Below are 121,896 nucleotides of genomic sequence, written 5' to 3' on the forward strand. Positions count from 1 at the left end.
TTGACAAAGGGAGCTTAAGGGATATTTTGCTGAGAATTGCAAATACCTGGAGCCTGCAATTCCATAAGCAATAGGGACCTAATGAAGTACTTCAAGCTGGAGAATTATATACCAGAAGATTTATTTCAGGAAGATTAATATGGATTAATCTTCTTAAAATTAATCATTGTCATCTGCTCTTTAGTGAGGAGACTCAGTTGTCTCTGATGAGTAGTTACTTTATATGTTGTACCAAGTAGTCAATGTCATGGTTTTTCATTAGCCAATCAGTAGTCTTCCCATTTTAATTTTTCCCCCAAAGAGGTTCTGTTTTTAATAAAACTGCTTTTCTCCAGTAATTTGACTTATCATACATTTTAACCAATAGGAAGAGCTAAGGGATCTCAGCTACTTTAGATGCAACAAGATATAAGGACAAAATGTGAATTTCAAGGTTTTGTCCCAGTGGGGACAAAAATTAGCATCCATGGGCCAGAGAGGTGGAGAGGGAACCGATGAAGAAGACATGTACCATGATGCCCCTAAACTCCGCAAAGAAAAAATTACTGCTAGAGCTAGAAAGAAATCAACTGCTTGATAAGTATGTCATTAGTCTATTATTTAGATAACAGAGGGAAAAATAAAAATAGACCAAAACAAAACAGCTTAACTCAGTGATGATGACACTTCAGCCTCCGTGTGAGCTAAAAATGCAGACTCTGGAATCAGAATCCTGGCTCTGCTATTCATGACTCGTGTTACTCATCCTAACTATTGGACAACTCTCTGCCTAATTTTCTCATTTGCAAATAGGGTCACTAATTGTACCTGTCTCAAGGGATCTGTAAATAGTGAGTGAATTAATGCATGTAACACCCTTAGCAGAGTGTCTGTACAGAGAAAGCACCCAATAAATGTTGAAGAGACAGAGGAGGAGGACAATGACAACCTTGTGATTCATGTCATGTACTCACAAAAATTTTTGTCATGAAGATATATTTGCACAACACTGAATAGCTTGGTACATGTAGTTCTTATTATCATTTTTAGTTATTCAATATTACTGTCTTAGTCAACTGCATTTTCTTGATAACAGATTATTTTAAAACAATAGCCAAATAAACTGACTTTTTAACACTGAAAGTCTCTCAGTAGTTCTTCTCTAGCAGTATCTTCCTTTCTCCTTTCCCTTCTCTCCTTCTACTTCACTTCACCACACTTGTTCAGAATTAATGGAATAGATCAGGAAGAAATCATCAAAATTTCAGGGGCCTGGAAACAACTGGGTTGTGGTGCCCAGTAACCGTTCAGGACCACATGTATGCTGACTGCAGCACTACGTGCCAGCACATCCCTCTTACCTCATTCACTCTATGAGATCTGCATCACTGTAAAGGGCATGGAGTTGGAAAGAAAGAGAAAAGAGGATTACAGAACTCTTCTTCTGTGGTTTTCTCTTGCTTCCAACTAAAGTTGTGGTGGTTATATAAAAAGGCCTAGCAGGACCAGAGAAGCATCCGTAGGAAAGGTATAAATAGCCATGTAATTAAGAAACAAGAGGAAGCCCCTGATGCTCCCAAGTTGTCCAGTTGAGTGTTCCAAGTCTGGAGATTCACTTTTGGTGGTGTAGCCCAGTTGGCAAGGCCAAGGCAATGTGACCACCCAGGCCACACATTCCTTCCTCTAGAGCACTTTCCGGGTAGCTGGTACCCCCAAATTAGTCTCCCAAGTGGCCCAAACCTGCTTCCAGTGTCTACTTAGGTCTCTTCCCTAGGTCAGGGGCAACTATTTATGCAATGTGGAGAGAGTCTGCATGTGTGGAATGGTTGTCCACCCAAAGGAATGTAAAGAAGCAGTGTGGAAAGAATGGTGCATACTATGGCCAGTCGCCAGGGGCTCAGTGCTCATCCCTATGCTGCCACATTCCACCAAAAAACTCTGAGGATTGCAAAAACTCTACTTTCAAACTTGGCCTTCCTAGTCAAAGTGAAGATAGGAAGAAGGTAGGAGGATAGGATACATTTTATTTAATACTTTGTTAGTTTCATTAATAACTTTTTAATATTTACACATGTGAGTCCCCATTTGTACTCTTGTGCCACATTATAATAGCATGAATGTTTGCCTGGAACAGTCTCTATATTCTCCTTTTAAGAACCAAGTGGGTTTCTGATAGTAGCTTAAAAGGATTTAGTATCATTGACCAGTACAAGTTGATCCCAATGAACAGTCCCAGGACCAGGAGGGGTAGGCACTTTAAAATGTCTGTCAGTGTCACTCAATCCAATACCTATGAAACTCATCACTTGGCATAATGACTTGCAAATATTTATTGAATGAGAAATTAAATGAATGAATGAACTCAGAAACAGTCCCAAAGGCTCAGACAACTTGAGAAACTTGGATATAGCCTTCCATTTGGCTGCAGTTACTGCTAATATATGCAGGTGCCGTGTGCGTGAGAAGAAATGAAACTGAGGAACAAGAGCAATAGCACTGGAATTTGCATAAAATGCATAAAGAAAGAACTATTTTCTGCTATTTAACAACTCACTGAGGTACCCAAATTGTAAACCAGAGATACTACACTGGGAAATAAGGGCCACTTATTTTCAGTTCCTTGATTACAAATAAATGTACACAGTTTTATTTGAATGTGCAATTCTATGTGAATGGGAACATTCAAACAAACTCATTTGTTCCATTTATTTAGATCTCTGATGGCCCATTCTAACTAAAATGTATGCACTTTCCCCAGGAAAAGGGGAATAAGTAACTCACCCAAAGAGGATAAGTAACTCACCCAAAGACATACATTTCTTTCTTTCAGGAAGAAAATAGATTTCTTCCTGATCTATTCCATTAATTTTTCCTTTCTAAACTACTAACAGGAAGAAACATAATTTAAAGTATTTTGTTAAAATAACATTAAGGATGATGGGTTCTTACCCCAGTTTTCTTTCTAGTGTTCTTACATTGAACTGTGAGGCACAGAAGTGTTTTTATCTCCATAAAAATGAATATACATTTTGCATGACCTCAGAAACAATCTACTAAGTAAAATGCCCTCATGCATAGCAATAATTTTTTCTATTATAAAGAAAAAACTGGATTCCACTAGAACTAAAGTGAAAAGAGATGCTTTCTTACCTCTCTGCTGCTTCAATTATTATGGATTGCAGGATTGAATGGGGGAAGATGGAAAGTAGGCCCTTAACATTATATAAAGGTTTAGCAGGTCATGAGGGGTGAGGGTAGGGAGTAACTTGTAGGAAATTAGAAACTGCTTTTTGCGAGGCATATAGGTTTTCTAAACCTTATAACTGTGCCCTAGAGCTAGTGATAAGGGGAGTGATATGACTAAACTGAGTTTCTGGAAGGCTAATTTGAGAGCAGTGTATAAAAGTTAAAGGGGAAGAGAGATTGGGAAGGAGAGGATCCATCCTGTAATAATCTTAGAGTGATAAAGGTCTAGAATTGGGGCATGGCAATGAACAAAGAGAGATGGGGATGTGGTCAGCAGGTAATGATTATGGAGGAAGGAACAACAGGATTGGCAATTAAATGGGTATTATTGCCTGCCCTCCCTCCTGAACCACAGACCCTCTAATGGACTTAATACATGGGCATCTTCCAGAAATCTCAAAATGATAAGATCAACCACTAATTTATCATTTTTTCCTATCAACTTAGTTCTTCCAGTTTACAAATATGGTAAAACCTTCCCCATCTTAATATATATTCCTTACTAATGCTCCTCTAGTAACTGCTGGGTCTCCTTCCTCATCATCAGACTTTTCCCCCTTTTCTCCTTCATGTTTCACAAGCACCCCTTCCTTCCTCCTCATTCTTACATTAGAGAAGGCATCGGGTCAAGGATAAAATGAGCCTATGATGGGAAGCGTGAAGGGATTATGAAAATCTCCCTGCTGCTTTTTGGGCTTCTTCTCTTTTTTCTCCCCGGCTCTTTCTCAGGTGAGGAATAAAGTGATTAACTGAGAGGGACTGTTATCTCTGGGATTTGACTATGGAGGGTGTTGGTCCAGGAGACCAGTTTGGGCCAGCACAGGCCCCACTGAGCTCATAAGAGGGAAAGAGAAAATAAGAATTTGTGCCAAGTCCTTCTCAAAAACGAACTGTATATCTGGCTAGAGCACCACACACCTTATGCCTGAATAAATGAATCTTGACAACGGCCAGGTACTCTAACACCTGACAGGGAGGGAAGGAAAGAACCCTAGCTACTAGGAAACCCCATGTATTCATTCCTCTACCAGTGCCTTGTAACTTCCATTCCCATTACATTATTGAAACAACTCTGGGAAAATGCCCTTCTCATCCCCAGTTCCTGTGGACTATCTCTACCTCATGCTGCCTGGTTCTCTGCAATGGCTTTCTAAGCACTGTTGCTTTGTCTTCTGGGTAGTGTCTCCCCTCCAATCTCTCCGACTGTAGCTGTGCAGCCTGCATCTCAAGCTCTTCTTCCTCCAGCTCTATCTTACCCAATTGCTCCATTGTCCTTTTTTGCCATGTATTTTTGCCTTAGGAAACCTCAATTTATCATATGGCTTTAACATCCACATTCACCAAGATAATTCCTAAGTCTCTACTTTGAATTCCAAAATCTCACTTAAGCTCTAGCCTCATAATTTCGACTGCTGGCTACTCCAAATAAGTGCACCCAAAATGAAATTCACCAGCTTTCCTCCCAAACCTTCTCTTTCTTCTAAATTTCCCTAAATACAATGTTGTCAGCACTCATACTCAGTCTTATTCATTCATTCACTGAAAAAAATGTTAACTAAGCACCTGGTATATGACATGTACTGTGTACTGTGAGTTGCCACATATACATTCCTGCCACAGTCACCTTTAATTTGTCTTTTCTTTGAGTCCATTGCAAAATTCTAACAACTCTTTCTTGACAACATCTTTCAAATCCATCCAGTCCTATCCATTCCAGCTTCTACTTTTCAAACTCAAACCTTCATGATTTCTTAGATGGATCATTGCCAAGACCTTCTTATGGACATCCTTTCCTCTAGTATCCCCCACCTTCCTAACTCCTTTTAAAATCCATCACTAGATTAATTTCCTTGAAGCATAGTTCTCATCATGTCACTGATCAGAAACCAACAAAGAGGTGGAAAGTCAGCCCCATTTCAACTGACAAATCACTTTTCTTTTCTGAGCCTGTTCCTTCCTTTATAAAACGGGGCATTAATGATACCATTTTCATCAGAGATGTTGTCAGGTTTCATGAAAATGTAACACTGTTCTAAGCTCTGTATACATCATTAAATTTTGGCAACAACATTATGATGTATGTATTATTATACTCTTTTCATAGAGAGGATAAGTAACTCACCCAAAGACATACAGCTAGCTGGACCGGAACCCAACAGTCTGATTCTACAATACAGGTTCTTCCCTGACACATAGTGGGTATAAAACAAATGTTATTTCTTATCCTTTTCCCAAATTTATGAGTTAAGTTTTTCCTCTTTTGCATAAACTAGATAAAGTTGGATTTCTGACACTTGAGAGACTGAAAAAGTCTTAATTAATACCTCTGCCAACTAGCTGAGTTCACTTTTGGTGAATATTCAGGAGGCTTGGGAGAATTTGACAAATTAAATTCTTTATACAAACATACAACATCAATCTTTTCAAATATGTTCAAAACATTTTGTTTAAAGGGAAAGCACTGAAAGCTTAACAAACGAATGTTTCTCAAGTATATTTTCTAAACAAATTCTCATGTTTACTCAAGAACGTATAAATTATTTTCAGTGATTAGCTTTGTAATTTAAAATGAAGTTTAGATTTTCAGTTCCTCTGTATACTGACATTGCTAGTATTTCATTTGAAGTGTCATTAAGTAAGGTGTGCCAGTTTGAAGCTGTGGCTATCCTAGAAAAGCCATGTCTTTTAATCCGCATTCAAAGTTGCTGGGTAGTTTATTTGTTTCCAAGGAGATGTGACCCACCAATTGTAGGTGGTAATTTTTGATTAGATGTTTCCATGGAGATGTTTCCACCCATTCAAGGTGGGATTGCTTATTGGAGCCCTTTAAAAGGGAACCCTTTTGGAAGAAGCTAGAGAGCCAGGAGAGACACGAGAGACACCAGAACCAATAAGGGTCCATGCAGCCAGAGACCTTTGGAGATGAAAAAGGAAAACGCCCCCAGGAAAGCTTCAGGAAACAAGAGGCCTGGAGAGAAAGCTCGCAGATGTCACCATGTTCGCACCATGTACCTTTCCAGTTGAGAGAGAAATCCTGAACGTCATTGGTCTTCTTGAACCAAGGTATCTTTCCCTGGATGCCTTAGATTGGACATTTCTATACCTTGCTTTAATTGGACATTTTCAGAGTCTTAGAACATGTAAACTTGCAACTTAATAAATTCCCCTTTTTAAAAGCCAGTTGTTTCTGGTATATTGCATTCTGGAAGCTAGCAAACCAGAATATAAAGCTAACAAAACTGAGCTTTCCAGGTAATTAATTTGCACATGTTTTTCCACATCAGGTCATTTTTTATTCATTTAATCTTTAGTCAAATATTTAAGCAAAGGTCTACATTAGATATTGTATCAAATAGCATTGCAACTAGCCAGTTGATAATTATGCCATAGCTTCTTTGTTTTATCAAATAAATACTCTATTCAATAAGAGCTTTGCTTTTTATTCTTACCACCGTAAAGCCAGAACTGTATTTTTATGTCCCAACTCTTACCCTCCCAGCCATAAAATGTACTTAATACACCAACCATATAAGCACTCTCAGCATATGACTTCTCTGTAACAAAACTCAGTCTGGAGAGCTATTACTTAGACTGCTCAAGTTTATCATATCTTTGTATCCTCAGGCTTCCCTTGCATGTAACAGAATCTCTTTTAGAAGCATACAATTTGTTAAGTAGTTTCAGCTATGTCTGGCATTGTATGTAGAGAATCCAGCACAGGAAAAAATGTCTTTTGAAATGTTTGTTAAAGAGTTTCTGCATATAGAAATGGTAAATGTCAGGTTAGCTTTACAAAAGCGTTATTTTAAAAAAATCAACGAACTAAATGGGGATAATAGAATTTGGATAAAATAACTGTACACATTGCCATATCTAATTTTTCAGTACCTTAACAGTTTGTATTGAGTTCACAATACTCTGCAGACAAAATAAATAAAAGTAAAAATAAAAAGACCGGAAATTTGAACAACTAATAAGTTACCAAAATTTTTCTACATTCTTTGCTGCTGCAAGTAAAGACAGCATAAAGCCGGGCTGGATTCATTGTCTGGTTTAGCACTAACTTTGGGAAGGCAGATGGCTTTTTATTTTCATAAATTTTACTTTTATTTTTCTCATCTCTCAAGCACCTTCATTAACTTTATAGGTTCTGTAAATATTTGCAAAAGTTTTTCATTCCTGGTTTAGGGAAAATGAAAAACAGTTAACCTGAAAATGAGAGAGTTGATCTATCAATGGTTAAACTTGTTCTCCTTTTTTTTTAGATATTTAGATATGAGATAGTTTTTAGTTTCCCTATCTGCGGATTACAAATACAGCAGAAGAATGAAGCAACTGTATCAACGGTTCCATTCGATCTCCCTTTGGGCTTATGAAATTCAAGCAAAGCCTGAGGAAAGACTTTTAAATAATAATAGCCATTTATTAATTATCAAAGTAATTGTTTCAAATCCCTCCAATGATTTCCTATTGTCTACAGAATAAAATTCAAATCCCTCAGTCTAACAAATAATTGATGACGAGCACCCTATCTACCACTCACGTTTCACTATAGGCCTCCTAGCAGCCAACTCCTGAGCTTTAGATGCTACTTATTCTTCCACCTAATCCATCCACAGGTAACACAGCAAATGTTCCGAGTGTTTCACACCTCCATATTTTTGCTGCTGCTTTACTCTCTGCCTGGAATTCCATCTCTCTCCTATTAGCTCCACAATTAACAAATACTTTCAACAGTAAGGTCAAGTATCAACTCCTTTATGAAGCCTCCCCAAGACCCTCTTTCCATCCTTAGTAAGTTGATCTGCCCCTTTGTTTTCCAACCATACTTTGCATATGTTCTTAAACACCAATAACACTTTACTATACTTATTTATTTACATGTCTATTGCCTACTAAAAAATTATAAACTCCTTGAGGACAGGGACTATTTTATTCATCTTTGTACCCTTAGTAATTAAAACAGCTTAATTTGGTACACATTTTAGATAATGACTGGTGAGTGAATAAATGAAGATATTATTAAATAAACTTTACTTCACTAAAATTACAAATGAAGGAAAATTGAACAGGGAAATTTGCTCAAACTTTTAAAACATCCTTTAAAAATTCTACTTGCACAGACAATAAGGCATAACTTTTAAAAATAAAGCATTCTTTCTGGGAACAATTCTCAAACACATTAAGGTCATTATCCCTATACATATAATGCCCTTAAAATCTGAGATAACAGACACAAGATTTGCTTAGATTTGTTTATTCTCTTGGGAAAATCAGCTATTTTCAGAAACAACTGATTGGGCAGTTTGAAACTATTATGTGTTCCCAGAAAAGCCATGTTTTAAACCTGATCTAATCTTGTGGGGGGCAATGGCTTCTTTTAATCCTGATTCAAAATTGCAGGGTGGAAACTTTTGATTAGATTATATCTATGGAGATGTGGCATGACCAATTGTGGGTATAATCTTTTGACTAAATGGAGATGTGACTCTGCCCATTCAGGGTGGGTCTTGATTAGTTTATTAGAGTACTTTAAAGGGGAAACATTTTAGAGAAACCTCAACTGCAGACATTTGTTGAACAGTTACTTCGGAGCCTAAGAGATGCTTGGAGATTCTTGGAAAGTTGACAGAGAGAGCAGATGCCTGAACAGGAACGTTTGGAGCCCAGCAGACGTCACCCTATGCCTTCCCATGAGATGCTAAGCAAGCCAGAATCCAGAGTTCGGTCCCAGAGAAGCTAAGTGAAGACCTACAGATGCTTAGCGTGGAAACCATGAGCAGGGAAGCAACGGAATGGGGTACAAAGACAAGCAGAAGCTAGTCAGGTGCCTTCCCATGTGACAGACATCAGCCTTTCTTTGGAGCTAAGGTATCTTTCTCTGGATGCTTTGGTTTGGACATTTCTATGGCCTTAGAACTGTACATTTACAATGTAATAAATGCCCTTTTTAAAAAGCTGTTCCATTTCTGATATATTGCATTCTGGCAGCTTTAGCAACTAAGACACAAGGGAAATAAGGTTCTTACTTTTGAAGAATTTTCTATTTAATGATATGCTTATTAAAATGCAGATTCCTAGGCCCAGGCCCAGCCACACTGAATCCAAAGCTCTGAGAGTGAGGACCTTGAAGGTGCATCTTTTGCAGGCTTCCCACATATTTCCTAAAGTTTTACAACTGCTTCTCTACAGCTGGTAGATATTGATAGACAACAGTTCATGCCAGGAGTTCAGGCACCACTGGTAGGCTGGGATTGCTCTTCTTCTTTTAACAAAAATTTTTAGAACTAGAGTTTTTCTCCTCTGATGTGAACCTATATCCCAGTTAAACATGACTTCCTGACTCCAAAATCTTATTACTGCAGAGCACAATTTTTGAGGTTTGCTTTGAAAATCACTTCAAAGTTATAGATAATCCAAACATTCACTGGCTTATTTGATTAAGTCACTAAGCTCTACTGAGCACATAATACCTGCACTCTTAACTCTGCACCAGCACCAACCAATATGCTGCAGGGCACACATCTTTGGGCTTGAATCTGTTCACTCTTAACAATGTAATTCCATAATATATAACTATACACACACATGCATATATATTGTTATAGTGTTATTAATACCAGTCTATGAATCAATATGACTTTATGATGGTAAGTTATATCTATTGGTAACATCCATAGAATTTTTCTTATCAATTAAGATGATTTAAAGCTATTTTGAGCAAATTTATAATATATGTGGAGATATTTGCTGGTGGCTATAAACATCCCAATTAGTAAATAGTATTTTATTCTTTTAGCCCTAAAGTGCTCCAGATCAGATATTATGCTACAATTACATTGTTGGTTCCACAGAACTCTTTAGGTAATCTACATAGTCTTCTGACGTGTTAAAATAGAAGTAAATCTTTTTGAAGAAAGCCCGAATCTTATTTATATCTATAATTAGGCAAATATTCAAGCAACAGCTTTATCTGAGATTAGTGCTACAACTATATTTCAGATGAAGTCTGATAGGGATTATTCCTCTATTTCTTCTCTTATTAGAGAAATGGGGCTGTCCTCCTTACAGTGGTTGTTTTTGTTTTCCTTGTCACTAAGTTCTTTAGAGAATGGATAGTTACTTCTACTAATAAACTCATAGGGCTGTACAATATAAGAGCCAGAAGAGAGTTTAGAGATCAACCTCTTTGTTCAAGGTCAGTGGCAAAAACGGGACTAGAACCAGGTGGACTCTACTCTTTCTACTAATGGCTTTCTCCTATTCCACAAATTCACTTCAACTGAATTAACATACATTTATTAGATGTCTACCTTGCATAAAGGAGTACCTGTTTAAACATATAAGGTTTTTAAAAACATAATGTGCCCAAGTATCTGCCACAAATCCCTCCTTCAATATAGACACCACTTCTTAATAAAATTTCTGTTAAAATGTGCAACCAGTAGGAATAACATATTAATCTGAAAAAGAGAAACTGTTCTTTGTCCATTCATGCATCTACACATTCATCCTTTCAACCATCAAGCATATGATGAGAGGCCCTTCATGCTAGATAGAGCTATTTGAGGACACATAGGTCAACAAGAAATCATTGCTCCTCTTGAGGAATTTATGGGCCAGTGGAGAGATAGAGAGATCAGCCAGTAAACAATATACTAACTATGATAGAGGAAAAGGAATGCTGAACAGTTGTGTAAAATTTAGACCAAAGGATGTTAACAAGGATAACATTTGTGCTGGGTTCTGAAGTACATCCTGGTTGTCTCTCTTTAAGGTTTGAGAGGAAGTGATGGGTCCTTATCAGGACTTACAGAGTTATCATCCACCAGATGATCTCACTCTAGGGCGCACATCCTCTTCTCTTTTGTACAACAAAGGATGTCAGACCTAGGGGTTGGAGAGGTGAGGAAGAGTGGACTTCACTTTTGCCCTAGTTTGCTAATTAACTTGGTGGCAAATGGACATTTAAAACTGGAGTCAGCAGGCTGTGTAAGAAGTAAGGTAAGTGGGGCTCAGCAGTTACAAGTAAGCATCTTATCAGAGCTGTAAAGTTTCTTTGAGAGTGGAAGAACCCACTCCACAGCATCATACTAAGAGGTCAAAGTGCTGAGAATCAATGTTCTCATTTTCTCACCTATGTGTAGTCACAGGGCAAAAATCTGCCCCAGAATGGTGAGGTTGGATCAGCTTCCAAAGAACCTGACATCTCAAGGGCTAGTGGCTGTGGTGTTCTCTCAGCTGTGAAGTGAAGCTTTTTTGGTAATAATAGCCAGAACTGGGGAAGGGACTGTAGTAAGAAATACCTCTGTGGAGGAAGCTTTCTTCAGAGACTTTTTGAAGGAGGCATAGTGTTCAGTTGCTATAATGGCCCAAAACACAAGTGTTCGAGCCTTTCCCGAGCCAGTTTTTTTGTTTTTTAAAAAATTTCATCTGCTCAATTGCTTCCAGGAAATCCAATTGTCTGGGTCAGAGACAGTTCCAGGGTTTAACACATTATGTAAATGAAACCACTCTCCACGTTACCCTGCTACTCAAAGCCACTTCTGGTCACAGCTCTCACCATGGCAAAAACAATCATCCTTTCTCCATCACCGAGTCTTGGTAAGGAATATCCTAGTCCACCAGACTATCAAACTCTAATTAGGTACCTTCTTCCCAGAAGATCTATATACTCCTCTTTGAAAATTTATTCACCCCTTTTCAACAGCACTCTGACTCCTACGGTAGGAGGGGCTGACTTCTATAAGTCAAACAAAAGACTACATACATTTTTTTCGGAGAGAGGAGCCCTCAATGAATTTCTATCTCTAGATAGCATAGCACTATGGCTGAAAACACAAACTTTAAAGACAGATTCCCTGAGTTGAAAAAATTTGGCTCTGCACAGGCATTACAACAGCCCCTACTTCATCAGGTTGCTATGCCATTAATATAGGTTAAAGTACTTATATTCAACTATGAACAACATAAAGGATAACAATCACTATTATCAAATGAAAAGCGAACGAAGCTGCTTTGGTAAGAGGGACATCTCTCTCGTAGAATGTACTACTACAGAAGGAAAATTCAGACTTGTTAAACAAATCAACATACATCCAAGGCATCTCAGGGTGAGGAGTTAATACAAAGGTAAGAAAGTATTCAATCATTTAACAAACATTTATTGAAGCATTCCTCAAAGCAACATGATGATATAGGCATGAACAAAACAGACCACGATCTCTGCCTTCAAGAAGCTGGCATTTAATGGGGGATATAAACAATATGAATTAATATGTCAGATTATGATGAGTGCTCCAGGAAAAATTAATTGGGGATAGGGGTATGAATTAGAAAAGAACAGGGAAGGCTTTATTGACGAGATATTGTGCAAGAACCAGGAGGTAAGAAAGCTAACTTTTGCACATCACGGGGAAGATATTTCAAGTAGAAAAAAAAGGAAGTGCAAAGATTCTGAGATGTGAATTTGTTTGGTGTGTCTGAAAAATAATAAGGTCAGTCAGAATAGGTGGGCAGAGTGGTGGAAACAGAAGATAAGGCCAGAGAGGTAGCAGGGATGGGAGCAAATAACGTAAGATCTCACGGGTCTTGGTAACGACTTTGACTTTTAGTATTAGAGATGGAAAGCCACTGAGGAATTTGAGTGAAGGAGTGACAAAATGAGACAAGTTGTTAAAAGATCATTTCTGGCTTCTGTATCAAAAAATATGAGTTAAAGGGGCAGAATCAAGAAGACTAGTGAGAAGCTTACTGGAATATACTAGGTAAAGGATGGCAGCGGTTTGGACTAGAGTGGCAATTGTAGAGGTGATGTAAAGTAGTGAGATTTGTATATATTTTTTAGGTAAGGCCAAAGGTATTTGATGACAGATTGGTGTGAGGGTGGAGTTGGAGAGAAAGAATGCAGTCAGGGAATTCCAAGGTTTTTAACTCAAGCATCTGAAAAGAAAGAATTGACATTTTACTATGGAGAGAGGTTTTAAGACAATTAAGAATTTGGTTTGGATATAATGTTTTGGGACACTTGTTAGACATCCAAGTGAAGACGTCAGGTAGAAAAATATGAGCCTGGAGTTCAGGGGAAAGATCTGGGCTAGAAATATAAATTATGTATAATGTATTTAGAGAGTGAATACAGAAAGAGAAGAAAGCCAGTTAAATCTGAAACACACCGACATCCAGATTTCGGGGACTTTAAAAAGAATCAGCAAAGGAGAATAGAAAAGGAGACAAGAAAGAGGTAGAAAATCTGATTTATACAGTATTCTGAAAGACAAGGGAAAAAAATGTATCAAGGGTGATTTTGCCATGAGCCAAACGCTAATAGGCCATGAAGAGAACTGATAATTGCTCAAAGGACAAGCAATGTGGAGGTCTTTGGTGACCTTGAAACAGAAATTTCAGTGGTGGAATGGAGCAAAATCCTGACGTGAATGGGTCCTAAAGTTAATAGAATGAGAAGAAACAGAGATAATGAAAGTATCTTCAGTTTTTGCTAAATGTGGGAACAGAAAACTGGGACAATGTCCAAGGACAAGAGATGGGATCAAGAGGTCTTTTAAGATGGGAAAAGCAATAACATATTTATATATTTGGGGGAATAATGCCATAGAGACAGGAAAATTGATGTGCCAAAGACATGAAAATTGCCAAAATAATGTCCTAAGTAGGGGACAGAGAAGTAAAACTAATGTACAAATGGAGAGCTGTTCCTAAGACAGGACTGTTCCTCTCCAGGAGCAGGCAGATCTAGTGTGTCTTGGGTAGATGTGGTAGTGGAAAGTTGGGGGAGTTCTGTTCAGAAAGATGATGCTTTCCTCCTGGAATAGGAAGCAAGGTCATCAGCTGAGAGCAAAGATGGAGAATCATGTGTTGGAAAAGGAAGATATGGAATATTCATCCCTCGTGAATGGACGAGGGAAATGTACCATGCTTGCAGGGCAGCACTACAGATCATTTAAGATTAGTGGTGGTGAATTTAAATAAAACCAATCAGCTGGGAGGAGGGGCAGGTACAGAAAGGCAGAATGTATCAAAAGGTTCAGGGGGTTGGGGAACATGGAGGAGCAGTTTGTGATTATTATATTTGACTCTCAAGATTTTATACTTGACCTTATAGGAAAAAATAATGCTAATGACATTGTTTCTCAAGCAGGAGAAACCATAATCTGTCTTTCCACAAAGACAATTCTGGCAAGTATGAACAGGATGGACTGATAGTTTGTTACTGAATATATGGACTTTGTGGTATCTAAAACTCCTTATAGCCAGAAAAATGATTCACTATATAACTAAACTGGTAAATAAAAGTTTTCCTAAAGGAATGTGGTTGAAAAATCTTAACCCTTCATGGGCCTCCACTAAACTTTTCATCCAAGTGACTTCCTTAACTTTTGTTGATACCCCATAAATTTGAACTCTGTGTTCTGAAATGAATTTATTTGCTCTTGCCTTGCATAGAGGCTAGCAAACTGAAAATATTTTCTTATGACTTGACTTGTTAAAGAGAAAAGAAAATCCATTTGAAATAAATCAACTATTTCTCATGATGGAAAATCTGCATGATTACTTTGGACATAACATATTGAATTTGGTTCTGGCTGACTTTCTAAATTAGCTAAGCTTTTAAATGATTAAATACCACACATTTTCACATACACACACACGTGCACACAAACATTAAAAATAATATGAAATTCAAGCGGCTGGTATATAAAATAAGTGAAATGACTTAGTAGATTCATTTTCCTGTAAAATGTGAAGTAAATGCTTTGGGAAAATTTACCTTGACTTGTACTTTATCAACTATTTAGAGAAACATTATTTTTAAATAATTCTAAATACAAATGTGACAAGTCCAAAGAGAGGTAAATATTTTTCCTATTAATAAATTAATTACAGCATTGAAAGGATGTCAATTTTGCAAAAAGCAATTGCAATAAATAACATATTTGACATGTGAACCACGTTTTCTGTTTGAAATGCAAGATGCAGCAAGGCTTCGTCCTTAACAAAAAATCACATGCCATTCTGTTTTTTTGCTTTTTGGTGGGTTTTTTAAATTTATTTGCATGGGCAGGCACTGGGAAACAAACCTGGGTCTCTAGCATGGCAGGTGAGAACTCTGCCTGCTGAGCCACCGTGGGCTCAGCCATTCTGTTTTGAACTCCAGAAATACCTTTCTACTTGATGGTTGTCATCAAACCACTTATTTATCTTCATCTTCTCTTTATGTTCAAGTTATCTTGATCTTTTTTTTTCTAGTCTAGCTTTGTTCCAAAATAGTTGTAAGTCGTTTGCTTCAAGACTTTTAGTTTAATTCTGAATAGCCAAATAAAAGACCTCAAAGTAATTGATAATTGAAGAAGTTTCCAACAATGATACAAACCAAACTTCACCAGACAATATGCTTATCTTTTCTGAATTACTAAAAGAATGCTTTCCTTCAACTTAATGATCAGTTGTCGTCATGGTCAGCTTCATGTGTCAACTTGACCAAGTGGTGGTACCTGTTTGTCTGGTTGGGCAAGTGCTGGCCTGTCTGTTGCAATGAGAACATTTCATAGAATTAGATCATGATCACGTCAGCTGCATCCACAGCTGATTCCATTTGTAATAAGCCAAGGAGGGTGTCTTCTGCAATGAGTGATGCTCAATCTAATCACTGGAAGCCTTTTAAGGAGGACTCAGAAGAGACAGGCTCTCTTCCTGCTTCAGCTGGCAAGCCTCTCCTGTGGAGTTCATCCAGACCCTCCATCGGAATCGTCAGCTTCACAGCCTGCCCTGCAGATTTTGGACTCTGCATTCCTGCAGTCCCGTGAGACATTTTTATAAATTTTATATTTGCGAGTGTTTCCTGTTGATTCTGTTTCTCTAGAGAACCCTAACTAATACAGTTGTACTTATTGATATATGAGTTTCAATTACCATTAATTTTAAGTGTTTCATTATCTACAGCCCTATTATAGGACACATTTTAAATCCCTAAATTAATATATTTCAAATGTATTAATTATCTAAGTGTTTAGCTCATTCACAGTGCACATTTCTTGAAGGAAAGTAAATGTATTTAGATAAATTGTCTATCTTTTTATTTTTAGGAGCTACATATATGCAGAAATAAAATACCAATAAACAGCCTTCTCATCTGCACCCCCACCTCCTGACACCAATTTAAAAAACATATTAATGGCCACTTGAACAACAACCATGAGCTCAGCACAGCAGTCTGGAAATGCCAAATGAAAACCAAAGTTCAACAGTTACACATGATCACAGTGTGGCCTATAGTACTTCTATATGTATACACATCAAAATGAAAAGTTGACAGCTATTTTACTATCAACTTGATTTCTCAACTAGTATCCAGTCGATTGAGTTTTTCAAAGTAAACATTAAAAACATTTGAAGCAAAGTTCAATATAAAATATAAAATCTATGGAGAAAATTTTAATTTCTATTTTTTAAATATTTATTTATCAGCTGAACACAAAGAAAGAATGGTATTCATGGAACACAAATAACTGGCTTTCAAAGCTCACTATGCTTTTTCACCAGTAAAGCTCTGGCATTTCATCAAGAACATATTTGTTAAATTCTTATAATAAAAGCAATGACCCCCCTTCTCCTCTGCATTTTAGAATAAGCCATTGTCTTGACATCATAAATTCACTGTATGATTCTGACACCGTAATACAGAAATAAACTTATACTTTCTGCCCTTATCTTTATTTTCTCCTTTCTTCTGCTGCTTTGGATTTATTTTGCTCTTCCTTATCCAGGATCTTGAGGTAGGACCTTAGATTATGGATTTGAGACTTCCTCTTTTCCAATGAACACTTTGCTATATGTTCCCCTCAGCACATCTGATCTGCATTTTTCATTTCATTTAACATATATTTTTAAAATTTTCCTTCAGATTTTCTCTTTGACCTATAGACTGTATGCTGTTTATTTTCTAAGTATTTTGAGACTTTCTATCATCTTTGTTCTTGATTTTTAATTCCAACCCACTGTTACTGAAAACATTCTTATGTGATTTCAACTCTTTCAAAGCTCAAAATTGTTTGTTGCTTTGTTTTATGGCCAAGGATATAGTATATCTTGTATATATATCCTGTGGGCACTAGAAAATAATGTGTATTCTGATGTTTAGTGGAATTTTCTAGAAATGCCAAATAAATCCTGTTGGTTAAAGATAAAGTCGTTGAGTTCTACATCTTAGCCAATATCTTTGCAGAAGACTGATTGTCCTACCAATTACTAGGATAAGAGTGCTGAAATTACCTACTACAACTGTGGATTTGGCTATTTCTCTTTTCATTTTATTGCAGTTTTTACTTCACATATGCAGTTGCTTGGTGAATACACATTTAGGATTGTCTTGTCTTCCTGGTTGATTTGATCCCATTAGCATTATACAATTATATCTTTTAGCTTTAGTAATATTATTTGTCCTGATGTCTATTTAATATTAATATAGCTACTCCTGCTTTCTTTTGAAAAATGTCTGCATGATTTATCTTTTCCCATGCATTTACCTGCCCACATATGGTTATATTTGAAGTGAGTCCTGTGGACAACTTATTGTTGGGACATTTTTTAAAATAGACTTGCCAATATCTGTCTTTCAGTTGGTGTACTTAGACCATTTACAATTAAAGTAATTATAGTTAGCTTAGGGCTTAATAATAAGTCTGCTAGTTTATTTTTGTTTCTTCATTAATTTGTTTCTCTTGTTTCCTTTCTTTTTCTCTCATACTTTAAAAATTGAGGTATAGGGCAGGCCACAGTGGCTCAGCAGGCAAGAATGCTCACCTGCCATGCCAGAGGACCCGGGTTCAATTCCCGGTGCCTGCCCATGTAAAAAATAAATAAATAAATAAAATTGAGGTATAATTCACATACCATAAAATTCACTCTTTTAAAGCAATTTTTAGAATATTTAGTATATAGTTTGTATATTCAAAGTTGTACAAATCACCATTTTCTAAACATTTTTGCCACCCCAAAGAGAAATTCCTACCATGTAACATTAGCAGTCATTAATCGTACCCCCCAACAGACCCTGGCAACCATAATCTTCTTTCTGAGATAGATTTAATTAGAGATAGACTTGACTATTGTGGACATTTCATATAAATGGAACCACATAAATGTGGTCTTTTGTGTCTTCTTTCATTTGGCATAATTTTTTCAAGGTGCATACATATTATAGCATGCATTAGTACTTTATTTTCTTTTATGGTTGAACAATATTCCATTGCATGGTATGATGTTAATTTCATATATCAGCTTGGCTAGGATATGATGTCCAGTTCTATCTCTACTTCAGCCAACCAGCCTCTCCTGGGGAACTGTCACCACTGAGTTACTAACTTGCAGCCTGACCCACAGAATTCAGACTTGACAATCCCCACAGTTGAGTGAATGCATATACATGATCATTTGTTTTCCTGGAGAACTCTGTACATATGGACATATTGCATTTTATTTCTCCATTTATCAAAAGAATATTTGGTTAGTTGCCAACTTTGGCTGTATTGAATAATGCTGCTATGAAAAATTAGTGTATAAGTCTTTCTGTGGATATATGCTTTCAATTCTCTTGGGTATATACGTAGAAGCAGAATTGCTGGGTCATATGCTTACTCCATAGTTTACTTCTCTGAGAAACTGCCAAATTGTTTTCCAAGTGGCTGCATTGACTAGCAATGTATAAGAGCCGCAATTTCTCAACAACCTTGCCCAGCATTTATTATAGTCCATCCTGTTTATTATAGCCATCCCAGAGGGTGTAAAGTAGCTCTGTGTTTTAGCTCTCTTACCAAAAATCAATTGTGCCTGGAGACTTCTGGGGAAGATGGTGGAGTAGGATGCTCCAGGACTGAGTCCTTACAACACAGCAGTTATCAAACAGGCAAGAACTCTCTCAAACAACTGTTCTGGGGCTCCAGAGGAAAGAACATTGTACAGCATCCAGGGAAGGGCAGGAAGAAGAGGATAAACTAAGGTAAGGAACAGTGACTTGCTCTCTCCACATGGTGACCTGTGGAGGCCATCCCCTACTCTCAGAGGGCCACCTTAGGTTCCAGTTCCTGGCTAGCTCACTAGAGACAGAAAGGGACTAAAAACCATCTTTCCCAAGAATAGGAATGGGCACAGAGGATCACTGATCATGGCTTCTGATTAGTGAATTTGGTTGCTGGGTGCCAGCTCAGAGCTAGTGTTTCAACCTGCCCCAGACAAAGGAGACAACAGCCAGGAAGGATCATGGTGCCTATAGGGGTTTAAAGATGTAGCACTTCCTCAGGGCTCCAAGGAATGGTTAGCTAAAGATGTATATTTGCTGGGCAGGCCAGGAAAGCACAGATTTTGGGGAGCTGTCAAAGAGGCCTTTCGTGACCTTCCTGATACCCTCCCTAGGACTTTTTGGGGCTGGTCTGTGTCCCCTTCGTTTTAGCTGGAAAATACGGACTTTAGAAAGTCCTCTCCTGGGGGACCCTACTCCCAGAATTTGCCTGCCAGTCAAAAAGCAGCAAAATACAACAAAAGGACAGTAAAAATCATAGGCAAAACAAAACAATCAGAACAGATCAAGATTGCCAGAGAAGGAAGACAGAAAAGGAAGCTTTCTCTTAGAGGTGAAAGAATTGTACAAAATGTGCAATCTTAAAAACTGTATGGCATATCCAGGCAAGAACCAGATGAAGAAGAGCAGAAAAAAATCTGATCAAACACAGGTTATTCTAAAGGTATAGAACAGTTAATAACTAAGGGTCAAAGAAGAGCCTTAACACAAAGCTAATCAACAATAAAACTCCAGAGAAACTGGCTTTTAGAGTAAACTCTGAAAGATAATAAGATGTCCATACATCAACAAAAAACTGCAATCCATACTAAGAAACAGGAAGATATGGCCCAGTCAAGGGCACAGAAATTATAGGAATGAAAGGCACAACAATGGAATTTTAAATACACTACAGGCAAATAGTAGCAGATTGGAACAGGTGAAGAAAGAACAGTGAACCAGAAGACAGGACAACCAAAATCTTATAGACGGAAGACCAGATAGAGAGACGAATGGAAAAAACTAGCAGTGCCTCAAGGATTTGAATGACAGCACAAAGAGCATGAACATATGCACTGTGCTGGTGTGAAAGTACTATGTACCCCAGAAAAGCCATGTTTTAATACTGATTCGATCTTGCGTGGGCAGCCTTTTCTTTTAATCCTGATTCAATATTGTAGGTTGGAAATTTTTTATGAGATTATCTCCACAGAAATGTGGTGTGCCCAATTGTGGATGTGACCTTCTGATTAAACAGGGATGTAACTCCACCCATTCCAGGTGAGTCTTGATTAGTTCACTATAGTCTTTAAAAGAGGAAATATTTTGGAGAAATCTCAGAAACTAGAGAGCCAACAGAAACTTCAGAGCAGAGCTGACACAGATGCTCACACTTGGAAAACAGAGACATGAATGTTTGGAGATGGTTGGAGCCCAGCAAGCATTGCCATGAGCAAGCCAGAGAGAACCAAGAGAAGCCAAGAGATGAAAGCCAGCCCTGGAGAAGCAAAGTGAAGAACTCCCACAGGAACAGAGGCTGAAAGCAATGGAGATCAAGGGCACAGGACCGGCAAATGCCAGCCATGTGACTACCCAGCTGACAGAGGTGTTCCTGATACACTGGCTTTTCTTGAATTAAGGTATCTTTCCCTGGATGCCTTAGTTTGGACATATTTATAAACTTAGAACTGTAAGCTTGTAACTTACTAAATTTCCTTTATAAAAACCATTCCAATTCTGGTATATTACATTCTAGCAGCTTACAAACTAATACATGCATCATGGGTGACACAGAAGAGAAGGGAAAAGGGGTAGAAAGTACATTTCAGGAATTAGTGACTGAATATTCCCAAATCTTATGAAAGACTAAGATATACATGTCCAAGAAGGACAATATACTCCAAACAGAATAAATCCTAATAAATCTACTACAACACACATAGTTATCAGAATATGAAACGTCAAAGATTAAGAGAGAATACCAAAAGAAAAAAGGAAAAGTGACTCGTCACACACAGGGGCTCCACAATAAGACTAAGTACTGATTTCTAATCACAAACCATGGAAGCAGTAAGGTAGTGTTATGCTATATTTAAGGTACTGAAGGAGAGAAACTGCCAGCCAAAAAGACTTTTAAAACATACAAATAAACACAATGTGAGAGAGGTCATCAACAAGAGATCCGACCTATAAGAAATACTATAGGGAATCCTGCAGACAGAAAGGAAGATAGAAGAGAGTAGCTTGGAGTAGTGGGAAGACATGAAGCTTATCAGTAAGAGTAAACTAAAAAGCTAAAAAGAGAGACCAAAAAAAAAAATATGACATATAAAAACCAAAGGATAAAATGGCTGAAGAAAGTACTGCCTTTACAATAACAACACTGAATATTAATGGAGTAAACTCCCCAATCAAAAGGCAATGACTGGTGGAATGGATTATATATATATATATATATATATATATATATATGATCCAACTATATGCTGTTTACAAGGGACGCCCCCTGGACTACAATAAACAAATAGGCTAAAAGCGACAGGTTAGAAAAGGATATTCCATGCAAACAGTAGCCAAAAAAGGGCTGGAGTAGCTATACTGATATCAGACAAAATAGACTTTAAATGCAAAACTGTTACAAGAAACAAAGAGGGACAATATATATTTTTTAAAAGGGCAATCTGCCCAGAGAAAAGAACAATCATAAATATTTTTTTCATGCACTTAACCATGGTGCCACAACATACATGAGGCAAACATTGACAAAAGAAGTGAGAAAGACACCTCCAAATAATAGTTGGAGACGTCGATACAACAGGCTCATCAGTATATAGAACATCTACACAGAGGATTAAGAAGGAAACAGAGATCTTGAATAATATGATAAATGAACTAGACCTAATGGACATAAACAGAACTTTGCACCCCAAAACAGCAGGATATATTCTTCTCAAATGCTCATGGATTGGTCAGGATAGACTACATATTAGGTCAAGAAAACAAGTCTTAATAAATTTAAAAAGACGGAAATTGCTGCCCAAATTACTCTGGGATATATCGTGGCACCACACTAACCTGTATAAACTACCAGGATCTCATGCCCTATTCAAGATTTTATGTAATTAGGATGTTCAAATAAACTAAGTTCAATTAGGTAATGTGCTATCCGAAATATAAATTTTGCACCAAATAAACATCCCTTCCTTTGGTCTCACACAGAAGTTTAAGTTCTAAAATATGGACTATATCATTCCTTACCCTGTATCCTGAATTACCTTAGTCCAAATCAACTTCATTCCTATTTCTAGTGGAAATCTGACCACTTTTCCAATTTTTTTAACAGTTGCTTACTGGGGTAAAGCTTCATAGCTTCAGTACTCTAATTCTGAATCTCAAGTCACATACATACCTGAAGTTTACCAGGTTATACTCAAATAACTCAGTATCTCAGAATTTAGAAATAAATTACAACCCCTGAATATATGTGACTGCTGTAAGAGCTTATAATCTAAGACCCTTTACAATAGGCCCCAACCTGATAACCCATGCTCTCAACTTCAATTCTCCGAGTTTCTATATTATAGTTAGTCCATATGAGTAAGCCATGATAATACTTGTCTTTTTTTGTTCCTGCCATTTCATTCAACATACTATCCCTAAGGTTGATTCATCTAGTTGCATGACTCACAACTTCATCCCTTCCTGCAGCCACTCAGTAGTCAATTGTATGTTTACACCACAGTTCTCCCTTCCTTTCCTCAGTCATTGTACCCTTAGGACACCTCCATCCATTGCAAATCTCAAACACTGCTGCCATATGCACCAGTGTGCTAATGTCCATTCATGTCCCCTCTCAGTTCCTTCAAGTATATACCTAGCAACAGGGTTACTGAATCATATGACCTCACCCCTAGCCTCCTATGGAACTACCATGCGGCCCTCCGGAGGAACTAAACCTCTCAGCTTCCCTACAAACAGTGAATAGGTACATATCTTTTTTCACATTTTCTCTAGCACATGTTTCTCTCTGTTCATTTTTCCCCCCCACAAATAAGGTTTTTTATTTGTCACTTTTAAAAGTCCGAATTTTAAACAGATTCTTGGACTTGTGGCTCATATTCATCAGCTAGCTCCACTTTAGCACCTGTCTCATCTCCAGGTGCTTTTCCAGAACTACTACCTTTACCATGAAGCTCCATGAGTTTTCCCAATTCAAACCTGGGCTTCTTTTCAGCATTTTTACTTTTCCAACAAACACATCACGGACTGGCAAGCCTTTTCTATGTCTTTACCAATGCTGTCTGAAATTAGCTAGTTGACCACTTCTTTCAAGTCATTTGTCTGCACCTCTCAGGTCATGATTTCCATCATCTTCTTCCGGATTTGACGGACCTGTTGGTGCTGAGCAAAAGAGGTCTTCTGAATCTGATCGTTGCTTTTTTTTTGTAAAACCAAGACAGAACAGACGAAGCGAATTACCACCGGTAGTTTTGACATCAATATGAATTTCAATAATGTTCTGTCATTTTTTTGACCATGGAACACATTTTGTCATGGGTAACATCCATGCCATGGAAGTTAGTTAGGCAGTTTTGCCCTGCACATCCTCAGTAATCAGCTTGAATTGTCTAAATGCAACTTCATCATTCGGCAGATCAGCAAGGCTTACTTCAAAAACACGACTCTTAAGGCCATCAGATGCAATTTTGGTTCCTTGAGTCCTTGTAACTAGTGTTTTCCCAATATTTCTTATATTAAAACATTGCTGGTGCTTTCACATCACACCAATATTTCTTAGAAAATGGATCAACCTTTCTTGCCACCTTTTGTAAGGCACTTGTTCTTGTCAACCCTCTCTGTTCATTTTTAAATAGTTTTATTCACACATTATACAATCCAAGCTAAGTAAAAAGACATGCCTTTGCTACCATAATTTATATGAAGACATTTCCTTTTCTTCTGCAAAGAATCCGTACCCCTCTCCCATATACTCAGCTTGTTTACATTTAGTTTGGGCATGTTTTTGTTACATTCAATAGAAGCATATTACAATGTTATTGTTGACTAGAGAACCTAGCATGCATTGCCTTGTCCTTTTTCCCCCAGTATACCATACCATTTTCAACACCTTGCAATGTTGACATTTATTTGTTCTCCCACATGCAAAGATGTTTTTATATTTGTATTATTAATCACCATCATTGTCCATTCTAGACATTCCTAAGTTATACCATCTGAGTCATTATCCTTTATCTTTCCTTGTGGTTTCATATGTGCCCCCAGCCATTCTCCTTCAATCAGTTTCATTCAGTGTGCTTATATTCTTGTGTTACCATCAGGATAGTATTGTGCTATCCATTTCTGAATTTTTACATCAGTTCTGTTGCAAAATCTGTATTCCTTCAGCACCGAATGCCCAATCTCTACCCTATTTCTATCTCCTGATAATCTGTGTTCTTACCTTTAACTCTCAAAGTGCAAAGTTCCTTTGGGGGACTGGGGAGAAAAGAGGAAATATTCCCTATCTGGGGAATTCCTGATAGTCTCACAAGCAGTGGGGACAATCAATTCAATAGGCTGAACCCTCAATCCTGGGGCTCGCCTCTATAATATTTATTCCTGTAAAGGAGAAGCTAAGGCTACTTTCAGTTATGCCTAAGGGTCCCCACCAAAGAACCTCTTCTGTTGCTCAGATGTGGCCTCTCTCTCTAAGCCAAGTTTGCAAGTGAACTCACTGCCCTCCCTTCTCGTGGGATATGACTCCAAGGGATGTGAATCTGCCTGATAACATGGGACAGAACTCCCAGGATGATCCAGAATCTGGCATCATGGGATTGAGAAAGCCTTCTTGACCAAAAGGGGAAAAGAGAGAAATGAGACAACATAAGGTTTCAGGGACTGAAACATTTCAGAGCTGATAGGTTATCCTAGAGGTTATTCTTACATATTATGAAGATATCCCTTTTTAGTTTATAGTGCATTGGAGCGGGTGAAGGAACATACCTAGAACTGTTATGCTGTGTTCCAATAGCCTTGATTCTTAAACATGATTGTATAACTATATGGCTTTTACAATGCTCCGTATGATTGTGAAAACCTTGTGTGTGATGCTCCTTTTATCCAGGGTATGGACAGATGAGCAAAAAAAAAAAAAGGATCAAAGATAAATAAACAATGGGGGTATAAAGGGTAAATAATTGAGTAGACTGATACACTGTGGTCAATGAGAGGGAGGGGTAAGAGGTATGGGATGTATGAGTTTTTTCTTTTTTTGTATTTCTTTCTCTGGAGTGATGTAAATGTTCTAAAAATGATCATAATGATTAGTATACAAGTATGTGATGATATTGTGAGTCAATGACTGTTACACCACGTATAGACTACATGTGTGTGAAGATTAGATTTCTCAATAAAAACATTAAAAAAAAAGACTGAAATCATAAAAAGCATTTTCTATGACTATAAGAAACTGGGTATCAACAACAAGCAGGGAGAACTGGAATATCCACAAATATATGAAAGTTAACAACACTGTTAAACAATCAGTGCAACAAGGAAGAAATTGTAAGGGAAATCAGTAAATGTCTTCAGATGAATGAAAACGAGAAAACTTATCAAAATTTATGGCATGCTGTGGAGGCAATGATGAATAGGAAATTTATAGCCCGAAATTCTTACATTGAAAAAAAAAAAAGCTAAAATTAAAGACTTCGTGCACATTTGGAGGAACTCATGCACATTTGGAGAAACAGCAAACTAATTCCAAAGTAAGCAAAAAAGAAAGTTTAGAGCAGAAATAAATGAACGGAGAATAAAATACAATGAAAAGAATTTTAAAAACTTAGTTCTTTGAGAATATCAATAAAATTGAAAAATGCTTAGTCTGACAAACAAAAAAAAAAAATGCAAATAATAAAATCAGAAATAAGAGGTGTGACATTATTACTGACCCCACAGAAAATTGATGAGTTCAGAGATTGTTCCTCACATCTATCAACTGATTAACTCATCAATTGTAACAAATGTTTCACACCAATGCTAGATGTTCAGAGAGGGGTGGTGTATGGGAATACTGTATTTTATGCATGATTGTTTTGTGAACCCACAACTTCTCTAAAAAAGAAAAAAAAGTTAATTGCCCACAAATATATGGGTTTATTTTTAGACTCTGAATTCCATTTCATTCATCTGTACCTATCCTTATGCCAGTACCAGTCTTGATCACTTCAGATTTCTAGTGAGTTTTGAAATCATGATGTGTGACTCCTCCAAATTTATGGTTCTATTTCAAGATTGTTTTTACTATCCTGGGTCCCTCACACTTTCATATGAATTTTAAAATAAGCTTGAAAATTTCTGCAAAAATAAGAAAAAAAAAAAAGACAGCTGGTATTACCCCTTTCAGCAACTGTTAAAAAAGCTGAAGAAGTGATCAGACTTTGTCTAGAAATATGAATGAACCTGATCTGGATAGGACTAAGGTAAACCAGCATACTGGGTAAAGAATGATACGGCCCGTATTTTCAAACTTCAACAACTGGGTGAGACCAAAGGGAGAGATGTTTACTTACTGCAAAATCTGTACTTAATTGTACATTATCCAATTAAACTTGATTGGTCAGTTTACTTGAACACCATAATTACAGGGATTCTTGAATAAGGGGTGAGATCTTGCTGGTTTATACAGATTAGTATGATGCCGATATATTTCAGAGTAATTGTGGCAGAGAATATAAAAATATTTGCAAAGTACCTTAGGCAAATGGGGACAAAGGAGGAAATATTCAACTTCCTCATCTGGGGAATTTCTGATATTCTCACAAGCAGTGGAGACAACCAAGTCAATAGGCTGAACCCTCAATCTTGGGGTTTGGCCCTATGAAACTTATTCCTGCAAAGGAGAAGCTAAGCCTACTTACAATCATGCTAAGAGTCACCCCCAGAGGACCTCTTTTGTTGCTCAGATGTGGCCTCTAAGCCAATTTGGCACGTGAATGCACTGCATTTCCCATTACGTGGGACCAGACTCCTGGGTATGAGCCAGGACCCAGCATCAGTGATTGAGGAAGCCTTCTTGGCCAAGAGGGAACAGAGAAATGAGTCAAAATAAAGTCTCAGTGGCTGAGAAATTTCAAACAGAATCAAGAGGTTATCCTGGAAGTTATTCTTACATATTATAAAGATATCCCTTTTTAGTTTATAGTGTATTAGAGTGGCTAGAAGTACTTGAAACTGTTCCTGTGTTCCAATAGCCTTGATTCTTGAAGAAAACTGTTTTAACTATATAGCTTTTACAATATGACTGTGTGATTGTGAAAACCTTGCATATTATACTCCTTTTATCCAGGGTATGGACAGATGAGCAAAAAAACAAATTAAAAAGGATAAAAAATAAGTAATAACGGGTTGAAATCGAATAAATTGAAATACTGTGGGTCAATGAGAGGGAGGGGTAAGGATATGGGATGTATGATCTTTTTTCTTTTAATTTCTTTTCCTGGAGTGATACAAATGTTCTAAAAATGATTGTGGTGAAGAATACACAATTATATGATACTGTGAGCCACTGATTGTATAATATGGTTGGACTGTGCATGCATAGTATTTAATAAAAATATTAAAAAGAAAAAAAGCCAGCTGGAAATTAGTAAGAACTGCATTGGAAGCACATATCAACTTGGGAGTATTGCCAACTTAACAATGATAAATCTTCCAATCCATGAACACAATGTCTTTCCAATTATTTAGGACTATTTTAATTTCTTTTAAAAACGTTCTATAGTTATTGTACAATGCTTCCATTTCTCCTGTAAATTTACTCTTAAGTATTCTTTTTGAAGCTATTATAAATGGAATTATTTCAATTTTATTTTTCATTGCTAATGTATAAAGAGTACAATTATTGTATATTTATTGTACGTCCTATACATTGCTAAATATTTTTATTAAATTATAGTAGTCTTTTATTAGACTCTTTAGCATTTGTTATACACAAGGTCATATTATATGAAAACAGACAGTTCTACATTTTTCTCCAATCTGGATGCCTTTTCTTTTTCTTGCTTAATTACCTGCTGGCTTGAATTTCCAAGACCATGTTGAATAGAAGTGGCAAAAGTAGGTATCTGTGCTTTGCTCCTTGCAGTCTTCCACCATTAAACATATTAGTTGTGTTTTTGGTTTTTTTGCAGATGTCCTTCATGAGGTTGAGGACATTTACTTCTATTCCTAATACGCTGAGTGTTCTTATCACAAAAGGGTCTGGCCCCTTTGTGAAATGTTTTTTCTGCAGATGATCATGTGGTTTTATTCTTTTATCCCAGAGATATGGTGCATTGACTGATTTTCATATATAGACCAACCTTGTATTCCTGGGATAAATTGTACTTGATCACAAGGTTAATCTTTTTAATATACAGCTGGATTTGTTTTGGTATTATCTTGTGGAGGATTTTTGCCTTTATATTTTTAAGGGATACTGGTTTGCTGTTTTCTGATGACATCTGTCAGGTTTTGATATCAGAATAATAACAGCTTCATAAAATGAGTTAGGAAGTGTTTCTTGTCTTGTATTTTTTGGAAGTTTGTAAAGGACTGGTACTAATTATTCTTAAAGACCACGCAGGAGACCTGGGTTAAATTCTCAGACCATGCAACCAAAAATAAATAAATAAATAACAAAAAATTTTTTTTAATAATTCTTCTTAAGAATTTGGCAGAATTGATCAGTGAAGCATGGGCATTTCTTTGTGGGAGGTTCTTTGATTAGTAACTCAATCTTTCTACTTGTTTTAAGTCCATGCAAATTTTTTTTTTATTTATTCTTGAGTCAATTTTGGTAGCTGTGTCTTTCTAGGAGTTTGTATAAATCATCTATGTTATCTAGTTTGTTGGCATACAATGGTAGTAGCACCTTATAATCCCTTTTATTTCTATAAGGTTGAAAGTAATTTGCCTATTTTATTGCTGATCTTAGTGAGTTTCACTTTTTTTTTCATGGTCAACTAGTTACAGATTTGTCAATTTTGTGGATCTCTCCAAGAATCAACTTTTGGTTTGCTAGGTGAGAAATAGGTTAAGGAGCATTACATAGTCTTAATATTATAAACATATTCTTAATGTCACCATATACTTAATTATGTAAACACTAAATTAAAATATAATCTGTTGAGAGGAGCTGTCGAACAAGAAAGAAATTATGATGGTTGAGAAATAGAGAAAAGTTAAGCTTTCTTAGGAAGAATCAAAGAAATAATGTTTAAAATGGAAAAATCAAATATAAAAGCTTAATAAAGGTAAAAAACAAAAGCAATAAAGGTACATTATTCAGATATGGTTAATGAACACAAAAGTATCAATTAAAAGAGTTGAACATACTTGCCCTGGGATAGGAAATGGGAGGTGGTAAGGTCAAAGCAGTAGGATTTTTCATTTAGAAAATAAAACAACAAAACCTTAACTTTTTAGTTAAGGTTTCTACTTAACTTTTTAAACTATGTGCCTGTGTAACTTTGAATTTAAAAAAAAAAAAAGGAAAAATAATACACAAATCTAACACAATGCCTAGTTCAGAAAATTCCATAATAAATGTTAATAGTTTTATTATTCTAACGATGAGACAGATGATTTTTCATATTACCATTACACTCATTTTAGGGATAAGGATACTTCCTCTACTATAAATGCTACTTGACTTTTTTATAACACATTATTTACTATGACGAATATTTGGGCATGCTTAACAAAATAATAAAAATTATAAAACATTCCAACTAATTCTTCTTTTACTAAGCCAAATATCTAAATTTATACAATTTAAACACAACCTTTAATTTTAGTAATAGAAACAATGAAATTATTTTACTTCTCAGTATTTAACAATAACAAGACTTTAACTCCCCAAGACATGCACTACAACCATATAATAGATTCTGTCATCAATATGATGGTCTTGGCATCTTATATATTATGTTCCCATTTTAAATTAAGATCTATTAGCTAAAATGAAAACAGGCAAAGACAATGAACAGGCAGTTCATAAAAAAGAAATACAAATGGCCACTGACAATGACATATCAACCTCGTTAGTAATGAAAGAAAAACAAATTAAAAAAAAATAAGATATCATTTTTCACTTACATTGGCAAAAATGAAATATTAAAAACAATACAATCTGAAAGTTGAAAAGGGGGTAGAAGGTGGCGATGGGTACTACTATCTGGAAATGTAAATTATACAGCCTTTTTGGAGAGCAATATGACAATATCAAAGTTCTAAAAATGTTCAGTCCTCTGAAACAGTCATTCCATTTCTATAAGGTTTCTTAAGGACATAATTAAGCATGTACCTCAAAATGTGGCTATAAGGATATTCACTATAACACTTCTTAGATTAATAAATTGTAATTAAAATGTCTAGCACAGAGGAAAGAGCGAGTAAACTATGGCATACCTTCTTTATGGCAAGCAGTGGGCTTCCTCTTAAGGCCACTCTCCCACTTCCGCCTCATCTCCTTCTTGACCAGCACAGAGTTCACTCTCCACACAGAGACTAAAAATGCTAGATATTGGCTTTCTGTGATCTGAGTCAAGGGAAATTGAAGGAGAATCTTTTATGGGCTTTTGTGAAAAATCTTCCTCACTGATAAAAACTGAGCTGTGAAAGGAAAAATGGCCTTTCCTGACTTTTGGATGTAATTTTATGGGGATGTAAAGTTAAAAGTTACAACAGCAGCTCTTGTGACCATTAGGGGAACAATCCTAGGGCAAAAATCAATAAACCGAGGATGGCAGAACCAAAAAAAAGTGTCCTCAGTAACATCTCTGAACTGTGTGTTATATGAGATAATAAACATCCCTGCTTGAAGTCAATTATATTTGGGAATTGTAACTTCTAGCAAGTATCTAACAGATACAGTCATACAGGAGAGCACTTTGGAGTCACTAAAAGTTATGCAACAGAGGTATATTTATGAACAGTAGATGTGCTGTTAAGTGAAAAAGAATTACACAACAGTAGACTCCCATTTGTTTTTAACAAATGTTTGCCAAGGAAAAGGTCTAGAAGATATACACCAAGGTTTTAGGAGTAGTTATCTCTGAAAGATAAGACTTAAATGTCTTCTTTTAGCATTTTCTATTTTTTTTCTACAGTGGGCATGTATAACTTTAAAATTCTATTGCCCTTTCTTTTCTATTTCTTCTGTCAATTCAACGCAATCTTGGTGAAAAAGAAAAGGTAAGTGTGTTCTACTGAACTACTGTGAACCGAAAATCTGTTTTAATAGGACAAATTTTTGTTTACTGTTTTACGAAATAAAATTTGATACTATCAGGCATTTACTTTTCAGTGAAAATGGGAAATCATAAACAGCTTTCATTTTCTTTACTTAAAGAACCATATCATGACTTTGTACCATTTCTTATTGGAATTTCTTCTGTGAAGCAAAAACAGTCCCAAAATGAAGGATCTTCAGGTGTCATAGGAACAGCAGATGCTATTAAATCATTAAAGGTCAGAATAGTAAACTGCCTTTGGGTTGGTTTAGAATCATCTTGAGATGAAACCTAAAAGGGTAAAAATAGATTATTCCATTGTTATATTGCATACTAATCTTAAGACTGATTTTAAAATTATGAAAATAAGAAATAAGGCTAAACTATACTTCAGTAGTATTAAATTACAACATAGGATTTATAAAATATTGCTCTAATTCCTTATTTTATTGTTGCATATATATCAAGAAAAATATCAAAGAGAAAATCTGGTTCCCAAACTTTCATACCTAACAATAAACTGAGGTATTTGTTTAAAATATTGATTTACTGAAATCAACATCCAGAAATTTGATTCATTAGATTTATGTTAAATTTAGGGACCCAAAATTTAATTTGAACAAAGAAATGGATGATTCTGATAGAAGTGAGCCATAAAACAAACTTTTGAAAAATACTATTAGAGGTGGCTCTAATAAAGCTCTCATAACACAGAGATCCAACATTTCTTTAGGAAATAGTTTATTCAATACTAAATGTAAACTGTATCTTATACTCTGAGATAAAGCCCTTAATCACAACTTAACCCAGTGCAGACCTTCATTTCTACTCTACACATCCTATTATGGATAATACTTAGGTTTTGTATAGTGTTTTACAATGACAAGGGTCAGAATCTATTTTATAATGTTTATGTCTCACAGCTACCCTTTGATATGGTTATTACTGAAATTTTTTTGATGGGGGAATTAAGGCCCAAGAAGATCAACCATCTGTCCAAGCTTACCACAACTAAACGGCAGACCCAGGCTTAGAAGCCAGGTTTTCTGAATCATACCCTAATCTTCTCCCCACAATGCCACAACTACCTAAATCACCTCTATCTAGTGAAATAAAAAAAGTAACCTTCAAATATGTCAAAAACTATAAAGTTCTACAGAAAACTAAGGTATCTGCAGGGTCTGTATAGCCACAAGGTCTCTCACATTTGGCACTATAACTTTGGGTATGATTTTAAGATATTATTTTAAAAGCAGAAGGTAATTCCATTGCCCATTATCCTTCAACTTGGTACCCTCAATTTCAACACAGTCCTGGTTCACTAAGAAATAAATCATATGTTAAGACAACTAGAGAGTGATTATCTTGAATTTCTATTGAAAAGACGAATGCTATGAACATTTCTTCTTTGTAATATTTAAGCGTAACTGAATGTGAAGAAACAAGTGATGAGTTACAGTTTCTGAGGAATCTCAAATGATCTTATGGATCTGCTAATGGAAAACACTTTTAAATCAATAACTTTAAAAAATAAAAAGATTTGACATGATATAAATCAAATGATTATTTCCATCAATAAAGAACAATATCGACATTGATGCATGCTTATTTTAAAAAAAGTCAAAGAAATCCTAAAATCTTACATCCTGATGTCTAGATCCATCGGGTTTCCTAAGAGCGACTGCAACAAAATGGTGCTCATCTATTTTGCTTTCCTGCAAAATAAAATTAATTACAAATTACTAAATATGTAAAACTAGACAAACTTTTGTCTCCAATTCTTAAATTTCAAGCTCTCTCTTATATATGTATAAGAGAGAGCTTGAATATATATATATATATATATATATATACACACATACACACACACACACACACACACACACACACACACACACACACATATATACACACACACATTATTCCCCTATCTCTCCCTAAACCATTTAAGGATGAGTTACCAATGAAACACTTTAATCTACTATCTGTATTCCTAACTTTGTGAATTCATCCAGTAATGTTCTTTACAGCATTTCCCACTTCTGAAACAGGAGACAGCATAGGGTCAAGTGTTACATTCAGTTGCAATGTCTCATTAGCTTCCTTTAATTGGGAATTTTTTTAATAGCCTATCTTTTATATCATCAATAATTTTAAATACAAGCCCCACCTCTTTTCTTTTTAATAGAACACTTCATCTATGATTTGTCTGAAGTTTTTTAATGATTAAACTTAAGATTATGCATTCTCAACCAGAATACTACATAAGTGATATGTCTTGTCTAGAGGCAGATGTCTAAAAGCACACGATGTTCACCTGCCCCTCAGTGGTTATGTTAATTTTGCATATGCTTATTTTTAAGGGTATACTTAAAAAAATCAGATTGTAGCATTGGTTTGTAAGCATTTAGTTAACCATGTACTATAAACTTATGGAAAAACATGGTAGAAATTTATACTTTAGACTTAAAGATGCAATTTTTTATTTTTTCTTATGAATGACAAAGGGGAAGGGCTTTATAAAAGGGAAATTTAATACTGAATACAAGGCAGTGACTAGAGTATATTATGAACTATTAAAAATTCATACTTTATCTTCATCACACCTTCACACCTCTAAAACATCCAAATTAGTGAAAAATGAAATACAATAAGGATAAGTTTAAGATAATATGCTTAAAGAGGAAAAAAATATGACCACCTAAGTTTTGGAAAGAAGTAACCTGAACTCCTATATTAAAACAATTCTTCAAAATTCTGGCACAGAGCTCTTATTAATTTTATAGAATATTTTAATAAATTAAAGTCATACTTAAAGTATAACTATATGTATGATTAACAGCTGGACATTAATGAATGTTATTAAGGAATGCATAGTCTATGCATTCATTATCTGAGCATATCTATGACTGTGAGGTACTCACAGAGACTGTCATGTCCTATCATGACAGAAAACAAAGACAAATATTTTCCCTTGAACTAAACACAAGCTCAAAATATTAACTATAAATAAAATTATTTTTTGATATAAAAATAGTAATATGTGAATAAGAAGGGATCCTCCTCAATTCCTTACATTGAATGTACTGTATGAACACTCTAACATACACAGATAGATGTTCTGTCTACAATTACATTTGGCAAATAACCTGAACCTACAATTCTTTAGTGTTTTAAGGCAATTATCAGGGAGACTTCTGGGCAATAACCAGTTTCACTTAGCTTGTTGGCAAAATACCAAAATGGTCTGCTTACTTTATCAACTTATCTTGTTAAATCAAAATTCAATGAGACTGATTTCAAAATAAAGTTTCATCATATCTACTCAGATCTTATCAGCACCATTATAATTATGAAATTTGACATAACAAAACTAGAGAAACTATTTTAGAATGACTCAATTATCAAACTGTGTCATGGACTTTACTGTTATAAAGTTGTATCTGACAATGTTAAATATTAATTCTAATATCCCATCAGAATGAAAGCTCTATGAGGCCAGGGACTTTGTCCTGAGTCCTTTCTGTCTAGGACAATATTCATAAATATTGGCTGAAAAAAAGGAAAGAAACAAGCAAGCTAACTAGACAATTAGCTAGCTCATTTAATGCTACTGAACTTATTATGTTTTAAAGGTATTAGGCTCAAAATTTTTAAGACTCCTAAACTTTTAAATATTTATCCATAAAAACACTGTGACTTTGAAGATTTCCCAATTAATCTCTATTAAACTCAAAAGGAACAATATTTTATCTTTTCAGGGGACAGTTTAGCATTAAATTTAAGATTAATCTGTTTCAATAAAATTCCATGTCGTATTCTAAATACCTATTCCATCTTATAAACAAAATATACAATAGTTATAGAAAACACAAAGAGTAACATTAGGCATCAAAGTAAAGTTTAAGCTATAACTTAAAATAAACATTCCTATTTTACTATTTTTCCCAATGGCAAAGTATTAGAAAATGTATCTGTCATAAATTTTAACATTTCTAGTTTTAAGTTCTTTCTTTTCAACAGCAAAACAACGAATTTCTGTTTCATCTAATCTTATCATTTTGAAACTCTGTGGTGGAAAGTTTCTCAACAAAAACTGGGTATGCAAATTGAGAGCCTCTGAAAATATGAGATTCTTTATGGCATAAGATTTTGTGTTTATTTTCTAGAGTGGTATTTTTCCATGTGTGAGATACAATATCCAGGTAAATGAAAAATTCTTTGGAGTTGTTGCATTAAATAATAGATTCCTGATTATGTTCAAGCTAGTCTTTTAGGACTATAAGAAAAAAATGCTAAATAAAATCCTATCTGCTCAAAGAAGCACTGAGGAACTTACCCAGTAGATAATAACAAAGAATATGAGGCAAAATTTGGTATGCCATAAGAAAAAAAAAGTATGGTCTTAGAGGAAATAAAGAGAAGGTACTCAAATTGTTAAGGAAAAAGCAGAAAGGACATCAGGAAAGTTATATAATAAAAGAATATAAATAGGAAAGAGTTGGGGATATTCAAGAAAGAGCAGGTTGCAATTTGGCTGCAATGTGGAGTATACATAAAGAAAATGATGATTAAAGACTAAAACAGGCTGGGACAAAATAATGGAACAGGAAACCAATTAGAAAGCCACTGCATTGGTCTAAGTTAGACGTAAAGAAAGACTTTATGAGGGAAATGGCAGGAGCTGGAAAGTTTTTGTTGGAGACTATCATCAGTTAACTAAACTGAATGGTATGACAAGGGAAGGAAGAGGAGTAGGAACCAAAAATGGTTTTGGGTTTGTGACAACTACACAATGATACCATTAAAAGCAAATGTGAAATTTTTAAATAAAGATGTATAGCAGTGAGAGAAAGGAGGCTGAAGTGTAGAAGAAACTGAGTGAAAGATGTGGTAGTCAGACAGACAAAGCTGGAGTACTTGAGACCTTAATCCTGAGTGTTTATCCATGAGAGACAAAGGGAAAAGATAGACACTTGAAAAATGTCTACTTTCAGAGGATCGCAATGAAGTGCATTTAACCTATCTGTTCCACGGTTTAGTCCTTTGTCCTCTTTTCTACACACTATTCCAGATGGTCTCAGTGCTGGGGTTTGAAAGGATTTATGTACCCTAGAAAAGCCATGTTTTGATCCTGATCAGTCTTGTGGAAGCACCGGTTTCTTCTAATTCCTATTCAGCACTATGGATTGGAAATTTGATTAGGTTATCTTCACAGAGATGTGACTCAATCAATTGTGGGTATTACACTTGATTAGATGGAGGCATGTCTCCATCCATTCTACATAGATCTTGATTAGTTTACTGGGATCCTATAAAAGAGGAGACATCTTTGGAGAGAATGCCTTTTGAGAACGGCAAGAAAGCCACAGCAGAGCCGAGCAAAGCCACGAGGCCAAGAGAACCACAGAGTCCACCAGCCAGAGATATTCGGAGATAAAGAAGGAAACACCTCCTGGGGAGCTTCATGAAACAAGAAGTCAGAAAAGAAAGCTAGCAGACCTCATCATGTGCCCTTCCAGCTGAGAGAGAAACCCTGAACATCATCGGCCTTCTTGAACCAAGGTACCTTTCCCTGGGTGCCTTGATTTGGACATTTTTATAGACTTGCTTTAATTGGGACATTTTCTCAATCATAGAACTATAAAATAGCAACTTATTAAACTACCCTTTAAAAAAGCCATTCCGTTTCTGGTAATACTGCATTCCAGCAGCTAGCAAACTGGAACATTCTCAAAGATTATTTACCTTCCACTAACAGCTCTCTTTTAAAAACAGGCTTGTTCTTAAGACTCTCTCTTCTCATATGCTATCAAAGATACCAAGCAGATTTCCTTTTTTTAATCTTCAGTTTCTTTATAATTTTCACATTCATATTCTGCTTTTGAATCTTCAAAGAAATAATTCCTCCTTATTCTCTTAGGATGCAAAATTTTATCTTATGTCCTATGATGACACTGTCCTTATTTGTGCTTTAATGAGGACTTTATTCTTAGCCTTCTACACCACATAATGGGCACCAGATGATACTCCCCACGTTAAAACGTGGAGTTGGACAGTTATATGCAGCCTCAAACTATTTCTGGTATCTTGCAAGCAATTCTTTTAATGCAGCCTATTGGAATGAGACTTTTTTTTTAGGTAGTCAGATCTTACAATAAAAGAGGAAATATATCACAGTCTGAGGCAGTTCGCAGTTATTAAATGATTACATGTATCATTAATAAAAACCATAGTCCCTGGCATTCACTGCCTATTAGGGATTTTTCCTGTATCCAGTCCAAGCAATAACCACTTTCTATAATGGTCTATGTATTTAAATTTAGTCTCCAAATAGATATGAAAAAAAAAAACTAGTCATGGGGCTAATGGGAATATGACACTGGCAGTTTCAGGAAGTATTATTTATGCAATAATAAGAGGAGGGAAGCAGACTGCTAACAGACTGTCTATAAATCATTCATTCAGAGTTAGGCATTAAAAGTTGGGAAAAGCTGAACCTCCTTCCCCTGTTCTAGTTTATAAAGGAGCTAGACTCTTAACTGTGAGAATAGAAGGCAATTTCATTTTCTCATACCATTTACCTTTAAACAAATACTAACAACTCACTTTTTCCTTTCCCTGGGTGAAATCTAGAACAGATCTCATATATGACCTTTCTGGTCACTCTCAAGTATTAAATTTTCTCTGTATCAAAACTTTTGTTCTATTGGATCCAAATTAAGTGTTAACACTCATCTGACACAGAGCTTCTTCCATAAACCTATTCTAGTTTAAATCTAATTCAGGGTTGGAAGCGTCCATTAGGCAAGGAAACCGCATTATTTCTGTCTCTAATTCCATCTACTCTTTTCATTATGCTGCTTATAGTCATATAGCATGGGTGAAATGAAAATGTGTGAGTGAGGATGGGAAGATGGTGGAGAGAGGTAAAGGGCTATGAAGATCATTCTTGACTGTCATGGTTGCATAATGAAATCATAACCCTTTCTCAGTTATATGTCTAAAGGTTAGATCTTTAACTTGTGGGACAGCTTGGAGATGCGCTGACAAGGACCTCCTATCTGCAAATTCCTTGACTCCAGGGATGCCTTCTTTGGGTCTATGCTTCCCACTTTCCCCTCAGTCCCTGGTTTCTGGCCATCCACACTGCCAGACTTGTTAAATTCACTCATCCCACCTAGGCCTGTTTACAGTTCGAAAAAAGAAAAATCGGTACCTCAATGCATGCATCTAAAGTACTTTTTTTTTTTAAGTAATTATTCATATTTTCCTAACTGGTACATTTTGTGGATAGAACGCTACATTCTGTACAGAACTTCATTCTTCTATGGATGCTTTCAAATATGCCCTGGTGGATCTCCCTTCCCAGCTCCTGCACAAGGTCTTAGACAAATCACATAGTTCTTCAATCACTCTCAACTGTAAAAATCCCATTTTAGACTTAGAATGCATGCACATTCTTCCTCTTGTCCTCGCCTTGCTTTTCCATTTCTATTCCACTCTGGTTTCATTAGATTGGAAGACAGAGAGGAAGGAGATTGGAGGAAAGGGGCAAAGTAATGATGAGTGCTGTTGTCATTCAGTTCTTGGAACCTTCTGTTATATCACAGAGTCTATCTGTGGAATTTTCAGAGAACTGCTTCCAGTTTTTTTAGCCCTGCACTACTCCCCGGAGGTAGAAATGTATTTAATAGATGACTTCCTGTAATTCCTGCCCTCAGCAACTAACAGTAGAATGCCCTCTGTCGCTCTTTCATTTGTGGTGCTTCTTGGGTGGAATTGTTTCAAGGTGCTTCAAGTCCAATGGCTTCTACAACATCTATTTGGTAAATGAACTCAGACATCTTTGTGCCCCCAAAAGGTATAGTGTAGCTGGCCCAGCTGCTGACTCTCCTTACTTCATTCTGCATACTAGGACTACTTCAGCCAGAATCTTACTGCTTTCATACTTCTCCAGTTGAAAAGTACCAGAGACTATTTTCACAATAGGTCCAAAGTTCTGGGAACACAAGTCGAGTTTTCCTACAAACTCTCCTTACTTATGCTCTCTACTCTACTTCAGTGACGACACAGAGATGGGCCTAATAGTGTTTCACCTAAGCAACCCCACTCCACCCCACCCACCCCCACATACTTATCTTAAATATAGGCTGATTTGAATGGGTTACTGAATCAGTTTTGCTATCCTAGTAAGTACTGTACATATGTGTCTAACACTTTTTTATGGCAAAAAGAGAAATTCCATTTAACGTATTCTTTGTTTTTGAAAAGAAAACTTATACCTTACTAGATATTAGTTCAATGGATGGTTATTGACTTATTAATAGATCTCAAATATTTTTAATTAAATCTGGCAAAACAAAAAGTTATCTACCTAATGCTAATTCAGTTAACTTTTAAACATAAAGTAATACATTTCAGGAAAAATGTAAACAAATTACTTTGTAATATGTAGTATATTTTACAAAAATGAAATCTTCATCTAAGAAGCTGTGAATAACAAAAATAAGATTTATTGCAAGAAAAATATTAGATAGAGTTTACCTAGAAATAAATCCTTAATACAATTTAAATAAAATCTACCCTAAAATAAATGGTATTTCCTCACAAAATTTTAATTAGTTCACTAACAGGATAGTCTTTAAAAAAAAAAAAAAAGTAATAATTCCTAAAGTAAAAAGTTAGTGTTACAATTCTAACCCTGCTTAAAACCTATCTGTCTCCAAACAACAATTATTGTGTTTCCAACCTGCCTTTTTTTTCACATATACATTTGTTTTCCAGCTATAAAGATTCTTTTTTTCACTAAAGTGCAAACAAAACATTATGCCCATAACAATGTGTTTAATATAAGCAGCCTTTTCCACATTGATACAAGTTATTATAAGCATAATCTTTAAGGCTGCAAGCTAACCTAATCTGCTCCAAGATTTTCTTATCATGTAATGTGGCAGCCTGAATTATGTACTCCCTTAAAGCATATGTTCTTAAATCTAAACCTGTGTTCCCGTGGGTAAAGAGTGTGGTCAACTGAATCAGGGTAGGTCTTAATCCATATTATTGGAGGCCTTATAAAAAGAGAAGAAATACAGAAGACAAAGAAGGCTACACAGTGAGAAGGTGGAAGTCAGTGGAAACTGGAAGAGCAGACACAAACTGAGAGAGATCGCCATGTGGCAAGAGACAGAGATGCAAGCCAAGGCATTCTAAGGACTGCGACAAGCCAGCCCTGGAACACTATATTAGTCAGCGAAAGTGAAGCTTGCCAATACTCTGAATTTGGACTTCTAGCCTCTAAACCTGTGAGCCAATATTCTTGGTTTTTAAGCCAAACCATTGTGTGGTATTTGTCATAGCAGCCTGGCAAACTAAGACAGATGGTTTCTGACTTTTCCCTAGTTATAAATAATGATATAATCAACACACAACTTATTTTCTATTGAATGTAAGAACTAAATGTAAATTTCAAAATGTATAGTAAAAGTTTTTTATCTGGCATCATTAAGAATAAAGGATTCTATGAGTGAATATTCGTATGACTGAGCTTGCCCTTTCAAGTATGAAAGTACATAATTTTGGTTAACAATTTTTTAAATCGCCCTACCTTTTAAAATACCATCCTAAATATAATTTACTCTTTTAATTTATAGAATCCCTACTATACTTTCTATCTCAGCAGTTGACACAACTCTCTTTCTTAAATACTTTCTTCCCATTGATCCCCTCGTACCACTCTTACAGTTCTTACCATTTTGGTTATTCTTTCTCCTCTACTATTAAAAAAGCAGTATTCTCAAGGCTCTGTTCTAGGCCACCTGTTTTCTCACTTTAAACTTTCTTCTTGGGTAATCCTGTAGCTTTAACTATAAGTTTCTCTTCATAGATTCAATTTATACCCTCTTTAGTTAATTGCACAGCTTCAACTTCAAATCCCACAGCTTCAACTACCATTCATATGCTAACAGTTATGACTTTTTGTCTCCAGCCCTTGACACCTTCACTTGGGTATTTCTATGGCATCTCAAACTTAATATCCCAGTTCTCCATCTCAACAGGTAGTCAAATAAATCACCAAATTGCTCATAACATCTTTGATACTTCACTCCCTTAACCTTCAGATACCATCACAGGTGGAACTTGGTGGACTTCCTAAAATACAACTCTGAAGAGATAATCAGTAAACACCCCCTATTTTTTCACTCATCACCATTTCCCTTTATTCTGGGAAATGCCCTCTCTGAACACTATTCAAGTGATTATACCACGAACAATTGTATAAATAATACAATACATTCACTGGGATCTGGACACCTGACACAATCTGGACCAATCATAGATGAATTCCTTGGCCAATGGCCAGTCTGGAGATAAGTACCTGATCCAATCTAGGCCAGGGGGTCACTTCACCAGTGTTTTTGTGCTTGGAACAGAAAGAAGGTTTACCAGTGTTTTTGGGTTTTTAACTGTAAGTACTGGAGTGTACGCAGACATATTTCCTGCCACGCAAACCACAGAAGTTGAAAAAGCTAGAATAGAGAATAAGAAGCAAGGATGGGAGAAAACTGAAGCCAAGACACACAGAAAGGCAAAAAATAGGAGATAATAAGGTCCTAATTCTAGCTAACTCTGAGAACCATTTATATGAATCATTCTAGTAGCCTATAATTTCTTTTTTGGCTTAAACTGAGTTTGTGTTGGCTTTCTCTCTCCAGCAACAAAGAATTGCTAGAAACAGAAAACAAACACAGAAAAAGATCAAAAGCTTTAACCCAATCAATAATGCTCTGCATGAGCTTACCAACCTCATCTTGAACCTCTCTGAAATCCCCTCATCATTGTCCAGCCAAAGCAGTCTCCTTTGGCTCTTTATACACTCAGAATTTTTCCATTTCCGGGTCTTTACAAAGCTGTTTTCTCTGTTCAGGTTTCTTTTTCTTTCCTATTTTATTTAATTCATTGTGACTCATCTTTCAATGTTATATACTCTCAAGAGTACCCCCCACTTCACTCTCAGAGTACCAGCACTGCATTCCACTTTTGTCTGATTTCAATGTCTCGCATCTCCCAAAATAATTTTACAAACTACAAAATCAAAATATGGAAATTCTTAGTTGTAACACTACTAATACATTTCTTACCTCAAATGCCCATTCTTTTTCTTCCTCCCCATCCAGGAACAAGCGTGTTTCTTTATAAACTTGGCCTATATCCAGGTTCAATGGCGATATATCAAATTCAAGACGCTGTAATTCAAATCCTAGTCCAACACCAACTGCTTTTATGAAGCTTTCTTTCAGTGCCTAAGATACAGAGAGACTTATATTTGGTCACAGAGTATTTGGTAGATACTTTCCTAAGAGCTACAGGCCCAGTACATCTGGATTTTCAACTTTACACTGTTATAGCCACATTTATTTTTTCCCCTTGTAACAGCATAGAGATAAATTAGTTGCATAATATAAGAAAAAATCATTTAAGCTGTTTGTGCCTCCATTCTTTCATCTGTAAAATGGGATACTTGTAGATGCCTCATAAAGTTGTTATGAAAATTAAATTAACTAACTTATGAAAAGATTAATGTCTTTTGACATTTGGCAAATGCTAAGGAGATGTCCATTAGATAAGGTCTTACGTGTATGAGTAGCTTCAAAACAGAAAATATTTATAAATGGTGATAAAGTGTTACGCTTTAGTTGAAGAATAAGTACCTTCTAACTGGGCATTAAATATAGGTAGAATTTTCTTAAAATAAATGTCTTTATAATGTCATACTGTATACACAAAAATCATGACATTCCTAAGTAAGGAACTATCTATTTCAAACACTATATTAACTACTGGGTAAAAAGCACTTTTGCTCCTATATTTAACAAAGATAATGGAATCATTATGTACTTTTACTCTCAAAATTGGAAAAAGATTATACCCAATTCCTGTAAAACATATCCAGCTGAGTCCATTCATCTTTAAAGCTTCTGATTGTTTCCCATTCTTTGTTGGTAAACTTTCTTTTCATAATATGAAAGAATTCTGGAATTGAACCACGGCCTGTCAACAGAGAAGGTGTAATATTAAAAATAGCCATTTTACTACCAAATCTGTTAAAGAGAGCACAAAATAGAAAACTATAGGCTAATCTTACTAATGAATAGTCATAATAATCCTAAACAAAAAAATACACCATGAGAAGCAGGGTTTAGCCCAGAGACAGAATAATGGCTTAATATTAGCCAATGAAATTCTATCAATTATTAAATTAAATCTAATTAAGGAGAAAAAACATATGGTTATAGTAATACATGTCCTGTTATAAATTCTAAATCATTAGGAGAAAATTTCCTGTATGTGATCAAATGTTTATCAAAGAATCCACATTATCACGAGGTTTAAAATTTTACTTTACATATCAAGAATAAAAGGGAACAATTCCTTTATGTAATTTTTTGGAACTGTCAGAAAGCTGAAGATCATTCTTTTATTTTAAGACATCACTGTGTTCGGAAAATAAACACTTATTTCCTTCAAAGTAATTATTTATCAACACATTTTCTAATATGACTTCTCCAAATAAAAAGTTTTTAATTCTTATTCTTTTCTGAGATGCCAATGTGACATGGGCTTATTTTTTTTTAAACATGGAAATTATCCCAGGATTCATTCTTTAATTCAACAAGTATTTACTGAATGTCTAACAGAGGTACGATGCTAAGTGCTGGCATTGTTTTTAGGCTTAGGGAACTCACCAAGCCATTTACAATGCTGTGCACTGGGAACCATGTGGTAGACTAGAGGACCCCTCCACTTTGACAAGAATCACCATCCTGGACAGTAACTTTGCAAGTATTCTCAGGATTACACTCCTGGGAGTTGGCTCAATTTTAAGAAACAGAAGTAAGAATGGAAAAAAATCAGAAATTTTCTTTGTTAGTAAAGAGATTTTTTTCCGACTCAAATGAAAACATTCACTGTTTTTGTGATACTAGACTAAAATAAGGAATACATTAGACTAAGAGGTGAAAAAAATTTTAAAGACCTTTCGATAATCTTCTTCCCTAGAAAACTAAATATATATAACAACAGAATACACAGCTGTTTCTAGTATTTTAAGTTTTTTTTTCTTTAGTATGTCATGGCTTTCAATGGGCCAGAGGTCAAAACTACAGAGCCCCTCTCTGTGGTACCAATAAATATTATGAATAAGTACTGCAACAAAATGCAAGGCACAGGAAAAAATGTAAGGCACCGATAAAGTATGTAACAACGTTTTATTTGGGGCACCATTCTTTTTGTAGAGTTCTCACAGCATTTTTATGGCAGTAACTATTTCAGAAGGAATAAAACATTTTATTGAACCACTTTTTAAAAAGTCTACATAGAGCAAATACTCTCATTAGCTTACAGTAAAATGCCAACTTCCAGTTATAAAACAAATTTTTTAAAATATCCTCTATATGTCTTTGTTGAGAAACTAATGGATCATAATTCTCCATTATACTATTTAAAGGAAAACATTACAAAGAAACTTTAAACATAAAATACAGTCAGAGTTTCACTCTTTCAAATTTAGGGTATAAGGAGGAAAAGTCAACTGAAAGGGTAAGTAGCAAAAGTTATTTTTTTCATTTAAGAAACTGGTTTCTTCTTAATCATAATTCTTTAAATATAAATGTTCGATGTACCTGACAGAGTTTTAATTTTTTTTCCTAGGAACGCGAACGAAATCTAATCATTTTGCTAACTTCATTTAATAAACAGAGTAGGGTCTCTCTCATATCCAAATAGGATATGCAAGAACTATGTTGCCTGCCTACCACATTCCCTCTTATCGTTTTCCCTGCCTCACCACCAAAAACAAAGAACCAAATCATTCCTACCTGTACTGACAGAAACATTTCATGCAATTCACCATACTATGATGTACAAAATGAATTTGCAATTTTTTGCAATTTGAATGTGTCATAAACTATTTAGAATAATTATTTTAATGGGATAAACAAATTATATTCATCAAATATTTTTTGAGAGCATGCTACAAGTAGTTACAAAAGTGCTGCTCAGGAAAATTTTTGTGATTAAAACAATATTCTACATCTGTATTTTTTATTTTAATTAGTTTAAATTTAAATTTACGTAGCCACACATGACTCGTGGTTACCATATTGGACTGTGCAGTTCTAGAAGACATAAAGATTGAGTTAACAGCATCCTTCTCTCTTCAGGGATTTAGAACCATAGAATTTTAGAATTTCCCGTTGAGACTGTAACTTAATCTCCACATTTATAAAGGACAAAACAGCTTTAAAAACAACAACAAAAAACCTGAAAATACAACTACAAGGGATGTGATTCTCAGAACTAAGGGCTAAGATACAAATTAAAATACATAATGTGGGTTTCTTATCATATTTCTCCAGAATATGATAAGAAAATTATGTTTGTCTATCTTTACTACTAAGAATGGACTTTCTATCATCATTCATTTACATGCAGAATATGTACAAATATTACACAAACACGTACTGAACAAATGCCTAAAACATACTGATCATGGTTCTTTCCTTCACATACAGCCTAACAACTATCAGAGAGCCTGACCTGAGGTAGTAAAATAGGTGAATCACATATATTTACCGAATGAATAAACAAATGTTACCTAATGTTTGTTAAGATTCTTCCTAAATGCTCTATTACTCTGTATTTCTCAGCTCATGGTTACATTATTTTTAGAGAAATCCTTGAAGGCTTTCTACCGATCTTATTAACTTAGCTGGCCTACTCTAATTTTAACTACTATTTCTAAAACACACAATTCCAAAATCTGAAATTTTCAACTATTTGATAACTCTGAAAGTGAGAGCTGCCACCACACTCTCTGCAGCATTTCTTATGGGGAAAAATATGCCTGGAAAAAAGCAGATGTCAAATCCCCTTCCTTAATTCTTTACTGGTGTTTAATTATTAACTTGCTCCACAAAAATTCAACAAAGGACTATAACTCCTATTATTATGATCACTCACTTTAAAAATATGCAAACATCACAATGAGCAAAACAGACATGGTCCTAACCTTTACAGGGAGTATATCATTTTCCTATAGTAAGCAGCTTTAACACAGTTCTCTCAAAGGCTGAAAATACCAAACGTCAGTTCTCCACAAAATGACTTCACAATTCTTCTACTTCAAAATATTCAAAATGGTCTCCTCTTGTTTAAATAAAAAATATTTCTGGTAACCTTACAATGATATGTGGTCCTTTTAGATCGACAAAAATCCTCATTCATTTCAAGTTCATCTGACTCATTGAACTACAGTATCATTTTATCAGTTATTATTTCATAACCTCCAAAGAAGCCCTCTGACTTTTAACTAAATTTGATGAAGCAATCAAGGGAAAAAGATTTAAATATGCAAGCTAATAAAAAACAAGCTGGTTAACATTAAAAGTAATCTACCACAATCACTGGAAAGAAATAACATAATTGATTACATATAGCTAAAAAAAGTATCCAATGGAGGGCAGAGTGCATTTTCATAGATTTTGAGAAGCATTTTATCTACACCACAAAATAAGAGATTTGACAGCAGACAGGAAAAAGTGATTTTTAAGTATTCAGCCAAAGCACAACAGCACCACACTGTGGCATCTAGATGCAAAAACATCGGTGAATATTCTGTCAAGTAGTTTATCTAGGAAACTGGAACTAAAAAAAAATCAGAACAGTAAATATGCCCCTCAAACTATCTGAAGACAGCATAATTGTGAGACTATAAAAGCTGGCAAATCCTCATAATAATTCCATCATACAACAATTTATGTCAATCACCTTCCTCTATTTAATCATCCTATAGCACACTAATGAATTTAATAAGAAATATATACAATAGAAAGACATGTAAGTGAAAAACTTATATAGAACTAGGCAAGTTTACAAAAAACCAGACCCCTGTTTTAATTGATAGGAAAAGCAGTGTTAGATATGTAGTATTCTATAACAAAATAACTTAGAGCCAATATCCTTATCAGCTATTGGAGGCCTATGAAAATACCCTCCCACTAGTACCAGAGCCTCAAAGCCTATCTAAATCAGGTCACCACTGCTAAAGTAAAGCATCTTAAATTTAAAAAGTTGTTACTCTTATTAAAGAAAATGGTGCAGTTATTTTGGGGAAATTGAACAATGTCCATTTGTGTGCTTCAAGGTATTAAAATTTCACTTTGGATAAAGAGCCATATTAGAAATTTTAATAGTTTCATTTCCTAGGTACTAGATTACACATAGTCTTGCTTCCATAGAAGGTGGATCTTCTAAAATTTGTGTTGATGTGTACACAATAATGCTTCATTCATCACCTCACTTAACTGGGAATTTATTTAGCCAGAAACTTGGAATAAGGCAAAATCATCTGAGCTCCTCGACATGACTTCCAGGGTTGGTAAGTCTCCCTGGCAACTTGGGACATGACTCCTAGGGATGAGACTGGTCATGGCATCATGAGATTAAGAATGCCTTCTTGGACTTTCGGGTCAAGATGGTGGCTTAACAACGTGCACACTTTAGTTCGTCCTCCAGAACAACTACTAAATAACCAGAAACAGTACAGAACAGCTCCTGGGGCCACATCAGTGACCAGACACACAGTGTACCCCAAGACACACAGTGTACCCCAGTCTGGATCAGCTGGACCAGCTGCGAGCACCCCCCAGAACCATGAGTTCCCAAAGCTGCAGCAGTGGGTGCCCCTCCCCCACAGGCTGCTTCCCAGAGGGAAAAGGAAAGGACTTTACAAGCAGCAGGGACTGGGCACAATCAAACGCCAGTTGTGGAACTAATTAACAAATTCTGACTCTGATAAGAAAAACCGAGTCCAGAGACTTCACAGGAAAATCTTTCAACCTGCTGGGTCTCACCCTCAGGGAAAACCGATGCAGGTGACTCTTTTCTCCTGATAGGAGGCCAGTTTGGTCTGAGAAAATCTGGCTGGGGTCAATAATATCTAAGTAGACCCTCCTAAGTGTGTGTGGGGGGGGGAAGGCACCACACAAGCAAGGCAAGAAATAAGAAAACAAGAACTGAAAAATTATCCTCTGTTAAAACAAAACTTAAGCTAAAGGTCCAGATAAAGCTGAACGGAATGTCAAAGAACAGATAGACAACAAATTCATCCAGGAAGAAAACCCTAGATAAAAGAAGTGAAAGCAATCTCCAGAATAAACTAATTAAGGTAATTAAATGCCTAGATGCCAACAAAAAATAACAAATCACACCAGGAAAATTGAAGATATGGCCCAGTCAAAGGAACAAACCAACAATTCAAATGACATACAGGAGCTGAAACAATTAATTCAGAATGTACGAACAGACATGGAAAACCCCATCAAAAACCAAATCAATGAATTGAGAGAGATTATAAAGAAGGCAAGGAAAGAACAAAAAGAAGAAACAGAAATTTCTGAAATTTTCTGAAGTCTGAAAAAACAAATCACAGAACTTATGGGAATGAAAGACACAGTAGAAGAGATGAAAAAAACAATGGAAACCTACAATGGTAGATTTCAAGAGACAGAACATAGGATTTCAAAACTGGGGGACGGAATATCTGAAATCCAACAAGAAACAGAAACTATAGGAAAAGAAAATGGAAAAATATGAGCAGGGACTCACGGAATTGAAAGACAATATGAAGCGCACAAATATACGTGTTGTGGGTGTCCCAGAAGGAGAAGAGAAGGGAAAAGGAGGAGAAAAACTAATGGAGGAAATTATCACTGAAAATTTCCCAACTCTTATGAAAGACTTAAAATTACAGATCCAAGAAGTGCAGCGTACCCCAAAGAGAATAGATCCAAAGAGACATACTCCAAGACATTTAATAATCAGAATGTCAGAGGTCAAAGAGAAAGAGAGGATCTTGAAAGCAAGAGAAAAGCAATCTATCACATACAAGGGAAGCCCAATAAGACTATGCACAGATCTCTCAGCAGAAACCATGGAGGCAAGAAGACAGTGGGATAATATATTTAAATTATTAAAAGAGAAAAACTGCCAACCAAGAATTCTATATCCAGCAAAATTGTCCTTCAAAAATGAGGGAGAAATTAAAACATTTTCAGACAAAAAATCACTGAGAGAATTTGTGACCAAGAGACCAGCTCTGCAAGAAATACTCAAGGGAACACTAGAGACAGATACGAAGACAGAAGAGAGAGGAGTGGAGAAGAGTGTAGAAAGGAAGACTATGTGTAAAGGGAAAAAGAAGGAAAATTAGATATGACATATAAAATCCAGAAGGCAAAATGGTAGAAGAAAGTACTACCCATGCAGTAATAACACTGAATGTTAATGGATTAAACTCTCCAATCAAAAGACATAGTCTGGCAGAATGGATTAAAAAACAGAACCCATCTATATGCTGTCTCTACTCAAAGGACACGAGGCCAAGGACATAAATGGATATTTACACACCAATGTTTATAGCAGCATTATTAACAATTACCAAGAGATGGAAACAGCCAAAATGTCCATCAACAGAGAGCTGGCTAAACAAACTGTGACATTTACATAGGATGGAATATTATGCAGCTGTAAGACAGAATAAAGTTATGAAGTATGTAACATGAATGGACGTTAAGGACATTATGCTGAGTGTGATTAGCCAGAAACAAAAGGACAAATACTGTATGGTCTCACTGATATGAACTGACATTAGTGAATAAACTTGGAATATTTCCTTGGTAACAGAGACCATCAGGAGATAGAAATAGGGTAAAATATTGGGTAATTGGAGCTGAAGGGATACAGATTGTGCAACAGGACTGGATATAAAAACTCAGAAATGGATAGCACAATGTTACCTAACTGTAATACAATTATGTTAAAACACTGAATGAAGCTGCATATGAGAACAATAGAGGGAGGAAGGCTGGGGCATAAATGAAATCACAAAGAAAGGTAGACGATAAAGATTGAGATGGTATAATCTAAGAATGCCTAGAGTGTATAATGATAGTGACTAAATGTACAAATTTAAAAAATGTTTTTGTATGAGGAAGAACAAAAGAATGTCATTACTGCAGTGTGCTGAAAATAGATGGTACTTAATATTTTCAAATTTCAACTAATGTGTGAGACTAAAGCAAAAAACATTTATTTGGTACAAATCTATACTTTGACTAGTGCATCTCCTAATATAACTTATGTAGATAGTTGATTGAACACCTTAAGTACATTGAACTTTGTATAGGACATGAGATTTTGTTGGTTTGTTCAGGTGATGCCCTGATGAATCCCAGGAAAAGAAAAAAAAAGAAAACATGTATTAAAGTCCCAGTTGGATAGGAAAAAAGAATGCCTTCTTGACCAGAAGGGTGTAGAGAAATTAAACAAAATAAAGTTTCAGTGGCTAAGAGATTTCAAATAGAGTCGAGAGGTTATTCTGGGGGTTATCTTATGCAAATTTCAGCCAGATATTGCAAATTGCCACAATATGCCAAGCCCCAACCAACAGTATTTCTGAAAACCCTACAGAATATCCTAGGCTCCACCCAGACTTCATAAAAGATTTTCATAATTAGTTTTTTCTTTTCCAGAAACGTAAGGCCTCCAGATTGTTCCCATACCAGATATGCCTTGATACCAAGACGTACCAGTCTCCAAGAACATCAACCAGTTTCATTCCTCTACCCCATAAGGTCAACAACCCTTTCCAGCACTAAGATAAAATGGTCACTGCCCAAATAGTCCTGAAAATTGAGAGAATGATCAAGTCAGAGGGTGGAGGTGTAACTGAGAAATTAGGATTTACAAATAATTATGACTTCTGACTCGTTACATAGATATTTCTTTTTACTTTCTAGTGTAGAATAATTAGAAGGGAATACCTGAAACTGTTGAACTGTAATCCAGACTAGACTCTTGATGATGATTGTTTAAGACTACATAGTTTTTATGACATGACAGTGTGACAGCAAAACTTTATGACTGACACTCCCTTTAAGCAGTGTACTGGTAGATGAGTAACAAAGACAAAAATATTAATAATAATAATAGGGAGGGATAAAGGTAAGAGATGTTTTCAGTTTTCTTTTTTTGGCGTAATGAAAATGTTCTAAAACTGACTGCGGTAATGAATGCACAACTATATGATGATACTGTGAGCCACTGATTATATACCTCGGATGGATTATATGGTATGTGAATATATCTCAATAAAACTGCATTTAAAAATAAAAGCATCTAAGCTGCCAAAATCAGTCTCACAAACTACATTAACAAAATTTTTTATATGTTACTGACAAAAGAGCTTGCTAAGCCCTCAATAAGAGTATAGCAAAAAAAGCACAAGATTGAAATATGACAACCAAGCTTGAGCCTTAGCTCCACTTAGGCAATCCTGAACTTCAGTTGTTTTTTTTTTTGCATGGGCAGGCTCTAGGAATCGAACCCAGGTCTCTGGAATGGCAGGTGAGAATTCTGCCACTGAGCCACTGCTGTACCACCTCACTTGCTCTTATATATGCCTATTTAAATTTACATATATCAATACATATAGGTGTTCATATGTATACAATTTAACTTATACATAGTGAGACACACTTAAATAAACTTGTAAGAACTCAAGTATTTTTCCTTAATGTCAAATGACCAGATCCTGGTTCCATCTCTTTTTAACTAATCTATTTATTGAACATTTTTATGGATATAAAATTGAACTATAAATAAACAGCACCTTTTCTCAGAGGTAGGTACATTAAAGAATAAATATGCAAAGTGCCTAGCATCGACTACTTACTAAATGTTAGCTCTATGGTTTCTGTGGTAGTTATTAACATTGTGTATCATATTTTGTGAATTGTTTTATCAAGTAGGACTGAAGTAGTTTTCCAAACAATACTTACATTTTATGTATTAAAAATTTACTCTGAACTTCTGAGGCTCAGCAGAGCCAGCAGTGGCCATGTCTGTGGCAGCCGCAGTAGGAAGGGTGACTGTTCCATCCTCCCCACCCCCTCAGCCTCTCCCACCACATGCCGTGCGCTCCCACTGACTTCTTCCCAGCTCCGCGCATCCTGGCCCAACTTAAGCCTCAGTGGGTGAGATGCGAGCGGTGAGAGTAGGAGCTTGGAAAGCCATGGGAACAGAGCGAGGCATAATCAAAGGTTATGGTTGGCATGGAACTGAATTTCACCTCACTGTGGGAACTGTGAACAAGGCCTCGGAACTTCCAGGAAGATGGCTGACTAGAATAGCTAGAGTTTAGTCCTGCTCCACAGAAAAGTCAGAGAAGGGACAGGAGGGCAGCTGAGGAGGCAACTCGGGAGTGTAGATGACCTGGGAGAGCCTTCTGCAGCACACGTGGCAGCCCTGGTTGCAGAGGCCAAGGAACTGAGAGGTAGAAAGCTAGAGCCTGGCGTGGAGGCACAGAGGCCCGGAGCCCGCGGGTATGCATGGACAGGAATGCGGGAGGAGGAAGTAAGACAGGCCGCATTTCCTGGACATGCTACCCTCACCAGCAACTCACCCCATACCTCACGCACCTGAACCCTATCACCCACTCCCATTCCCCGCACTATAGGTACTCAAACCCCATCAGCCACCAGTGAACATACCTACCCCACGTACCCACCCCAAGTGTAGCCCAACCCACCTCTCCTGCACCTCTCCCAAGCATTACATCCCCCTCTCTGTTCCCTGCAGGCTGTTGCCAGAGCATAAAGGTTGTGGGCACCAACCTCTATACCTAGGCTAAACCCACCCCCGCCCATACTGTCGCACAGCCGCGCCACACCCCCCACTCCCTGAGCTCAGGGCATACGTTTATGGCATTCCCAGGTCCACACATGCACAGAGGCCCCCAATCACATCATTCAGTTCTGGGAACCACACTTTACAGCAGTCCTAGAATCATGCATGCACACAGCCCTCAGTCTCACTTCCCAGCTCTGAGAAAGTGCCGACCTGCGCAGTCAGGTCACATCTGCCACCAATTCACAAAGGCATAATGCCGACCTTCTGCCACAACTCTACGCATGTGAACAAAGGGCTCTGTGCCGTAGACCAGCACATACCAGGGTTATGCTACCCAGACCAGTATACCTGCATAGCTATATCATCCCTGGCCACGAGGCACCCATGTTCACAAGCATAAGCGTAACATCCCCAACCTCCACCCATACATGCCCTGAAACAAATCACCATACTGAGCTCTCCACCCCATGCACTGCTCCCTGCTGGACAACCATCCAGCAAACACACGGCCTTAGGCTACTGAAAGAAATCAACTCCCAAAGTAAACCAATCAAGATATTCACATGCCACGAAGACAGCAGAAGATCACTAAGCATATCACAATGTAGACAGGTATAGCCCTGCCTAATGACCAAATTAAAACACCAGAGGAGACACAGACATTGGAATAACTAATTAAAGATGTTCATACAACTCGACTTAATAAAATAAGTGGGATAGCAAATGATATAAGAGATCAAGAAGACAGTAGAAGAGCACAAACAGGAATCTGAAAGAAGAAATAGAAAAATAGCAGAAATCACAGAGATTACGATCAATTAAAAAACACACTAGGAGGTACACAACACCAGATTTGAAGAGAAAGAAGAAAGAATAAGTGATTTACAGTACAGCGTAATTGACTTCGAAGACTTAAAACAGCAAATGGCAAAAAAGATGGAAAAAACTGAATGGGAACTCAGGTAAATGATAGACAAAATGCACAAATATAAGAATCACTGGTGTCCCAGAAGGAGAAGAGAGGAATAAAGCACTAAGAAGAGTAGCTGAGGACATAATGGCGGAAAACTTCCCAACCCTCATAAAGAACATAAATGTACAAGTCAAAGAAGCCCAAAAAACTTGAAACAGAATAAATCTAAATAGGCCTTCCCCAAGTACATACTAATCAATCTGTCCAATGTTGAAAAGAAGCAGAAAATCCTGAAAGCAGCAAGAGAAAAACAATCTACTACCTACAAGGGAAATCAAAGAAGACCGAGTTCAGACTACTCAACTAGCATGCTGGAGGTGAGAAAGCAGTGGTATGATATATTCAAGATTCTGAAAGAGAAAGACTTCCAGCCAAGAACTCTGTACCCAGCCAAACTGTCCTTCAAATTTGAGGAAGAGATTAAAGTTTTCACAGACAAAGAAGCCCTGAAAAAATTTATCAACAATAGACTGGCCCTAGAAGAAATACTAAAAGGAGTACTGTTGGCTGAAAAAAAAAGACAGGAGAGGGAGGTCTGGAAGAGGGCCCAGAATTGAAGAGTACCACTAAAGGTAATTTAAACAATACAAAAAGAAAGAGGGAACAGAATATACAGATATGAAAAATAAAAAAGATAAGATGGTGTATTAAAGAAACACCTTTTCAGTAATAACTTTGAATGTTAACAGACTAAACTTACCATTTAAAAGATATAGATTGGAAGAATGGATTAAGAAACATAATCCAGCTATATGCTGCAGACAAGAGACTCATCTTAGACACAAGGATACAAATAGATTGAAAGTGAAAGGATGAAAAAAGATTTTCCACACAAGTTGTAACCAAAAGAAAGCAGGAGCAGCTATTCTAATATCAGACAAAATAGACTTTAAATGTAAGGGCATGAAAAAAGACAAAGGAGGACACTATATACTAATTAAAGGGTCAATTCCCCAAGAAGATATAACAATCATAAATGTTTATGCCCCCAATCAAGGAGCTCCAAAGTACATGAGACAGACATTGGCAAAACTGAAAAGAGTGATAGATGTCGCAATGATAACAGTAGGAGACTTCAATACACCACTCTCCTCTATAAAGAGAACAACCAGACAGAAAACCAACAAGGAAATAGAGAAGCTAAATAACTTGATAAATGAATTAGACCTAACAGACATATATAGGTCACTGTACCCCAAAGCACATTTCTATACACAAGTAATGATCTAGCTGAGGAGTCAGTTAAGGTAAAAATTCCAATCAAAATAGCATCTAAAAGAATCAAATACTTAGAAATGAACTTAACTAGGAATGTAAAGGACTTGTACACAGAAAACTACATAACATTGCTAAAAGAAATTAAAGCAGATCTAAACAGGTGGAAAGACATTCCCTGTTCATGGACAGGAAGGCTAAATATAGTTAAGATGTCAATTCTTCCCAAATTGATCTACAGATTCAACATACTACCAACCAAAATTTCAACAACCTACACTGAAGATCTGGAAAATCTTCTTCTCTAGTGCTCATGGAACATTCTCCAGGATAGATTATATGCTGTGGCACAAAACCGGTCTTTATACATTTAAAAATACTGAAATTATTCAAAGCACTTTCTATGATCACAGTCGGATCTCAATAACCACCAAAGAATGAAAACATTCACAAATACATTGAGATTAAATAACATACTCTTAAACAACCAGTGGGTCAAAGAAGAAATTGCTAGAGAAATCAGTAGCTATGTGGAGATGAATGAAAATGAGAATACAATTTATCAGAACTTATAGGATGCAGCAAAGGCTGTGATGAGAGGGAAATTTATTGCCCTAAATGCCTCTATTAAAAAACAAGAAAGAGCAAAAATTGAGGACTTAACAGCAAACCAGGAAGAACTTGAGAAAGAACATCAAACTAACCCCAAAGCAAACAGGAGAAGAGAAATAACATAGATTAAAGCAGAGATAAATGAATGGGAGAACAAAAAACAACAGAATCAATAAAGCAAAAGTTGGTTCTTGGAGAAAATCATTAAAATTGATGGGCCACTAGCAAGACTAACAAAGTAAAAAAGAGAGAGGATGCAAATAAACAAAATCAGAAATGAGAAGGGGTGCATTACCACAGACCCTGAAGAAATAAAAGAAATCATAAGAGGATACTATGAACAACTATACACCAAAAAACTAGACAACTTAGATGAAATGGACAAATTCCCGGAGACACACAAACAACCTACACTGACTCAGGAAGAAACAGAAGATATCAACAAACCAATCACAAGTAAAGAGATTCAATCAGTCATCAAAAATCTTCCTACAAAGAAAGGCCAGGGTCAGATGGCTTCACAGGGGAATTTTATCAAACATTCCAGAAAGAACTAACACCAATCCTGCTCAAACTTTTCCAAAAAACTGAGGAAAAAGGAATGTTACCTAACTCATTTTATGAAGCTAATATCATTTTAATACCAAAATGGGCTAAAGGTGTTATCAGAAAGGAAAACTGCAGGCCAATCTCCCTGATGAACATAGATACAAAAATTCTCAATAAAATATTAGCAAATTGAATACAACAGCACATTAAAAGAATTATACACCATGACCAAGTGGGGTTTATACCAGGAATGCAAGGACGGTTCACCATAAGAAAATCAATGTAGTACAGTACATTAACAATTCAAAAGTGAAAAATTGCATGATCATCTCAACTGATGCTGAAAAAGCATTCGACAAAACTCAGCATCCTTTTCTGATAACAACACTCCCAAAGATAGGAATCAAAGATGACTACCTCAATATGATAAAGGGAATTTATGAAAAACCGATAGCCAGCATCGTACTCAATAGCAAGAGACTAAAAGCCTTCCCCCTAAGAGCAGGTACAAGACAAGGATGCCCACTGTCACCACTACTATTCAACAGTGTGCTAGAAGTTCTAGCTAGAGCAACCACGCAGGACAAAGAAATAAAAGGCATCCAAACTGGAAAGGAAAAAGTAAAACTCTCCTTATGTGCAGATGATATGAGACCATACTTGGAAGATCCTGAGAAATCTACAGCAAAGTTACTTGAGCTAATAAACAAATTCAGCAAGGTGGCAGGATATAAAATTAATGTGCAAAAATCAGTAACATTTCTATACACAAGTAATGATCTAGCTGAGGAATCAGTTAAGGTAAAAGTTCCATTCAAAATAGCATCTAAAAGAATCAAATACTTAGAAATGAACTTAACTAGGAACGTAAAGAACTTGTACACAGAAAACTGCATAACACTGCTAAAAGAAATTAAAGCAGATCTTAACAGGTGGAAAGACATTCCCTGTTCATGGACAGGAAGGTTAAATATAGTTAAGATGTCAATTCTTCCCAAATTGCTCTACAGATTCAACATACTACCAATCAAAATTCCAACAACCTACACTGAAGATTTGGAAAAGCTAAGTGAAGAGGCCCCGAATAGCTAAAAGCATTCTAAAAAAGAAGAACTAAGTGGGAAAATTAACACTCCCTGACTTTAAAACCTATTATAAAGCCACAGTGGGCAAAACAGCAAGGCCTTGCACCAACAAAGAAGCATTGGACAATGGAACTGAATCAAGAGTGCAGAAACAGACCACCAAATCTGTGGTCAACTGCTTTTTGACAAGAACCCCCAATCCTCTGAACTGGGACAAAATAGTCTTTTGAGTAATTGAGCATGGAAGAACTGGATGTCAATAGCCAAGACAATGAAAAAGGACCCTTATCTTACATTCTAACCAAAAATTAACTCAAAGTGGATCAAATGCCTAAATATAAGAACTAGCACCATAAAGCTTCTAGAAGAAAATGTAGGGAAACATCTTCTAGACCTAGTAATAGGTGGTAGCTTCCAAAACTGCACCCAAAGGCACAAGCCACAAAAGAAAAAACAGATAAAAGGGGAATTCCTCAAAATCAAATGCCTCTGCACATCAAAAGACTCTGTCAAAAAGGCGAAGAGGCAACCAATACAATGGAAGAAAATATTTGGAAATCACATGTCGGACAAAGGTTTGATTTCCTGTATATACAAAGAAATCATACAACTCAACAACAAAAGAACAAACAACTCAATTATAAAATGGGCTAAACATATGAACAGGCATTTTCTGAAGAGCAAATACAGATGGCTCAAAAGCATATAAAGAGATGCTCATTTTCACTGGCTATAAGGGAAATGCAGATCACAACTACAATGGAATACCATCTCACACCTATAAGAATGGCTGCTATTAAACAAATAGAAAACTATAAATGTTGGAGAGGATGTGGAGAAATTAGGGCACTTATGCTTGCTGGTGGGACTGTATAATGGTGCAGCCACTATGGAAGACTGTTTGGCGGTTCCTTAGGAAACTAAATATCGAGTTGCCCCATGACCCACCAAATGCATTACTTGGTATATACCCAGAAGAGCTGAAAGCAACAACAAAAACAAATTTTGCACACTGATGTTCACAGCAGCATTATTCACAATTGCCAAAAGATGAAAACAAACCAACTGCCCATCAACAGACAAGTGGATCAACAAAATGCAGTATATGCGTATGATGGAATATTATGCAGCAGTAAGACAAAATGACATCCTGAAGCACATGACAACATGGATATGCCTTGAGTACATAATGCTGAGCGAAATTAGCCAGATACAAAAGGATAGATACTGTATGACTGCAGTTTATGACCAGCATAAAGGTATAATCAGAGGCTTATAATTCAGAATATAGGGGACTTAGACATACATAGAAGCTAGAGATGGGTGAACAGTTAGCTAATGAGGTTGAATTCCAATGTAAGGGAACTGACAGGAGCGAAGGTGATTCTCTAGTGGGCCTAGAAATAATACTACCATACTGAAGATGAATGAGATTGAAAGGAGTTGTATAGACCTAAGTATCCCAATGAGTCACACTAGAAATATGAATGAGTTCTTCCAAGAATTACTTCAAAGATATAATTCTTATATAAAGAATGTTTAAGTCCAGGGTGCATGGCAAAAACTGCTATTGCATGCTATGAGTTATGTTCAAAAGTAAACCATCAGCACTATCACAGCAACAGAAGAAATAAATAACAGGGTGAGGGACAAGAGTTAAGAGGAGGTTTAGATTTCCTATCTGGCAAGGGTTTGTTTATTGGTTTTCTGTCTCTTGGGAACAGTGAAATTATCCAAAATTGAGAATACTGATGGACTGTGGACTTTGGGCCTTTTACATGATGCTCAATGAATGCAGGTGGCTGAAGGATGCACTGATGGAGAAGTAGAATGGTGAATGATGGTATATACTTATGAACGAAGGTTGGGCTGCTGCGAAAAGGAACAATGTCGTGAGGCATGCATCAATGTGAATGAACATGTGGGACATTTGGTGAGGTAAAATAAACCAGAAACAAAAAAAACAACAATGGTATGGTCACCTTTAGAAAATGCTTCTAAGAAAACAGGGGCCTAGATTGTAAACTATTAGGGCAGACACATTAAGTCCGGAGTGGTGATTATTATTTCTGGAATTTGAGAGGCTGTTTTATATATGCAACGTGATACTTAGAGATAAGAACGAAGCCGAACACATTGGAGTTAAAGTAATTCAGAACATAGGGGTAAGGAAGACATATAATATCTTAGAACTACACGTATTCTTTGAGACCAACAGAAGAAAGTTTATTTGATCTGGAACTGAAATTTCCTAAAAAGTACACGATCTAATTCAACCTCTCTGTATAGCTCATTTGAACAATTGAAACACAGGAAGCACAGAATAAGAAAGAGGTCTTTTAATCTTGTATAGATTATTGTAATGCCTGGAAACATCCTACAATATATTAAGCAGATAATCAAAAAATATTGGCAAAGTCCCCTGAGGGAGGGGAGAAAGAATATGGAACTATTAAACCTTACCATCAGGGAATCCCGATACTGTGTCAAACTTTAGGGGAGATCCAAAGCAATAGGCCATGCCCTCAATCAAGAGGCTTACTCTTGTGAAGCTTATGTAGGTAGCAGAGAAGCTTAGACTACCCATAGGTATGCCTAAGAGTTACTTCTGGAGGACCTCTGTTGTTGCCTCTGTTGTTCAGATGTGGCCTCAGTCTCAAAGTCCAACTCTTTAAGTGAAATCATTGCCCTCCCCCCTATGTGGGATCTGACATCCAGGGATGAAAGTCTCCCTGGAGACATAGGAGATGATTTCCAGGGATGAATCTAGATCAGCACCATGGAAGCAACAATTCAATCCTGACCAAAAGGGGGAAAAGAAGTGTAATTAATGAAGTTATCAGTGGCAGAGAGAGTTCAAATAGAGTCAAGAGGCTCCTCTGGAGGTTGCTCTTACACAAGCTTCAGGTAGACCTTGCTACCTATCATAACCTGCCAACCCACAACCAGGACCATTCCAGCCAATCCTAAAGAACATCTAGAGCAATATATAAGATTCCACAAGGGTTCCATGAGCTAGGTTAACTTTCCAGAAACCTACAACCTCCAGATGGGTCCCTGGTCCAGATAAGTCCTGAAAATTAACCCAGCCTCTCCAAAACATCAGATAGTTCCACCTCTCTACCCCATATTAGTGACAGACCCTTCCTATGTCAAAAATTTAGAACTGCCATAGCCCAAAGAACACTAAAGAGAGGTATGAAAAGATCAAAAATGATGGTAGAATTATGCACAGAAGATAGGACTTAACAAATGAATATGAATGCTGAATCATTAAATTGATATATCATTTAGTTTCCAGTATTTTAAAGCAACTAGAAGTAAAAAACCTAAAATTCTGAAAATGTAATCCATGTCAAAGTTTGAAATATGTTCTACAACTAATTGTGGTGCTGTCCTGTGAAATTTATGGCTTTTTTGAATATATGTTATTTTTCACAAAAAAAGTCGATTGTGATAATAAAAAAGTATTTAAGCCCTCTAGACTCCTATATTCTGGAGCAACTAGAAGGAAAAATATGGGAGGATCGTATGATAGCCCATGACAAACTACTCTGGGATCTGTCCTGTAACTAGCTGTTAAAGAGTGCTTTGAAAACTACTGCTTATTTATTTTTTTGTTTTGTATGTATGTTATAATATACAATAAAAAAAGTTAAAAAAAATAAAAATTAAAATAAATTTAAAAAAAGATTTACCCTGGTCTATCATATTCGCCACCATACATTTCCCATTTTGTGACAGAGATTTAATGAAATCCTATCTGTTGACCTGCAACCAATTTCTGCTTACCCTTCTTAGTTAAAAAAAATATGTCCAGAATTTTAACAGAATAAAAAGTTCTATTCTGCTCTAGCAATTACTGTGCTGGTTTGAAAGGAAGTATGCCCCCTAAGAAAAGCCATGTTTTAATATAAAGCCCATTTCTTAAAGGTAGAATAATCCCTATTCAATACTGTATATTTGAAACCATAATGAGATCATCTCCCTGGTTGATGTGATTTAGTTAAGAATGGTTGTTAAACTGGATTAGGGGATGACATGTCTCCACCCATTTGAGTGGGTCTTGATTAGTTTCTGAAGTCCTACAAAAGAGGAAACATTTTGGAATGAGAGACTCAGAGAGAGCAGAGAATGCTGTAGCACCACAAAGCAGGGAGTCCATGAAACCAGAAGCCAGGAGGATAAGCTAGCAGATGACGCCGTGTCTGCCATGTGCCCTTCCAGCTGAGAGAGAAGCCCTGACTGCATTCGCCATGTGCCTTTTCAGATGAGAGAGAAACCCTGAACTTCATCGGCCTTCTTGAACCAAGGTATCTTTCCCCGGATGCCTTTGATTGGACACTTCTATAGACTTGTTTTAATTGGGACATTTTCTCGGCCTTAGATCTGTAAACTAGCAACTCATTAAATTTCCCTTTTTAAAAGCCATTCGTTTCTGGTATATTGCATTCCAGCAGCTAGCAAACTAGAACAATTACTATTAAAACAACTCAAATTAATGCTTTATAAAAGGAAACAAATATCTGATTGCTTTCTGCTGGTTTCATTCACACTCACATAGACAAAATGAATGGGTTACAATCTTTGTCCTTGCTGCCTATGTAAATTACATCTAACACTGTTCCTCCAACATTAACATGTTTAACAATTACTTGGGAAAATTATTTAAATGTAGAATCCCTACGTGCACTCTCAGAAATTCTGTGTCAGTAGGTTTGGGGTGGTTTCAAGGTATTTGCACTTAGGCATCCTGGCTGATTTTGATACCCTGACCATAATTTTCAAAACATCATCCTATGATCCTAGTACAGGAGAAGAGAAACCTGAGATTCAATTGACTTTAGTTTCCCTGATAATAAAACTACATTTTATTACTTAGATTCTAGTAGGACTACCCCAAGCCCTAGAAATTTATTTTAAATGTTTTATAAGCTATTTTTTTAACTGAAACTAAATCAGTTAATCACAATCTTCTCCAGTTTCCTATGAAATATTTCACTTTTGTTTCTTATCCATTTGTCACCTTCTTCAATAACACATCTCTTCATAAATTTAATCTTCATTTTCAGTCCACTTTGATTTCTTATTCATTTCCTCTTCATTCTCAGAAACATTTCTCTTGTTCGTCCTGAACACCACCAATTCAATCTTCTATACTAATTAGCCTATTCACAGCTTCCAGTACAGCTTCTATTTTTTTTTTTAACTTTTTTTTAATGTGTAGTATAACATATATACAAAGCAACGAAATAAAAAAGAAATAGCTTTCAAAGCACTCTTCAACAAGTGGTTACTGGACAGATCCCAGAGTTTGTTATGGGCTACCATATGATTCTTTCATATTCTTCCTTCTAGCTGCTCCAAAATATAGGAGGCTAGAGGGCTTAAATACTTTTTTACCCTCAGAATCGACTCTTTTTCCTTCTTTTTTTGTGGAAAAATGACATATATACAAAAAAGCCATAAATTTCAAAGCACAGCACCACAATTAGTTGTAGAACGTATTTCAGACTTTGACATGGATTACAATTTCACAATTTTAGGTTTTTACTTCTAGCTGCTCTAAAATACTAGAGACTAAAAGGTGTCAATTTAATGATTCAGGATTCATATTCATTTGTTAAGTCCTATCTTCTATGTATAATTCCACCATCTCCTTTGATCTTTCAGAACTTCTCTTTAGGATTGTTTGGGCTACGGCAATTTTAAAGTTTTGATACAGGAAGGGTCTGTCATTAGTATGGGGTAGGAAGATGGAACTATCTGACGTTCTAGAGGGGCTGGGCTAGATTTCAGAACTTATCTGGACCAGGGACCCATGTGGAGGTTGTAGGTTTATGAAAAGTTACTCTAGTGCCTGGAATCTTATATATTGCTCTAAGTGTTCTTTGGCATTGGCTGGAATGGTCCTGGTTGTGGGTTGGCAGGTTATGATAGGTAGCAAGGTCTACCTGAAGCTTGCATAAGAGCAACCTCCAGAGTAGCCGCTTGACTCTATTTGAACTCTCTCTGCCACTGATAACTTCATTAATTACACTTTTTTTCCCCCTTTTGGTCAGGATGGAATTGTTGATCCCATGGTGCCAGAACCAGATTCATCCCTGGGAATCATCTCCCATGTCGCCAGGGAGACTTTCATCCCTGGATGTCATGTCCCACATAGGGGAGAGGGCAATGCTTTCACTTGAAGAGTTAGGGTCAGAGAGACTAAGGTCATATCTGAGCAACAACAAAGGTCCTCCAGAAGTAACTCTTAGGCATGCCTATAGGTAGTCTAAGCTTCTCTGCTACCTACATAAGCTTCACAAGAGTAAGCCTCTTGATTGAGGGCATGGCTTATTGCTTTGGATCTCCCCTAAAGTTTGACACAGTATCGGGATTCCCTGATAGTAAGGTTTAATAGTTCCATATTCTTTCTTCCCTCCCTCAGGGAATGTTCTAGTTTGCTAGCTGCCAGAATGTAATATGCGGGAAATGGAATGGCTTTTAAAAAGGAGAATTTAATAAGTTTCTAATTTACAGTTCTAAGGCCAAGAAAATGTCCCAATTAAAACAAGTCTACAGAAATATCCAATCAAAGGCATCCATCCAGGGAAAGATACCTTGGTTCAAGAAGGCAGATGAATTTAGGGTTTCTCTCTCAAATGAGAAGCCATATGGGGGTGAACACAGTTAGGGCTTCTCTCTCATCTGGAAGGGCACATGGTGAACACGGCATCATCTGCTAGCTTTCTCTCCTGGCTTCCGGTTTCCTGAAGCTCCCTGCAAGGGATGTTCCTTCTTCATCTCCAATGGTTGCAGGCTCGTGGGCTCTCTGCTTCGTGGTGATGCAGCATTTTCTGCTCTCTCTGAATCTCCCATTCTCCAAAATGTTTCCTCTTTTATAGGACTCAAGAAACTAATCAAGACCCATCCAAATGGGTGGAGACATGCCCCTACCTAATGCAGCTTAACAACCACTCTTGATTAAATCACATCTCCAGGGACATTATCTAATCGCAGATTCAAACATACAGTATTGAATAAGGATTATTCTGCCTTTACAAAATGGGATTTAGATTAACATGGCTTTTCTAGGGGACACACATCCTTTCAAACCAGCAGAGGACTTTGCCAATACTTTTTGATTATCTGTTTAATATACTGTAGGATGTTTCCAGGCATTACAATAATCTATACAAGATTAAAGTACCTCTTTCTTTTTCTGTGCTTCCTGTGGTTAAACCGTTCAAATAAGCCATACAGAGAGGTTGAATTAGATCATGCACTTTTTAGTAAATTTCAGTTCCAGATCAAATAAACCTTTCTTCCATTGGTCTCAAAAAGCATGTGAGGTTCTAAGATACTGACACGTCTTCTTTATCCCTATGTTCTGAATTACTTTAACCCCAACGTGTTCATCTTCGTTCTTATCTTTAACTATCAGGTTATATATATAAAACAGCCTCTCAAATTCCAGAAATAATAATCACCACTCCGGACTTAATGCGCCTGCTCTAAAAACTTACAATCTAGGCCCCTGTTTTCTTATAAACATTTTATAAAGGTGACCATACCATTGTTGTTTTGTTTCTGGGCTTATTTTGCCTCACCAAATGTCCCACATGTTCATTCACATCAATACATGCCTCACAACATTGTTCCTTTTCACAGCAGCCCAACCTTTGTTCTTAAGTATATACCATCGTTTGCCATTCTACTTCTCCATCAGAGCATTCTTCAGCCACCTGCATTCATCGGGCATCATGCAGAAGGCCCAATGTCCACATTCCATCATTCTCAATTTTGGATAATTTCACTGTCCCCAAGAGACAGAAAACCAATAAACAAACCCTCATCAAACAGGAAATCTAAACCTCCTCTTAACTCTTGTCCCTCACCCATTATTTACTTTTGCTGTTGCTGTGATAGTGCTGATGGTTTACTTTTGAACACAGCTCACAGCAGGCAATATCAGTCCATAAGCTGGACTTAGTACAGCTTCTATTTTGACTACTGTATTTTGAGAGTAAAAATGGAGTAAGGAATGGAGTTGCATTTTTTTTTTGAGCTTAGTCTGTTTTCTTGATTCTTATTTTAAAAAAGGTTTTCTTCCAAAATAAAAATTTTAAAATTCTGAGTTCTCTCACAGAGGGAGTGTATCTTTTAAGTCCTTTGAGGACTCCCCTTCTAACAGCAATTTTAAAAAACTGCTTTATAGAATTGTATTAAAGGGATGAAGGACATTTGTTTTTTAAAATATATATATATACGTGTGATATGCTTTTTAAAGCTATCAATACATAAGTCCCTTTCGGTTAACAGAGAAGGAACTAACTCATTTGTTTTTTAACAGCTAACAGTGTGTGGCATGCATGTATATTTTATTTAACAAATTCCTAATTAATAACATTTAGGCATATACCAAAGAATATTTTTATTGGATAGAGTACCAAAAAAGGATTGCTGAGTCAAATAGTATGGGTATGTTCAATTTTATCTTATTTTTCCAAAAATCTTTAGCAATTCACTTTCCTTTAATCTATACATGATTGTTCTTTCCCAGCATCTTTACCAACCCCAAGTGTTTTCTATAATTTTTTGCAAATCTGATGGGCATTTCATTGTTATTTGCATTCTCTGAGCATTATCATGATAGTTTATTGGCTACCTGAATTTGTTCTTCTCTAAAAGGACTGTTAATATTTTATAACCAATTTAGTTGAGCTCTTCATATAGTATGGATATTGACACTTTATTGACTATCTTAGTTTGCCAGGCTGTCATGACAAATACCACACAATGGGTTAGCTTTAGCAACAGAAATTTATTACTCTCAGTTTTGGAGGTTAGAAGCCCAAAATTAAGGTATTGGCAGAGCCTGCTTTCTCCATGAGTTTGTAGAATTCTGGCAATCCTGTCAACACAGCAATCTCTCCCTCTGTGTCTACTCTCTACTTTCCTCTGACTTCTGGTTTCTCCTGACTGCTTCCAAATTTGCTTTCCTTATAATGACTGACTCAGCCTGATTCAATATAGCCTCATATATATAGGAACTTCGAAGATCCTATTCACCACAAATGAGTCCACATCTTAACAAATAATGACATCCTTAAAGGTTCCATTTATAAATGGGTTCATACCTATAGAAACATGGATTAAGGCTTGAACTTGTTTGAAGGGTACATGATTCAATCTCCCAACACTCTAAAAGTGTTACAAGTATTTTCCCCATTCTATTATTTACTCATCTTTTGAATGTGGTTATGTTATTTTTACCATATAGAATTTTATGTTTCATTTAATCAAGTATATCTTTTCCTTGATAAATTATGCTCTCTCACTTGTTATACTGGTTTGAAGTTATTCTGTACCCCAAAAAAGCCATGTCCTTTAATCCTCATTCAATATTGCTGAGTGAGAAATGTGACCCACCCAACTGTGGGTGGTTAACTTTTGACCAGATGGTTTCCATGGAGATGTGCCTCCACCCATTCAAGGTGGGGTCGTTTACTGGAGCCCTTTAAAAGGGAACCATTTTGGAAAAAGCTTTACAGCCACCAGAACCAACAGAATTAACACAGCCCTCGCAGTCAGAGAACTTTGGAGAGAAAGAAGGAAAATGCCCCTGGGGGAGCGTCATGAAACAAGAAGCCGGAAGAGAAAACTAACAGACATCGCCATGTGCTCTCCCAGTTGAATATTTTATTGGCCTTTTTTGTGTGAATGTAACCTTTTGTTGGTGCCTCAGTTTGGACATTTTCATGGCCTTAGAACTATAAATTTGCAACTTAATAAATTCCCCCTTTTAAAAGCCTTTCCATTTCTAGTATATCACATTCCAGCACCTTACTGACTAGAACACTTGTTAAATAAAAATTGGTAAAAAAATGTCCTCAATCCCTAGTTTACAGTTTCCCAGATTTTGTTCTAAAATTATAATCCTTTTTTCACATTTCAATCTTTAATGCCTCTAGAATTAATTAGCACGTATAGTATGCTTTACATCCTGGTGACTAACTGATAACTACCAGTACCATTTACCCACTGAAATGAAAAATTTTGAGTTTATACTGGGATCTACCTCTTAACTCTCTCACTTCACTAATTTAGATTTTATTATTTTGCTAACACTATAATTTTTTGTTTACAATACCTAATAAAATTTTAATTAAGGCAAGTTTCCTCTCACTATAATATATATTAATACTCTTCTTAGACATCAATTCTTCCATAAGACCTTTAACCAAGTTTACAATATTTTTCTTAGATTTCTTATCTGCAAATCCTTATATAGACACCATAAACACTAATATTGAGAAGCTCTTTACTGTATAGTGCAGTGGCTAAATGGATGGATTCTGCAGTGTGGGCTGAAATTCAGTCTTCTACTTATTAGCTAAGTCATTTTTGGCAAGTTTCTTAACCTGTTCTACAAAACAGTAAGGATGATATCCATGTCCTGGCTTAAGATAATGGAGTAAGATATGCACATAAGGCATTTAACACAATGCCACACATATAGGAGCAGTTCAATAAATATTAGCTCTAAATTGTGACCCCACTCAAATTCTCTGTACAATGGAAAAGGGAGAAAATTCCTTATTACTGGAGATTGGCTATTTTGCAAGTAGTTCAAAGCATAAGTGAATTCTGACCTTGTTAAACTACTTACAGGCTTTAACGCTTCAAAAGCAAATGTTCTGCACGTTTGAAAAATACAGATCTAGAAGAATGTAAGTCAGCCTAGACAGCAATAATAGTGGAATAGATTGCAGAATTACCAAGCCAAAAACAGAATCTGAGGGAGATGGAAAGGGAGAAGAATCCAGGGAGATACATGGAGGGGGTAAGGAAGACTCAAAGGAAGAAATATTTTTCATCATAATTCACTGATTAGAACGGTTTATCTTTCAACTAGAAACTGATATGAACATACACTTTTTTACATTAGTTGCATATCCTTTTTTTATATTCAAATAAATTTAAGGAATATTTTAATAAGAAATGAGGAGAGGTACCCTGAACTTTATCTTTCCAACATTCATACATTCAACAAATATTTACTAACGATTTGCTATGTACTTGACACTCTGCTTGATATTGGGCATACTATGGCAAAAACAACAGAACAAGTATTGTTCTTGTACTCATCTAATGAAGGAGAATAGATAATAAATTATCACATAATTAATTTATAATTAAAAGTGAGAAAAGCCATGAAAGAAAGCAATAGGCAGGATGTTCTGAGAGCTCAGTTGGTCAGTAAAGTCCTTTCTGAGGAGGTACCAGCCACTTCGCACTCTTCTCAGTAATCAAGACAAGAGTGGGGAGAAGAATAGGCAGAAGGATCAGCACTTTTGCAATGACCATGAACAGGAAAAAGATCGCTTCAGTCAAAGCAATAAAAAAAAAACAGTACAGAGGAAAAAATAGCAAGTAAGGAGGAGAACAGCTAGAATGGAGAGAGAGGTAGATGAGAACATGACCAGCAGGTCATGATACTCTATGTGCAATGGAAATCAACTTAAGAGTTTAAGAAAACTGATGTTGGTATTTTGAAAGACCACTCTGTATAGATAATACACTGACTGGGTAAAGGCAAAAGTGGAAAAGGGTAACCAAATTAGGAGACTATTCAATAGTTCAAGAAAGACGGTATGGTAGAAGGAGATAAGAAATAGATCACAACCTTCCAAACTATCATATAATATCACCACCCAATTTAGACTATAAGGTTTAGCTTACCATGTAAGGGCTGTTCAAGGGAGTAATTTTGTGATACAATCATTTCAAAGTCAGTAAATGTGTATTATATCTGAAAATATTTATGGGTCATTTAATCCTGTCAATTAACATCCAGCATACTTTACGATAAAAATTTAAACTTGAAACTGTAAAGCCATGGGAGAAAAAATATTTTGGTCTTTTACTGAATTCAAATCAAAATTTTACACTGTATCTTGTCTATCTTGCCTTAGTGTGTAAATATGAGAACAAAACTGACCAACTCATAAAACTATCCTTTCTTACTTGATACTTATAACCACAAAAGCCTTTAAGGGTATATAAAAACTGAAAAAATAAAAACAAAAGAAAAAAACACCAGAATTTCCCAAATGAAAGCAGCAAATTATAAGAACCTAAAGAAGAGCATTCTCGTGGGTTAGGAATGTACTGCCTGATAGCACAGCTATGCTAGGGACAGATTATTTTATAATTCCTCTACAGCGGGCATTCAGTGAACAAATATTTACTGGGTGCTTACTATATATACCATTACTGTCATATAAAGGTTCCTTTCTCCATTAAGCTGAGATTAAACTGGTGACTGCAATCTCTTTAATAGGGGCAAGAAGCTAGAAGGAGGAACCCCAAAGCTTCCTATATCACTCATCAATACATTCTCTCCTGCACATCCACTGCAGCAGTGGGAGAACTGGAGGGGCTGGGGGTTGGGGGGTAAACCATATTTGGTAGAAATGCAACAAGAAGGAAAAAGACTCCCATGTTCCCATATGTTGTTTATTACCAGAGACAAGATAGGAGTAATGGAATCGAGTCTCTCAATATATTAGTGATGCCCTCAAAGCCTGACTCTACTTGAGAGCTGACGATATAGCAACAATGTCCAGTGCAAAGTACAGTACTTCTCCTGTTGTTATTCTTTCTAAGTTTTACCCTCCATTATTCAACAAAAATCTTAGGGACCTCCCTTACTCAATTTCCTCATTTATTCTGGTAAGTGGAGCAATACAAATGAGTCTCCAAAGAAGCAAACCAGTATCTATTTCCCACCATAACTGAGACATCATGCTGTACCCATTCATACTTCAAAAATTAGTGACACAGTAACCATAGTAGTAACATCTGGAAAATATCTCTTAACTTATGTGTTATGGGACACATCAATAGCTTTTCTGGTAATGAAATAGCCGAACGAAAGGAAATGACCTAAATATTATGATAACCTAAATAAGATCATTCAAAAAAGCTGGGGGGAAAACATCTTACAAAACCTAATGTACAGGAAACTGAACTTTTAATTTTTGCTCAACTACCTTCCTATTGTTTTTTAAAAGTTTCAATTAGAAACAGCATTTTATCCAGTAACAAATATAAATCAGGATTACTCATCAGGACAACTGGTAATAAAATCTATTTCTTCCAGGCCTAATTCCCAGGCAAAGACCAACATGCTGGGTCAATCACTTCTGTGTGGCTGTGCTGGCAGTACTCTAAGGAACAATGACTTCTCCAGTAATTTCTGTTTTTAGAAGAAAGTACACAGAAGGAGAGCAGAAAGAAAAAAAAAGCACATGGGGACATTCCTATACTCAGAATGTTCTAAACAAATGGTTCTTTTAGATTAACCCCTCTATAACCCTGCTGAAAACCAAATCCTTTCCTGAGAAAACTGCACATGTGCACATTCTCATAACATAGCAAACAATTTTAAGAGGAAAAAAAAATGCCTTGAAGCTTTTCCGTGAATTCCAGGTCTAGAACCCTGTTACAATGTTTCCAAGATAACTCCTAGAACTGCCTTCTGAGCAAAATTGAGCATGGAGTTGTAATAGAAAGGTTTTATGAGCAGGTCAGAGAAAAAAGTACCCAGTGGGAAAATAAAGACACTGAAAGCAAAAATAAGAGCCAAGATTAACAGACATAATCTGAAGCCTATACTATAGAAACTCAGAGTATTTACTCATTCATATGACAAATGCTTGAGGATTATTATGTCCTAGACAAGATACTGCAAGATGAAATAAGCTCAGACTTAGCCACCATGGTTCCTATCCTCATGTAGTACACAAGCACCATGGGAAAGACAATCAATCATCCTGATAAATGGATAATTATAAACTGAGACAAGATTCTGGAATAAAGGAAATATGTCTTATGAGAGCCTACAGCAAAAGAACCTAATTTAGAAGGAGAATCACAAAAGGCTTCCCTAACGTAAGGATGAGGTGAAATCTAAGCATTAAGAGTTACTATGCAGATACAGGAGCGAGAGATAAAGCTAATGCAGGTCTTCCAAACTAAAGGAACTGCATAAATAAGCAAAAGCTTTATGGTGGAAGGAGCATGGTGATTATGGAATTGTACTATGAAATTAGGAAAATGTGGGTTTTCTTAATAGTTCTTTCTTCTTAGCCTGCTATTTTATCCTCTAATAAAAATAACAGTATATAGAATGTATATGTGTGAAGATTTCTCAATATAAATATTAAAAAAATAATAATAGTATATTCATCATAGGGTGAATAGGAGAATTAAAAAACTTAGTAAAGGGTGGGCCGCGGTGGCTCAGCGGGCAAAGTGCTTGCCTGCTATGCCGGAGGACCTCGGTTCGATTCCCGGCCCCAGCCCATGTAACAAATACGGAGAAACAGAATACAATAAAACAAGAAAATGTTTAAAGATGTTTCCCTTTCTTCCTTCCTTCCTTCTATCCTTCCTTCCTTCTCTCTGTCTTTCCTTTAAAAAAAAAAAAACTTAGTAAAGTGCTGGCGCATATATAGTGCTCACTAAGTATTAGCAATGATGATGACAAGAGTAGTTAGGAGAGCCTGTATTACAGTAAAACCTCTGGGTATGCTAAACCTCTCCGTAAATGTTAGCAGCTCCTGAAAACATCAATTATAAATTTCTATGGCTATGAATAACTTAAATATTAAGAAGTGCTTATTCTTCATTTTTACTTTTAGTAATGAGCTACAAAGAGCTGAATTTAGATATAGCACAAATACACGTTTTCTCTACCTAAAGACCATGAAAAACTCTCCTCTGAGGTTTTGTTTTGTTTTTTTAACAAACCAACTTACCGAAATTCTCAAATGAAACAATTCTTATAGCATAATTACAATGTTTTTCAAATAGTATGATTCTCAAAACTATTTGTTGTGCTTAATTCAAGTTAACAACTATTACATAAATAAAATATTCTAATGGAGCTATTAAAAAAACTGTACTTCACAAAATTTAAGTGTCTTTGAAAATGGGTTTGAATTTAGTCTTCTTAGCAAGCTTAAGAACAATTCAAAAACAAAATTTTTGTTTTTGTTTATATTTTCACTTTGCCTCTAGGCAAAGCATTGTATGGGTCCCTGTAATGGAGAATCCATCTTTTAAGTCCAGTAATATTCAAGGAAACCCACCCCTTTCAGATAAATGCTCTTTCAGATATATTAACTTTGGACATTGAGCACTTTTCTGTAATTACTCAACCTCCTGGCCTGAGATTATTCAACAGGTAAGAATTAAGATGGCACGACAATATTTTGTGCTACAACAATTTAACATTACCTGGAAAACTAGTCTTCATTATATCAATTCCAACTTGTAGCTCAGGTTCAGCAGCAAGCACAGCAAAGTCCCCTTGATGAGAGACGTTAAAGTTGAAATTGGGATAAGGATTCAGTGAGTCCTTTGCAAGAACTGGTTTTCCTTTTGCAGTTCTTTGCAAACGAATGTTATTCCAAGGGATATTCAATTTCTCCGCAACTAATTTTCTTATCATCAGACGACCAGCCTGTTAAGTATATAAAACACCTAGTATATAGTTATGCCTACTACAGATTTAGATATACTTCCTCTATCATACAAATATATTTCTTGTGGTTACAAAAATATTAATTTTTAAAAGTTACACCAGTATTAAATGAATAGTGTGTTGCTAAGATTTAAGAAACACTTTAAGAATACAGAAAAGTCAGTCCCTCCTTAGCAATTCCCTCCCCTCAACAAGCAACCAGTTAACAAGTTAGTAGACATTCTTCCAGTTGTATTTGCATAAGCTTTTGATATATATATATGACATCAAACTATGTGAAGTATTCTGCCATGTACCTGCTTTGTATTAGATTATTTAATGTCTGTACATATCAGTCTGGCCTGTGCAGTCTTTTAACAGTGTATTTCATGTTATCGAAGGACCATAACTTGTTTGATCATTTCCCTATTACTGAACATTTGGGCTGGCTCTAGTTTGCTATAAAAAAAAATTCGGCAGTGAGCAGCTTGTTGTACCTTCATCTTTGTGTATACGTGCCAGTAATGTCTAGATCTTATATATCTATCACTCAGCTTCAACAAGTAGCAGGTTATGACCTTTTTTGTTTCATTTATACCCCAGCTTCTCTTCCACTTCCATTATTAAGAACTTACATTATTAGTTTTTAAATTGCTAAAAACACACATAATCCATGGGTATAAGATGACAAATTGTAAATTTGTAAAATACCTCCCAGGTTTTTTTTTTCCTTCAATTCTAATACTGAATTTCGAACACAGCAGGGTTTTGAAATGCCTTCATTCCACACTTTCAAAAACTTTAAGTGTAGAACATATTCACCCACATACCTTCAAGAAACTATCAGCTCATATTTCAAACTGAAAGATGTTCTGAAATACAGTATTTTCAAAAAATCAGACTTTGTAGTGATCCTAATCACATTGTTTTTAAACTGCACTGTGTACTACAAGTAATTTGTAATCCCGTTTTCGATTTCTTGCTTAGAAATACATAATTTAAATAAATGATTCTATTTGAAGTTCTGTATCTCAAAGTTATCTGGTCAGGAAGGTATGCTTGTGACAGAATACTTCCTGGGCCTCAGTTTCATTGGTAAAAGGAGGCTGGCCTCAGCCTTCCAGCTCTACGGGGTATAAAGCTAAACTGAATTAATTCAGACTGTCAATATTTTCTAGGGCCTACCACGTGAAGGATGCCCTTGAAGTGATGAGATATTTTACAGGCAGACTAGCGACCAAGCAAAGAAAGAAAATGCAATTTGATAACATTGAAAAACAAAATACCATTATGGAAAAAAAAAACCAACAATTCTTTCGTAGGTCCTCCCTACACTTAGCTTATGGTTTTAGTACGGCCTCGGTTTTCAAATTACACGGGGGGAGGGGCTCATCTATTCTGCCATCCAGGCCTCGGAGGCGGTTACAAAGACATTACAGACCAGGCCGTGCGCGCTCCGGAGACATGCCAGCGCCGACCAGCCCTAGCCCAGAACAGCCACAAGTGGGCTTGATCGCGGGCGTCGATGCCAGGGCAGGAGGGTGGGACTCCGCAGTCTGGCCCACCTCCCCAAACATCTGTTTCCTCGGCTCTAAATATCAAAGACCTGAAGTACCATGGCTGCCTTAGCGTCCCGGGCAAAGACGAACTGGCCAATGCGTTCCTTCTCCTCGGGCTGGATCGATCGCACCGCCAGCAGCCATTCAGCTCGGCTCGGCAGCCAAGTGCCGCAGGAAAAGGCCCAGCGCACACCCTCCATTGCTGGCACCAAGCAGAACCGCTTGGCGGGGTAAACCATACACTGGAAAGGAACCTCGCCGCCACCTAGGGCCTGAGATGGCGCGGACGCTAGCGTGACCCCGCCCCCTTCTTCCCGGCGTCTGTGCGAGGGGGGCGGGGCGCCGTGAACGTCACACGCACGCTCTCTGCCGGGACAGCCTCCTCTCGGAGAAAGCGGTTGGTGGCGCACTACAAGAGACCAGGCCTCTCCGCTCTGCGGCAACGTGTGACGTCACGTGAGGACGGGGTTTAAGTGGCGAACGAAGGGCGGGACCAAGGCTAACCGCAGGACAGTTACGCCACTCACACATCGAGAAGAGCTGAAGGGACAGTGGTGCAAGCCAATCGCAGTCTGTCCTCTGGAGGCAGGGAGACTGGGGTGGAGAATTCGAAGACGGCAGTTGCAGGTGGGTGAGCTCTGGGGTCTAAGGGAAGGAGTGGGAGAGTACCACTTTAATCCCAGGGGCTAGGGTTAGCCTCTACGACCCACGGAGAACAGGATTCCCTTGGTTTCAGCTGTCCTCGAGTTTGCTGTCCAGAGGGGTTTCCGTGTCTAGGAGGAGACTACGAGATGTGAATGTTGCCCCCCTGAGTTGTGTAACGCGGCGGCCCTGAGTTGGCCCCGAGCCCCTTCGGCCCAAGCAAGGCACACCCTCACCCCGAAGTACTCCTACCCCTACAGCCGCCCACCCTGTAACCCGCCTTAGCTAAGACACTGGCCCTAGTGTGGGGCGCTGGCTCTTCCTGTATCCGAGGCTGCCAGTAAGAAGCTGGGATAATACTGACCTTTTATTGCAGTGATGAAGTGACCCAGGTATAGTTTTGCGATTATCAAGCCTGCGCCGGAGCCTTAGGAGAAACCAAGAACACTGTTAAAACATGAGTGTTTCCACGTCCTAGCAGAGAGAGGTCCTTGCTCTGTTAACAGCTAAAGCAAGTAAATAACTTAAGCGGTTCTTCAGATTTACTCTGTGCCTTTGCTCAATTATTATTTCTTCCGTCTTTATGAAGGGCTATATTGATGTTTCGGTTTACATAAATCCATGTAAACTGTAGATGATCCTTATATGAAAGCCCACGTGATCAAAGCCTCCTGCGGATTTTGGTCGGAGAAAAGTTTCTGTCTGCAAACGCATACAAACGCATAACTTTGTAGTAAAATTAAGTACTGTAGTATGGGATTCAGCATGTACCTTTTTTCCCTTTGGCTGTCGGAGAACATTAACCAAGAGCCAGCAGTTGGAATTAACTCAAGTCGGTCTGTCCTCTTTAAGATGGTTTTTTTATCAGTAATTGTTTCCATTAACCTTTCATGATATTATGATCCCCCTAGAATTCTTTACAACTAAATGGAATTTTGAGCACACACACATACACAAATCCTCAAAAGATTATAAAATGAATTTCTGGCTTGATACATCCTTTATTTCTGTAGTATTTACTAAAATCCTGTGTCAGGTGCCATATCTAAGATCTGCTTTCTAGATGTGCTTACCTTACAAGGAGCTTACAATCTGGCAAAGCAAATAAAGAATATACATAAAAAACTACAATAAGAAAAAGTGTAATTATCATATGTAGGGTACAAAATACTGTAATATTGCTCGTATCAGCAAAGTTTATAACTCCATTTTCATTTTTAACTGTTATAAATTTTTGAATAAATTTTTCAGTTCCTGTCTTTTTGAACTGATTTTTATAATTCGGGTAGAAAACTTTTCTGTTGCAAAAATACTTCGATGTACATTTTCACACATGTTCATTTGTGATTGAGGAACTGAGCTCAAAAAGAAGAAATAATTGTGAAATTATTTAAATTTAGGTTTAGAAATTCAGAGCCCATTCTTTTACCACTAAACTAAATTCTGTGAAGTCTTAATAAACAGCCAGGTAAGGTAGTGGTTATTTGTACTCGTTCTCTCTGCCTAGAATACTTCTCTTTCCTTTCATCATCATGTTACCTGTTCCTCTGTATCATTGAGGACTCAGTTCATATGTCATACCAAAGAGAATATCTCTGTGCTCCCAATCATATAGTTCAGTCTCCCTAACCACCTTCCCTAGCCCCATGCCCTATTGACCCCCTTCTTTTTCAAGATCATGGCTCTTTGGTGTCCCTTACAATTTCATAGGAATTTTAGGATCAATTTTTCCATTTCTGCCAAAAGGCCATTGGAATTTTTCTCCTCCTCCCCCTCCCTTTATTAGAAAAGTTGTGGGTTTACAGAACAATCAGGCATAAAATAAGGGATTCCCATATACCACCCATCACCAACATCTTACATTAATGTGGAACATTTGTTACAATTGAAGATAGCACACTTTTATAACTACTATTAACTAAAGACCTTGGTTTAACTTAGGGTTCACAGTCTTGTGGTGTACTTCCATTAATTTTTAAAAAAAATGTTGTTGTTCCCATATATACAATCTAACATTTCCCCTTTTAATCACATTCAGATAGATGTATAGTTCAGTGCTGTTAATTAATTACATTCACAGTGTTCTGCTACTGTCACCCCCTTTGTTACCAAAACATTTCCATCATTCCAAACAGGAACCCTGTTCATTTTAATGTCATTGAGATTTTGATAGGAACTACATTGAATCTGTAGGTTGCTTTGAGAAGTATTTGCCATATTAACATTAAGTTTTCAAATCGGTGAACATAGGATGTCTTTCCCTTTTTTGGGGGGTCTTTGATTTCCTTCAACAGTGTTTTGTAGTTTACATTGTACAAATCTTGCCCATACTTGGTTAAATTTATTCCTAAATTTTTTATTCCTTTTGATGGTAGTGTAAATAGAATTTTCGTAATTTCCTTTTTTAATTTTTCATTGCTGGTATATAGAAATACAACTGATTATTGAGCCTTGGCTGCAGTTTGATGCTACAATAAATAAATTATTTATTAGCTGTAATAATTTTTATGTGAATCCTTTCAGATTTTTTATCTGTAAGATCATATTATCTGTGAATAAAGATTATTTTACTTCTTCCATTCCAATTTGGTTACCTTTTACTTCCTTTTTTTTCTTTTCTTTTCTTTTTTTTTCCTTTTGCCTTTTTGCTCTGGCTAGAATTTCCAGTACAATGTTGAATAGAAAGGGCAAAAGTAAGCATCCTCATCTTTTTCCTGACCTTAAGGGGAAAGTTTTCAATTTTTCCCCCTTGAGTATTATACTAGGTATGGTTTTATCATAAATGTCTCTATCATGTTGAAGAAGTTCCTTTCTATCCCTAATTTGTTGAGTGTTTTTTTTGTCATTAAAGGGTGTTGGATTTTGTCAAATGCTTTTTCTGTATTGACTGAGATGATCATGTGTTTGTTTTTTTCTCCTTCATCCTCCTAATGTGGAATATATCATTGATTTTTCATTAGGTTGAACCACATTTGCATTTTTGGCACAAATTTCATCCACTGGACACTATTTATAGGTTTGCTGAATTTAATCCCCTTCCCTATCTACTTTTTAAAATCTTTGTTGTCCTTCAAGGCTTAGCTCAAACCTTACTTCTCTTCAGGCCTATCCCAGTGACCTTTCTTTAAAAAAAGTATTTATCTATATCATCATTTGGTAATTGTTCTAGTACTGTCTTATAACATCTATCCTATTGTCCCGAACTATTTAAATGTGTATTATCTTCCAAATTAAAATATAAGCCATTTGAGAAGGAATTTCATGTATAGCTCACTTTTTATACATATTATACAATCAGTAAACAAATTTTTGTTTGCCTTTCTAATAGATTTTACTCTTCTCACAAGGTAATACTGATTTTTATATTCTGTCTACCTTTACGTTCCTCACTTTTTTTCTTAAAGGAGTATAAAGTTTGCAGTTAATAATTCCCTAACATATTCATTAACTGCAAAATTTTATTAAAATATTTTTTATTACGTTTGTCAGGACTAAAGTAATAGAAAGAGGCCTAGCAAGCTTGTGAATAATAGTCATCTTGCCTGATTCTGGTCTGTGGTTTCTTAGCAGCATTCTGGGAGACTTAAGTTCTATTTCCAGAGCTGCTACCCAATTATCTGTGTGACCTTGGGTAAATAACGGACCTCTCCCAAGTCTCAGTTTCAGTGGAAAGACATTAAATGAAATCATCTCTGTGATTCAGTGATTTTTATATAATGTTCATTAGCTTTTTATTGAGTTACAACTTAAATTTGACTCTATCGCAGACCTTTTCCTTTCCAAAACTTCAGTAACTCCATAATTACTAGAAACTCAGAAACTTCACTCCCTATATCTAATCCAATCCAAAGTCTTATTGGTTCTGCTTCTAAAATAGAGCTAAAATCATTCCATTTCTCTCCATTTCCACTGTTAACACTCTAGTCTTAAACAGCATCATTTCTCACATGAAATATTGATTCATTTTTAGACTGCCCAAGAAAGGGGAGCATTCTCTTCCTATGCCTGTCCTTTATGTCATAAGCTCTCCTGGACCAACTTGTCTTCAAAACTAAGTCCAGAAGTCCATGAACTTAATCACTTTGCTATATTGCCTCCTAAATAGATTGAGAAGTCAGGGCCAGCACGGTAGGAAATCTGGAGAGTATAATGCACGGAAACTAAGAGATGAATGTTTCAAGAAGGGGAGAATAGTTAATAGTGTGGATAATCCTGAGAAGCTAAGTCAAGGAAAGAGAAGTGAGCATTTGCCTTTGCAAGATGATAGTATGGTGACATTGGCAAGAACGTTTTTAGCACAATAAAAGAGGAGAAACTTGATCGGAGTGGGCTGAGATGATAACAGGAGGTGACGTTACCATAGACTGTTCTTTAGAAGTTTTTCTGGATCAAGGAGTACAAAAATGGGATGGTAGCTACAAGAGAATAAAAAAATCAAAGGATAAATTTTTATTTGCTTGATGTTTAAATGGTGTGTATTAAAACAATTTTTTTTGGTGTGTATTAGAATTTATATGCTGATGGAAATGGTCCAGAAGTGTAGGAGAAGTTGTGTGCATGTTCATCACTCTAGACAATACTGTGGAGTAGAGAACTGTACTAGATTGAATCACATCCTCCATAAAAACATGTTGAAGACCTAACCCCTAGTCCTGTGGGTATGGAATTATTTGTAAATAGGATCTTTGAAAAGGCCAAATTGAATGATGTTGGTCTTAATCCAGTATGATTGGAATCCTTATAAGGAGAGGAAATCTAGACAGAGACAACTGATCAGTGGAAGTAGAAGTCAGAAGAGGAGGAAGAGATGGATTGCCATATGACAGAGGCAGAGAGAGTGTTTTAGTTTGCCAGTGCTGCTGGAATGCAATATACCAGAAATGGAATAGCTTTTATAAAGGGAATTTATTAAGTTAGTTCTAAAGCCCATAAAAATATCCAAACTAAAGCATCCAGGGAGAGATACCTTGATTCAAGAAAGGCAGATAGCATCCAGAACACCTCTTGTGTCAGCTGGGAAGGCACTGGCTGGCATCTGCTGATCCTTTGACTTCTGGTTTCAAACAGCTACCCTGGGGGCATTTTCTTTCTGCTTCTCCAAAAGCCTCTGTCTTTATCAGCTCTGAGCTTTTTCCAAAAAAAAAGTTCCCTCTTAAATGACTCCAGTAAGCAGATTAAGACCCACTTTGAATGGTGGAGATACATCTCCATAGAAACCACTTAATCAAAAAGATCCCACCCACAATCAGGTGTGTTACATCTCAGTGGAAACAGCCTAATCAGAAAGCCCCACCTTCAACAATAGGTCTGCATCCACAAAATTGGATTAGGAAAAAAGAACATGGTTTTTCTGAAATACACAATAGCCTCAAACCAGCCCAGATAGATTGCCAACAAGTCATCACCAGAAGGATGCAGACTTCAGAGAAAGCATGACCTGTCAATACTTTGATTTTTGACTTCTGTCCTTCAAACTGTGAGCCAATAAATTCTGTTTAAGTCAATCGGTTTGTGGTATTGGTCATAGCAGCCCTGGCAAACTAAGACAAGAACCTCATCTATATTGTTTTGGACATATCCCCAGTATCTAGAACAATATCTGCCACAATAAGAGCTACTCCATGAACTTTCTAAGATCTGAATAAGTGGATCACTTAGACTCTATTTCTCTTATCTTCTCCAATTCATTCTTCACACATCAGCCAGGAAGATACATATTTTTAAATTAGATCATGTCACTGTCCAGTTTAAAGTCTTCAATGGTTCCTATTTCACCAAGAATAAAATCCCCACTCCTTACAGCTTGTAGGATCCTGCGTGAGGAAGCACATGCCTTATGCAGCCCTATCTCCTGGCATTCTTGTTCTCATCCACTGCATTTCAGCCATGCCTAAAACTGAAGGATCTGTTTCCCACATTAAGCTTTGTACAAGATTTATCCCATCAACCCCTTACCTCAGTTTGACTCTTTCTCATCATTTAGGTGTCAACTTAAATGGTGATTTGTGAGAAAGATTCTGCCTAATATTGTAGTGGATAAGAGTGTGGGCTCTAAAGCCAAAGTACCTGGTTTCTCATCCCGGCGTCCTCCTTACTTACTTTGTGACTTTAAGGAAATTAATCTTCTCAAAGCTTCGTATTCCCCATATGTAAAATGGGGATAAAAATATTATCTACTTTGTGAGGATTAAAATAATATGTAAAGCATATAGTATAGAGCCTGGTACATAGTAATTGTTATATTACCATTATTATCTGAAGTTGGATGCCTCCCACTTTTTTGGTCTTTATATCCATTTCGCAGTTGTTTCTTCACAGTATTTGTAACAATTTATAATTCGTTTTTGCAATTTATTTACTGACAGACTTCCTCATTAGATACTGAACAAGGAAGAGTCAGAGACTGTATTTGCCTTTGCTCCCCAAGCTATATAGAATTTCTAATATGATCCCTGGCATATAATTAGCATTCTATAATAAAAATGAGTTGAAGAGAATAGGCCAGAAAGCATACTCTATTTTGAAATATCAGTGATCAAACTAATATGACCAAAAAACCCAATGAAATCAAAGCCCACATCAGTCAGAGCACAGCTTGTGCTTACTATGAGGTGGTTTGTTATTACTTCATGTCACAGACTTGGTTCTTATACTTTTATTCACTCAATTATTTAAATCAAATTTTAATGCAAGGCATTAATACAACAAACAAGAGTAATAGCTTTGGAATTTGAATGTTTTCTTGAGCAGAAAAGTGTTCTATTGAAGCTTAGATGTAAGCTTATAAAATACACTATTTATGTACTTGTAGGGAAAAAATGCTACCAATTTAAGATGGTTCTTTATCACTTCGAATTTTTATACTTATTGAAAACACTCTTCTAGATTTCTTTAAACATAGGTTTTTAATAGCCTATCATCCTTGTACATAGATTAAAAAAATATTAGCAAAATTAATTAGCTGAAACCTTCACATTCAGACTCTAACTCTTCTGATTCACTATTCACTCAGTGTCTCAATATTCATGTTTTCCCACCTACCATTTTCTGTTATTACGAATGTTAGTGGTGTAGCATTTCTTAAAAGAGCATTCATTATAGGATGGTCTCCAGGGTTTTTTCCCAAAGTTCTGATACCCATTCTTCAAATTTTGATCTACATGTACATGTAATTATGAATATGTCATGACTACCACCTGATCAAAACGATTGTGAGATGCATCCTAATTTTAATGATATTAAGTTTGAAAATACTGTCTTAAAATCAAAAGAAATTTGACATTGAATCTTCAGAATATTTGGAGAAAAGTAACTACATTACACATCTTTTACCAAGAAATAAGAATTGTTTAATACTTACTAATGTTACTGACTAAATGTATAAGGTGTTATTGGTTTTAGTAAGTAAGTTTCATAAATCACTTGCTGACGTTCATTTAATGTTCATGACATCATTTAAGCATCAGAACAGTCCAGTGTGATAGGTGTGTCACCTTCCTAGAAGAGAAAGCCAAGGGCTCAAAGAGCCTAAGTAAAAGTCACTAATAAATGATGCGCCATTTATGACTCTGTTCCTCTGGCTCCAAATCCTATGTTCTTTATTTTTGCAGAACACAGTAATAAAAGAAGAGATTGACTCACAGTAGTTTAAGAAATGGAAGTTTCAGCTTCTCAGATTTGTCATTCTGTGTTTGTGATTCTATCGTGGTAGTTTTTATCTTTTAACCACTTTATAAAAGTGAATGACTTTTTATTCTGCTAATATATTACTTTATGATACCTGAAGTTTTCTACTAAAGTTTATTTTTGTTACTCTTTATAGAAAAAAATAACTTTATACTTATGTTCTAGTTTGCTGGCTGCTGAAATGTGGTACACCAGAAATGGAACAGCTTCAAAAAAGAGAAACTTATTAAGTTGCTAGTTTCCAATTCTAAGGCTGTGAAAAATGTCCCAAATAAAGCAAGTGTATAAAAATGTCCAAATTAAGGCACCAACAAGAGGTTAGTTACCTTCATTCATGAAAGGCCAATGAAGTTCAGGGTTTCTCTCTTAACTGGAAATGCACATAGCGAGCATGGTGACATCTGCTTGCTTTCTTTCCAGGCTTCTTATTTCAGGAAGCTCTCCTGGGGGCATTCTTCATCTCCAAAGATCATTGGCTGGTGAACTCTGGTGGTTCTCAGTCCTCTTTTATGGCTCTCTTACAATTCTGGAGCTTTCTCCAAAATACTTCCTCTTTCAAAGGATTCCAATGAAGTAATCAAGACCCACTTGGAGTGAGTGGAGTCAGATCTCCCTCTAATCCAAGGTAAATATCCACAATTGGGTGAGTCACATCTCCATGGAGATAATCTTATCAAGTTTCCAAGCTATAGTGCTGAATAGGGATTAAAAGAAAAGCTTGCTCCCACAAGATTGGATCAGGATTAAAACATGGCTTTTCTAGGGTACATAAATTCTTTCAAACCAACACAACTTGTATCATTGTTCTCATTTCTTATTTGTGAATCATGAGCCTCAATAATTGACTTAATCCAATGCAAGGTCCTAACAGCATGCATGTTTTTAATGTCACTAAAATTAAAATTTATACTTGGCATTTTTAAAATTGATATTCTTGAGACAAATGTCAGTATTCAGAACCGTCAAAAGTTTGGGTTTTTATCCTTTTTAAATTCCATGGTTTGTGTGCTTTTCACTGTTTTATTTATTTTCAATTTATTTTAAAATATTGGAGAACCAATTGATAGCAAAATTGAAATGATGTTTTGTGAGGTTTTTTGTTCTTGCTGTTGCAATTTTTAAGTGTTTTCAACAAGATCAAAACTGGAATACCAATTATAGGCCAAGATGGCAGCTTAGTGAGGTGTGGGATTTCGTTCATCCTTGAAACCAGCTAGTAAATAGCCAGGAACAGTACAGAACAACTGCTGGGGCCATGTCAGTGACTGGACACTCAGTTTACCCCAGTCTGGACAAGCCCACCAAGAACCATGAGTTCCCCAACCTGCAGAGCCAGTGCCCCTCCCCGACACCTGCTTCCCAGAGGGGAAAGGAAAGAGACTTTACCAGCAGCAAGGGCTGAGTGCAACCAAGCTCCAATTGTGGAATTGATTAACGAATTCTGACTACTAAAATTAGGCCCCCAGCTCAGCTGAACCTTGAGTAAAAGCTGAGGTTGCTAGTTTTTGCTCCAGTGCAGAGGGGGCAGAGCTGATGAAAAAACAGGGGTTCTTTGGATTGGCTAGAACATAATAATTGAAAGAATCTGTTCCCTGAAGGAAAGGAGAGGGCATATAGGACCTGGAGACACACAGACCAATGTACCAATTTAAGCTCTTGATTGGCAAACCCGAGGGAGGGTCCTGCTCTAAAAAGGATTTTTCATTTTCTTTTTTGTGGCTCTGTTTCTATGCCTTGACTACACTTTGGATATGACTGCAGGGCTTCTCAGACTTCAACTCCCCCAGACATAGGCAGAATTAAGCTTGCTTGAGTGTTTGTCTGGAGCCTGTGCCTTCCCCAGGAGAAGGATGGGGTCCGGGTCAGGTGGAATCCCTCCCTTAAGTAATTCAGATGCCAAGGTCTGGAAAGGTAAAGTGATTAAACTTTCTCCTCTGTTTCAACCATGTCCCCAAAAGGGAGAGTCTGCTGAAGTTAAAAGTACCACATCATCTTATGCTTGTGGGACCTGCAGGCAGAAAAGCGCCATATACTGGGCAGCGTAGGAAAAACTCAGAGTTGAGACACTTCTTAGGAAAGCCTTTCACCCTGCTGGGTGTCACCCCCAGGGAAAACTGATGAAGGTGACTCTTTTTTCCTGAGAGGAGGCCAGTTTGGTCTGGGAAAATCTGGTTGGGGTCTATAATACCTAAGTAGATCATCCTAAAGGGAGAGAAAAAGGCATCATACAGGCAGGGCAATAAACAAGAAAACAAGAACTAAAAAATTCTGATCTGTTAAATAAAAGCTAAGCTAGAGGACTAGAATAAGCTGAACAGAATGTCAAAGAACAGATAGATTACAAATGCATCCAGCAAGAAAACCCTAGGTAGAAAAAGTGAGAAGAATCTCCAGATGAACTAATAAAAGAAATTAAATGCCTAGATGCCAGCAAAAAATAACGATTCATACCAGGAAAATTGAAGATATGTCCCAGTCAAAGGAACAAACCGACAATTCAGTTGAGATACAGGAATTGAGACAATCAATTCAGAATGTTCAGAAAGACATGGAATACTTCATCAAAAATCAAATCAGTGAGTTGAGGGAGGATATAAAGAAGGCAAGGAATGAACGAAAAGAAGAAATCTAAAGTCTGAAAAAACAAATCACAACTTATGGGAATAAAAGGCACAGTAGAAGAGATGGAGAAAAAAATGGAAACCTACAATGTCAGATTTCAAGAGGCAGAAGATAGGATTAGTGAACTGGAGGACAGAACATCTGAAATCCGACAAGCAAAAGAAAATATAGGGAAAAGAATGGAAATATATGAGCAGAGACTCAGGGAATTGAATGACAACATGAAGCACACAAATATACATGTTTTGGGTGTCCCAGAAGGAGAAGAGAAAGGGAGAGGAGAAAAACTAATGGAGGAAATTATCACTGAAAAATTCCCAACTCTTATAAAGACTTAAAATTACAGATCCAAGAAGTGCAGTGTACCCCAAACAGAATTGATCCAAGAAGACATACTCCAAGACACTAATGAGAATGTCAGAGGTCAAAGAAAAAGAGAGAATCTTAAAAGCAGGAAGAGAAAAGCAATCCATCACATACAAGGGAAACCCAATAAGAATATACATAGATTTCTCACCAGAAACCATGGAGGTGAGAAGACAGTGGGATGATATATTTAAGTTACTAAAAGAGAAAAACTGCCAACCAAGAATTCTATATCCAGCAAAATTGTCCTTCAAAAATGAGGGTGAAGTTAAAACATTTTCAGGCACAAAATCACTGAGAGAATTTGTGACCAAAAGACCAGCTGTACAAGAAACACTAAAGGGAGCACTAGAGATAGATATGAAAAGACAGAAGAGAGAGGTTTGGAGAAGAGTGAAAAACGAAGACTACCAGTAAAGGTAAGAAGAAGGAAAATTAGATATGACATATTGTTCTAGTTTGCTAGCTGCCAGAATGCAATGTACTAAAAGTGAAATGGCTTTTAACTAGGGGAATTTAATAAGGTGCTAGTTTACAGTTCTAAGGCTGAGAAAATGTCCCAATTAAAATAAGTCTAGAAATAGAAAGTCCAATCAAAGGCATCCATCCAGGAAAAGATACCTTGGTTCAAGAAGGCTGATGAAGTTCAGGGTATTGCTCTCAAGTGAGAAGGTACATGGGGAACACAGTCAGAGTTCCTCTCTCATCTGGAAAGGCACATGGGGAACAAGGTCAGAGTTCCTCTCTCATCAGGAAGGTTCCTCTCTCATCTGGATCACATGATGATCATGGCGTCATGTGCTAGCTTCTTCTCCTGGCTTCCTATTCACGAAGCTCCCCAGTAGATATTTTCTGTCTTCATCTCCAAAGGTCAGTGGATGGTGGACTCTGCTTCTTGTGGCTATGTCATTCTGCTCTGCTTCCTCTGAATTTCTCATGCTCCAGAATATTTCCTCTTTTATACGACTTCAGAAACTAATCAAGACCCACCAAAATGGGTGGAGACATGCCTCTACCTAATCCAGCTTAAAAACCACTCTTGATCAAATCACATCTCCAGGGAGATGATCTAATTACAGTTTCAAACATACGATACTGAATAGGATTAGAAGAAACAGCTGTCTTTACAAAATGGGATTAGGATTAACATGACTTTTCTAGAGTGCAGACATCATCTCAAACCAGCACACATATAAAATCCAAAAGACAAAATAGTAGAAGAAAGTACTGCCCATCCAGTAATAACAATAAATGTTAATGGATTAGACTCACCAATCAAAAGACATAGATTGGCAGACTGGATTAAAAAACAGGACCCATTTATATGCTTCTACAGGAAACACATCTTAGACCCAAGGATAAACATAGATTGAAAGTGAAAGGTTAGGAAAAGATATTCCATGCGAATAACAATCAGAGAAGAGCAGGAGTAGCTATACTAATATCCATCAAATTACACTTCAAATGTAAAACAGTTAAAAGAGACAAAGAAGGACACAATGTATTAATAAAAAGGCCAATTCAGCAAGAAGACATAACAATCATAAATATTTATACTCTGAGCCAGAATACTCCAAATACATAAGGAAAACACTGAAAAGAGAAATAGACACATCTACCATAATAGTTGTAGACTTCAGTTCCCCACTCTCATCAGTGGACAGAACATCTAGATACAGGATCAATAAAGAAACAGAGAATTTGAATAATGCAATAAATGAGCTAGACTTAACAGACATTTATAGAACGTTACACCCCACAACAACAGGATATACCTTTTTCTCAAGTGCTCATGGGTCATTCTCAAGGAGAGACCATATGCTGCATCACAAAGCAAGTCTCAATAAATTTAAAAAGATTGAAATCATGCAAAACACTTTTTCATATCGTAAAGGAATGAAGTTGGAAATCAATAATAGGCAGAGTGCCAGAAAATTCAGAAATATATGGAGGCTCAACAGTACACTCTTAAGCAACCAGTGGATCAAGGGAGAAATTACAAGAGAAATCAATAAATATCTCAATGCAAATGAAAGTGAAAGCACGAAATATCAAAAATTATGGGATAGAGCAAAGGCAGTGCTAAGAAGGAAATGTATTGCCCTAAATGCCTATATCAAAACAGAAAAAGGAGCAAAAATCGAGGAATTAACTGTCCACTTGGAAGAACTAAAGAAAGAACAGCAAACTAAGCCTAAAGCTAGCAAAAGGAAAGAAATAATGAAGATTAGAGCAGAAATAAATGAAATTGAGAACATGAAAACAATACAGTAAATCAACAAAATCAGAAGTTGGTTCTATGAGAAAATCAATAATTGATGGACCCTTTTGAAAGGATGTATGTCCCCTAGAAAAGCCATGTTTTACTCAAAATCCCATTTCATAAAGATAGAATAATCCCTATTCAATACGTATGTTTGAATCTGTAATTAGATCATCTCCCTGGAGATGTAACCCAATCAAGAGTGGTTGTTAAGCTGAATTAGGTGACAACATGTCTCCACCCAAGACGTGTTTGGTAGGTCTTGATTAGTTCTCAGAGTCCTATAAAATAGGGAACATTTCAGATATTGAAGAGATTCGGAGAGAGCAGAGAATGCTGCAGCACCACGAAGGAGTCCACGAGCTAGTGACCTTTGGAGATGAAGAAGGAAAATGCCTCCCAGGGAACTTCATGAAATGAGAAACCAGAAGAGAAAGACATCAGGTCAGAAGATGCCATGTTTGCCATATGCCCTTCCAGCTGAGAGAGAAGCCCTGACTGTGTTCGCCATGTGCCTTCTCACATGAGAGAGAGACCTTGAACTTCATCGGCCTTCTTGAATCAGGGTAACTTTCTCTGGATGCCTGTGATTGGACATTTCTATAGACTTGCTTTAATTGGAATATTTTCTCAGCCTTACAACTGTAAACTAGCAACTTATTAAATTCCCCTTTTTAAAAGCCATTCTGTTTCTGGTATATTGCATTCTGGCAGCTAGCAAACCAGAGCAGACCGTAAGTACGGTTAACAAAAAGAAGGACTGAAAGGATGCAAATAAATAAAATCAGAAATGGAAGAGAAGACATAGCCAGTGACCCCACAGAAATAAAGGAAGTAATCAGAGGGTACTATGAAAAACTATGCTAAAAAACTCGACAATGTAGATGAAATGGATGACTTCCTAGAAAGGCATGAACAACCAACATTGACTCAAGAAAAAATAGACAACCTCAACAAACCAATCACAAGTAAAGAAATTGAATCACTCATTAACAAGCTCCCAAGAAAGAAAAGTCCAGGACCAGATGGCGTCACATATGAATTCTACCAAACATTTCAGAAAGAATTAGTACCAATCCTGCTCAAACTCTTCAAAAAAATTGAAGAGGAGGAAAAGCTACCTAACTCATTCTACAAAGCCAACATCACCCTCATACCAAAGTAAGACAAATATATTACCAAAAAAGAAAACTACAGATCAATCTCTTATGAATATAAATGCAGAAATCCTCAGCAAAATTCTTGCAAATTGATTCCAAAAGCATATTAAAGGAATTATACACCATGACCAAGTAGGATTCATCCCAGGTATGCAGTGTTCCTTCAACATAAGAAAATCAATTAATGTAATACGCCATATCAACAAATCAAAGCCAAAAAACCACATGATCATCTCGGTTGATGCAGAAAAGGCATTTAACAAAATTCAACATCCTTTCCTTTTGAAAACACTTGAAAGGATAGGAACAGAAGGGAACTTCCTCAACATGATAAAAGGAATATATGAAAAACCCACAGCTAACATCATCCTCAGTGGGGAAAAACTGAAAACTTTCCCCTTAAGATCAGGAACAAGACAAGGATGTCCACCATCACCACTGTTATTCAATATTGTGTTGGAAGTTCTGACCAGAGCAATTAGACAAGAAAAAGAAATACAAGGCATGCATCAAAATTGGAAAGGAAGAAGTAAAACTCTCACTGTTTGCAGATGATATGATACTATATGTCGAAAACCCTGAAAAATCCACAGCAAAACTACTAGAGCTAATAATGAATACAGCAGAGTGGCAGGTTACAAGATCAACACTCAAAATTCTGTAGTGTTTCTGTACACTAGTAATGAACAATCTGAGGGGAGATCATGAAAAAAGTTCCATTTACAATTGCACCCAAAAGAATAAAATATTTAGAAATAAATTTAACTATAGAGACAAAAGACCTAGACAGAGAAAAGTATAAGAAATTGTTAAAAGAAATCACAGAAGACCTAAATAAATGGAAGGGGATACTGTGCGCATGGATGGGAAGACTAAATATAGTTAAGATGTCAGTTCTACCTAAATTGATTTACAGATTCAATGTAATACCAATTAAAATCCCAAAAACTTACCTTTCAGAAATAAAAAAACAATAACCAAATTTATCTCGAAGGACTGGGTGCCCCTGAATAGCTAAAAGTATCCTGAGAAAGAAAAATGAAGTCAGAGGTCTCATGTTACCTGACTTTAAGGCATATTACGAAGCTACACTGATCAAAACAGCATGATACTGGTATAAAGTTAGATATATTGACCAATGGAATCAAATAGAGTGTTCAGATATAGACCTTCTCATCTATGGTCAATTGGTCTTTGTTAAGGCAGTCAAGCCAACTCATCTGGGACAGAACAGTCTCTTCCATAAATGGTACCTAGAGAACTGGATATCTACGTGCAAAAGAATGAAGGAGGACCCATATCTCACACCCTATACAAAAAAGTTAACTCAAAATGGATCAAAGACCTAAACAGTAGATCTAAGACCATAAAACTCTTAGACGTAGGGAAATACCTTATAAATCTCATACTAGGAGGTGGTTTTCTAGACCTTACACCCAAAGCAAGAGCATTGAAGAAAGAAAGAAAGAAATGGGAACTCCTCAAAATTAAACACTTTTGCACATTAAAGAACTTTGTCAAGAAAATAAAAAGACAGCCTACACAATGGGAGACAATATTTGTAAATCACATATGAGATAAAGGTCTAGTATCCAGAATTTATAAAGAGATTAATTCAACTCAACAACAAAAAGACAGCCAAACCAATTACAAAATGGGCAAGATACTTGAACAGACACTTCTCAGAAGAGGAAATACAAATAGCCAAAAGGCACATGAAGGGATGCTCAACTTCCCTGGCTATTAGAGAAATGCAAATCAAAACCACAATGAGATATCATCTCACACCCAACAGAATGGCCATTATCAATAAAACAGAAAACAACAAGTGCTGGAAAGGATGTGGAGAAAGAGGCACACTTATCCACTGTTTGTGGGAATGTCAAATGGTACAATCACTGTGGAAGGCAGTTTGGCGGTTCCTCAAAAAGCTAAATATAGAATTGCCATATGACCCGGCAATACCATTGCTAGGTGTCTATTCAGAGGACATGAGGGCAAGGACACAAACAGACATTTGCACACCAATGTTTATAGCAGCATTATTTACAGTTGCCAAGAGATGGAAACAGCCTAAATGTCCATCAACAGATGGGTAACTAAGCAAGCTGTTTTATATACATATGATGGAATATTATGCAGCTGTAAAACAGAATGAAGTTATGAAGTATGTAACAACATGGATGGACCTTAAGGACAATATGCTGAGTGATATTAGCCGAAATAAAAGGACAAATACTGTATGGTCTCACTGATATGAACTAACTTTAGTGAATGAACTTGGAGAATTTCAGTTAAGAACAGAGACCATCAGGAGATAGATATAGGGTAGATATTGGGTAATTGGAGCTGAAGGGATACAGATTGTGCAAAAGGACTGATTGTAAAGATTCAGAAATGGACAGCACAATACTACCTAACCATAATATTAGTTATTTTATTGGTTTAAGAAATGTTAAAACACTGAATGAAGCTAAATGTGAGAATGATAGAGGGAGGAGGGTGGGGGGGCACAAATGAAATCAGAAAGATAGACAATAAAGACTGAGATGGTGAAAGAAAAGAGATTGAGGGCAGCCAAGATGGCAGCTTAGCAATGTGTGCCTTTTAGTTCATCCTCCAGAACAACTACTAAATAACCAGAAACAGTACAGAACAGCTCCTGGGGCCACATCAGTGATCGGACACACAGCATACCCAAATCTGGACCAGCTGGGCCGAATGCGAGCCTCCCCAGAATCGTGACTTCCCCAAGCCGCAGCAGCTGGTGCGCCTCACCCAGAGGCTGCTTCCCAGAGGGGAAAGGAAAGAGACATTACCTGTAGCAGGGGCTGAGCCCAACCAAACGCCAATTGGGGCATTAATTAACAAATTCTGACTACTAAAAATAGGCCCCCAGCTTAGGTGAACCTGGTCAAAGCTGAGGTCGCTCATTGAGCTAACAGAAAAAGAAAAAAGAAAAGAAACAGGTTTTTGTGACTGTGTTTCTACAAAGGCTGAACTGCCTGTGGATACAGTGGCAGGACTTCTCAAGACTGCAACTGCCCCAGGGATAGGCAGAAACAAGCTCATTTGAGGGCTTGTCTGGAGCCTGTGGCTTCCCCAGGGGAGGGGTGAAGCCCAACTCAGGTGGAATCCCTCCCTCAAGGAATTCAGACACCGTTGCTTGGTAATTTGAAGCCATTAAAACCACCCTACAACCTCTCCTCTGTCTCCACTGTGCAAGGAGAGTCTGCCAAAGGTAAAGGTACCGCATCATCTTATGCTGGTGGGACCTGCAGTCAGACAAGCGCCACATACTGAGCAGAATAAGAAAAATAGAGTCCAGAGACTTCACAGGAAAGTCTTTCAATCTGCTGGGTCTCACCACCAGGGAAAACTGATGCAGGTGACTCTTTCCCCCTGATAGGAAGCCAGTTTGGTCTGGGAAAATCTGGCTGGGGTCTATAATACCTACATAGACCCTCCTAAGGGTGGGGTTGGGGGGTGAAAGGCACCATACAAGCAGGGTAAGAAACAAGAAAACAAGAACTGAAAAATTCTCCTCTGTTAAACAAAACCTAAGCTAGAGGTCCAGAAAAAGCTGAACTGAATGTCAAAGAACAGGTAGACAACAAACTCATCCAGGAAGAAAACCCTAGGTAAAAGAAGTGAAAGCAATCTCCAGAATAAACTAATTAAGGTAATTAAATGACTAGACGCCAGCAAAAAATAACAAATCACACCAGGAAAATTGAAGATATGGCCCAGTCAAAGGAACAAACCAACAATTCAAATGAGATACAGGAGCTGAAACAATTAATTTAGAATATACAAACAGACATGGAAAACCTCATCAAAAACCAAATCAATGAATTGAGGGAGGATATAAAGAAGGCAAGGAATAAACAAAAAGAAGAAATCGAAAGTCTGAAAAAAACAAATCACAGAACTTATGGGAATGAAAGACGCAGTAGAAGAGATGAAAAAACAATGGAAACCTACAATGGTAGATTTCGAGAGGTAGAACATAGGATTAGTGAACTGGAGGACAGAACGTCTGAAATCTGACAAGAAACAGAAACTGTAGGGGAAAAATGGAAAAATATGAGTAGGGACTCAGGGAATTGAATGACAATATGAAGTGCACGAATATATGTGTTGTGGGTGTCCCAGAAGGAGAAGAGGAGGGAAAAGGAGGAGAAAAACTAATGGAGGAAATTATCACTGAAAATATCCCAACTCTTATGAAAGACTTAAAATTACAGATTCAAGAAGTGCAGCATACCCCAAAGAGAATAGATCCAAATAGACGTACTCCAAGACACTTACTAATCAGAATGTCAGAGGTCAAAGAGAAAGAGAGAATCTTGAAAGTAGCAAGAGAAAAGCAATCCATCACATCCAAGGGAAACCCAATAAGACTGTATGTAAATTTCTCAGCAGAAACCATGGAGGTGAGAAGACAGTGGGGTGATATATTTAAATTACTAAAAGAGAAAAACTGCCAACCAAGAATTCTATATCCAGCAAAATTGTCCTTCAAAAATGAGGGAGAAATTAAAACATTTTCAGACAAAAAATCACTGAGAGAATTTGTGACCAAGAGACCAGCTCTGCAAGAAATACTAAAGGAAGCACTAGAGACAGATATGAAAAGACAAAAGAGAGAGGTGTGGAGAAGAGTGTAGAAAGGAAGACTATGAGTAAAGGTAAAAAGAAGGAAATTAGATATGACATATAAAATCCAAAAGGCAAAAAGGTAGAAGAAAGTACTACCCGTGCAGTAATAACACTTAATGTTAATGGGTTAAACTCCCCAATCAAAAGACATAGACTGGCAGAATGGATTAAAAAACAGGACCCATCTTTATGCTGTCTACAGGAAACACATCTTAGACCCAAAGATAAACATAGTTTGAAAGTGAAAGATTGGGAAAAGATATTGCATGCAAATAATAATCAGAATAGAGCAGGAGTAGCTATACTAATATCCATCAAATTAGATTTCAAATGTAAAACAGTTAAAAGAGACAAAGAAGGATACTATATGTACTAATAAAAGGAACAATTCAGCACGAAGACATAACAATCATAAATATTTATACACTGAGCCAGAATGCTCCAAAATACATGAGGAAAACACTGAAAAGAAAAATAGACACATCTACCATAATAGTTGGAAACTTCAATTCCCCACTCTCATCAATGGACAGAACATCTAGACAGAGGATCAATAAAGAAACAGAGAATTTGAATAATACAATAAATGAGCTAGACTTAACAGACATTTATAGAACATTACACCCACAGCAGCAGGATATACCTTTTTCTCAAGTGCTCGTGGATCATTCTCAAATATAGACCATATGCTGCATCACAAAGCAAACCTCAATAAATTTAAAAAGATTGAAATCATGCAAAACACTTTCTCATATCATAAAGGAATGAAGTTGGAAATCAATAATAGGCAGAGTGCCAGAAAATTCACAAATATGTGGAGACTCAACAACACACTCTTAAACAACCAGTGGATCAAGGAAGAAATTAGAAGAAAAATCAGTAAATATCTCAAGGCAAATGAAAATGAAAACACAACATATCAAAACTTTAGGGATGCATCAAAAGCAGTGCTAAGAGGGAAATGTATTGCCCTAAATGCCTATATCAAAAAAGAAGAAAGGGAAAAATCGTGGAATTAACTGTCCACTTGGAAGAACTAGAGAAAGAATAGCAAACTAACCCCAAAGCAAGCAAAAGGAAAGAAGACTGAGATGGTATAACCTAGGAATGCCTAGAGTGTGTAATGATAGTGACTAAATATACAAATTTAAAAAATGTTTTTGCATGAGGAAGAACAAACAAATGTCATTACTGTAAGATGCTGAAAATAGATGGTAATTAATATTTTCAAATTGTACCTTATGTGTGAGACTAAAGCAAACAATGTTTATTTGATACAAAATTTATATTTTGACTAGTGCATTTCCTAATATAATTTATGTAGACAGTTTAATTGAATACCATAAGTACATGGAACCTTGAGTAGAACATGAGATTGTGTTGGTTTGTCCAGAGTCATACCCCGACAAATCCCAGAGTGATTTGCACAGTGAATAAAAAAGTGTTTGCAAAGTCCCCTTCAGGGAATGGTGAGAAAGAAGGGAAATTCAAGTTCCCCAAGTTGAATTCTTGATATTCTCACAAGCAGTGTGGACAATCAAAGCTATAGGATGAGCCCCCAATCTTTGAGTTTGTTCATATGAAACTTAACCCCACAAAGGTTAGGTCAAGGCTTCTTAAAATTAGGCCTAAGAGTCACCTCCAGGAGAACCTCTTTTCTTGCTCAGATGTGGCCTCTCTTTCCAGCCAACACAATGACTCCCAGGGTTGTGGACCTTCCTGGTAACGTGGGACAGAAATCCTAGAATGAGCTGAGACTCAACATCAAGGGATTGAGAAAACCCTAGAATGAATTGAGACTCAGCATCAGGGGATTGAGAGAACCTTCTTGACCAAAAGGGGGAAGAGTGAAATGAGACAAAATAAAGTGTCAATGGCTGAGAGATTCCAAACAGAGTCGAGAGGTTATCCTGGAGGTTATTCTTACGCATTAAATAGGTATCACCTTGTTAGTCAAGATGTAGTGGAGAGGCTGGAGGAAACTGCCTGAAAATGTGGAGCTGTGTTCCAGTAGCCATGTTTCTTGAAGGTGATTGTTTAATGACATAGCTTTCACAATGTGACTGTGTGATTGTGAAAACCTTGTGTCTGATGCTCCTTTTATGTACCTTATCAACAGACGAGTAAAACATATTGAATAAAGATGAATAATAGGGGGAACAAATGTTAAAATAAATTTAGAGTGAAATGCTTGTGATCAGTGAGGGGAAGGGGTGAGGGGTATGGTATGTATGAATTTTTTTGTTTTCTTTTTATTTCTTTTTCTGAATAGATGCAAATGTTCCAAGAAATGATCATGATAATCAGTATGCAACTATATGATGATATTGTGAATTACTGATTATATATGTAGAACGGACTGATCAAAAGTTACGAATGTTTGCATTTGGTGTTTTTTTAAAAAAATTTTAATTAATGAAAAAAACAAATGAATTCCAAAATTTCTAAATTGAATTGCTATTTCATTGTCTTTTTCTTTTAATTTTTATTTTGAAATAATTATAGATACTCAAGGAAGTCACGAAGATAGCACAGACAGGTACCATATACCCTTTATCAAGTTTCCAGTAGTTATATCCTATATAATTATAATACAAAATCAAAACCAGGAATTTAGCTTTGGTATGGTGTATGTATATACTTCCATGTCATTTTATCATATGTAGATTTCTGTGACCATCACCACAGTGAAATACTTATCACTGTAGGTTACTCAAAAATCTCCATCGTGCTACCTTTATAGTCATGCCTTTTCCTTCCCTCTTAACATTCCCATTCTGTGGCAACCACTAATCTGTTTTCCATCTCTATAATTTTATTATTTTGAGAAGGTTATATAAATGGTATCACACAGAATGTAGCCTTTTGAGATTGGCTTTAATTCTGATAAAATCCAGTCTATCGATATTTTTCTGTTATGAATCATGTGGATCATGCTTTTGATATCATGTCTAAGACTTCATTGACTGACCCCTGGTCATGAATATTTTCTCCTAAAAGCTTTATAGTTTTATGTTTTACATTTAAATCTATAACCCATTTTGAATTAACTTTGGTATAAAGTGTAAGGTATAGGTTGAGGTTCATTTTTTTGCCTATGTAAATCCATTTGCTTTTACACCATTTATATCTTATGACTTTACTGAACTCACTTATATAGTTCCATGAGGTTTTGGGTTTTTTTTTTTTTTTTTTTTTTTTGGCAAGCGTGGGTGAAGGGTTGTACATTCCTTAATATTTTCTAAAGACCATCATATCATCTGCATATGAAGACAGTTTTATTGTTTCCCTTCTAATGTGTTTGCCTTTTATTTTATTTTCTTGTCTTACTGTGTTGGCTAGAGATTCCAGTACTATGATGAATAGCAGTAGTAAGATTGAACATCCTTTCCTTTTTCCTGATTCTTATGGGGAAAGTTTTTCGCCATTAATTATGATGTTAGCTATAGAATTTTTGTAGATATTCTCTATCAAGTTGAGGAAGTTCCCCCTCTGTTCTTTGTTTGTAGGAAGTTTTTATCATGAATGGGTGTTGGATTTTGTTAAATGCTTTTATATTGATTTATATGATCATTTGGTTTTTGTTCTTTAGCTTATCAATATGATGAGTTACATTGATTGATTTCTGAATATTGATCCAGCCTTACATCCCTGGAATAAACCCTGTTTTAGTAATATTGTATAATTCTTTTTATACATTGCTGAATTGTATTTACTAATATTTTAATATTTGTGATACTGCTTCTGTTGATTTTTGGAGGGGGGGTTTGTTTGTTTGTTCATTTGTACTGTCTTTATCTGGCTTGGTATCACAGTGATACTGACTTTCTGGAGTGTTCTCACTTTTATTCTTTGGGAGAGATTGTGTAAAATTAATGTTCATTCCCTTTTAAACATTTTGTAGAATTTTTTGGAGATTTCTTTTTCAGGAAATTATAAATTTAATTTCCTTAATAGTTGTAGAGCTAACCAAATTATCTGTTTCATAGTGTAAGTCAGGGTAGTTTTTACTTTTAGAGGTATTTTTCTATTTCATTTGCATTATCAGATTTATGGTATAGAGTTTGTGGTATTTCTTTATCATTTTGATATCTGTAAGGTCTGTACTGTAGAGATATCCCATTTTCTTAATAATGTTAGTAATTTGTGTTTCCTCTCTTTTTTTGTCTGTCTTGCTAAAAGTTTGTCTATGTTACTGATATTTTCAAAGAGTAAGTTCCTGTTTCATTGATTTTCTCTATTGTTTTGTTTTCAATCTCATAGATTCCTCTTTTTATTATATTGTTCCTTCTGCTTGCATTGAGTTGTTTTGTTCCTCTTTTCTATTGACTTGAGATATAAGCTTAGATTATTAATTTGAGACCTTCATTCTTTTCTAATGTAATTAGCACTACAAATTTTCTTCTCAGCATTGCTTTGGCTGCATCTTGCCAATTTTTATCTCTTGTATTTTTATGTCCATTAAAGAAAATGAATTTCTAGTGTTACTTAATTTTTTTTTTTTTTTTTTTACATGGGCAGGCACCGGGAATTGAACCCGGGTCCTCGGGCATGGCAGGCAAGCACTCTTACCTGCTGAGCCACCATGGCCCACCCAATTTGAATGTTAATAGCCACACATGGTTAGTGGTTACATATTGGACAGTGCAGTAGTAGATTGTCTCAGTCTTAAAGTGGAGCTTCAATAGATGCTACAGAACTCTTCAATCTACTTCTCCACTGCCCATCTTGAGCAACAGATCTCCTATGTAGCAGCCTGCAGCAGCACAAGTTTGGTTATGCATTCTGATTGGGAATGAGATTCATGAGACACAAATAGGATGTAATCTAATACCATTTTGCTTTATAGACATTTTGAAGGCAAGAGATTCAGTAGATATAGCATTTTTTATCTCACTGGGAGAGAAAATATGATACATACCAGATTACTGAGGTATGTAGTGCTATCCTAGAGGAGAATTAAGGGATGTATGTGTGTAAGAGTGGGGGAGTACTGTTCTCACACTGACGTATAAAAGCCACAACCTCCTTTACCCACTGATCTTTTATATCATTCTTTCGTAGGCCCAAGGAGTACTTGCTCATATATAGCGCCCCCAACCCAGGGACACTTCCACACAATTACAGATGCAGACCCACTATTCCCCATCTTTGGTTTTTTTAAATATATATATTTTTATTGACAAAACAAAATAACAAATAAACACAAACATTCTTAACATATGACCATTCCATACTTGGTGTACAATCAATGGCTCACAGTATCATCACGTAGTAGTATATTCATCACCATGATCTTTTCTTAGAACATTTGTATCACTCCAGAAAGAGAAGTAAAATGAAAAAAGAAAAAACTCATACATACCATACCCTTTACCCCTCCCTCCATTGACCACTAGTATTTCCATCTACCCAATATATTTCAACCTTTGTTTCCCCTATTTTTTTTCCTTTACTCCCTACAACTCTCTTTAATTGATCACTAGTATTTTAGTCTACTCAGTTTATTTTAACTCAGTTGATTTTTAAGTTAAAGTGCATTCTGTATTTGTAACCCAGGATAGTGAGATACAAATCAAAATTTAAAAAACCTTCCATCATCTACCCAAATGAAGCTTGTAGACTTGGTAACATTCTTTAATTAGTCTTTAATTAACTCTCAATTAAAGAGAGTTGTAGGGCCTATTATTTATTTTTTATCCATATTTTTTACTCATTTTGTCCATTCTGCAGAAAAAAGGAGCATCATACACATGGTTTTCACAATCACACAGTCACGTTGTGAAAGCTGTATCATTATACAATCAACTTCAAGAAACATGGCTACTGGAACAGTTTCAGGCACTTCCCTCTAGCCTCTCCAATACACCTTAAACTGAAAAAGGGTATTCTTATATAATGTGTAAGAATAATCTCCAGGATAACCTCTCGACTCTGTTTGAAATCTCTCAGCCATTGACACTTTACTTTGTCTCATTTCTCTCTTCCCCCTTTCGGTCAGGAAGGTTTTCTCAGTCCCTTGATGCTGAGTCCCAGCTCATTCTAGGATTTCTGTCCCACGTTACCGGGGAGGTTTACACCCCTGGGAGTCACGTCCCACATAGAAAAAGGGAGGGCAATGAATTTGCTTACCGTGTTAGCTGAGAGAGAGTGAGGCCACATCTGAGCATCTCTTGGGCATTAGGCCTAATTTTAAGTAGACTTATCCCCATTTATCTTAACTCTGCTATTTCCAAGAAGACAATGCTATGGGGGACCAAGGTTATTTTCATAGGACTGCATAGCCTAGTCCTAAAGTTAACCCTTTATTTACACAGCCATAGGTGGATATCACCAGGTCTTGCCTCAGGAAACACAAGAATGGTTCCCTTGGAAGCTCAGACCAAATGCAATTTAAAGATTTCATAATGATTTATACTTCTCAACTACTGTAAGTTGAACTATTTTCTTTTAAATGATGTATTTATCATATGAGAAATTCATATAAATAAATAAGATTTTGAATGTAAATATACAGTTTTCTTTCTGCATTCTGCATTTGTAACCCAGGATAGTGAGATACAAATCAAAATTTAAAAAACCTTCCATCATCTACCCAAATGAAGCTTGTAGATTTGGTAACATTCTTTAAAGAGATAGCTAGTCTTTTAATATATAAAACATGGTTTGCCTCAGAAAGAACTAAGTGATAAAAAAAGTACTTTTATAGCATGTAAATAATAAAATATTATAAAATTTAACGTGAGTACTATCAGTACACAAAGCGTTATAAAGTACTAAGTAGAACATCAGAAGAAAATATTTTAATTATATTAATTGAGATTTAAAATTTGTAATCTGGTAATTTTCTATTTATAGCTATAGAATATAAATCTATATTATATAATATAACCTATAGAATATGTATCTCTACATATAGTTTCTGTTTTGAAACAGGAAAGAGATAAAGTGAGAACTGAACTCTTGGGTATAAAGAAACCAGAAATTGATGGTCTAAAAAATTCTGGACATCTAGGTAGAAAGACCCCAGAAAATAGTGCCCCTTGTGAGGATTTGACCAAACATGGAAATAGCCGTTTCAGGAAAAGCCAGGATTGGAAATGGAATTATTCAGGAAGGATTTGTGGAAGCTCCTTTTATCTGATGGGCATGATCTGAGCATATTGCATAGAAAACGAATAAGAGTGTTATAGGATCTGTACAAATGGAACCAGTGCCAGTCTGGACTAAGAGGGGCAGAAAAGAGACACATCAAAGGGCAGATAACTACAGAGGCAGAACTATGGAAGCTAAGGCCTGAAGTAGAAACAACAAACCAGGAGAGTGGACCCACCCAAGCACTTGGAGAGGATGTGTTTGCCCCAGAGGCAGAAAGTGGGCCTTCCACCTCCTTCCAGTGGCAGATTCGTGTTGCCTTGGGCCTTAAGAGGGTAGAGCACAGTCCTTGGGGATTGGGGAGAGTGCAGTTGCTAACACATTGTTCTAGCGGGGTTGAGCATGTGCCCCCAGAGATGCAGAGAGCCCAGGTACAGCCTGATGCTTGGAGAGAGTGGAGCCAAGAAATAGGTAGTCTCCCCAGTGTCCCCCAAGGTTGCCGAGAGAAGTGAACTGCTGCATAGGCCCTTGGAAAGGGTAGGACTGCCAGTTTCTAAAGCCCTGAAGATAAATGACCTCCAAACTATGAAATCTAATGGCCTTTGCCCTGAAGGTTTCAAGAAGTGTTTGAGTCCTGTGACACCCCCCCCCCACTTCCAATTTCTCCCTCTGGAAATGGGAATTTGTATTCTATGACTGGCCCTCCTTTGTATATTGGCAGCAGATAATTTGTTCTGAGTTTTACAGGTCTAGTGAGAGGGTAGAATTTTGCCTTAGGACAGAAGTGGCCTGTAGCTGACTTTGATGAGATTTTGTAATGTTTCTGACTTTGTATTGTATTTATATCGCTACTGAAATGGTTTAAGTTTTTCTGATATTGTTATGGAATGAATGTATTTTACATTTGGAAAGAACATGTCTTTGGGGGGTCCAAAGGGGAGAATGTGCTGGGAGAATGCGGGGCCCTCTGCATTTCAGGACATATCTGGTCCAGGGATCCATCTGGAGGTTGTAGGTTTCTGGAAAGTTACCCTAGTGCATGAAACCTTTGTAGACTCTTATATAACACCCCAGGTATTCTTTAGGATTGGCAGGAATGGTTTTGGTTGGAATTTGGCAAGTTATGGTAGGTAGCAATGTCTAACTGAAGCTTGTGTAAGAGTGACCTCCAGAGTAGCCTCTCAACTCTCTCAACTACTGATACCTTATTTGTTATACTTCTTTTTCCTATGTGGTCTCCTCTATTTGGTCAGGATGGCATTGTTGATTCCACAGTGCCAGGGCCAGGCTCATCCCTGGGACTCATTTTCCATGCCACCAGGGAGATGTTCACCCTTGAATATCATGTTCCATGTAATGGGGAAGGCAATGATTTCACCTGCAGATATGGGCTTAGAGAAAGAGAGGCCACACTTGAGCAACAAGAGATCCTCCATAAGTAACTCTTAGGCATACTTATAGGCAGGCTAAGCTTCTCAGCTACCTACAAAAGCTCCAAAATTACAAGCCTCAAGATTAAGGGCTTAGCCTGTTGATTTGTAAATGCTATATAGTTAGAGTTGTCTTCAAGAATCAAGACTACTGAAACACTGTTCAACAGTTTCAAGTACTTCCCTCTAGCCACTCCAATACAACATAAACTAAAAAGGGATAGGTATATAATGCATAAGAATAATCTCCAGAATAACCTCTCAATTCTGTTTGAAATCTCTCAGCCACTGAAACTTTATTTTGTCTCATTTCTCTCTTCCCCGTTTTTGTCAAGAAGACTTTCTCAATCTCATGATGCTGGGTTCTGGCTCATCCCCAGGATTCAGCTCCCATGTTGCCAGGGAAATTACACTCCTAGGAGTCATGTCCCACGTAGTGGGGAGGGCAGTGAGTTCACCTGCCGAGAGGTCACATCTGAGCAACATAAGAGGTTCTCTGGGGGTGTCACTTAGGCATAATTATAAGTAGGCTTATCGTTTCCTTTGCAGAAGTAAGCTTCACAGGGGCATGCCTCAAGAATGAGGGCTCAGACTATTGAGTTGGTTGTCCCCACTACTTTTAAAAATATCAGAATTCCACAAATGGGGAAGTTTAATATTTCTACCTTTCTCCCCAGTCCCCTAAGGGAACTTTGCAAATACTTTTTAATTCTCTTCCCAAATTATTCTGTAATACATCAGAGCATCACACTAACCTCTACAAACCAACAAGATCTCATACCCTATTCAATCTGTGACTTACTCTTTATTTAAATGTGGTAAAAATGTGTCTTTGTGACTTCTGAGGTAAAGTCATAGGGAGACTTGTGGCTTCTACCTGGGTCTCTTATAACCATTGATCTGGAAGAGAAAAGTCACCATGCAGGAAATCCAGCCACCCTGAGACTGCCATGCTTTTTGAAAGCACAAGCTAGCCATATGTAGAGGACACATTAAAAGAGAGAGAGAAATCTCCATAGGTTCTTGCCGTCCGAGCGGAATCTTCAGATATGAGAACGAAGAAAGCATATGCTGGACATCTAACCCAGTCAGGCCTTCAGATGACTCCAGGCGCAGCTGCCGTAAGACTGTAGCTAGATGAAAGACCCCAAGCAATAATCTGCAGCTGAGCCCACAGAACCATGAGAGATAAAAAATTGTATTTTAAGCCTATAAATTTTGAGGTGGTTTGCAAAGCAGTAAATAATCAGAAGAGGATACTAGGGAATCAAGGGTCCCTCTATTTCTGGCTTCTCCTAGTTCCCAGTCTTCTTTTCTGTTCCCCACTTTCTTCCTTTTGGTGGTATAGCCTTTTATCCATGTAGCTGAATTTGCAGTTTGTGGAAGTCATGGTTATCTGGCCTTCAACTGCTGACTTCATTTGTAAGATGCCTTTTTAAATTAAACTATATGCTATTTTTGTTTCTGTTTTCAAAAAAAGCCAACTTAGACCGATGCTTCTCTTTATTGCTTACCAAAGTTTATAGTAAGTAGCTAATAAAATCTTACTCTGTTCTTTTTCAGCTAATTTAAAAATTAAACTTTAGAAGATATATAGTCTGTGCTCCAAGATCAACATTTTAACAACTCCTTGCTACTAAAAAAAAAAAAAAGATGTATAAGAGAGCATGGGAATTTGGGGATAGCCAAACAACAACTACCATAGAAAAAAATAATGCCTCTTATATGTAACATTAAGAATAGATATGTAGTAAGATCATATATAATATACTTATACACTTATTCTTTTCACATTGCAGGGTTAGGGGCACTCTGCCCCCATGATATAAAAAATCCATGTTAAAAAAATTTTTTTTAGGGTTTCAAGAAACTCTCTAGCTGCTATTGATCTATAGATGCTGCTCTCCCATTACTTTTACATTTGTGTATGCTAAACCTTTTTTCAAGATTTTCAAACCAACTTTGTTGACCTGAAAATCCGTAGGGGTAGACCATTCACCTTTGTTTCCCTATAGGGAATCATATGAGGCCCTAGCCTTTTCTTGCATGATCCTGGAGACTACCAGAATGCTTTTTTTTTCTTTTATAGTTTATTGTAAATGCAAAACAATTCCATAAAATGAGAAGCTATGAGGAATCAAAGAATAATTATGTAAATTCAAAATAGATATTCAACAACAACAACAAAATGTAAGCATAAAAGTGGGTTCCTGGGAAAAGAAGTATAACTAATAAAGTATCAGTGGCTGAGAGAGTTCAGATAGAGCTCATCTTGAGGTTACATTGGAGGTCACTCTTACACAAGCTTCAGTTAGACATTGTTACCTCTCATAACTTGCCTATCTCAACCAAAACTATTCCAGCCCATCCTAAAGAACACCTAGGGCAATGTATAAGATTCTACAAAGGTTCCATGCATTGGGGTAACCTTCCAAAAACCTACAACCTCCAAATGGGTCCCTGGACCAGGTAAGTCCTGAAACCTAGAGGTCCCAGCCTCTCCAGAACATCAACTAGTTCCATATCCCTACCCCATATTATTGACAGCCCCTTCCAACATGTAAATTTAGAATGGGCATAGCCCAAATACCCCTAAAGAGAGGGCTAGAAAGACCAAAGGTTATGGTGGCGTTATACAGAGAAGGTAGGTTTTAACAAATGAATATGATTGCTGAATCAATTGGTATTTCTTTTAGTCTCTGTATGTTAGTCCAGCTAAAAGTAAAAATTCTAAAATTGTGGAATTGTAATCCATACCAAACTCTGAAATCTGTTCTACAACTAATTGTTGTGGTGTGTTTTGAAATTTATTGCTTTTTCATATATATATTATCTTTCTCAAAAAAGGGGAAAAAAAGGTCAAATGTGATGAAATACTATTTATTCCTTCTTGCCTCCTATTTTCTGGAGAAGCTAGAAGGAAAAAGCTGAGATGATGGCATGGTAGCCCATGACAAACTCTTGGGTCTGTCCTGTAACTGCTTGTTGGAGAGTGCTTTGAAAAGTATTGCTTTTTTCTTTCTTTGCTTTGTGTATATATGTTATATTATACAATGTAAAAAGTTAAAAAAAAAAATAAAGTGGGTTCATTACCACACATAGTATTGGGAGATCCAACAGATTTTGTTTCTAAGGATGGCAAATACATTCTTTTTTTCTTGAAGACTGTGGCCACATCAGATAATTGGTTTATCAGTGTATGTTCATATGAACCAAAATTTGTTCCTAAAAATATTTTTTCACATTGAAACTGTTTTAAAAGTTACACTTTCTGGAATTAAGTGTGCTCGTAGGCTTAGTGCCAGTTTCTAACCATCTAAAAACTGACTGATAAAGAAAGTGATCCAAATGTAGCTATTCTGATTCTTGAAGGTTAAAGAAAAGGTATTTTCAAAAACAATTTAAAGGGATTATTGCAAACTTAATAATGTTCGTGTGCTTTTAGTCTTAACATTCCAAATAGTTGATCTTCTATCTTGGGGTTTGTTATTGGTTTGCCTCTCAGTTTCAAGATTTTTAAATATATATATCCCCAGCAGATCACATATTTAGTTTTAAATTATTTGACATAAGTGGAATTAGACAGCAGCTTTGGGACACTGTGGGGTTATATTTATGTCCACTCTATGGATTCAGGCCTGTAAGTGTATTCAGTGCCCTCTTGTAGGATAGGAATATTGTGTAAGCCTCTGTAACCTCTTTACTTCACCATGTAGGCATGAATTGGGGAAGATTCCAGACTCACATGGCTCTCACACATGGCGTTGACTACCTGGTAATAAATGCAAACCAAATCCAGTGTTCCTAAGGAAAGAATTCTGTCCCCCAAAACACAGAGAATAGACTAACAATAAAAACTTCAGCTAGTATCTATCAGAATGCAAGTCAGACTGCCTCTTAACCTAGGCATGTGAAAGGAAGAATGAGATGATGAGACCAGGGCACCTACACTCTCTAAATGGTGGCAATCAGTGAGTCGATTTAGGTTGCTGGGTGAGCAGTCATCCTCATGGAAGAATTAGTGGGTGTCAGCAGTATGTCTGCCTGAGTAAGAAAAGGAAGCTGCATCCACCATGCCCTAGCCTTGCCACCATTGCCCTGGGTAGTCTGTACTTCTTTCAGCCCTTGAAGTTCTGGGGCATGGTTAGAGTAGCTAAGTCAACTGGCCACCTCTTTGTAAACCCTGAGGAAGGTCCCTAGACTCCAATGATAGAAGTTCAGGGTATTCTGGGCCTCTTTGGGCCCTTGTCACCAATTTTGGGCTAACTGGAGAGTTCTGCTCAGCATTCGATTATATCCTACAGTCATATACATTGCATATATTTCCCCCATTTTGTCACTTTCCTAATAATTTAGTTTGCAGTTTCTCCTTAGCTCAGAAATTAGATTAAGTGGACTCTATATTCCTATCTGTGGTCTCCTCTATTGCTTTCATGTTCAGGAAGCCTCCCTCATATCTAGTTATAAAGATGTTCTCCAGGCTCTTGCAACCTGGGCATGGGCCTCTAACCTCTGCATCCAGGGTGAGAATCTTTGGCTCAGAATTGGCAGCCCTGGCCCAGGCCTTTGACATCACTTTAATTACTCTGCCCCCTTCCTCATTCATTGGAAGCACCACCATGGCTCCAGGTGATGGTGTGTTTTGTGATGATGCCTATTTCCAAAATCATATCCCAGAACTCGGTCCACAGGGCCAGGGTTCAGGGAGATTTCATGAGATTTTGGGGACTTCTCTTCCAACCAGTGGAATCCTATGTACTGGCTGCCACTGTGGTTATCAGGCTAAGGAACTTTGACTTCCTTCCTCTCTCCCAGCAATAGAAAATTTGGAGATTTTCTGGAAAAATGCCCCAAAACATGTCTTTCTTGGGCTCACTGCGTCTGCCATGACTGCTGGCTCACTGGGGCATTCTCTAGCCTTTACCTGGAGAGTGATCTTGGAGGAGACTTGGTCAGAGAGGAATCTTGAAGTCATTTTTCCCATCACTCAAGACTAAGTCTTGGTGTTATCCTTCACTCTTTTTTGTCACATCCCAATCTGGACTGTCAGCCCGGAATGCTTTTTGTTATAACAATCCTGCACATTTTCTCTTTTCTGTGTCATTTGCTGGCCTTCTTGATTCATCTGCTGCTTCTGTAAACTCCCCCAAAATTCCCATTTCATTTCTTAAGTGGATGGGTTATATCGAAACCATGCTGGGAAAAGTCGCAATGTGGAAGAGATAACTGTATGCAATTTATACAACTTAAAAATTTTGCTATTTAGCACAATTATATAGCTTTGAATGTTATCCATTAATAATATACTTTTTATTCCATTGAGCACAACATTAATGAAATCTTAAAGGAAATTTACTATTAAATGTCATGAAAACAAATGTTTAGAATATTACTATCTTATGATTGTTCCTAGTGAGCATTTTTGTGTAATTGATACTAAGTAAATTTTAGAGACTGAAAACTTCATCAATTTCATCAGGACTCTACTACATCAGTAACTTTTTTTATTCCAGTTTTAAGAACAGTGGGAACTGACTATGGATAATTCATATGATTCCAAGCAACGAAACTCATGTAATGGAATTCCACCTGAGAAGAACAACTTTCTTGTGTCAGAAGATCATGGGCAGAAAATATTAAGTGTACTACAGAACTTTCGAGAGCAAAATGTCTTTTATGACTTCAAAATAATCCTGAAAGATGAAATAATACCATGTCATCGTTGTGTGTTAGCAGCATGCAGTGACTTTTTCAGGTACTGTATCTCATCTTGGTCTTGGATTTTATGATATGAGAAATTAATTTTTTAAACTATACATACTTCACCCTCTCACACACACGAACACACAACACTAATCTTTGTCTTTTATTTAAAACTAACTGGAACCATAATTAGAGTTTTTGAATATGAAAATTTAAGGCATCCTTTTTAAAGCCCAGGTCTCTAAGCAGCATTTCTCAAACTTTTAACATTAGTCTCTTGAAATATTCTGGAAAAACTTGTTTTTTATCTGGGTTCAGTTGTGTTGGAGATATTTCCCCCACCGTATAATTAGAAAAAGAGGAAATGAAGGGTTGATAAAAATTGGGAGCAACATTCACAGAAAAAGTGGAGTCTGAGAAGAAAATCACTTTCTCTGTGTCTACCCATATTTTATCCAAAGGAAAGGGACTTTCACCCAGAGGACTTGAAGATTTTTCATACTTTTGGCAAAGATATTACTAGAACAGGGTAAAGTACCTCTTAGCTAAGAAATTCAAGAGCATCTAACATCTTGCCTTGTTCTGATTCTAAGTAACCTATCATCCAGGGAATACCCTGGTAATGATCCTGCCAGAATCCACTGTGATGACAGTAGGTTTCTGATTCTTCCAGGTTTAGGGTCAGTCATATGACCTTAGTACTATAGTAACAGTATGAGGTAATACCACTGTGGGAGGCTTCTTGGTCAACAGAGAGACACACCTCTCTTGGTAACACCCTGGACTTCAGCCCTCCTAGGTCATTCTGCAGTAAACCTAAATCGTAATTGCAGTATTTTTCATTATGGTCAATTTTAATGCGATGTTAATTCAAAGTAGGCACGATACAGATGTAAATCCTTGATAAATAAACTTAATATGTACACAGGCAAGATATAGACATATATCCCCAACAAATAAACTTGATATAGAATAAGAAGTAAAAACCAGAAATAACTAGATGCAAATTAATTTAACCCAAATTTTGCTGCCCAAACTTACATTAGTTAGAGAAAATCTTATAAGTTATACTTCATTCTGCAAAAAAATTGTTGTCTAAAAACCCACTTATGTAGGGTTTCATGCTTTGAATTTGGTAGCAGTGGCTCAGTGCTCCCACATGGCGCTGGAGGATGTAAGTCTTTAACTAGCTATTTGCTTAATTAGACTGGAAGTCTTCATCTATTCTTTTCTCTTTCCACTCTTGGGTAACCTAAATTGTTGTTCATTTCTACTAAGACTCTAACTGTGCTTTTGTTCTGCCACTGTCAGGTTCTACCAGTTCCTTTTCACCTTCTAATCCACCTTTTCTTCCATGTGACACCTCTCTGCTCCCTTACTCTTCGCTTTGCCCTTCATCACAGAAAGCTGAAATTATAGTAGCTAAGTATGTGGCCTCTTAACACAGCTACCCTAAATCTAAACTCCAACTCTTCCATTTATTAGCCATGTGATCTTACGTTATTAGGTTAGTTATTTAATCTCTCAAGCCTACAGTTTCCTCACTTGTAAAAAATTAGAATAAAAACAGAGTTTTTATTTAAGAGCGTCATTATGAGGGGTAAATGAAATGATGTATGAGTAATATTTGACACAGTGCCCATTACATTCAGTAATGTTAACTGATATTACTGTTATTATTTCCAAACCTTGCAAAAGGTAGAAATAATTTGATGTGAACACAAAGCGTTATTTTCCTATAGTGTTTTCATGCTAATAAGAGGTTCATGTAAGCATTCGAATTTGATGTCTTCTTGTTGAAGTTATTTATTAATTATATGTATCTACACATAATCTTTGTCCATTGTCCTTTGTTCATCATACTCATAGATTTTTATGGGTTGACCTTTAATTACTATTAAAATTATAGTATAAACAAAAAAGTACACGTTTTAAATTTTCTACCTCTTTTGAAGTAGTGCAAATTTTGGTCTTATAATAACCTAACTCCTTAATTATATATAGTATTTTGTTAAACAAATGACAAATGTAGATAGACCTTCTATCATTCGTATTTCTGTATGATAAGGACCCTAAATTCATATTTGCTTTGTGATAATATTGAAGAAAACAGAAAATATAAATGGTAGAAAGTGCACAATACATAACAAATGCCATCACAGTGTTTTTGGAAATGAAATTTTTGACTGGGGTATAAAGTCACTGGAGACAAGAAATTGAAAAGGAATCACACACATATTATAACCACTTTATGATAACATGGTAAAGTTGATGGATGTTAACTGAATTCTTTAAAGTGTCGGATAAACTGTGGAAATATGAGCTTGCATGTGTTAGTATGTAGAGTGCCTTCTCAATGAGGAAGCTGACGTATACTTAAAAATACTCAAAATCTGATAGAAAATATTTACTTTCTTAAAATAATGTTGATGATGATAATAACTGCTAATACTTTGCATCTTAGTAACTTCTTTTATTCCTCTCAACAACCCAGTGGGATATAGATACTATCAATATCCCCATTTTCAGATGAGTAATTTGAAGCACAATGATTAAGTAACCTGCCCAAGGTCACACAACTGATAAGTGGCAAAACTTCCATGCTGACGCAGGCAGTCAGGCTCTAGAAGCCTGCTCTCTCTTTAGATATCTTAATAATCTAATATATTTATTATCACAAGTTAATCTTTCTAAATTGATAAACATTTTATTGAAACCCTATGCATAATGTGTAGTAAGCACACACTTTTTAAACTATATTTCTTTGTGTTTGCATTTAGATGTATTGCCTAGTGGGAAGGCAGTTCCTGTTCCTAAGGAGAGTCCCTTATTTGGAAAGCACCTCATATTTTTCAGTTGGATTCTCTTGCCTCTTTAGTAGTTTTAGTTACCCTCTAGAGTAGACTCCAGTAAATTGGTTTTCCCCCTAGAGTACTTGGACACCTAGAGGCGTTGCTCACAAGGGTATTCTGAAGCATAGTATCACAAATACAAACCCGTATTAAATCAGAACTAATGCTCAGTTGACTGTTCTTGGTTCTTTGTTGTAGCTCTGTCCACTTTAATCTTAATCTTATCTCCATTTGCTCTTCCACTGTCAACCACCATACTGGGTTTATTTATAAGTGTAAAATAAACAAGTGTGAATATGAAGTTAATATAAAGGTGGATGGTAGTATTGTTCTTAGTAAACCAATAGTGAATACATTTTAGTCTCCTACCAAAACATTCCAAATAATTTATATTTTTGCTTAAATGTAGTCAAAGAAATTCCCAATTCCTTAGATTCTGTCAACTTTACCATGTAAAAGTAAATAAATTAGGACTTGTTATGAAGAACTTTCAAGCTAGTCTAGTTATTCAAATCTGGGGACCAATTTTCATCACTCAGTGGCTATCATGAAAACTTATATCCACCCTTTTTGATGTGATGGTACACTGTTATTGTTTAGTTTTAAGAAATCACGTTCCCTTTGCTCTAAAGTACTGTATAAAATGTGTCTGTATAGACGTGTATTTGTGTTTATCTTATTCGGTGGATTTCCCCTCATGGACAATCTGGTATCTCACCATCTTTCACATTTTTCATTACTGACAAATTAAAGATTAACTTGAAAATACTTTTAAATCCCAAACCAAAAAGTATTATATCCAAAGGCATATTTAGTTATCACCAGCATAGTTAGTACTAATTAACTCATAAAGAAATTCTACCATTAGAGAGATTTTACCCTAATTTGATGAGTTATATGAGAATATCAAATTAATATATACAATTTGTATTTTTATAGTATATTTTACATTAGTTAATATATGTTTTGCAGCATGAGAGTTATATAATACATGTTTTCTGACATTAATATGCATAAATTATTCTTCTAGATATTAAAATAATTTAAGATGCTCTTTAAAACTATTTTTATAAAATGTAAATCTTATTTTTAAATGGTCCCAAGGGTAAAGAAAACCTCTGAGATAATATTGAAAAATAACTATGGAATGAAATATTGCTTTTTACTTGTCCTTCTGTGTTCTTTATTTTTGCAGGGCTATGTTTGAAGTAAACATGAAAGAAAGAGATGATGGAAGTGTTACCATCACTAATTTATCCTCCAAAGCAGTAAAAGCATTTCTTGATTATGCATATACTGGAAAAACAAAAATAACAGATGATAATGTGGAAATGTTCTTCCAGTTGTCATCATTTCTTCAAGTTTCTTTCCTTTCCAAAGCTTGCAGTGACTTTTTAATAAAAAGTATTGATCTTGTTAATTGTTTACAATTATTATCTATATCAGATAGCTATGGCTCTACCCGTTTATTTGATCATGCATTGTACTTTGTACAACATCACTTTTCTCTATTATTTAAATCCAGTGATTTCTTAGAGATGAATTTTGGAGTACTGCAAAAGTGTCTGGAATCAGATGAATTAAATGTTCCTGAAGAAGAAACTGTACTGAAAGTGGTCCTTAGTTGGACTAAACATAACTTAGAATCAAGGCAAAAGCATCTCCCTCATTTGATTAAAAAAGTAAGATTACATCAGTTAGCTGAGGAGACACTTCAAGACTGTCTGCTTAATGAAGAGTGTTTACTCAGAAACACAAACTGCTTTGACATAATTATGGATGCAGTTAAGTGTGTGCAAGGTTCCAGTGGACTTTTCCCTGATGCCCGACCATCCACAACTGAAAAATACATATTTGTTCACAAAACTGAGGAAAATGGAGAAAATCAATATACATTTTGTTATAATATTAAAACCAATTCATGGAAAATATTACCACAGTCACACCTGATTGATTTGCCAGGATCTAGTCTGTCTAGTTACGGAGAGAAAATATTCTTGACAGGTGGTTGCAAAGGGAATTGTTGTAGAACAGTTCGACTTCATATTGCTGAGTCATATCATGATGCCACTGATGAAACCTGGTGCTATTGTCCTGTCAAAAATGATTTCTTCTTGGTGTCAGCTCTGAAAACACCAAGAACCATGCATACATCAGTTATGGCTCTCAGTAGATTATTTGTCATTGGTGGAAAGACTAGAGGATCTCAGGACATTAAAAGTCTCTTAGATGTTGAATCTTATAATCCTCTTTCCAAAGAGTGGATGTCTGTTAGCCCATTGCCCAGAGGCATATACTATCCAGAAGCAAGTGCATGCCAAAATGTAATTTATGTTCTTGGATCAGAGGTAGAGATTACTGATGCTTTTAACCCATCTCTTGATTGCTTTTTCAAATACAATGCTACAACAGATCAGTGGTCTGAACTAGTGGCAGAATTTGGGCAATTTTTTCATGCAACCCTAATTAAAGCAGTTCCAGTAAATTACACATTGTATATATGTGACCTTTCCACCTATAAGGTTTATAGTTTTTGTCCAGATACTTGTGTTTGGAAGGGTGAAGGATCTTTTGAATGTGCAGGCTTTAATGCAGGTGCAGTTGGAATTGAAGATAAAATTTATATATTAGGTGGTGATTATGCACCAGATGAAATAACAGATGAAGTGCAGGTCTACCATAGTAGCAGGTCAGAGTGGGAAGAAGTTTCACCAATGCCTAAAGCCTTAACTGAATTTTATTGCCAGGTAGTTCAGTTTAATAAATACAGGGACCCATGGTTTTCTAATCATTTCTAAAAATAGTGTTTAGGCAGTCTGAAACTATAACAGTTCTAGAAACATAGTAAATTTATTAATCCTAATAACTGGGGAAAGATCTTTATGTCTTAAAATGTTCCTGCTATTAGAGAATTATTGTGCATATACACCATAAATTAATTAACATTATATCAAAAATTATACTGAATATAATTTAATCTTTGAGAATCCAGAAGTCCTTAAAAGTATTTTCATATGTACATAAAAGCCATAGGCTTTGATGCTTTGATTTTTAAAGTATTTTATCTGTGAAAGGCTAGTAAAAACAAATCAAAGTTTGCAGATTTGTACTCTTTAGATGGAAGAAATGTCTTTAGGTAATAAAAATAGATTGTTGTATACTCCATATTATATAAAGTGAAAAATAGGAAAGGCTGAGAATACTACCTTTTTACTGCAGGTATATATAATAATTCTGGAATTCCTCCTTTCTGATGTTAACTACTTTTAAGCACTTTTCTTTTACCTTTTTTTTTTTTTTGCTCAGAATTTTTTCTAATATGCAATATACTTCCCTAGCTTTCTAAACAGTACACTAAACATAGTGTAACTTTGTTTTCATGATTCGTCTCTTCATTAAGCACATAATGTACCATGTTATAATACCTTTATGCCAGTGGCAGCTACTGAACTGCTTTAAAATTGCTGATTCTATTAGGTTTAAGTTGTCATTAGGTTTCAGTTTCTAGAAGTGTTATGCCTCCTTATTTTCTTGCCAAGCTTAGTAAAATAACATTTTAAATTTAATTAGTAGTTCTAAATTACATGTGACCTGAGTTAATCTTAACATGTTTGCAAATGGATTACCTTGGATTCCAGGATGATTGTCCTAAAATACCTTTTGGGTATCACTGTCAGGTTCCAATATAATTAAGGATGTAGAAAATCTGACCTTTAAATATGTGGATCATTACTGTTGCATTTCTTAAACCTTTCAAATGTCCAAATTTAAGTTCCAGTAAGAAATTTCAGATTTCGGTGAATACTATACCAATGTGCTGTGATGCTATAACACCATATTGGTTTACTACTTCAGTAAATCATTCAGAGTGAATTACTTGCTGAATTTAATAAAAATGGGGCTTTTGTATTGATACTAGTATTTGCAACAAGCATCTGTTTAAATGTTTAAACATCTTTAACCCAAAAATATAATGCAAAAGTATCAATCACCCTTGTTCACAACTAGAATGCTTCTGCCTTACAATAGGGTATGTTTCTTTAATCAGTTTAAAAGATATAATCATTTTAGGTTTTAAGACCCCTTATTTAAAATCTTAGGAAATGTAAATTGGATTTCTCTGAGACCAAATAGACATTCCCATGCTTTGTAGTAAATGTTAATCTGTTGTAAATGTATTCTTTAATAGTTTTTCCAAGATAAAGGTCCCTTTATTTTACCATATAAACTTATGCAATCATAATTTCACGTATATTTTTCAAAAGAGAACAGAATATTAGACTATATTATCATGCAATTCCAAAATCAGAAGCTGTTCCTAATCAGATGACAGTTGCATAAAATATATCCTGTAGAACTGGTGGCCTTCCTTCCTACATAAGCATATGACTGGTTGGCTCTGCCCTTTCCCATGTATGTGTCTGGGGGGTGAGGAAGCTTTGAAAACAAGTTTGAGAAAGACGATAACAAAATAGGTGACCTGTATGTGGATATTCTGAACTGTTAATTTAAGTATATATAAATAATTATGTTAAAATAAATATTGCATTAATCACTACTTCTAGGAATTATTTTCTGCAAAGAAGAAACTAAAGCAAAATCTAATCTCTTCCAGATTTTGTTTCATTATTGTTATCATCATCTCGATTTTCAGCAATCTTCTCATTGCCGCTAACTTACGGTAATACTTCCAGAAATATCCTTGTTACCAAGGCCTATTTGGCTCCTTTGGCATCTGATTAAATACATTTTCTAATGCACAAGGTTTTTGCCTTAGTTTCTACAATTGCTGTGTGTTTTTTGTCAATCACTTTAACTTATTGTCATCTCTTTGTACTTTTATCTTTGTACTCTTTATTGTAAACCCCATTAACTCTTCCTTTATTTACAGTTCTTTTTTCCTTGGCACCATAGTTGGACTTGGCTCCATTAATATCTGATCTCAGTCTCTCATTTTGCATCATTGTTAAGGTAGCACTTTCATTTACTCTATCTTCCTTATTGAAAAATGGTATTACTTCCTAAACTTTAAGGAATCCAATTACATACATACAGGGTCAGTGACTAAACTCATTGTATGTTTCTACTCTTTCTTGCCATTCAGTTTGGCTTCACTGTCCAAGAACCATATATTTCATTCTCACCTTGCCCTCCATTCTGGATCTCTGACATATAATTCTCAGCAACCCCTCACATCTATTCCCGGTATCCCTAGGAGGAACTATTTTTCATGTCTGTAAGGGACACTTTCCAAATTAATGTTAATCCTGTGGAAAACATTCTGTTTAATATTTCTAAGTCATTTGTCTTGCTCCACCACATTGGCTTATGTATGCAAAAAAATACTCCATATAGTCTTCTAAAATATAAAGTAGGTATCCAGCATTATTAAATATAAAACTTAACATTTATATAAAATCAATTCTAAGTTAATGAACAATTCTAGAGTAAACTTCAAACTTCAATTAAAATTTTGAACACCCTTTGAACACTGATACCCTTAAAATGAAGTTTGATATTTGCCCAATCAAAATTAGCTATATTCCATATCACTCAACTTTGGTACTGGGAGGGAATACCAAATACCACAGTAATATCCATTACATACTATCCTTGAAAGCTAGAATATTATTTCTTTGAAGGCCGTGAGCTGCAATATGATTGCATTTTTCTCAGATATCAAGAAGAGCAATTGAATACATTTTCAAGTTTTATTTGAGAAATCAAGTATACTGGGAAGCATTTGTTTATGTTTTGAGATTTGGAAGCAATAAATATAATGCAATCATTAAATATACAGTTGAATATATATAGTGTTACATTTAGATCATCATCTCAGTCTAGTTTGAATGTACTGGAAACTCAACTCATATTTAGAGTTGAAAGTGAAGGGTCCAGAAATGTCTTCCAGGGGCAGCTCTAGAGAGCAATATAGAATAAAGGGCTAGAATTTATAGGAAAGCAAAACAACTTTTAAGCCATACTTCAGAAAGAGACTAGTTAACAAAGACTGGTAGATTTTTAACCCAATTATTTTGTACACAGGATTGCAGAACCCAAGATTTCTGCATTCTATTTACACATTTTGATCTCAACAGTTTTCTGCTATATGACTAATTGCTTCCCCCTGTGTGTTATTCAGCATTTAACTGAACTTGATTTCAAGGATTCCCCATACTGAGGATTTCAATAGGACTTGACTCTCAAAGCCACATTATTTTAGGGGCATTTTCATTTAAGGGATTTTTTTTTCCTAATGTCTCAGGCAAATGTCTATCAATGGCGTTAACATTTATAGTCAACTGCTTATAGGGATTTTTTTTGTGTATCATAGGTGCATGTTTATTTTATAATGGATAGAAACTGAAAGACTAATATCAAAAATTTTGTTTCTAAATTATCATTCTTATTTCCTTGTAAATATATTTATATAACCAAATATATAGTAGTGATTCTAGTTAAAAATATAATCTGAAAGAATATCTTTGTCTTAAAATCTAGTATGTTTGTAATTATATTTGATGACACTGATGGGTCATCAAATTTAATATCTAAATAGGAATTTTAATCACAGGATGATACTATTATACAATTAACAAAAGATTACTCTTATAAATCATAGATTCATATTAAAACTTTAAAAGAACCTTAGAATCTAATACAGCTTCTTACCTGGTATAAGAAGTCCCTTTAAATTCTAAAACATTCTAAAACAAATTCTTGACATATTTCTTCAAACTCTATTTCAATTTCAATGTTTTTAGTTATCTCATTTTTCCAACACGTATTTGAGAAGATTCTTCTTAACTGAATACAACCCTGCTTCCCTGTAAAAATTTTCAGCCCTTGGTCCTAGGGCATATGCCAATCATTCACATATTTTCAAAGTCTTCCATTCCTCCAAAACCAAGGCCTCATTGTTCTTTTGTTCAAATGGTGAGGACTTTTACAGCTCCCACATTGGTGGGGATTAGGCCTTCTCCATGTACACATGCCTCAAAAAAATCTATCCTAGCTCTATTGCCTTTTGACTGGCTTAAGTCTGACCACCACTGGTGAATCCACTTCATGTACTGATCCTACCTCAAGGTCCACTTCCAGCGAACTTGGTAATTCAGACATCTCATTCCCTCACCTAGTTCTCTACCTCTTATAGATGCATTTTGGGCTAGAGCCTTGCTTCGTCTTCTTCCTCCTACCTCCCGTCAACATATTCATAAACATATTTTCTGGGAGAGGAATTCGCAAGCCAAATTTTAATGTCTTTTTTATTTTTGGCATGGGCAGGCTCTGGAAATTGAACCCGGGTCTCTGGCATAGCAGGCAAGAATTCTGCCGCTAAGCCACTGTTGCACTACCCTAAATTTAAATGTCTTTTAATCATTTGTCATTGGACATGGTTTTCAGAATTTTTAAAAAAGCTTCTAAAATAGACTCCAGAAAGTATGCAAAAAAGGGAAACAAAGCAATCACATCCTTATTGATTAATGAGAGATCAGTTTGCTCACACATCAATACAGACGAGTCTTGTGGTAGTAACAATGTAAATTTGGAGACTCATCTGTGCTTTTAGTCCAGTTGTTTAGAGCATATTTTCATAAAATAAGGCCATAATTGAATAACAGTATGGCTCAAGTAGCTAGGTTCATTTCATTAACTTTGACAATACCCAACCATAATGGTCCAACTAGCTCAGCAAATTATGAAATTGTTCTAAAGCGTTAACAAGTTTGCTGGAAAAACTCAGTACAGTTCTCTGTTAATAATAAGTATCACATTGTAATGTAAATATTTATTCATATGTCTGACTTCTTCGTTTAGCTGGAAAGTCCTAGGGGTAGGTATATATCTTCATCATTTCTAGACCCAGTGACTCGCCTGTCATTTAATAAGGCAAGCAATAAACATACGTTTTATTGATCTAACTGTGAAGCAAAATATCTTATAGGTGTATTGTTACTGAATGAGTTTAATATATCTGCACATTTTGCAGTTTATTTTCATGTAGAAGGAAATTATTTTAATTTGTTAGAATTTTACATTTTAGAATGCCACCATGTACTTTAGTTATCTATTAATGTGTATTTATTCTTTTTGTAATATTTGATACCTTGCTCATGTTAAAATTCCCTGAAGAAAATTGGTTTTTAGGTAGTTTATACAACTTTTGTTTCTTTTTATTGTATGGAAAAGCTAATCATGAAGTGTTTTTGTATTTAAGAGTGTGAAATTGTATTACATACTGCATTGCCTACCTTTGGAGAGCATAAATAGTTGATTGTATGATTGTATAGCATATGTATAGTTGGTTCTTGAAAATGAAATTACAGATTCAAAGTCAGTTATCCACCTAATTTTTTAGTGCTTGGAAATTATTTGTCCTAAGTGAATTTTAATTATATCTAATTTTGTGCTTCCTCTCAAAGGCAGTAATGGATAAGAGAATGACCACAACTTTCATTAGTAAACATGCAACCCCCATTTTCCCTACAGTTGCACAGTAGCTTCAGTGACCTTTTCCCTTCTTGGGGGTTGGTACCCAAAGCTACTTTCATTGCATACACACATAATTTACTTCATTTCCATATTAGTAGAATATGGGTTTTGGCATAATAAGAAATGAAGTCAGCGGTTTTATGTCCATATTAACCATATTAATGTATAGTAAATATTTCAGTTCTATAAAAGTTACTAACTTATTAAAATGCATTTCAAAAAAGAATTAATATTATGTCTGTATTTATTATTAGAAATTAAAAAGGTAGAGCAGAGTGGATGCCAGGGTTCTCATTTCTTGCTACACCCTTTTCCAGGGGCCCTGGGTTTTTAGTGGCTCAGGCAAGTCTTAGAACTAATGAGAGTATTGGGAGTGGAGAGGGGAGGATGAAGAGGTATTGTTAGAGTGGCTTCTGTAGCTGGGATGACATGTCCTGCAATATAGACTTCAAGGCCTTGTCTGAAATGAATGGAGTAACAGCCAGACTTCAGGTGAGTCAAAGGCAGGAAGATACTACAGGCCCTGACAGAACTATGCAAGAACAGACCAAATGTTCATGAGAAACAGAAGACAGCAGCAGAAGCTAGCTGATTGCACAGGGCCAAAAAGTAACCCTACCTCACTGGACACAGCATACAGGACCAACCTGCGGCCAGAATGGAACCTTTCTGCCTCATACATGCAGATGCTGAGAGGACTGAAGAGGTGACGGGTCCAAATTGAGAAACTAAATGGTAACCAAAAAGGCAGTTTAAATGTTTGCAGTGGGCAGATGTTCTCTCTCAATTTGTCCCTGTAATTTTTCCTGTGTGTGACAAGTTCATTTTTTATCATAATTTTGGTTCTCCTATGTGATGAGGGACCTTGGCTTCCAAGTCCTTCTTCTAGACTACCACTCAAATTGAAACAAAGAACCTTCTGGGGACTCAACCCTTGAAAAATTAACTCTGTTCTCATCCCACATGACTGCAGAAAGCACTTCTCTGAGTTTCTGAGGATCCACAGTACTCATTCATCAGTCCGCGCTTCAAATTTAATGCTTCAGACTTCCTTCCTAATTAACTCCAGTTCTTCATGTGCCTGTAGCTTTCTCCAGCTCACTTTACTCCTAAACATTGACTCATTTCCTTCTCTTTAATCCCCCTAGGCAGAAGCCTTTAACAAAGTTTATTAAAAACTTAAGGGTATCGGGTGCACGGGTAGTTCAGTGGTAGAATACTCGCCTTCCATGTGGGAGACCTGGACCCAGTTCCGGACCATGCACCACCACCATCCCACCACCCCACCCCCAAAAAAGTAAGGATGTAACCGAGAATTGGACTGCCACCAGGTTGCTAGGGATGCTCCCTTTAAATCAGCTCTCTTAGTTAACATTTTAATGCTCCCAAGACCCCAGTGAAGCTTTCCTCTCAAATCGTTAAACAGAATAGTTAACTATCTCAATCTGATGAAATGGCATTTGAAATATTTCCCTTAAATTCTGATCTTGTCTGAATCAGCCCCTTTCCTCCCACTGCAGGAGAAAAAAATGAGAGAAGACCCTAAGTAACAAATTTAATCTCCATACTTATAGGGAAGATTGAAATACTTATTACAAAGATTGAAAATAGCAGTTTGTTCCATTTTCCAATCACTAAGAGTTACAAAATGTTGGAATAGAAACTCATAGCCATTTATAATAAACTGTTTTGTAAAAAACTATTTTAGTAATTTAGCCAGTATACAGATTTTTTTTAGGGGGGTGCATGGTCCGGGAATCGAACCTGGGTCTCCCGCATGCAAGGCGGGCATTCTAACCACTGAACTACCCATGCACCCCCTATACTTTAATTGACTTATTTTTTTTTCCAGAGAAGATAATAATCCTAGAAAGGTAATATTCTTTTCACTATGGTTCTAAAAAGTTTCAAAACACTTTTTTAAAAGTGTCTTGAGGCTTTTTTAGAAACGAATGCAAAAAATTGAGTTTCTAAGCAATGTAGCACTTAGACCTGTCTATATAATGTACATTAATTAAAACTATAGACTATATTATAAGTACTTTCTGAAGATATTAAGTAAAATGAAATGGCGATGAGACAGA

General features: G+C 36.3%; 2 protein-coding genes, 1 non-coding gene and 1 pseudogene across 4 annotated transcripts; 1 reads left to right on the forward strand and 3 right to left on the reverse strand.

Annotated features, from left to right (window-relative positions):
* Window positions 1-16,787: 16,787 nt before the first annotated feature.
* On the reverse strand, window positions 16,788-30,806 carry LOC143645059 (small ribosomal subunit protein eS1 pseudogene; annotated as a pseudogene).
* AASDHPPT (aminoadipate-semialdehyde dehydrogenase-phosphopantetheinyl transferase) lies at window positions 29,874-75,166 on the reverse strand. Its single transcript, XM_077113092.1, has 6 exons — window positions 74,892-75,166; window positions 73,051-73,276; window positions 43,502-43,623; window positions 42,714-42,875; window positions 33,216-33,287; window positions 29,874-31,863 (listed from the first exon to the last, which is right to left on the reverse strand). The coding sequence occupies exons 1-6, from the start codon at window positions 75,072-75,074 to the stop codon at window positions 31,699-31,701; spliced, it is 930 nt and encodes a 309-aa protein (XP_076969207.1). The 5' UTR covers window positions 75,075-75,166; the 3' UTR covers window positions 29,874-31,698.
* A 21-nt stretch (window positions 75,167-75,187) lies between these two features.
* KBTBD3 (kelch repeat and BTB domain containing 3) lies at window positions 75,188-117,682 on the forward strand. Of its 2 annotated transcripts, XM_077113091.1 has the most exons (4): window positions 75,188-75,462; window positions 100,554-100,666; window positions 108,275-108,516; window positions 112,512-117,682. In XM_077113091.1, exons 3-4 carry the CDS (start codon window positions 108,299-108,301, stop codon window positions 114,112-114,114), a joined length of 1,821 nt encoding a protein of 606 aa, XP_076969206.1. In that variant the 5' UTR covers window positions 75,188-75,462; window positions 100,554-100,666; window positions 108,275-108,298; the 3' UTR covers window positions 114,115-117,682. The 2 variants fall into 2 exon arrangements, with proteins under 2 accessions (XP_076969206.1, XP_076969205.1); XM_077113090.1 differs by lacking the exon at window positions 100,554-100,666 and having other exon boundaries at window positions 75,190-75,462.
* Window positions 117,683-121,555: 3,873 nt separating this feature from the next.
* TRNAA-UGC (transfer RNA alanine (anticodon UGC)) lies at window positions 121,556-121,627 on the reverse strand. Its single transcript has one exon. It is a non-coding gene; the product is annotated as a tRNA-Ala (tRNA).
* Between the last annotated feature and the right edge of the window lie 269 nt (window positions 121,628-121,896).

Source organism: Tamandua tetradactyla, chromosome 8, assembly GCF_023851605.1.
Source record: "Tamandua tetradactyla isolate mTamTet1 chromosome 8, mTamTet1.pri, whole genome shotgun sequence".
In the NCBI taxonomy this organism is placed as follows: domain Eukaryota; kingdom Metazoa; phylum Chordata; class Mammalia; order Pilosa; family Myrmecophagidae; genus Tamandua; species Tamandua tetradactyla.

What these genes read in the sequence shown, in the direction of transcription:
- AASDHPPT (XM_077113092.1), bottom strand. Translation starts at nt 75,074, where the DNA reads ATGGTTTACCCCGCCAAGCGGTTCTGCTTGGTGCCAGCAATGGAGGGT. An exon ending in GGGACGCTAAGGCAGCCATG is followed by an intron (nt 73,277 to 74,891) that starts GTACTTCAGGTC and finishes TATACTTAACAG; the next exon opens with GCTGGTCGTCTGATGATAAG. An exon ending in ATATGTTTTACAGGAATTGG is followed by an intron (nt 42,876 to 43,501) that starts GTATAATCTTTT and finishes TCTGTATCTTAG; the next exon opens with GCACTGAAAGAAAGCTTCAT.
- KBTBD3 (XM_077113091.1), top strand. Translation starts at nt 108,299, where the DNA reads ATGGATAATTCATATGATTCCAAGCAACGAAACTCATGTAATGGAATT. An exon ending in GCATGCAGTGACTTTTTCAG is followed by an intron (nt 108,517 to 112,511) that starts GTACTGTATCTC and finishes TTATTTTTGCAG; the next exon opens with GGCTATGTTTGAAGTAAACA.